This window comes from Populus nigra, chromosome 6 (genome assembly GCF_951802175.1).
Source record: "Populus nigra chromosome 6, ddPopNigr1.1, whole genome shotgun sequence".
Lineage (NCBI taxonomy): Eukaryota > Viridiplantae > Streptophyta > Magnoliopsida > Malpighiales > Salicaceae > Populus > Populus nigra.
In genome coordinates, this window is record NC_084857.1 from 6,657,660 (window position 1) to 6,796,351 (window position 138,692).

The following is a 138,692-nucleotide window of genomic DNA, read 5'->3' on the forward strand; positions in this document are numbered from 1 at the left end:
ATGGCGGGGGGTTGCAGTATGCAGTGACCTACATCAACCAAGGATACAGCCAAGCACTTCCTTTCTCTCGAGCCTGTCTATGAATGTTTGCGTGCATCCATTACTGACAATTTAAAGCATCCATTTTTCAAACAGGAACGAGCTCTATACTTGCCTACAAGGAGAAGTTTGTTAAATTGAAATGACTATTTATTAGCCTTGTTACAGAAATGAACGTGCTGTATTGGATGATAATCCCTCTAGTCCTCGTGCTATGAAAAGGAAAGATATAACGGGTGGCAGAACATGTATTGCATGGTGAAATGATAAAAATATAACGGGTGGTAGAGCATGTATTGCACGGTGAAATGAGAACTACAACAGAAAAAGATTTCATCCATCATGTTCCAAATTCCAATGATCACACACCAGTAGTTGCTCCAAGTTCCCAAATAAGAAACCATCTAATAAAAATAGGAAAGAGGACAAGCATTTGCTACAAATACGACTGCTCTCACCACTTCTCTTTTCTTTTAGAAGGACCTAAAATTTCACTTCCTTGACCATTTGGGGCATCTAAATAAAAACACCAATCCATCACTCTGCTCATCACAGTCCTTAACTGCACATCAAAGACAAAGTATCCCTTGTGCAAAATCCCAGGACTTCCTCTGTCTTTCCCCATGTTCACCGCAAATTCACGATGGTGGAGTTACTGGGACTTGTAATCACAAATCCTCTCGCATATCTGTCCTCCTCCTGGCCTGTAGCGCCAACCGTGCATCTCTCTCCCTCTCAAATTCCCGGTAATCTGTTCGTTCCAAGAAAGAAACCCTCTCCAAATACTGGTTTGAGCTCTTCTTGTATGCATCCAACTCGTCTTCTAACCCCTTATTTTCTTCCTTAAATTCTCCCCAATCCTTTTTCGTCTTGTCAAGCACACTGAGCTTTGGTTTCTTCTTGATTTGTTCAAGAACAGCATCAACAGCAGAAGATGCAGGAGCTTTGGCCTTTTCAGTTGCTTCTTTTGAATCTGCATCAACAAGCTTCCTAACTTCAACTTCCTGACCAGCAAAGTCTCGAACCTCCCTAATCTGAAAAGGAAACAGATTTTGTGAACTATGTAATGTAGAATGAATAAAAGGAAATCTAGGGGGATAAAAGAGAAAAAGGAGTGACGATGAATCAACAATAACACACAAAGAATCCACCTTGATGAACAAGAATAAACATATATCTAAAACCAGACTCCACATCAATTTCTTTGACAAAAAATGTTTTGGAACGCACAGTATAACATGCTTCGCATAGGCACCAAGAAAACCAGATAGCTGAGATGTACTTGATAACCTTGTTCTTGCACCACATTACCATGACAATCAAAGTGACGGTGCATAAACTGGCACACAGAACAAGAACACATGCTTGAAATTCAAATCAATTTCTTGCCTGTGTTGGACAAAGGAGGCATGTTTGATTAAAGTTAACTTAGAAACGGCCATAACTTGACATAGACAAGCAGATGCAACACAGGTTTAAAGAGTTAGGAGATGACTTATTCAGACATTTTTATCACAAATTATTCCCATTTAGCAAAGAAACTAATACTGGTGATCATGCAATGGATCCATCTTCATGTTACTGCAAACAATTGTCAAGCTCAGCCAAACAGTTGTCATGGCTAAAAAGCCATAAGATGGCTAGCTAAGTACAGGGAAAAGGAGAAAAAGAGCTCACCTCAACTTTACCCCGGCCTGCTGCAGCTGCGGCGGCAGCATCCTTAACTGCAGAGAGAGCTGCAGCAGCAAGCTTCCTCGCCTCATCACCGCTTCCATTTTGTATATCATTAGCTCTCTGTGGTTCATCATGCCCAGAGTATTCCTTTCGCTTTGTTGCCATGCCCAGATAGGCCATCCAATTCTATGAAATAAGAGAGTTAACAAACTATATCAATACAACCATCAACTGATTAATCTCGTCATAAAAATAGAGGCAAGAAAAGCCCTCACATCAGACTTAGGCTGCGAAGATTCATCCACTGTTGAACAAGATTTGTTCAAAAACGTTTTATGCAACTTATTAGGTACTCCTTTATTCATGTGCTCCCACAAGGAAGCAACCTTACTGTCTTCAAAGCTGGTACCATTCTGCTGCACCTCCCCATCTTGTCCAGAGGAGTCTGCCTCCTTAGGTGTCAAGCCAAGATAAGCCATCCAGTTCTACCATATAAAGATCAGCAGAAACAAATAAAACATCAACCACCAGTTATACAACTAAAATCCCATTCAAAAGAGCTAGAGAGAGAGAACATCCTCACATTATTCGCCTTCTTTGAACTAGCATTCAAAGTCGAAACATTACGCTTATTTGAAAGTGATTTAGCAGTCTTATTAGAAGCTCCTTTATTCATTTTTTCCCATATAGCTTCCACCCGCGATTCCATCTCTTTAAAGATCAAGAACAAACCCATTAAAAACCACCATGTCAAAAACAATAATTTTTCCATTTGCAGTCAATGAAGTAATAAAATCCAAATCCAAGATTCATACCGCCTCCTTCGGGTTTTCGGTCCGAAACAATTTCTTTAACAGACTCGACTTGAGAACCCATCATTCACATTCACCCTTCCTCCTGAAACCCACAGAGCCAAAATCCTTCAATACCAGAATAATTAAACTCTTCAATTGTAACTAGCTAAGATTTTTCATAAAATTGATGTCTTGTTCACTATAATTATAAAAAATAAAATAAATATAAGAGAAAAGACACAAAAGCATGCAAATCTTTACCCAAAAAAAACCCTAACTAAAGTCACTATTGACAGAAGCGAATTGACAAGTACCTGCATAGAGATCAGAAATCGAAGCGAAAAAGGAATCGAACCTCTTGTTTTTCTTCTACTCTTTTTTTTTTTTTAATTTATTTGGTGATATTCCTCTTCTCTTTTATATGGGTAAAAACGGGGACGGAGGAGGAGGCTAGCTACCATAAAAATTAAAAATCTGGCTCCTCTTCTTTTCTTGCTTCTTTTTGTTTTTTCCTTGTAAGACCCGGATAAATGTGGGGAAAAGCCCATGGGCATGCGTTTAACCCATGAACAGATACGGCCCAAAGCTTATCATAGGAAGAATAACATGGCCCATCTAAGTTGGAGCCGTTAAAGGATTACGGATGAAAAATGGTCGGGTCGGCTTTTTCCTCCCGTACCCATACTGCCTCTGGACCAAATTGGATTCGGGTTTGGTAGTTGTACTGGGGTAATTACTCTCTAAGGTTTATAAAGGCTCCCAGTTACTCTTTCTCCTAAAAGAAATTTTTTTTTTCCAAACTCACTTTTTCTTTTTAAATTCTACCTTTTATAAGTTTTATACTTCCTCTTGCATTTTATATTTTGTTCAAAATTATAATTATTTATCGAGTTTCTAAAAATTATACTTAATATCCTCACAAAAAAAATCAATAAAAAAATATATATTTGATTATCTATAAATTTATTATTATTTTTTATTTAATAACTAAAAACCTATACACCATCTTCCACTGTCATCAGACCAAAAATCTACTTTCGCAACCAAAATTAAAGTACAAAAATATGTTAAAAATGAAAATGACGATTGGTTATTGAGTACAAAACCCAAGATCAGATGAGATCCAATAACCACTTGCTCATATTGGAAGATTTCAACCTCGCACTTAAGGGGCTAGTTGCTGTGGTCAATCGTGTAACTTGTTCCGTCCCCGTCCCGGGTTCGACCCTCTATGTGCACGCCTGTCATCCCCGCGGTGCCTAACCTGCCCCTGGGCTTGCAGGATGTCCAGTGGGCCGTGGGGAATAGTCGTGGTGCGCGCAAGCTGGCCCGAACACCCCACATAAATTAAAAAAAAAAAGATTTCAACCTCGCCTTAATTTGATTACGAGCTTGTTGTTTTTTTGGTAATGATTTTTTTAAAAAATAATTTTTAAATAAAAATATTTTAATTATTATTAGAATTTTAAAACTTAATTCATGATTGATTTGAGACAAAGTTTGGGTAACTAATCGGTCATGACCCGAATTGATATTGATCCAAATCAGTATAAAAATAAAATTAATTATTATTATAATTTTAAAATTTTATTCGGGAGTTAGTCTGGGATAAAATGAAGATCAGGAATAAAATTTATTGTTAATTGTTTAATATAAAAATAAAAATAATTATAATTATAATTTTAAAACTCTATTGAACAATCATAAAGCCGTTATTATAGTTTTATAATTTAATTTGAGAATTTACCAAATCAATGTATATAAAACAATAAAAGAATTCAATTTTTTTTCAGCACGGTGCCACAAGAGTTGGATTTTAAGTAAAAAGAAAGGTAACAGACCTCTTCAATTGCCATATACATCTTATATTCGATCTTCTGTTGGGTTTTTGAGTTTTGCAGAGAGATGTAAATGGAAGCAGCTGCAGCTACTTTTACTGGATCTTCTATTGAGATCTCTAGACCTGCAAAATCTGTTGCTAGATTGGGTTTTTTAGCTACCAATGGACAAGTGTTTGTGTGTTTTCCTGTTAAGGTACTATCGATTAGTCTCATTTTGATAATGGGTTATTGAGTTTATGCATGAATTTTGTGTTTGGTGATGATTTACGTATAATCTATAGCCACCCTTCGTGATTCTTTACAAATATGCTCTCTTTCAATTAGGGCTTCTCTCTCTTAATTCAATTTTCACCGTTTCCAGATATATATAAGTTGGATTTTACAATAGAAATTGCTTCTCTTAATTTGTCTATAAAAGAAAAATAGACCAATTCTTTCACTCAAAATGCATTTATTCTGTTCAGTATGATTTACATGGCCAAAGTTTGTCAAATGTGATTACTCTGTTCAACATGATTTACATCCGTTTTTACAGCATGTATTCATCACCAGGAATGATTTCTCATGTCTAACATGAACGTTAAATCACATGAGAACCTATCAAAGTTTCAATTTAAAGACTAGATGCAGTTTCAATCTAAGCTGTTCATCTTCCTCCAGTGTCACACCACGAGCTATGGTACCTTTAATCGGCCTTGCTTCTAATATACCATTTCTGTCCAAGCCTAGGAATCTCTCAAGAGAAGAACAATAGATGCACAAATCATCATTTGAAAAATTAAGCCACGCAGCATATGGTGCTGGAATTTTCTCTCTGAGGTATCTCAAAGTACGAGGTTTTGTTTTTCCAGCATTGTTTGGCCATGCATGTCATTTTTTGAAGAATTTTTTATGGTCCTGCGTGCTTAAAGTCTACAACCCATAAAATACTTACATTGCAAGATCCATCAACGTGACTAGCATTATCTAGATTAGTTTTTTTACTTCTATCTCTACTTCTATTTGATATAATCTACAGCTTCTATCAAGATCCATCAATGTGATTCGGTACTTGAAACCACATTAATGGTTGTATTTAACTCACATATTTGAATCTATGACCTTTAAATTCCAGATTGCTCCTCTCCATGTTAGTGCATTCAAGTGCATAGAAACAATGAAATAGCATAAGCTAGGTGCCAAAATTATTTTCTAGATGAATCTCTCAAAAAAGCTTTCAATTTGTCATGTGCAGCCAACATTTCTTTATGTTGTTGTTAAGTTCAAGACATGTCACACATAAATATGAGACTCTGGTCTCTCTCCATGTAGGAATCATCCTCCAAGCCATCATTATCTCAAAGCTTTGCTTCCTTGCCTTCACCGAAAAGCAAATTATATGGCTTCTAAATCTCAAGTTCAAGAGAGTGATATATGAGCTTGCCCTAGAGGATGCCAGTGCGTTAAGGCTTTTCCATTTGAGGCATCCATTAAGGTAGTTGAGCTCGCGAGAAAGATGAAGAAACTAGCTAACGATGATCCAAGAAAGATTATTCATTCCAATAAAGTAGGATTAGCTCTCACGATGGTTTCACTATTCTACTATATATTTCAAACCACTTTATGATAGTTTTGGTGTCAATACAATTATTTGGATGGTTCTAACTGTGGTTGTTGTCTTTGATGTTTCTGTGAGTAGACTTGCACATTGTTTAAACTTGATATAGATTATAAAGATGGATTTGTAAATCGTATACTTTCAAGAATATATAAATTTACAAGAACTTTAATATTTTGTGCTCAAATTCTGGAAGCTATACGTTCTCTCCCTTTGTTCCATTTATTTCAGGAGCTACACTTGGAAATACATAAACAGAAAATACAAACAAATACTACTTTGGAGATTCAACTCCAGAGATTATTACATCACATAATCCATCCCATTATTATCACAGAATGCATCATGCATGGCTAGAGGAGGATATATAGCAGAAGACTAGCCTTTAGAAATCCTACTGTTTAAGCTTTGGGGACGTAGTCGAACACAATGACTTTCTCCAAGGTAGGAAACAAAGCTGTGCCAAATTTAACATGAGCAGGATGAGCTACATATGCTGATCGGCCCTCTAATGTGTCAAAAGTAGCCTCAAAGATATGAGTGAAACCTTGATGAAGGTTCTCAATGCTCACGTCCGTCCCCCTGTATATCATGTCATATGAAAATGTTACAGATTGCATGTGAATTTTTTTTTTTTGGAGATGGAAATTAAAACCATTACGGTAAATGTTAAAATTTCAATGAACTTGGACTGCTACATAATCATTCTGCACAATTCGGTATCAGGACAGTTAAACTTACAGTCTCATCTCTGATTAACGAACCTTCTCTCTTATTGTTTTTATTATTATTATTGTATATGATCTCTATAATAATAATAATAAAAACATGCATGGTGAAAATCATTTAATCGAGAAACTTAGCTTGGTGGGTAATGCTATGAAAAATAATTTTATGTTAATTCGTTAATATAGTTCTTCGTATGAATGGTTTTTTCAATTTAAAATTTGTACAAACACATTATTATTTTATATTATTTGAATTCATAAAAACTTGATTAAATAGGTTTAGATAGCATAACAAAGAATCACTCAAGCTAAAAACTTAAATCGTTAGTGAAACTCTAAAGATTAATGAACTCGTAAACAGCGCACCAAGATGGTACAGTTAGAGTTGTAAAACAACGAATCATGTTATTCTGAACCAAGTGTTGAACTACAGAGAAATAGAATATATAGAAGGATCACAGCTGGTTTATGTTAAATACCACTCGAAAGACTTCATGTGTTCGATATGGTTGAGGAGATCGGCATAGTTCTTTATATGTTTCTCAATTTCTTCCTCTGTGGTTCCTTCTTTGAACTTGGCCAGGACTATGTGCTTCACCACCCCTTTTCCTCCCTCCATGCCTCTTCTCTTCACCTCTCTCTCTCTCTAGCTCTGTGCGATCTCTTGCTGTTCAGTTAATGGAATTAGAGAGGTTACCTTCTCTATTTAAAGCAATAGCGAACCCACACACCCATTCGCTGGATAAACATGAATGATAGTGTTTATACACCACACGCCCATTCAACGGTGGCTGCAATTCTCTTAAGGTCAAGATTTTCATTGGAAAAATAAGATTTTCAATACTAGATTTTAAAATAAAATAGTAATCAACAAGTAGGAAAAAATGTGTTTTTCTGCGTGAGAGTTAACGTATATATTTTCTGAAACTTTTGTTTATCTTTATTTTTAATAATTACAATTCTTTAAAAAAATTAATTTTTTAAACTGTTTTAACAACTTTTTAGCTCTTTAATTTATTTTTCACCTAATTGTTACATGTTAATAACCTATATATATCATATATTTTTACAATCAAACAATGCTTAAAACCATAGTATTTTCTTGTGCTTACAAAACCTGGCATTTCTTTTCGTTTTTGATCTAACTGTTTTTATGATTCTTATTATAAAAAAAAATTATTAAATTTTAAAAATAATTTTATATTGAGAAAATATCTTCAAAAACAATATTTATACATACTTCAAGTTTTATTTTGTTTATATTCTTCTTAATATTTTACTACAACAAAATCATCAATCACCTACCATAATGTGGTTGGAATTAAACTTATATTGAAAAAAACACCTATTAATGATATTTGTTTTTGCATTTTTAATTGTAATTAATTGTGTCAAACGGACCCGTGATAAAGAAAAATAAATGTAATATAAAGAATTCATTGGAAAGTCACTAATCCTGATACTACTCCATCTAACTAGATTGAACTGTGGAATTTTTATGAAATAAAATTTTTTTTGAAATATCCATTTTTAAAAAAGACAGATGTAAAAATAAATGAAAAATCATATTTTTATCCAAAAAATAAAAATACATTCTTCTAAGAATAAAAATATTTTTTAAAATTCTCTATTTTATTTCTCTTTCTATTTTGTCTCTATTTCTTTTATATTGAATAAATGTTAGTAAATTTTACTTCAGTATCATAATTTTTTTGTTTATCAAATATGATGCAGTAATGTTGGTATGGTTGCGCAGCCAAATTATAGAATTGAGATCCTCTCATGTTCTCTTGGGCATGATTTATTTTTTAATTTTTTAATTTAAACCTTCCAAAATAAATGAATGGTTACGATTCTAGTAACCAATGTTTTCTTAATTAAATATACAAATTAACGTTTTTTAATTAATATTTACCTTTCTCATGTATATCTTTTCAGCAACGCATCTAACCAAAATATATCAGGTTTGGGTTTGTGTTGGTAATTATTTTTTTAAAAAAAATTATTTATTTAATTATTATTTTTAATTTTATCCATATTTTTTATTGTTTTTTATTTTATATTATCCATAAAACTAAAAAATTATTTTAATTTAAAAATCATTAATTTAATATTTTAGAAAACAAGTATATTTTTTAAACATATACAGCCACTTTTAAAAATGTAATACCAAACAATCATTGGAGAGGAAATTGACGAGAGGTTGGAGAACTGGCAGATAAACGACTTGTCAAAGGGCAAAGAAATATAAAGAGGTCGTGTGGGCTCCGTTAAATAATAATAAAAGATGATAATCAATACCAGGCGTCACATGACACCGCTGATCGAGGAGTACTGTCGGCCACTCATTGTCTCGATCTTAAATGACAAAACTATCAAATCATTACTTCTCCACTGAAAGAATCAGGATCATTCTAGAGATTCAGTAACAGCATATTTTAAATTGAAATGTTGAAAGCAATTATTTTTTAAAATATTTTTATTTAATATATATTAATTTTTTATTTTTTAAAATTTATTTTTATATTAAAATATCAAAATAAATTAAAAATATAAAAAATAAAATAAATATTTATAAATCATTTTACAATAAAAAATATAAAAAAGCCCACGAAAGAGCTTTTTTTAATTTAATCTGTTTTTTATATACTTCATGTTTTTTGGTTTTATTTTATTTTTATTTTTATTTTTTTAATAATGATTCGAGTTATATTTAAACCAGTTAAGTATATTATTTAATTTTATAATAAATCTTGAATAATTTAATTTTAATCTTAGACTAAATAAAAAATCAAATTAAGAGTTTTTTATATAAATTTTATAGTTTTTTTTCTTAATTTATTTTTATATCTTTTTTTACCGGTTAATTAAATTGTTTTTAAATGATCAAGTTAGATAAGTCATGTTAAGATAAATCTCATATAATTTAACTATAAACCCATGCTAGCAAGAGACTGGATACAGAGTGTTTTATATCAATTTTATTAAAAATTTTTAAATTTATTTTTTAAATTTTTTTACTAATTAATTGAATGTCTTTGAATTAATCAAATTGATTGAATCATATCTAAATTATTTTTATATCATTTAATTTCAATCCAAGGTAGAATCAGAAAACAATTTAATCATGCCATTGCCCTAGAAAAAAAACAAGAACATGGTAGAAGCTGCAAGAAAGCAGTAATTCAATGATGATAAATCGAATAGCCTCATCACTACCTTGTGAAATATAAAGAAATTTAGGAATTAGGAAAATCTTAGGAAAATTAGGATCCCCGGTATCCGCCATTAATTAAAAAAAATAGTGAAAAAATGAGATTAATGGATCGAATAATAAAATGAATGAACAATATAAATAGATATTTTCTACAGTAATTTTAGAGAACAATATAAAATATTAAATGAAACAAGTTTGAGCGAAATTCCACCACGTGTCTAGTCGTCTCTTCAGCTGTCCACCACTAGTTTGTGTTATGGAAAACCGGGTCATGCACAGGATCAAATTAACTCACGTGGAAGGTTTTTTTTGTTGCGTGCAGCATTTTCTGGATTTTGAGGGAACGATATTGTCATCTAAAGGCTATGCTATTTTCTTATAATCCATTCGATTTGATTTATGCTTCATTAACCACAAATTCAGAGTTCAAGTAAAATTAATTATTATCAGATTATATTGGAAAACGATACAGAGGGAAAAAAATCGTGTACTTTTCTCCTACATGCGTGCTCGATTTTGTAATACTGAGATAATAGATTTGTTTGGGGGCAATGGTTGATCTAATTTTTTATTAAATTATTATTTTTATTTTGATTGGTTAATATTAAAAATAAATTTTAACAAATAAAAAATATTATTTTAATATATTTATAAAATATATTTTTAAACAATACTCATTACCTAATTTATTATTATTATTATTATAGCAGCTATTCAGACTAGTTTATGCATATATTAACTAATTCTATAAGTTCTAAAATTAACAATTATATAAATTTAAAATAATTTTAAAATTTATAAACTCAAACTAAATTAACCTCCATCTTTCAAATTTATAACCTAACCTCTTAATTATACAAAAGGTGTAGCTCGGGTCACTATAATGACCGGATACTTACGTGGGATGATTCGCAAGGACGAAAACAGAGTACTATTTATGTGAGATGTTATTTTAAAAACACTTAATTATTCAAAACAATAGCCGCAATTATTAATAAAATTAGTTTCCTCGTTATCCCTTTAACTGGAAGAAGAGTCTTCAAATGTGTTAATAATCAATCAAATAATTTCAGGCCATAGCTATCATAATAAAATGACATTTAAATATATATCTGGGATTACTGGTTGTGTATGATTTGTAATGGTGTTTTTTTTTTTAATGAATGTGCACTGTTGCTCATAGCCTCGTACCGTTCTTGTAGTGCCCTGAGGAGTTGAATAGGAAATGATAATATTATTCTATGATGAATAATTATACATAGGCGAGGGGTCATTCGAACATTTAATATAGTTTGGTAGAGATATATGTATGAAAAATAGTAATAATAAATAATATAATATAATTAATTAGGTTTTCGATTATCCTTTTTTCATTAGGTAAGGGTATTACAAGTAATAGTGTGTGTATTGGTAATTAATTAGTAATATAGCGAATAAAAAAAATCAAAACCATGGAGTACTTGCATTTTATTTTGTTAAGCAATCAAAACATACATCAACATAAAAAAACTGGCAGGCCCGTCTTTTTATTGCTCAACCACCACGCAGGCCCAATTACGTATTTCCTACCATGAACACCTTTTCAGGCCCAAAAGCATATGCCTCTCAAGGTTTTGCAGGCCGGCAGGTGATCGCTTAAACTACACGCGCAAAGCCGAAGAAGCTCGTCCCTTCGATTGCATTTTAATTCTGACCAAGTTTTGGTGCAAGTATGATCTTTCCTTTTTCTTGTGAAATATTCGAACGTCGCTCGCGCACAGATCTATAATTCTATATTTCAAAAAGCTTAGATTTCGTTTTTAACTAAGCATCGAAATCACTCGCGGCGGCACATATATATATCAACAAATTAAATTAAAGATTTTTCTAAAGCTATACCCAACAATAATATATTTTACTTTCTTAGTTTTTTGAACGAAGCTAACACCACAAAGACAGCAAAACATGATCATAGAAACAAGTCTTTAAATCACTGATACAAAGTCCCGAATGACGATGCCATTATTAGATTAAGATCCAGAATACACACAAACAAATGGAGGTTCAACATAGGCCTCCGTTTATTGCATACAATTTAAAAGCTAGCAAGCATGCCGGTATATAGAACATGCAGCGCAGCAGGAGCCTGTTAATCGTGCTGCCCAGAACAATTTAGAGTTTAACGAGCGTGGGCACGAAATCGACCACGACGATTTTCTCCAAGATAGTCAAGAAAGCAGTGCCAAAATCAACATGAGCAGGATGAGCTACATACGCTGATCGGCCATCTAATGTCTCAAAAGTAATCTCAAAGATATGAGTGAAACCTTGATGAAGGTTCTCGATGCTCACGTCTGTCCCCCTATCATGTCAAAATTGCAGAAACTATTTAGATTCTTACTTCCTAAGTTAATTGAAACCATATAAATTAAAAACCAAGAATATATACATGGCAGATAAAATGATTAACAAAACAAGAAAACATCCACGCACCAAAAGCAAAGGTATTTCATTCCCAGCTAACCAAGTGCGAAACCATGGAGAAAGAGTAGTTAAAATTAAACGAGGGCTTGTGTTAATTACCAGTGGAAAGACTTCATGTGTTCGATGTGGTTGAGCAGATTGGCGTAGTCTTTTATGTGTTTCTCAATTTCTTCTTCGGTCACTCCTTCTTTGAACTTGGCCAGGACTATGTGCTTTACCACTCCCTTCACTTGCTCCATATCTGTTATCTTAACTCTCTCTCTCTCTCTCTCTCTCTCTCTCTCTCTCTCTCTCTCTCTCGCACTCGTCTCTTTAGCCTTCTTTAAGGGCTGATATTAATTATTATACACAACAACCGCTCGAATATTCACCAACCATAGTTTTGTAGCTTTTTATTTTTTTCCTTCTGCAACTAGCACTGCAAGCCCAGGAACCAATGTGAGTGGGGGCACCCAGCGTACTGGGCCCTTTCTTATGCACACAGTATTCCACTCCAATAATTAGCTGCTTTACACGCGGTTTTTTTTTTTTTTTTCCTGCTTCAAGGGATAGAGGATTTACCCAGGGATTTCTTATCCTCCAACACATGTCAGGAGGGACTTCCGAAACCCGGATGTTATCTCTCTCCAGACCCTCCATCACATTAGAAAATCTTACTCCTCTATTTAGTCATTGAAATATTCCATATTAGCGTCGACTTGAGCCTGAGAGCGCAAATTCCCTGCCTGAATATCGACAACAATACGCTTCTCATCGACGGTGGAAAATGGTTTAGCGCTATTTATTAATTTTTTTGGTAAAAGTCTAGCACTAAATAGGGACTCGCCTTCGGCTTGGGCAAGCTATTTGCCTCGGCCTGTATAGAGGCTGTAATAGCGCCATGGGTTTTCTAGATGACTGGTTATTGGGTTTCGACCTCTGTGAGGTTACCATTACTGGATTTTTTACCAGATGGGCTGGGCTGCCTTCTCATTGAACTTAGCGGCTAGACCAAGGTCGCTTAATTTTGCATGGGAAGCCTAGTTGTAGATGCTGGACTATATTGCCGAGTTAACACAAAGTCTGTCTAGACCGGTTCCATTAAAAAAATTAAAAAAACCCAGATAACCCAGTTAAATATCTAAATTAACTTGTTGACTTGTTTAAAACCCAGCTTAAAATCCATTGATTTTATTTTGAAAAATGACAACTTTGTATTTTTATCTTTTCTTTAAAAAATCGAGGAAAACCCCAAATCTAGTTTCACAGCTATGATTGGAAGATTTCTCGTGAGGAAACATGATGAACTTTCAGGTGTCAACAAGATGGTAGAATTGCCTGCTATATGCACCAGAAAATACATTGCATATGAAAAAACAAATTAGATTTATTGCCGCACACATTTGGTGGTAACACCGCCAATTATTGCTTATACATAGTAGACCAGAATCTTGTCTTCTGATAGCAAGATAATAAGTCTTCATTGCCCAGTAAAGATTTAGTAGAGTTCATAGTCCATCACAAATTGTTGCGACATGGTTGGCAAGAATCCTTCTGCGAATTTATTAACAATCGGAGAATCAAGATACTCCTGCAAGCCCTCCAGATCATCAAAGGTAGTTTCAAAAGCATGAGTATATCCGAAATTGAGGTCGTGAATACCCAGATTAGTGCCCCTGCATCAGAGCATTAATATAACACAGATGTTAGTATGAAATTTTATTGTTATAAATATTTTTTCCTGGAGGGTGATGTTACGATAATTTATTTTAGGAAAAAATACATATAGATCCATTTTTTTGAAATGATAAATAACTAATAAGTTCTGTAACATTTTTACTGGACCAGTAAATTCAGTTCTTAAGTTCTTCCAGATAAGTTTGAGTCTTCTAATAATTCCCTACAAAATCCTCAAAGAATATCTGGAAAAATATTATTTATCTTTTTTTCTTAGAAAATACTTTACACTGAGCTTTATCAATTAAGCTTTAAAATCCATGTGTTTCTGTATATTTTCGTCTGAAAACGTTTTTGAATTTTAAAACGATAAAAAAGGTTTAAGGCTCCTCATTATGCTAATGGTCATTAATAAATTATTATGCTTTATAAACAAATTATGCTTAATATGTAAATTATTTTCCCAAAAACTAAGAGGAAGATAAAGGTTAGCATAACAAAATGGCAACAAAATAAAAAATTAGTATTGAGCACGCAGGAGCAGGGAATCAGTGCTGTGGAGAGAGGAGAGACGATAAAACAGAGTGGTTGGAGTCAAGTACCAGTGTAAGCTCTTCAAGGGTTCAACTTGATTGACCAGATTAGTGAAGTCGTTTATGATTTTCTCAATTTGCTCTCTGGTAACATCATCTTTGAACTTCACGAATAGGGTGTGCTTCACTGCCTTTGGTTTTGTCGTCGACGACATGTTGTTTCTTTCTCTCTATATCTTTAAGCCTTAATTTGTGTGCTGAGCTATAGCCAGATTAATTTGCATGATGAGCTTTGCCATGCCCTCCTCCTTATATAGTAGTAGACGGTACCTTTGCTGGGGCCCCTTCGCTTCCACCTCATCTCTTCTCTTTCGCTACACGATAACGAGGTAAATATCGGGGCTTGCCCGTGAGTTTTCCAGTGCGATGTTGATTTTTTTTTTTATCGGGTTAAAGCGATGAACTTTTAATGATAAAATTGATTAAAGAATACTCTTAATCTTGCTAAAAGAAAAAAAAACATAAATTTACCTACAAAAATCTGCGATTCCTATTACATTTACCTGCAAATAGGGGTGTTGCTAAAGATATTTGAATCGGGTCTTGGATCGTAATTATATATAATCTAATTTTTAATGTTTTACCAAGTATAAACTCCTTCCATTTATTTTTTTTACAGATAGAATATATTAGGTTTGACTAATATTTTTATAAATATTATAAATATTCAATTGCTGGTGTTGAATTATTAATTTTAACGAATATATATTTAAAAATAATTTTATAATATGGATTGTAGGTATTGTGACACCTTAATGTTAAGTTTAATTTTTATATCTTGTAATGTCATTAAATTCTAGTTACTTCCTCCACTTTAACAAAAAAAAAAACAAGTACTTTTTTGTTATATTAAAAAAATCTAAAAGCCCACTAACAATAATTTTAGAATCAAAATATTTTTAAATAAAATAAAAATAAATCATCAATTCATAATTTAATAGTGTTGATAGGCAATATATGTGCAGCAAGGAAAGTTTTGTTTGGGAGGAGATTAATGATATTTAAATTTTTTCACCGTAAAATTTGGAGTGTTTGTAGCGACTTTTGGGAGAATTTTTTTAAAAAACTATAAATATTTAGGTAAATTTATGTTCACTTCAATTAATTTTTCAAGATTCTAAAATTAATTAGATAAATTTTTAATAATTTTAAAATTTATAATAATAATATATAAATAATAAATTTATAATTTATAATTTTTGAGAGAAGTTAATTGTTTAGGAGTTAGTATTTAAAAATTTCAATTTTACCGTCAAATATTTTTCCCTCTCGCTTCCTTTTTATCGTAAAGTCAGTACCCGTGATACCTTAAATACTTTATCTCTATCTTATTAACATCTCATCCTTTAATCTATTAACCCATCTAGCTTCCCTAAAAATCTACTTTATATATTTAAAATAATTCTCATAATAATACCGAGCACCACCTCAAAAAAAAAAAAAAAAAAAAACGCTAATGTTGTACGGTTACAGTACTCATCATGACTGACAACAGTTGTCAAAAATTAGAATTGACAGCAGTTGCCGTGGTTACGATGCTCCACAAAAAGCACGAGAGTTTTAGGCTCCACAAATTAGAATTGACAGCAGTTGTCAAGAATCTTTTTTATATTTTTCAGTGTATTAAATACGATACAATTATTTTGTCATATATATCATTATAATATTTAATTATGTATTTATCTCCTATTCTGTTTTGTTTTTTATATCTTTTTTATATTTAATTTCTTGAAAAATAATTTAATGCTGCCTTAATATTATCAATTATATTTTTAAACAGTAAATGATTTTTTAAAATATATATAAAATTTTTGATTTATTTTTTTATAATTTGTTTAATGTTGATGAAATTATTATATTTTTTTCTAAAATAATAATTCAATAAGCGGTCACCACATGATACACATGTATTTTCCCTACTGGGAACGATGACGGTGAAGTCACTGAAATGGTCACCACATGATACACATGTTATAAATATATCCCCTGGCACGCTGCCCTCCGTCCCAATTATCAAGCCTAATCGCCACCACACACGTTCATGTACAGTGACCACAACTTAGCATTCTTGCCAGCACGCATTTAATGATCGCAACAGCTTCAAAACAAGCCAAGTGGAATCAAGATCAAGCGAAACCATTCTTGGCTCCTAGTAATCACTTAACTATTTTTAATTTTTTTTTACTAATTTCTCAATGATTTCACAGGATCAAAACAAGCTCTTTTCTGATTTTATTTGCCTACTCAAGGAGATTTCTACTGAATTGCCGATTCCTTTTTTTCCCTTCTCCAGCATTGCACAAGAACAAATCCTATACAAACCCTTCGCAAAATCCTCAATAACCCCAACCAAATCATGGAATGGATCCAGAGTTGAAGCCAATACCACTTCCGAAAACTTGCTAGGATTACAGGTTCGAAATCGTATCAATAACGGGACCATCCGCCCCTCCTCCTTCCCCTTCGTCGGAGAACACCATGTTAAGCTCCAACATGTCTCCCCTGACATTTGCTCCCTAGCAGCTGAGGATTTGATGAGTGAGAATCTGTTTTCGTCTATCTAGGAAACAGAGGAGAAAAACAACCATGTTTGAAGATTTGATGTGGTAGTGATCATGCAATTCCTGTTCTTTCTCCCGAAACAATAATTGATAAATCTCCACTCGTGCATCACACTGAAATCATTACGATGTTTTGGGATTATTCATTTCTTCAATTTTCTTCCCTTTTGCCTTCTTTTAAGCGAGGAGAGGACCCCCTTCATCCCTAAAGTCACGACAAATTTTGGAAAAGAAAAAAACCACGCACGAGCACACACAGTGTTAAAAAATAATTGACCCGGAACGTAAATAAATCATGACTTCAGTAGTCGATCGTTCAAGCTCAACGAGGTTATGCCCTTTCTTTTCTCAACCCTAACCCAGCAGATGTGCTTGCTTATGTAATTTGAAACTACTGAATAATTTTGTTTTGTTTTGTTCGTCTAGAAGAGGGTAAAGCAATCGGGTGTTTCCGCGATGCTATGACTATTTTATATTTTCCTTGTTTGTTTCCTGTAATTTACTAATGAATTTTCATTGATTGCTGTAGTGATGACGAGTTTCTAGCATTTTTTGTTCCTTCGTGTCAAGTCTTGTTAAGTTACAAAATTTATGCACACCTGGATCAAGAAACTTGGTTCTGGACATAATCTCTGTGTGGGAGAGAGATGAGAAAAGATTACTTTCTTCAATTCTTCGAAACAGTAGCATCAACAGGAAGGTTTATGTTCATTTCTAGTAATAGGGTTTATATTATTTTCACATGGGTTTCTATTGTTGGCTTTGATCTGTAGCGAGGTTTGACTAAAAGTAGTGAATTTGTGATCGATATCTACGCTTTCTTTCCTTCTTTTAGGCTTGTTGGAGATTGAAAAGAAAAAAAAAACAATGGTTTCAATTATTTCTTGGGAGTTTGATAGAGATTGAAAAGGAAATAACTAGAAATCGGCACTCTGGACAAGTGGGTTGGGCACTCGGAAATCGGCGGCCAACAAGTGCTCTTCTGACTCGTAAAAGAACCATGGACAAGTTGAAAACCAATAACAAGTTTTCGTGGATACAAGATTGTGTACGGGAGTCTCGTGTGTTTACAGCGCGAGTTTTGTTTAAAAATATATTAAAATAATATTATATATATATATGTTTTTTTAATTCAAAATTAAGAAAACATTAATTCAACACTTTAAAAAAAATCAATTTTTTTTTAAATACATTCTAACGGCACTTAAAGGTCGTACAAGAAGTCAAGAACCAACCATTACTGTTGCCGGTGCAGTAAAAGCTGGATGGATTATTGAGTAAATTGACGGGGTGAATCATCTTGGATAAAAATAATAATGAATTATTTCAGTTGTATTCTTGTTTTTTTTTAGGACAAGTAGGATTTTTTTCGGCGAGGCGGCTTTGAACCAGGCTACATTACATGGCAAGATGTCAGCTCGGGGCATGTTTATTTGATTCTACAGATCATATATTACATTATGTATGATTTAAAATGTTATCGGTTGACGGGATTTTTTTAGATGGAATCTGAAAGGAACCCAGTACAAGATATTTTGTAGAGAATATTATTTTTTTACTCTTTCTTGTAATATCTCAAATATTTTTTGCAAAATAAAAGAAAACAAAATATGATGTGTGTTATCTATAAAAACCCAGCCCATGTATATTCCCAAAATCATACGTTAATTTTTTGCAAGACAGTGAAGTGTTTGACACTATCAACATGTCAAATCAAATCAAACGAATGGTTGATATTACCGTGTAAGGAGATAATGTCTGATTTAATTATAAAGGCAGAGGGAGCCGATGAGATATTTTTTTAATGGTGAAGAGACTAAATATATCGAAAACGAAACAAATAATAATCTATTAAAATAAAAGGGGTGTTCACGTACCCATAAAAAAAAAAAAAACTAAAGTATTTATCTATCAAACTGGCTCATGGGAGGTAGGGCATTGTAGTAATTTGAGAGAAGAAAATTTCTGTCACGATTCATCATCTTCACAGTCGAGCCACCTTGAATGTGATAAGTGACATGTTGTCCTTTATTGTTTTTTTTTCTTAGATAACCGTATGATATTAATAATGTGTTTGATATTACTGTAAATTTATAGTAATGGTTTTAAAAAAATAATTTTTTTAAAAAATATAGTTAGTTAAATTTAAATACTTATTTGATAAAAATTGTAATTGAAATTTATCAACAGCAAAAAAACATGGTGTTTAGATAAAATTGTAATTAAATTGATTTAGATAATAATATTACAGTAATTATTTTTAAATTTTTAATTGCATTAATTTGCATTTCACTAACATTAAATTTTACAAACAACTATTTGAATTACAACATTTTTTTATTGCTTTTATGCAGGCTTATGTTGTGATTATAAGAGTTTGGAAAATACCGTGTAGATGGTCGCTCTAGTTTCTCTATTGATCAGATCTGGTTTCTTCATTTGTTTTTTTGCCTAACGGTAGGAAACGAGCAGGGCAGGGATTCTTATGGTAACCCTGGGCAGACATTAGAGCTTGCTCGTTTAGGGTGAGAAATTAACTAAGCAGTGGCTCCAATATTGAGGAGGGGAAGAGTACTGTCACGTGCAAAAAAAAATAAAAAATTACAATGCAAATCATGTTTTTTAAAAAATTAATTTTTTATAAAAAATAATTATTTTTTTATGTTTTGAATAGTTTGGATGTATAAAAATAATTTTTTTATATGTTTTAAATTGTTTTAACGTGTTAATTTTAAAAATAATTTTTAAAAAATATAAAAATATTATTTTAATATTAAAAATTATTTGAAAAGCAACAGTAATCACACTTCCAAATAAAATTTAAGAACGCATCTAAAAAGGTATACATACACTGCGTGCAATTAACTGCGTTTTCAATTTAAATTTATGCGGGATTCGCTTCACCAAACTCAATTTTGCTCGCAAGCAAACAACTATTAACCGTGGTTCACCGCAAACGTGAAATCCACCGCGCAATAGTCATAAACTATAGCCACATTATCTTGAAAGAATAAAACAATATCTTTTGTTTTAATTTGCCAGACATGACTTGACACGTGAAATATCGTAATTTTCGTTTCTGTCTTTGTTATTCGAGTGTAAGGTTACTTTTATGAACGTGGTTGTGTGTGTTTTTAAAAAATTTAATTTTTTTTATTAAAATTTAATATAATTTATATATTTGGAATCGTTTTGATATGCTGATATTAAAAATTATTTTTATAAAATAAAAAAATATTATTATTATATATTTTAACATAAAAAATTATTTAAAAATTACTTGTAACTATATTGCAAAACACGCTGGGGGTAAAAATATTTCAGTCGTGGACTGTATCAGTACTCCCATCCCCACGGGCATTCACTGGATTTGTGCCGAATCGTGAGTACCACATCCATGGGACCTGGGAGCTGGGAGTCATGGAGTGTGGTCCCCGGCAAATGGATGAGGCCATTTTTCTGAATGCCATGTGCTGCAATCAATGATATTACAAACACTCATCCACTGGACCCAAAATAGACAGAAGTGTCGATTAGCTGAGATATTTGAAGATGCTATGTCTCTATTTGTTTTTTATATTAAAATATTATTTTAGCATTATCATATCAAAAAAATCATAGATCGTAAAAAATAATTTCTGTCAAATACGATTTTTAAATTAAAAAAAGCACACTTTTATTTATTAGGTGGAACATTGTAAAGACTAAAGAGTATATAATGCTTGATGATACTGAATCATCGGAGAGAGAATGGAATCACGTGGAAGTCGAAAAACAGTCGATGAGAGAGAAATTGAAACATAGGATAAATAAATAAAGGAAGGAAGGAGAGGGTTTCACATTGTCCTTTCTTATATAATACTATAATATTATTTGACTTAAATAATATTTATTTTAAATATTTATTTTGATCTAGATTATATTTTTGGTGGTTATCCCCCGTTAGCTTTAAGTCAATCAATGCAACCCAGTTGCATCGATTTAATTCCCATGCAATTTATTTATTCTACCGTAAAAAATACTAGCAATACCAAGTATAGACCTAACCACAACGTGATGAATTGCATGTATCATCACAGGCTGTATTAGCATTTTACTGCAACGACATAAATTGATCTACTGAGGGGTCTCGTGTCGGCAGTACTGTTGTTTGTTATTTCTCGTTCAATAACCTGCCGTCCGAACAGCATCTCGAAAGCATGCCAATCTAGTATGGCCATCTCACTTTTTTTTTTCTTCGCATTAAATATTTTTTATGACGTAACCACAACGTGATGCGGGGCAATTATCTAGTCTTTATTCAAGAAAATAACCCGTTCAGTACTGTATTAATCACGGATCAATAATTCAGATTCTTAAATAAAAAGTATAAATCAAGTCATACTTGGACCTACCTTTATCCACCTATACGTGCGTGCACGTGTTTGGCGTTGGATAAATTTTCTGAATTTGTTTCATGATGTCGACTGGGCTTGCATAATCTAGATCATCTCAGTTTTCTCCCTGTCACATATAGATTTTTATTGAAAAAAGAAGAAGAAATGCATGTACATATATCTAGCTTTGAAATCAACTCTACGCTGAGAATGAAAACTATTTTACATGCCATTATAGAGATGTCAAAAAACATGTAATAAAAAATTAATAGAGAAACTAGGATCTAGAACTCAATTTAAAAGAAAAAATAATTTACTAATAAACCTATAGTTAACATATTATTTTTCAGTAACAAGTATAATATGATCTCAGGCATGTATTCTTACAGCAAGCATGATGATTACACTATATCATGACATGATTTGCAATATATAGATATTAAGATTGTTCGGAAGTGTAATAATAGTTGTTTTTAAAAAATATTTTTTAAAATAATATATATTAAAATAATATTTTTTATTTTAAAAAAATATATAATAAAGCAAAAAAAATTGTTATTGGTAATCACCAGTGCCCAATGGCTAGGCATTTTAATTTTATCGTGCAACGTGTGACATTTTAAAATATATATTTAATAGTAAAATAATTTTTAATGCATTAAAGATACATATAAAATTCATATTTTTTTAAGCTTTTACATCAGTGCATGGCATGTTTATTAAAGACTGATCTATTCTGAACAATCGCACCTGAAATTATCATCCAGGTGAATTATTTTGTACCTTAAAATTCATTTATGATATGGTAATTTAAATTAAAAAAAAACTTTCAAATAAAAAAATATATTGAAAAAAATAATATAAAACTATGATTAAACCTGATTGGGCGCCCGCGAATTCCATGGGAGAGGTAAGAGAAAAAAGAATAGTGAGATATTAGAGTCGCATCAAAACTTCAGTGATAACTCTTACCAAAACGAAAGGTTACAAAAAATGATCGGACACGGCTAATGAATATTAGACGTGACGTCTTGTCGTTTATCAGAAAAAGATAGTCGTCATTCAATGAATGTTCGAGGGCAACCATGTAGCCGCGGATGAGACCCCATCTCTACGGACTGCACTGGGTGTCTGTAGCGTTGATGTGAGTAGAGACTAGAGAGGACCGCGTCCATGTGAATTAGGGACTGTGGTCCCCAGGCACCCGTTAGTGATTAGCCTCTCAATGAATGTCCACAGCCCACCCATTTGACGACGACATTTGAGGTTCATCCACTCGACTGGGAAACAAAAAAACATCACTCACGTGAGAGGCGATAAATGCAAGAATGCAGAACGAGGGAATTCATTTCTCACGATATGTTCTACGGGATTTAAAACTTTTTAGCAGAACAAGTAATCCTTCATCACCGTTACCCCCCCAAACTTTTAGCAGACTAAGCTTTTCATTGCCAACATGTCGGCTCATAAGTCCAACATTTTATTTTATTTTCATCTGTAGATACAAATGATTTTGTCCAGTGCAAATAAGATAGGCTTCCCACGTAAACGACAACATAAAATTTAATATCACCAATGAACTAAAAAGGATTGTCTTTTTACCCGCGATCATTTCACAATATACTATCTATTTTTATAATATATTTATTTTAAAATCTATATTTATTTCTCAAATTCTATAATTTAACATTTCATTTATTAAAAATTAAACTTCATACTCTATTATGATTTGTTTTATATGTACTTAACTCGTGTCATAATTTTAGCGGATTAACTTGATTGATTTGATTTTTTTATGTTTTTTTAATTGATATTTTTTTTGATTTTATAATTAAATACTGGGTTGACTAGGAATTAAGTTCTATAAATTATTTTGTTTTGCTTTTTACGAGGTTATCTCGATCTTATGACTTGGATCACATGTTTAGTTGATTAATCCAGTTGACTTCAGTTTTTTTAAAAACATTTGGTTTTTTTTGTTCAATTTCTTCATTCAATATTGACTTAATTAGGAATTAGGCTTCATTATTTATTTTGGCTTGCTATCTACTAAGTGATCTTAATCTTATAACCTAGGTTACATGTTTTGCAGGTTAACTCGGGCAAACTCAATTCATTTCATCGTATCCTCTTTTTATATTTATTTATGTTTTGATTTCAGCATTCAATAGAGAGTTTTTTTGAAAATTAGATTTTATAATTTGTTTTGATTTTTTTTTATGAGGTAATCACGGTCCTATGACCTTGGTATTAAGTTTGGCACGTTGTCTCGGATTAATCCTGGTCATTTTTTTTGTTTTACTTTTTATGAGATTATCTTAATCTTATAACTCGAGTTACTACTTTAACAAGTTAAATTTGATCATTTTTTTTAATTTCTTTCTTCAATATCTATTTTTTGATTGAGAATTAAAGTTTATAATTTGTTTTGAAATGCTTTGTAAAAGATTATCTTTATAATTAATTTTTTTCAATATTTATGTGTTGGTTTTCAAATAAAGTTGTTATCTTGAATTTTTACAAGTCAAATCATGTTTTTATTAGCTATTCAAGTCGAATTTTTATAATTCAAATTATATTTTTACTGATTATTCAAAAAAAATTTAACTTAAGTCAATTTTATCAAATTAAATCAACATCTTCATGATTTACTTCTGGTGGGTGGTTAGTTCTCAGAAAAAAACAAACAAATGGTTGTTGGTTCCTTCAAGAAGAAATAAGAAATAAGAAATAAAAATGGTCACGTGGCAGTAATCATGCAAAACTTTGACGTTGGAGATCGAGAGAGAAAGTGGAAGGAAGATAGAGTGGGTACGGTCCTTTATTGGCGGAGTGTCATAACTTTATTGGAAATCATATCTTTTGGATTGGCCATAAATGAGTGTCATAACTTTATTTTTATAATGTTCTAGTTTTTAGATGCTGAGTCCCGAGAAGATCCTCGCTAAAAAAAAGAGTGGCGAGAGAAACGTTTTGGTATGCGGTGAAAAAAATAATTTTGGTACCAATGGTCCCCCCCGACTTCAATAAAAATGATTTTACTATTTAATTATATCAAATAAAATAGATTGAGATTCAAAAAAAATTATCTAATTAGATTTTAAGTTTTTTAATTTGTTAAAGAGTGTTTTTGGATAATTTGATCTTGTTCCACAATGCGGACTTAGATAAAATGTCAAAGTTTATATACAAAAAAGAGTGGAGAGAGAAAAGTAATTGGATTGGCTTGCAAACCGCTCCCTTAATCTTCTTGATTTTTTTCTGGTTGCAAATTCATGGAGAGAATAGAGGCATGCACATAAAAACTTCAATAACTATATGCAAGTTTGTCGACCAATCAAAAGAGAGCAGACCGATGAGCCTGATCGTGTAATTCACCATCAATTGTCAAGACAAGTAAAAGGAGGAAAGCTTTTTTTGGCCGGTATATATATACTGGAAAAGGTAATTTAATTCTTATTTTTGTATTTTAAAAACTTTGGTGTCAGGAAACATCTCGTAAAACATCCTACAATGTGGTGATAATATTTTTTTTTATTTACGTGGGGTGTTCGGGCCAGCTTGCGCACACCACGACTATTCCCCACGACCCACTGAACATCCTGCAAGCCAGGGGCAGGTTAGGCACCGCGGGGGTGACAGACGTGCACATAGAGGGTCGAATCCGGGACAGGGGCGGAACAAGTCACACGGTTGACCACAACAGTTAGGCCCTCAAGTGCAATGCGGTGATAATATTGGTTCCAGTTAAGCTGGTGCACAATACATGACAACATGGCGAGGGTGTGGTGGTGTTCTGATGGTGTGATAGTTCTTGAAATAATCTATTACAATATATAAATATTTTATTAACTAGTAAGCTAATTTAAATAAAAAATATATTAGAAAACAAGTCATGTTTCCTTTTGTAATACATGCAAGAAAGTGGTCGGCGGTTGTAAAGAAGACGAGAGACATTTTCGAGGGGGAGCGGTCCAGGCTCATTAAAAAAGGCATGGATAAAATAATAAATAGTAAGTGGCCTCCCGCGCGTGCATTTATGGAAGAAAAATCAACAAGAAGTGGTGAAAGGCTCATAAATGTGTGGGGTTTATGAAAGCAGGGGGGAGATTTGATGACAGCTTTTCTTTTTACTATTATTTTTTATGCGTCTCTTCCACGTGTTTTTTTATTTTTTAATGAAAATTCACAGATAAGATAATAAATGGTAACTGTACTCTCATGCATTTTTGAAGAAAAAAACAAAAAAAAAATAGAGGATGGTCATGATCTAAATAAATCAAATCACCTTATTTTAACCAAAAATAATAATAAACATGTCGATGCTGGTTCTTACCTGGTTCAGCCTTAACCCCGGTTTACCGAACAATCTAGATTTCTGATTTCACACATCATGTTTTTTTTATTCTATTTTTTTAACTCCACCCCGTTTAAATCCAGGTTAAAAGTCGTTTAGGAATTTAATTTCAGTTTTTCTTTTTACTGTTATTTTTAAACACGTGTGTGATGCCCTTTTCATTTCTTTGTAAAGGAACAGGTTTGGGTGGGTCGGTTTAATATTTTTTTGAGTATTTTTTAATCATCTCAACATGTATTTAAAAATACTTCAAAAATCAAATTATTTAAAAAAAATGAAAAAACACATCACTCATCACAGATTTGATTTATTATGAGTCGCGTAGTTTTATGATGAATTTACTTAAACAACCTTTCAAAAATAAATCGCACGTCAAATCTCAAGTACCACGCTGAATGCATTTAGCTCATCTTCAATCTGCTGAGATTTCGTTGTCTATTGATTTCTGTTATTCTATTTGTTTCTATATTTTAAAATATTGTTGAAAAAATTTAATTTAATTTAATTTAATTTAATTTAATTTTAACTTAATATATTTTTAGTATTTTTAGATTAAATTATGTTTTTACTAGTTATTCAGATTAAATTTTTATGAATTAAACTATATTTTTACTGGTTATTCAGCTTGTTTTTAAACTCAAGTCAATCTTATCAAATTAAATCAATATCTACATGATTTATTTATTTTTATTAAAAAAATATAGCAATGCTTGGATATATTTATATTTTTTTAAAAATTAACTTTATTTAAGTAGCGCGGGGTAAAGATGAAGTACACCATAAAAAAAAAAAAAGAGAGTTAAAGGTATAGTACCACTAGACTAAGCTTCTACATATAAGTTTATATATTATTTCTACTAGCATGAACCCAAGAAGACGATATGGAAGAGTAAACACGCCCAATAAGATAATAAACAATAATTTTTAATTTAGATGTTCGATTGCTCACCTTTCACGATTTTTTTTCCTGTCCAAACCTACAAAACTAGCCAAAATTGCTGACATTTAAAAATTAAATTTGATATATTTATTCAGGTAATGTTTTTATATTTTTATTAATTTGTATTTCTAGTTTATTTTATTTGTAGGTATTTAGCCATCATTATCATTTAACCTGAACTTATTCAAATTGGCGAGCTTTCACATTTTACCGTTCTGCTCTGTATTGAGGACCGGCCGGTTAATTTCTTTTTAATATAGAAAAATATGTTTTAGTATCTTGTTAATGTTATTTTTTTAAGGTTTTTCTGAGTACTGAAAATCTGTATCACGACATTGTATCAGTATGTGTCCAGCTCTACAGAATGATATCATGCATATAGGCTCATCAAAGATCAGGATACTTCCTTGGTTTCACAGGCTAGGTTTTGGGTCAGGGATAACAGCAGAGATCCATGGAGGTGGAGGATGCACCGTCAACCTAGCTCCGTCTATATGGAGACCTCCCTAACTTATATACTTGTTTGTATTTAGTATATTTAACAATGTGATAGCGGTTGTTTTTCAAATAATTTTTCGTGTTGAAATTCATGTTAATTATATTTTTTTATTTTTTAAAAATTATTTTTTATATCAGCACATAATGAGGATTCAAAACATATAAATCAAAAAATTATATTTTTTAAAAACATGATTTGCAACACATTACTAAATACTCCTATTTAATTGGAATGGTGAAGGTGAAGGTGAATGTGTATTTATACACTGCCTGTAATATGGGATAAAAAGTTTTGTCATGTGATATCTGAGAGAGCTCCTTTTTTCTGGAAAATACTGACCTTTAAATATAAAATGTAAGAAGCTAAGCCCATGGCAATCCGACTTTCATCGATGAAATTGCATTTTCCTTTGATTAAAATAAAAGGAAAAAAATAAAATTCGAGAAGTAGGTTATGACTCCTGGCGAGGTATAAGCGATGCTAATTGCTAAATACTAAAAAAATGGAAATAGAAAGAAAAACCTAAAAAAAAAAAGGAGTATCATAAAATATTTGTTTATTGATAGGGATCGTTAAACCCTGAACCACACAAAGGTTTCCAACATATACAGCACTTCGATTTAACTTGACCAAAGAAACATTCAACACGAGTTGATCTTTATTACTTCAGCATATTTCCATTTACAAATGAAAATTGCAGGGCAGCAGAGGTTCATTATCCTTGGAGAGACTTAGAAGAGATAGTAGTCCATGATCATACGGCTTGCACAGGCAGGCAAAAACTTGGCATGGAATTCAGCTAGAGCAGAAGATTGAAGATACTCATTGAAGGCATCCTGACTGTCAAATGAAAGCTCAAACCCGTAAAGGTAACCATGGTTCAGTTGCTGAACAGGATAGTTTTTACCCCTGCCACAACACAATACAGATTAAAATGGTAAAGATCAGTGTTAGGAAATTAATCACAATCATGACAGAGAGAAATCAGAGCTAGCAGTGCTTAGTTAGTTTGAAAAAAGGAGCTGGAAAATTAAATTAAATCAGTTGAGAGAAGGATATGCTTTTATGCTACCAGCCAAATCCCTTCACGGGTTCGACTACATCGGCGACATGAGCATAGTCCTTTATGAATTTCTCAATTTGTTCGTCGGTGATCCCATCATTGAACCGTACAAAAACTATGTGCTTCAACACCTTTGAACCAGGTAATACGATTGCAGATTTCTTCGAGGCCATTGTCTTAACTCTCTCTCTCTCTCTCTCTTGATTTCTAAACGTACTTCTCTTGAATATCTCACTCCTTTTCTCCCTCTCGGTGCTGCGAGGATGTAAGACCCAATGCCCCTTTTATAGGGAAGCTAGCAAGCTACGAGTACCAGGTTACTTTCTCTCACTTGAAGTTTTGAACGACACCTCTTGACATGGCCCGGCATTTATTAAAATCAGGGATGACAACGGCAATCATTCATGAAAAAATTTACTCTATTTGTATCTTGTTTATTAGTCATTGAATAAAAGATTTTAAATTGTAATTTTTATTTATTGAATATCATATGTTTATTTAATATTAATTATCTAGGTATTATTTATTTTTCAACATAAAATAATATATATATATATATATTATATGTAAGTATATATTTTAAATCATATTTATTCATTATTCATAAATAAAAGTATACAATATACTGCAAGAAAATGGCAAATCACTTCAGAAATTAAAATTTTATAACTATTTTAATTTTTTTATTGTAATGGTGAATAAATTATAATTTTATTATTTTTTAAAAAAAATTCACTGTAGTGGTAGAAAAATTGTATTTTTTAATTTTTTTCTCAAATGGTTATAAACTTGTATTTTGTAATTTTTTTTTTATCTTTTTCTTTGCATCTAGTATATTTATCGCTTTACACTTTACTTATGTAATATCAATTTTTTTTATATTCAACATTTTGTAATATAAATTTTATTTTCCTTAAACTTATTTTTTTAAGAAAAAAATTATTATTTTTTATTCATACACCTGGAATAATTACCATTATACTTGCAGGTAAGGACGCGCTGGTCTTTTTTTTGTCTTTGATAATGTGACAAATGACATATCACCCGCACTTTTTCAAAATATGTCAAGCTCGCAGGCCTAAAATGCTAGGTTCAAGAGTGCGTGACCTTTTTTTTATTTTTTTTTGCATTGATATTTTTTTAATATGTATTTTTTTAATTTATATTTATATTAATAATATTTTTCTCTAATTTTTTAAATTGTTCATTTACATTTTTTAAATAGCACGATTGTTTTTTAAATTATTTTGTATGTATATAATATTTTAGAGAGATTATTCTAATTTTTATATATATATATAAACTTTATTCTTAAAAATAAAAATTATTTATTATTGCTAATTTATTAACAATGGCAGAATCAAGATGCTCTTGCAAGCCCGCCAAGCCATCAAGCGTGGTCTCAAATGCTCTAGTGTGACCTCGAGACAGGCCCTCCGTCTCAACACCAAAGATATTTATCCCTGTCACGTCACTTGTTAACATCAACGATTAACAATTAACAACAACTGTAAAACATGCAGCTAAAACACTGTGTATATATACCCTGTTCTTACTCTTCATTGCTTCGGTGTATTATCAATTATGCCCTCGCAAGAAAACTTGAGATGACTCTGGTTCAAGGGTGTTTTAGTGTTTTTATATAACCCAGAGTCATTAATGGTTAGTGAAGGAGCACCAGTGACCTTTTAGTTTTGTTGGGACGGTAAAATGACTTCTTTTCCCTTTTGATCAATTTTTTCTAACTCTCTAGCGAGGGTAGTTGAGTCTTTTCATTTCACCGGAGAAGAAAAGGGGACTACGAAAAGCCAGAAGAGAAAAGGAAAGGGTACTCATGATGGAGAAGAAACAAGTGCAGAGGCAGGGATTTGCTTGCGCATCACCGATGACAATGATGGTTAGGATGGTCAGATTGCAAGGAAAGAAGGTATTTCGGTTGAAATCCTAAGTCTTTAATGTTATTCCTACATCGGTTTAACCTCCGAGTCGGCTTCTAATCTGTTCATATGTTAATCAGCTATTGAGAAGGGCAAGTAAGCAAGGTAACAGTGTAGATTAATTATTTTTATCTGCTCAACTTTGGAGCTTCTATTCTTCCTCTATTGTTTGCTCTACTGATCGATGGTTTGCTTAATTTTTTTATTATTGTAGTAATCAAGCTCCGAGATCAACAAGAACCAGCTCTTTGCTAGAGTTCCTGGAAGGTGTTGTGTATTATTGATGGCTTTAAACTTACAAAAAGCATATATTAAACTGTTGCTTTTAATTTGATCTTTGTAGACCAATTTCTTTTTTTTAATCTATGTTTTCAGTTCTGAAAGCAAAACCACATGTAGATTTTGGGGTGAGAGGAAGCAGGATTAGGTGTATGGTTGAAAAATTATCAAAACATTTTTTTTTCCCCGTTTAGGATATCATTTTCAGGGTTTTATTGGTGGTTTTTCTGGACAAGTGCTGGTCTCTTGATTGCCCCGTTTCTTTTTTTTTTTTTTATTTACGTGGGGTGTCCAACTAGCTTGCGCGTACCATAACTATTCTCTACGGCCTGCTAGACATCCTGCAAGTCTAGGAACAAATAAGGTACCGCGAGGATGACAAACATGCACATAGAAAATCAAACCCGAAACGAAGCGAAACAAGTCACACACTTCTTTTTTCGCTTCCACATGTTGATGCTGGTCTGGGCCATGGTGGTCTCTTTAAAATGCTGAATTCTCTTGCCAGCCTGTATCTTTTGTGTGCTGCTAAAAAACGTGGAGGGAAATTCTCCTCCCCTGTTTAAGGTTGTCACTTGATTGATGTGTTTGTGCCAGTGCTTTTGCATTCACATTGGTTGTTTTTTTTTGTTTTCTTGCATCATTACGAGAAAAGAAATGGCCCAAAGTTAGGAAGCTGTTTCGGCATTGCTTGATAAAAACTTGAAACAACTCATCAAAAACATAAAAAAACATTGAAATTCAAAACTATTGAAAATCCTGTCTTGCAAAACTCATTTTATATCCATTTTTCTTTTTGCAATATTTTACCAATTAGTTTTGTGCGCAATTACACGGAAGTTGATATAATTCAAGTGGTTTAGAGAAATAAAATATAAATATAGCAATGAAAATAATGTAGACTTTAACTAGCGTGTTGCACCATTTAGCTAACACATGAAATTCACAGCCCTGATAATGACACAACTAGTTATCCTAGTTGGTTAACCCATCTCTTTTATTTTCCTTCCCCTATTCTCTTCTTGATTGTGTCTTAATTGACAAAAAAAAGGAGGATTAAATATGAAGGTAAATTGGGAGAGTTATAAAAAAAAATAAAATAAAAATATATCATGTTATATCAACTTCAGCCAGCTTGAATTAACAGAAAAAATTTACAACCCGAACATGATCTATATTATACATAATTTCTCTATGCTGCATAATAATAAAAATGGATGAGATGAGATTGAATTCCTTTTATTTTAAGTCAAATAAAAAAAATCAATTATAACAAAGAATTATATTATATTTTTTTTAATCAACCAGGGAAATGTATAAAAAAACCCATTAGATAACATATCTTAGCTTATCAAAATCATGACCGCGGATAACCAAACCAAATATTTTTTTCAGAGCCTAACGGTCCAGCACGTTGGACCCTCTTAAAAAAAGGAGCTCGGGCATGCGGGTCTCACATGCCTGGATTTTTATGGTTTGTATCTTTAAGAGAATGATAACCTGTTATTTGCCCAAAAAAAAATCATAAGTTTGCCTGGCGGATCACTCGCATGGCCCGCGCATGGTTCTTATGATGAGAGGATATTTTTTTTACCCGAGGAGGAGATATATTTCTGTATCAACATAACAACTCAAACGAATTTTTTTTATTCAAAATTTTAACATTAATTACCCTGGTGCATTAACTTCGGTTGGAACTCGTCAATAATAGTGTTTGCTTTGTAGTTGACTATGTCTACGTTTTGACACTGGAATATTCTTTCCATCCTTGCTCTTTACACGTCACACATATATATATATATATATGGCTTCCGATATTTGAATTCTAAATTCTTGTCCTGCCCGTTTAATTTGACTGGTAAACTTGTCTGCAAGCTCCGGTCTTGATTTTTCATCATGCACTTCCAAAAAAATTGTTTGGCCTTTTCTTCCTTTCGCTTTACCGTCCACAAAACACCGACTGAAGTTCATGCGAAACATGTGACGTGCCAAATAAATTAATTGAAAGAAGGATCCAATAACAGAAAATAACAATTAAAAATGTCGAAGGGCCAATGCAAATTCACTTGTTTTAAATGGCAGATTCTTTAAGTGATGAATCCTTACATTTTAGCTTTTATTGTGAGGGTTGTTTCCAGTATCGATGCTGGTTCTTTCCTTTTCCTCTTCTTATCTTTTCTTTTCTCCTCTTGGCATTTGGCATCAGAGAAGTACGTACGTACGCACGCAGTCGTGAAAGTGCGTCAATGGTGGAACTCATTCGAGGATAATGGCATAAAATGGGAAGAAAACAGCACCAAGACCGAAATTAATCGGGGGAAAAGATTGAAAAATTACAACTCAACCCCAAGGGTTTTATTTTTAAGGAATAGCAGCACTCCCTTCACATAGCACAGCACAAACAAGAAATCAAAACACGAACATTCAGTGGTTCAAAACCAGCATTTATTGCATATTACATTACTTTATTCCCATGAAATAGCCCGGCCGAAGTCGTTACTCCTGAGCATTTAGTAGAGAAAGTAGTCTATCACAAGACGCTGTGACAAAGTAGGCAAAAATCCTTCTGCAAATGCAGCAAGAGCAGCAGAATCGAGGTACTCTTGCAAACCTGACTTGCTCTCAAATGTAGATTCAAAGGCATGAGTGTATCCTCGGTTTAGCTCCGCAGACTCCATGCCCAAATCCGTGCCCCTGTCACATAATAAAGTGAAAAATTGTTAGTAGTATTAGAAACATGCTATTCAAAGACCCAATTGACTGTATTTTGGACTATGCATTAATTACAGGCAATTTGCATTGCATTAATTACAGGCAATTTGCATTGCAGCGTGAGGCTAGTTGTGCGTGATAAATACATAAATTGAAGCAGGATTGTCATGAACTCTAGAGAGAAGGTAGAAAAGTGGCTTTATTTTAATTACCAATTGAAACTCTTCATGCTTGGAATGAGATCGAGCAGATTGGTATAGTCATTAATGTAGCTGTCGATTTGTTCTCGTGTGATCTCATCCTTGAACCGAGTCAACAATGTGTGCTTCACAAGCTTTGGAGTTCTGGTTGCCATGTCTTCTCTTTCTCTCTATGGATGTATGTTGCTCTCTTTGTAGTCAACTGCTGAACTGCATGATGCTCTGCCCTTTTTATAGATGGGCTGGGAGCCTTCAACCCGCCCGCGTCTCTTGCATCTTATCTATTCTCTTGTGCCGCACACCGGGTATTATTGTTTATACCAGTAAAAAGCAGGAACTTATCTGCTCTCGGACAAGAAGGATGACGATAAAAACGTCGTGGCGGTAGACCCGCCACGTAGCCCAGGAGCCAGGGGATGGCTGGGGCCCCTGCAATTTCCTCCCCTGTCTCTCCTTGAATAATTATAAATTTTAGTATTAAAATTAGTAAATTTTTCTGTTTTTAATTTGACTTTCTACGCCTAATATCCTGGCTGCGTCAGCTCATTTATATCGCTGATTTATTTTTATGTCTTAAAAATATTTTTTAAAAAAATTATTTTAAAAATATAGTTGTTGAAGTTTTTATGTCTTAAAAATATTTTCTCCCCCCTGCAATTTCCCCCCTGTCTCTCCTTGAATAATTATAAATTTTAGTATTAAAATTAGTAAATTTTAAGTTTTAACCCTCTTAAAAGTTCTGTTTTTAATTTGACTTTCTACGCCTAATATCCTGGCTGCGGCAGCTCATTTGTATCACGGTTAAAGGTTTGTTTTTATATTTTAAAAATATTCTTTAAAATATTAAAAATTATTTTATTTTTTATTTAAAATTAATATTTTTATGTTTAAATCATTTTAATGTGTTGATATCAAAATAATTTTTAAAAAATAATAAAAATATTATTTTAATATATTTCTAAATAATTTTTAAAAACAATTACAACTATACTTTCAGAAACATCCAGCAATAAAAGAATAAAAGAGAACTCACGATGTAAAGTAGTCATAGCAAAGAACAAAAGAAACGGTAAAACCCCAAAATATTTTAGTTTCCTGTGATAAAGAAAAATCAAAGAAAGAGATATCTGTCATGGCGTATGCGACCAAAAAATATCTAGGCTTAGTCAGACCGGCACTGGAACTCATCTTGATTCTTCGAAGAAGATTTTTTTTTCAGTAATCGGATTTTTTTTTGAGATTCTCCTCCAAACAGAAAATCAAAAAATGAAAGGAGCTCGATGGTCGAGCTTGAAAGTTATAAGAAATAAAAATTTACATAAGCTCCATAAAGATAAGACATAAATCCGTCGGAGGTCATGGAAGTGTGTGTTACCGTAGAATAATCAGCAAAGTTAGTGAAAAGTTGACCGTACAAAGTAAGTGTTCAAGAGAGGGAAGACGGTACCATAAGGAGAGAAAAAAGGCACAAGCATAATGTATGACTGTGAGCACTAATCATATGATGTGCAATGGACAATTTATATAATAACAACGTCGTTTTGCTTTGTTGGATTGTTTTTGCCTTGCGATCTACTTATTGATAGAGGCTACATTTTGAAAGCACAACCGTGACCAAAAAAAAAAAAGGGAAATAAATAAAGCTTAAGCCCCAGACAAGAATGTCAATAGACAACGAAATCTCAGCAGATTGAAGATGAGCTAAATGCATTCAGCGTGGTACTTGAGATTTGACGTGCGATTTATTTTTGAAAGGTTGTTTAAGTAAATTCATCATAAAACTACGCGACTCATAATAAATCAAATCTGTGATGAGTGATGTGTTTTTTCATTTTTTTTAAATAATTTGATTTTTGAAGTATTTTTAAATACATGTTGAGATGATTAAAAAATACTCAAAAAAATATTAAACCGACCCACCCAAACCTGTTCCTTTACAAAGAAATGAAAAGGGCATCACACACGTGTTTAAAAATAACAGTAAAAAGAAAAACTGAAATTAAATTCCTAAACGACTTTTAACCTGGATTTAAACGGGGTGGAGTTAAAAAAATAGAATAAAAAAAACATGATGTGTGAAATCAGAAATCTAGATTGTTCGGTAAACCGGGGTTAAGGCTGAACCAGGTAAGAACCAGCATCGACATGTTTATTATTATTTTTGGTTAAAATAAGGTGATTTGATTTATTTAGATCATGACCATCCTCTATTTTTTTTTTGTTTTTTTCTTCAAAAATGCATGAGAGTACAGTTACCATTTATTATCTTATCTGTGAATTTTCATTAAAAAATAAAAAAACACGTGGAAGAGACGCATAAAAAATAATAGTAAAAAGAAAAGCTGTCATCAAATCTCCCCCCTGCTTTCATAAACCCCACACATTTATGAGCCTTTCACCACTTCTTGTTGATTTTTCTTCCATAAATGCACGCGCGGGAGGCCACTTACTATTTATTATTTTATCCATGCCTTTTTTAATGAGCCTGGACCGCTCCCCCTCGAAAATGTCTCTCGTCTTCTTTACAACCGCCGACCACTTTCTTGCATGTATTACAAAAGGAAACATGACTTGTTTTCTAATATATTTTTTATTTAAATTAGCTTACTAGTTAATAAAATATTTATATATTGTAATAGATTATTTCAAGAACTATCACACCATCAGAACACCACCACACCCTCGCCATGTTGCCATGTATTGCGCACCACCTTCACTGAAACCAATATTATCACCACCATGTATTGCGCACCACCTTCACTGGAACCAATATTATCACTGCATTGCACTTGAAGGCCTAGCTGCTGTGGTCAACCGTGTGACTTGTTCCGCCTCTGTTCTGGATTCGACCCTCTATGTGCACGTCTGTCACCCCCGCGGTGCCTAACCTGCCCCTGGCTTGCAGGATGTTCAGTGGGTCGTGGGGAATAGTCGTGGTGTGCGCAAGCTGGCCCGAACACCCCACGTAAATAAAAAAAAATATTATCACCACATTGTAGGATGTTTTACGAGATGTTTCCTGACACCAAAGTTTTTAAAATACAAAAATAAGAATTAAATTACCTTTTCCAGTATATATATACCGGCCAAAAAAAGCTTTCCTCCTTTTACTTGTCTTGACAATTGATGGTGAATTACACGATCAGGCTCATCGGTCTGCTCTCTTTTGATTGGTCGACAAACTTGCATATAGTTGTTGAAGTTTTTATGTGCATGCCTCTATTCTCTCCATGAATTTGCAACCAGAAAAAAATCAAGAAGATTAAGGGAGCGGTTTGCAAGCCAATCCAATTACTTTTCTCTCTCCACTCTTTTTTGTATATAAACTTTGACATTTTATCTAAGTTCGTATCTTGGAACAAGATCAAATTATCCAAAAACACTCTTTAACAAATTAAAAAACTTAAAATCCAATTTCAGGAGTCTATTTGTAATTCAAAGACGTCCTAATGGCTGATATTCCAGAAGAAAAATCAGTGGCAAATGCTAGTACACCTCCACAATACATCCCGGTATCGAGTACCAAATTTGAGGTGGAGAAATTTGACGGGAAAGGTAATTTTGTGTGAAGTCATGGATATGCTTGTCCAAATCAATTTGAATTTCACTTTAGAAGATAAACCGGAGGATCTAGATGATAAAAGCTGGGAAAGGATAAAGCGGCTGACTTGCAGTTCCATTCGACTTTGTCTTGTAAAGGATCAGAAGTACACCTTTTCAGAACAAAACTCTGCAAAGGAATTATGACAAACACTGGAGGACAAGTTTATAAAGAAGAGTATAGAGAATCGTCTTTACTTGAAGAAAAAGATCTTTCATTTTCAGCACAAGAAAGGTACTTCTATGAATGAGCATCTAAATGATTTCAATAAAATGATAGTTGATTTGAAGAATTTAGATGTGGAAATTCATGATGAAGATAAAGCTCTGCTATTATTGAATTCACTGCCTGACACATATGAACATCTCGTCATCACTTTACTGTATGGTAAAGAAAAGATTAAATTCATTGATGTGTCCAATGCTTTGGTGAACAATAAGTACCAGAAGAAGGAGCAAATTGTTCACAAGGAGTCAACATCAGAAGCATTGACAGTTAGAAGCAGAACAAACCCAGAAGATTTCGAGGGTGAGGGAGATCTTGCTCAAAATCCAGAGGAGAATCATCAAACAGATGATATCTTGCAAAAGATGAGTGTGCCTTTTGTCACAAAAAGGGCACTGGAAGAAAGATTGTCCAATTAAGGGCAACAAGGAAAAAGACGAACCTACTGTGAACGTTGCACGAGATGAGGATGAACAAAACTCTGCATTCATGGTCTCATCACCAGAAAACCATTCTGGTGAATGAATTCTTGATTCTGCATGTTCCTATCAATGTGCCTAACAAGCACTTATTCTCGAGACTCGAAGAGTTTGATGGAGGAGTTGTGTTGATGGGTAATGATGATGTTAGTGAGATCAAAGGGATTGGGACTATCCATCTGAAGATGCATAATGGGGTAGTCAAGACACTAACAAATGTACGGTATGTACCTGATTTGAAGAAAAATATCTTCTCACTTGGAGTCCTAGAATCCAGTGGTTATAAGATTATCATGCATGGTGGAGTCCTAAGAGCAATCCGTGGTGCATTAGTTGTATTAAGAGGCACGAGGATAGGAAACTTATATTTCCGGGATGGATCTACAGTTACTGGTACAACAGCTGTCTCCAAGAGCATAGAAGATGATGAAGCATATAATTTCAGACTTTGGCACATGCGCTTAGGGCATGCTGGTGAAAAGGCTTTGCAAGGATTAGTCAAGTAAGGTATATTAAAAGGCGCCAAGACTGGGAAGCATGGGTTCTGCGAGCATTATGTTCACACATACGTATGAAGACCTTCAAAGAATGAATCTCTTGGAGGTAATCGTTGGTTTATTACTTTTATTGATGATTTTTCAAGACGAGTATGGGTGTACATGATGAAACACAAGGATGAGATCATTGATATCTTTCTGAAATGGAAGAAAATGGTGGAGACTCAAACTGGAAGGAGAGTTAAGACTCTTCGGTCAGATAATGGTGGTGAGTACACTTCAGATCCTTTCTTTGAAGTTTGTCAAGATGAAGGGATCAAACGACATTTTACTGTTCGCAAAACACCACAACAGAATGGAGTAGCAGAACACATGAACCGCACATTGGTGGAGAAAGTCCAATGTATGCTATCACATTCGGGACTAAGCAAAGTGTTATGGGGCGAGGCATTAAGCTATGCTCGTTATATTGTTAACCGGTTACCTTCAGCAGCATTAGATGGAAGAACCCCCTTAGAGGTATGGTCAGGCTCTCCTGCAAATGATTATGACTCTATGCGTATATTTGGTTGCTCAGCATATTATCATGTTACTGAGTCCAAGCTAGATCCTAGAGCCAAGAAAGCTATATTTTTGGGCTTTATTGGAGGAGTAAAAGGCTACAGACTCTGGTGTTTTGAGTCAAAGAAAGTGATTTTGAGTAGAGATGTCACTTTTGATGAGTCTGGCATGTTACAGCAAGAGAAATCACAGGAGAAGGAAAAACAATCTGGTGATGCACAACAAGTGGAGTTGGAGAATTCAGTCATTCCTGTAAAGACTGTTCAGACAATCCCTACTGAAGGAGATTCATATGAAAGTTCAGATGAAGAGGATGCAATAACTCCAGCAACCACACAACAAGAATCCATTGCAACGAGTAAACCAAAAAGAGTTATCAAGAAACTTGCTCGGTATTGTAACATGGGGGCTTATGCACTTCCGGTGATTGATGATGGAATCCCCTACATTTACAAAGAAGCAGTACAAAGTGTAGAAAGTGCAAAATAGAAAAAGGCAATGGATGAAGAGATGAAATCTCTCCACAAGAATCAGACTTGGGATTTGGTACAACTCTCTAAGGGAAAGAAGACAATTGGTTGCAAGTGGGTATATGCCAAGAAGGAAGGTAATGCTGGAAAAGATAACATTCGTTTCAAAGCAAGATTGGTAGCAAAAAGCTATGCTCAGAAGGAGGGGATAGATTATAATGAGGTATTCTCTCCAGTTGTTAAGTATTCATCAATCCGTATTCTGTTAGCTTTGGTTGCACAGTTTGATTTGGAGTTAGCCCAACTTGATGTGAAAACTGCCTTCCTACATGGAGATTTGGAAGAGTAAATTTACATGTCTCAGCCAGATGATTTCAAAGTCACAGGGAAAGAGAATTGGGCTTGTAAACTGAAGAAGTTATTACACAAATTGAAACAATCTCCTCGCCAGTGGTATAAGCGATTTGATAAGTTCATGACAGAATATGGATACACACGGAGTTAGTTTGATCACTGTGTATATTTTCGCAAACTTCTTGATGGTTATTTCATTTATTTGCTCTTATATGTAGATGATATGTTAATCGCATCGAAGAGCAAGGTGGAGATTGATAGACTGAAAGCTCAACTGAGAACTGAGTTTGAAATGAAGGACCTTGGAGAAGCTAAGAAGATTCTTAGCATGAAGATTCAGAGAGACAGAAGAAAAGGCACAGTCTGTTTGACACAGACCCAATACTTGAAGAAAATTCTACAGAGATTTGGGGTAGATGGTAAGACCAAACCTGTAAGCACACATTTAGCTCCTTATTTTAAGCTAAGTGCTTCAATGTCTTCACACACAGAGGAAGAGCGCAAACAGATGACTCAAATTCTGTATGCAAATGTAGTTGGTGCATTAATGTATATAATGGTTTGTACGAGACCAGATATTGCACATGCTATCAGTATGTTGAGCAGGTATATGCATGATCTGGGAAAGGGTCACTGACAGGCAGTTAAGTGGATTCTACGGTACATTCAAGGCACAATTGATATTGGTTTGAAGTTTCAGAGGGATGATAGACTCAGAAAAAATTTAGTTGGTTATGTGGACTCGGAAAATGCTGGTGACTTAGACAAACATCATTCCACAACAGGCTATGTGTTTACACTTGCTAATGGGCCTGTAAGTTGGAGGTCAACGTTACAATCAACAATAGCTTTGTCAACAACTGAGGCAGAGTACATGGCAGTAACGGAAGCTTTCAAGGAAGCTATTTGGTTACATGGGTTGATTGAAGATTTGGGAATTGTTCAAGAGCACGTAGATGTCCATTGTGATAGTCAAAGTGCTATTTGTCTTGCAAAGAATCAGGTTCATCATTCCCGCACCAAGCACATTGATGTTTGATTTCATTTTGTTCGAGAAATTATGGATGAAGGGGATATTCTGCTACAGAAGATTGGTACCACAGATAATCCAGCTGACATGCTCACAAAATGTGTCTCAGGGATCAAGTTTCAACATTGTTTGGACTTGGTCAACATCTCTCGGTGTTGAGCACCTTCAGGGTTCAGCGTCATACGACGCATTAGAGGCAGCATTGATTGATCACGAGGATTGAATGGAAAAATCTTGTCTAGGTGGAGATTAGTAGCAAATTGTCAACATTTTTCTCAACAACCATCAACCACCCTCTCCTTTTCAACTACTCTCTCCTTTACAACCACTATATTTATGCTTTCCTTTCTCATGTAAACAAGATTCAAGACAAAAGATAGAAGAGAGAAACGAGAGAGGTATAAAGAGCGCAGTGTGAGTACAAGTGTGCAGAAGAAAATAGTGCACTGTGAGAGGGAAAGAGTGCAGATTTGAGAGAAATACCGAGTGTAAGAGTGAAATACTGGGTTTTGTGGGATTGTACTGGGTTGAGTTGAGTGTTTGGATCATTCCTCCAATAATATACAATCTACTACCTCCGTGGACGTACCTGGTTTTGGAGAACCACGTAAATCGGCTTGTTTGTGTTTTATTTGTGTTTGCTTTCGGTCCAGTATGCACAACACATAATACCCCATCTTCATCTGTCTATCAAGTGAGGAAAATAACTGGAATGCTTACGAAAACACCATTACATCGATATAGCGAAAACCGTTGTTCCTCACCCTGGTTCCTCCCTGCTCTACTCGAGACAATGAGCCAATAACTTCTTCAGCAGTTTTACAAGTAGCAATAAACAGAAAATGGATGCATTATATACTTTTCTACTCCGAGAGAATTCGGTGAAATGGAGCTCACATGCTTGACGCAACTTATCTTCTCATATTCAACTATGTCATGCAACTTCTACGAATCTAAATCTGTCGAGGTTTCCTTGGGATAAACAAGTTAAACCCTGAAATAATTAGTCAAATTAAAGGGACAATTGATAGGGTATCTACTGGCTTGCATAATTCTCTAAGTTAGGATTTTGAGTTCATCATCTTATAAAAGCACATTTTTGCTACTATTCTTTTTCAATACGAGATAATTACTCTATATGTGCATCCGAATATGTGAATCCGGCCTATTCGAACAGTACAGAACTACAGATCTTCTTCCAAGAAAAGTATTTAATGATCCATGTGTGATATCTAGAATTCATAAGAACTCGATCATGATCGCTTCTTATCCCAAGCCAAACCTTTGATTTAGTTACTAATTTGTTACGAAGTTGTAACATGCAAAGGTTTCTGGGTTCATGTTCGGCGTGCGAGCACGAGAGCTTGCATAGGGATGCACATCATCTTAACTAAAACACTTTGACGAGAGTATCCTGAATAAGATTATCTTATATATAAACACTCTTTTTTCTTAAAACAAAATAATATATAAATAGAGAACAACTTTAATTTTCATATACATTCAACATATTATGTTAACATCATGACCGGTGATAGGAAATCTGTTCATAAATCTAAATTTCTAATTACATAATCAAATCAAGGTTTTCTTTAGTCATTTTTTTTTGATGAAAACACGATGGCCAATGTAATAATTATACCTTGTGATGAACTGATATTTTATCGGTATATCCTTACCAAAAAATACCAGATCAAGAAAAACTTACGGTTATAAATTTTCCTGAATACAAAGATGCCACAATAAAAGCGCATTGGTTTTGCTACTAGCCACACATAACAACAATTGAACTTGATAATTTGTCAAGCCCTTGACACGTTGGGTTTGATCTTCCAAGTGAAGTAATCAGGGTATTCTAACTTCTAAGCAAATATCTTAGCGCCACCTCTAAGACATATTTTCTCCTAAAAACCTCCTTCATACATATCACTTAGATCATCTCATGATGTAAAATACTGGATAGAAATATAAGTTTCTTGAATATAAATGATTTATTCAAAAAAATATTTTATTTTTTTCAGGTGATGGTTGAAGGCTCCTCAACACTTATCTTAGAATTTGCAATTATCCAAGGAAGGGATATACCAATCTTCCAAAGATGAATTTCAAGGGATGAATGTGATTTTTCTAGTGTTATATACATCAATTGCTAAGGGATGACAGTGCTGAGAAAGCTACAGGTTCCCACCCTCCAAATAACCTATAATCATTTAGAAATTTCGAAGTATAGGTTCACCCTCCTTAACTTCCACACATCCACTAAGAAATTTGTATAGATGATGAACATGGTATGCTCGATCTCTTAGAATACTTTTAAGTACAAATTCTCGGTATTTTATACATGAAATAATTTTTTTAGTTCAAATGCATATATTTTCTAACATATACCCCATTTTTATACGAGCAAAACTCGTTTTTCTACCCTAAATGGAAATTAATTAAAGTCTTTACATATTATTATATTGCAAAGACTGCGGTTAATGATGAACCAAGATTTTATAAGTGTATCTTTATCAAAAAACACCAGATCAAGAAAAACTTATAGTTATAAATTTTCTCGAACACAAACATGGCCCCGGGTCTACTACTAGCCACACTTATCCATAATTGGGCTTGACATTGTGTCAAGCTCCTGACTTATTGGGTTTGTGCTAGTAAGACCCAACCATGATTGGGCTTGGTAATGTACCAAACCCCGAGCTCGTTAGGTATGGCACTAGTTAGATCCAGTCATGATTAGACTTGGCAATGTATCAAGTCCCGAGCACGTTAAGTGTGACCCATGCCATACTTAGTCACCATTGATCTTGATAATATAACTAAGATAAAAATATAATGTGTTTTCTCATAAATCATACTCTATGAATTTTATAATTTTATTGGCAAACAAACAGAACTTATGAAAACTACAAGTAGAATTAAGATCTATCATATTTTTGATTCACCTAAAACTAATTTTAACAAGATGGGGGAGGTAGTAATGAATATGCTTAAGCTTGAGGTGGAGAGTGAAAGGATAGAAAAACAAATGCGTATCAGATTTTGAACGAATTTCCGTCCCATTATATTTTATTTATTTCAAATTAAAAAGGATAAAATTAGTAGAAAAAATATATTTGGTGTAGACATTCTTGTATTTTTTTATGAATTATAAATTTTATTTTTATTTTTTTTGTATTGGATTTTTTTCAAGATGGATCTAAAAAATAATTAACAGTATGATACTAATTACTCCCTAAATACCATATAATTATTTCCTTACACATAAGAATATGTGATTGTAATTCATCATGGAATAAAGCATGAAGGTTGATTGATTTATGTTTTGTTATATATATATAATTAATGTATTTTTGAGCTAGTACACGAGACCAAAAGAGTTTTAGATGCTTTTAATTGAGCATTTAGCGTGTTTGAAAAATAATAATAAATTTTTAAGTGTTATAATTTTAAATTTTAAATTTTAAATAAGCAAATATCTTTAACTATTAAGCTAACCATTGGTTTATATTGTTATGAAATCAATTAGAAAAAAAAAGAAAAAAAATAAGGTTCGTATACATTGAATATGCCCAACCATCTTTTCTGCCCCATCTCTTGATTAGCCTTCTCGAATAAATTCCTAACGAGAGACAGGTAGACCTGGGGTAGGATCATCGATGCTCTGCGCCTGCTGCGGCGACAAGTCGATCATCACATGCAGGACCATTTGGATCTTGCATGGATTCGAGGCAAATATAGAATTAATTTTGTTAAAATGAAATCTTTAGAGAAAATATTTTTCTTGTGAATCTTTGATGGTTTGGTATTCATACAAATACCACGTACGATTGAAAACAATACATTCTAGAAATGTGATATTGCTCCTAGAAGCAAATGATTACATGATTCTTTTTGTTATATTCTCCGTCAAATTCAGTTTGAATCACAATTAATTTGTAAGGAAACTCTATTTTGAAACTCAATCTCGGCATGTAGTTGAATGAAAAAAATAGGATATTTTTAAAAATTATCATAATTTTGAATTTTTTTTGGTAAAATAACACAATTTAAAAAATATTTGATAAAAGAGCACCCTTTCATCTTATCACGTTTCAGAAATGCGACATTTATTAAATATCGTTATTTTAAGGTACGCCAAGATAGTTTTTACACTTCAAAATAACAATATTTAAAAAATTTCAAGATTTTGAAGCGCCACAAAGTAAAACTCCAATAATTTGGTTTAATTGGTCGACCGTTTCATAAAAATCATAGTTTAATGAACTTTTTTTGTAAAATATATTTTACGAGTCAAAATATACATCTTTATCCAACTTCTAACTCAAAAATATACTCTAATTAAAATCTTAAAAAGTTATTGTTCACACAGTAGTTGTCCTCTGTTTTTCAATGTCAGTGATATAATCGAACTTCCGATAACGAGTGACTTTAAGTAGTTAAGTGTTTGTCTACTATAACTAAATGAGAATCTTCCCCAAAACAAATTACGTTGATGGCCTAACAGATGCTTTTATGGATCAACGGTATTGGTCTAGCCTCAAGAGGAGGTCTGGTCTCACCATATTAGAATAACAACTAAAAATGGCAATAAGTTTTTATCCAATCGTTGGATCGCGTTTAAATTTTTACAGGAGTTTTTGAAGATCGTTTTCCCTATAATAGATATGCAGACAGTTAAATCTTTAGATATCAAAAACTTTGCTGAAACCTCCCTGGTTTGGGTGATGTTAGTGATTTTTTTTTATTTTTAGAAGTAGTCGATTAGTTTCATTGATTATTACAAATCAATCGACCAGATGAGTTAGATAATTAAAGTTTTTTACTTGTCATATTTTATATTTTAGAAGCACAACAAAATAAAAACATTCTATTTCATAATTGTTTTTTTTATTGTTATGTTAATTAGTCAATTATTTTGATTTTGTATGTTAATTTCACAATTTGTCAAGAAAAAAAAAATTACCAGTGGCCAAAGCAATAGGTTGCTTTTCAGTTGAGTACAATTCTTCACTAATTTCATTGTCTAAAAGTTAGTGAACGGGATAAGATTTGATGGATTAAGGGGTCCCACGGAGGGAAAAGGCAATGGAAAGCAGGCTATGTCCAAGAACAGACATATCATTTATGGCCAATCCAAAAGATATGATTTCGAATAATGTTGTGACACTCTGTCAATGAAGGACCGTACCCCCTCTATCTTCCACTTTCTCTCTCGATCTCCAATGTCAGAGATTTGCGTGGTTACTTCCACGTGACCATTTTTAATTTTAATTTTTAATTTTTTAATTTTTTTATTTCTTATTGAAGGAACCAACAACCATTTGTTTGTTTTTTTCTGAGAACTAACTACCCACCAAAATCAGGAGCGTAAAGCCTCTTCAAGTATTTGACACGCTATAGTTGGGTCACTCGTGCCAGCTGTTTAATCCGTTAGCTGTTTTTTTTAATTATTATTATTTAGTGTTTCAAACAGTGAGAGTAATTGTTTTTATTTTTTTTCTTATTGAAGGAACCAACGACCATTTGTTTGTCTTTTTCTGAGAACTGGCCACCCACCAAAATCAGGAGTGTAAAGCCTCTTCAAGTATTTGCAGCAACGCTATAGTTGGATCACTCGTGCCAGCTGTTTAATCCGTTAGCTGTTTTTTTTTAATTATTATTATTTAGTGTTTGAAACAGTGATAGTAATTATTTTTATTTTTTTTCTTATTGAAGGAACCAACAACCATTTGTTTGTCTTTTTCTGAGAACTGGAGTGTAAAGCCTCTTCAAGTATTTGCAACGCTATAGTTGGGTCACTCGTGCCAGCTGTTTAATCTGTTAGCTGGTTTTTTTTAATTATTATTATTTAGTATTTGAAACAGTGATAGTAATTATTTTTTATCTGAAAATATATTAAAATAATTTTTTTAATTTTAAAATTTATTTTTTAATATAGCATATTAAAACAATCCAAAATTATTAAAAAAAATAAAAAATCTTCACAAACACTTGTGATCTCAGTTCTCACGATTCAAGTTTTCTTTCCAATTAGGTAAATTCCATGTTAATAAAAACCATCTCACCTACTTTTCTTTTCAATTCATATTTCTATTTAGAATAAATTAATTCTAGATATTGATATCCAAACGCTCAGGTTTCTCATCAATCTTATGGCTAAACAATGCACATATTCGACTTTTGAAATACAGACCACGGCCCATTGAAGCAGGCTGTTACAGTACATTAATGAGGCTTCATCAGAACCTCTGATGGACCAATACGAGCCTGAGAGTTTTTTGATGGGCTCGGGCATGAGTTTCAAGCATGTTGACCCGAGCCGATTATAATTAGTTCTGACTTCCGAGCTAGGCCAGTACTTTCAAGCTCCGGATGGCCCAGCGTACTGTCCTTTTCACTGCTCAGTTTGCTTTCTTAAGCTGGGTTTATATAATCTTCATTAAATTACAAAATTCCAACCTTCACTTTTCAAGTTTTGATTTCTTATTTAATTTTTCCGGCCTTTTTCAGTAGCCATTGACACTTTTTTTCTTCTTTTTTACATTTTTTCTCAAAGAGTTTCCTTTTATTAGGGAGGAGTTGATGCTGCCAATATATTTCAAACAACTATACAAATATATTATTAAGTTTATTTTCTTCGTCGTTTAATTCTCTTTACTGAAAGAAGTTGCTTTATTTTGTTGTTCAATGTGATTAAAAATAACCAAGTAAGATGATAATGCACACGCCACACACACATATTTAAAAAGTCAAGCTTCACATAAAAGTTAGCCTCAACTTCGAGCAGCATGGCCCTGATCAAAAACTTCGGCAAAGCCCGGCCTTGCATCTGTTAACAAAAAAGTGGCATGTTCAACACATTATGATGAGTTAGGGTGTGTTTTAAAATTTTTTTTTATAAAAGTGTTTTTTAATTAAAAAAATATATATAAACAAGTGTAGCATTTCTTAGGGTTCGGGCTTCAATACATGAAAATTCACCAATCCCTAGTTATCCCTGAGGATCTACCATTGGGTCCATCATCCCTTGTTCGGGCTTTAATTAAGATCATTCATTAACTAGGCCTACATATATATATTTTCCTGATAGCTATTTCATTTTTTTGTTCTTTTTACAGAGACAAGACTATAAACAAGAGAATTCTTGGAAGAGGGAGAATGAGAGTCTCTTCAGTAAAAACGAATTTAAGCCCTTTGCTCCCATGGAATTTTAATGAATTTCCCACAGGCTTACAATTAGAAAAACCAAAAGAGAATCTTGGAGCTGGATATTCGCACAAAGGAACAAATTTACTAGTGTGCATAAATTAAGCTGGGCAGTAGGGGGGATCCCATTTATGACGGAGTAAAATATATTACTGAAAAATAGCAGCACTAAAGATCACGGCCGAAGAGCTTCGCCAAAAAGAGGTTAAGAATAAAGAAAGCTAAAATTAAGGGGGAAAAAACCCAAGATAGTTAATAATATATAGCCATAATATATTCTCTTTATTCTTAGTTTTCCAACTTTGTAGATGTCAAAGGTTGCTGTTTCACAACTCATGACATGCTAATAACGTGCTTAAGTAACATACATGCATATATTCTTTACTTGATCAGTGATCACGGTCACGACTGAAAAAGCATCTAGGGCTAGTAACTAAATGCCCTAAAATATAATATTTATATAAGGCTAAAAAATAATGCCCCAAACACACTAGAGGTATACGAGATTATGCTGCCGATGGTAGATTTCTATGGTTAATCACTCCATCGTCAGTCAATGCCGCTATTAGGGGTCCAAGTTTTTCTTGATCAACAGGCACAGTAATATTCTTGTAATCCAATGACTCATCCTCGTATATTTCCCACCACTTCTTCACCAAAACCTGGATGTCCTCTCTATCCATGTTTTCTTCCTTGCCAGTATACCTCCATGGCTTTGCTCCCTAACGATTTGAACAAAAATGAAAATCAATTAAGATACAATGTATAGATTCATGTGTTTAAAAAACAACACTTTCAGTGACAAATTAACTCTCTTACCGCAGCACAATAATGGACAACCTTCACTTTTTCAAGCTCGAAATTCTCAGGATGGCGCCACAGCATCGCCGAGACAAGGTTGTACACAGGAGCGATAGGCTTGTACACATCCCTGAAGAACATGTTCAGAAAATCCTGCAAATCAAAACCAAAAACAAAGTGATCGATTAATGAAAGAACGCAAAGTCTGCCAGTTCTTTTTGGACGGTGCGAAAAATCCTGACAAAACAATCTTATTAGCATAGCCGAAAATTTGTATTTATACGTGCCTAGACAATAACAAAACTCTATATTCTCAACCACTCTAGATTACCTGCTCAGCAAATGAAGTAGGAGGGGTGACTTTGAGGGTCTCCAAGAGATCAAAGTAAGTTAAAAGCTTAGGCTCAAAGACAAACATGCCAGCATTAAAGTATAGAGGAGGAGGTGAGCCCATCTCCTTAGGCCACTGAACTTTTTCAGGGCATTGCTGGCAGTATCCAATCTGATACTGAGGCGTGCTACTCCATGTCTTCTCACAAAAACAGTCCATCGCAGCATAGAAATATCCATTCGGCTCATCAAAAAGATGATCAATGTTGTCAAAGACTTGAATATCACCATCCAGGTATATCATCTTCTCATAGTCCACAAACTACAAACAACAGGGGGAACACATATTAGATAGTAAATTAAAGGCCATTATATCACATCAAATATGTAGATCCATAGCGCAAAAGAGAAAGAAAGAAAGAATCTTTATTTTGGTTAGGGATGCATATATGTCGTGTGTAATTCTCTAGAATACACGTGGAGAGACTTGATTATAGCCCACGCTTACACAATTGCATGGCTAATTAACGCCTGATGACCGACTATAAAAGTAACATATCGAGAAAAGAAAGAGAGATGATTAGGGTTGATAACTAATTACCTCCCAAATACGAAGTTTAGAGTAGTTAATCACATAATAAGCCATGGCAAATTGAGTCTGGTTTTCTGGTGGATACACTGGCTCAATCTCACGGACGATACAGCCCTGAGATTCTAGAATTTTGCGGTGCTCCTCAGGCACATCAGGTAAAATAGCCACCATAAGAGGGTACGAAGATTTCGCTTTCCTTAGACCCTTGGCTAAACCCACAACACCTTTCACATAATCACCGTTCCCAGCCAAGAAAGTGACATAAGCCCTCTTATGGGAGTCAAACGGGGGCTCGATAATGGCATTTGGTGACATTTTATAGATAAGGAGATCAAGAACAAAGAAAACGAAGAAACGTACACTTATCGAAGTTGGGTATGAGCTTTAGTTCAAGGGGTGTTACTCTTTATATATAGGCATCGAATGGTCGAGTGTGGTGAAAATGGCAATGAACTAATTTAGGTTAGGATGATATTTTTTGAATCTATTTTCATAAATGTTAATTTAGATTCCAGAGCGTGGCAAGCATTCGTATTCTGTTGCTTTCGTTTGGAGGTTACACTTGTCAATTTGAGCATTTGACACCTTAAAGCAACGTTTTTCCTTTTTCCTTTTTATTTATAACTAAAAGACTCTGCAAATTCGCTTAAAAGGGAGACCAATTTTTTTTTATCTAATTACAATTGTTTTGATCATTCTCTCCCCTTGATTGAATTTGCATTCTATCATGCATACCCTTGAACGTCAACGAGAATTTCAAGAATACTCCTAGTGAGGTGCGTAGCTCATGTGCGGCTAACTACTCTTGAAAATGGTGAAATTTTCCAGTAAAAATTCAAGAAAATAAGGGCAGAATCTGGTAAATCTCGATTTCTAGTCTCCAAATGCTCATGTTAGTAAAGAATATTTCTAAGAAATTTATTTATTTTTCATCATATGTCAAGTCTTAATTAATATGTTTATTTTATTAATTAGGATTTCGTAAGTGCGTCATAAACTCAATGGGAAAATTAAAAACATATCTGATCCGCTCCCTCCTTGATACACATATATGGAACCTAATCGTACAAATATTATATAACCCTTCTCAAAAATCGGTACAATTGCCATCCCTAAAACAGAAAAAACATGATTACCAAAGACACACGTACCCAAGGGAGATCAATTATGTAGCTAGCTTTAGGAGATTAATGCTATTTATTCGGAATATACAATATAAACAATTCCCTTATATTAAAAAATTAATCTATATATTAAAAAACTTATGAGAGGATCGATCCACTCATGTAAACTTCTTGGCTGTTTATTTTTGGTATTACCTTTCAGTTGTTAATTATAACATAAGACGTTAGATTCATATTATTAACAATTTATTTGCTTTGATTATGTTTCCTTATTTAGTCTTCCTCAATCACCACCAAGAATCTCTTTCTCCTTTAATTAACTCGTATTTCCATATTTTTCAACCTTTCTTTATATATTCTCTATTAAAATTTGCTCTAAATGAAAACATGAAGAAGGAAAACTTTACACTTAATTATAACCATCTTCAAGACATGGCTATTACATTTAATCTTTTTCTTAAACCCGGAAATTAACGGAGATAATCCTGCATGTATAAAAGAGTAGACCTTAATGTTCACTTCTACTTTTCACGCAATATTCACAATCATAGTATTTCTTCTCAGGGAATCTTTTTCGGAGTAATAACAACTTACTTTATTTTGTTTTTCCTTTTTCTGATTTTCAATTTGTTAGAACTACAAGAATACTACGTATCAAACGTGAAGGCTATATATGATTTATCATAAAATTGCATCTAATTAGAAAGGATACTCTTTAGGTAATAATTCAGAGAGTATCAAGAATATAATTAGGGAAGAGTGTGTAAGTATCTATTGGAAAGTAGCTAGTTAATTTCCAATAATTACTACAATCCAAAACAAATCACTACCTATTGAACGTGAAGGCTATAATCCCGAAAAAAAATAATATTCTTGATGGTAATAACTCAAAGATTAATATTATTTGACAAAAAAAATTGTGAGTCATCCAATCAGATGATCAATGGAGGAGCTATTGGTGGATTCTACACCAATGCAATGGCTTCTAGTTATCTTGTCGTCCTTTTTTTTCTTCTTCTTATAACTGAGAAAAAAAACCCGTTGGCATCAAAGAAAGTCGAAGTTCTTTTCATAATCCATTAATTGATATATAATAAGGTAAAATAAGGACTTATATAAAGATGCGTTTTTTGTTTTCTTCCATATGGCTGAAGAAGAGAAGAAAAAGCACAAAAGGATATGATCGGAGAGAGGAAAAAACAGTCCCATACGGTTCAAAACCGTATATATAAAAGATCAAAGCGCAATATTCACTACAGCACCAGTGGAAAATGTACTTTTCAGCGATCACGTACACCGATAGCATTTTCATCAAGACCCGAGACAAATACTATATATAGCTATGTAATTCAAAATCTGATCATCATAGTAAGCACTTTAAGAATTGGAAATTAATCCCACCTTAAAATTTTGTCAATCATAATTATTTAGATAATTTTATCATAGCAATGCTTGTTCCTTTCTTTTCTTTTTTTCCTTTTTTCTCTCAAGTTAATTTGTTATAGTACTGTTCGAAACCTTTACAGCAAAAACATGCGCAAGCACAGGAAACTTATGAGCAATCACTGTGCATTATAATGCTCAAACCACTCGCTATAGTTGCTAAAGAGAGGAAAACATCCGCCAGATATATATTTCTCCTGACAGAAAATGATTTATCGACAGGGATGATCATGGCTGCAGTGGTCGTGATATAATAACAGATAATTATGAACTGAAAATACAACAGAATCATTGCCGTTTAGCGTTTGAAATACGTGTCTACATGAATAGATTCACTCAGGCTGTCCAAAAAAGAACTGGTGCATGGAAGAAAATTGGAAAGTTGAAGTCGCTTGTAGGAATGCCACTCTCATTTTTTATGCTCGAGACGATACCAAAGATGATCGAACACGGATATGCTACTTGTATCGATGAAACAAGTGTGCATATTCTTATCACACAAAAACACTTTGGAATCTGGCGAGTGATTTTGGAGTATCTGTCTTCGGGTTTTGTTTTAGTGGGGGAGATAGAGGTTTGAGTGTGGAACTTACTAAAAAGCTATAAGAAATAAGAAATATTAATTTTTATAGTTGAGTTTTATCTATAATTAAGTTATATTCAACCACAACTTCAACCACGAAGCTAAACCAAACCCATATTTAAAATACGGGGAAGAAAAGGTTACAGAAGCATGGATCACTCTTTATCCTTGTACAAGTGGAGATATGTGCTCGGTTCTTATATTGCTCCAAAAACTTTCAATTTAGTCTCAGGGAAGCAGTACAAACTACAAAGTGCGCGCACCATTCAAAACCGTATGCGAGTGACGGACTCATCGTATTATTTGATCCCTCTACTCTTTTTCTCTTATCCAGTTACTCCCTCTAATCAAGCAAAGTTCTTAATGTCTTAATTATTGACACGTGGATTAATGCATCACAAACACGTGTCCTTCTGTTTCTTACGTGTTATGGTAGATTTTGATGGCAGTTCATCATATTCTGAAATTCTTTTCGAGCAGATGGACCACATATATATATAAGCTTTGAAAAAAGTATAAGCGGGACCTCATTAAAAAAAAAAAAAATCAAGAACCAACCTTTTATTCTTTTGAGAATATTCAAGACGTTTTCCTTATCAACGAAGCATTATAGTTTTTGTAGCAGTGGTTTTAAACAATAATTTTTAAATACTATATTTAATTAAAATTGTTATGAAATGAGTTTTTACATGTAACTTAAATTTTTATTATAAAATCAAGATTTAAAATGTAATTATATAAAAAATTTAATGCAAAAAATCAAGATTATTTAACTAATCAAATAATTTTCTTATATCATGAACAAAAATACCATAAACTAGCAAACAGTTTTGAAAACAAACAAAAAAAGTTTAAAGCTTAAATTCATAATAAGAGTGTTTGAGAGTGTGGTTGTAGTTATTTTTTAAAGTGTTTTTTACTTGGAAATATATTAAAATAATATTTTTTATTTTTTAAAAATTATTTTTAATATTAGCACATTAAAATAATCCAAAAACATTAAAAATATATTAATTTTAGATAAAATAAAAATAAAAATTAAGGGAACAAGGTGAAACCTCGTTCCCAGTGCCACATAACATCTCAGATGGAAGTTCAGACTTTAAGTTTTTGAGTGGGCCTGTTGAAGGCCTAAATGGTTGAAATATGCCCAGATAACCCAAGCTAATTCGGTGTCTGGCCCGCCTCTTGTTCATGGATGACAATGGATTTCTACATGCCCATTTTAAACTGGGTCAGGTCTTGAATAGCTAGGTTTGGATTTAATTTTATGTTTCCAATGGGATTTGAGACCGATCGGGATTTTATCCTTCATAATATTTTAATGAAAATATTGTGCTTAATAAAAGATAATAATAAAAATCAAGTGTTTTTTCCAGATGGGATCTGCAAGCTTGGACCAGATGGGCACGATGGTCTGGTTCATGAAGAAAGTTGAAAGTTCACACTCTAATTCAAAGAAGGCTTGACGACCCAAGGAGCCCAGAATGAACGACAACTCCTTATTTTTGGACCCTTCCATTTTCACTGATCAGAGGTGTTTTATCTAGTGGCATTAAAACAAATGGGTCGCACCTTTAACTCTCAAAAATGCACATGGTCTCTCCTCTCTCTCCCTCCCGACTCTAATGTTACCTTGCCTTATCTAGCTTAAAAACTTGAAGACCTACACTCGAAAGAAAACAGAGAGATGGCATCGTTGGCTCAGCAATTTGCAGGCCTAATATGCCCACCAATATCATCTTCAAGACTAACAGAAATAGCAGCAACATTCTCAAAGCCAAAGAGGGCTGCTAACTCTGTTGTAACAGCAAAAGCAGCGGCAATATCAAATGTACAGACCAAAGAGAGGCACAAACTTAAAGAACTCTTTGAAGAAGCTTATGAACGGTGTCGTACTGCTCCTCTGGAAGGAGTTTCTTTTACACTTGAAGATTTTCATGCTGCGCTTGATACTTATGACTTCAATTCTGAGATCGGCACAAGAGTCAGTAGCACAACCTGACTTCCTTCTATTTATTTTGTGAATTTTTCCTTTTTGTTGGTTCTGACATGGATGACTGAAAATGGGATGTTTTTGCTTGGTGGGTTTATGCATGAATGAGGAAATTTATGTGAATTATGTGGGATTGTGGAATTATGGGCACCAAGAAAAATTGAAGCTTTCTTCTTTCAAATTCAGGGGAAAATGAAAATGGTTACAAGTTAGTTCTTAATTACGTTGGAAACGAGTGAACGATTTTTTGTAATCAATTAAGTGTTTGATGGTTAATCTTTCTTTGTATTTATTGTTGTTTTCTATATGTGTGTTCTTTTTCTTCCTAATAGTATCGGCAATATGCTTTGTCTATACGAATTTTGAAGGTAATTAAAAACAATCATATGGGAACTCCCATAAGACCCAAATGAAAAATGAAGTGAAATCTAGGCAATTATTTGATGTCTGACGGATAGTATTTTGATTTCCATTGTGCATGTGTTTTTTACAATCAGGTTAAGGGGACAGTTTTTATGACTGATAACAATGGGGCATTTGTTGACATTACTGCAAAATCTTCTGCATATTTACCAGTGCAAGAGGCAAGCATTCACAAAATAAAACGCGTGGAAGAAGCTGGTATAGTTCCTGGGATGAGAGAGGAGTTTGTTATCATTGGTGAAAATGAAGCTGATGATAGCTTAATCTTGAGCTTGAGGTCAATCCAGTATGAACTTGCCTGGGAACGGTGTAGGCAGCTTCAAGCTGAGGATGCCATTGTGAAGGGTAAGGTGGGTATTTATGCTCCTGACATTAATTATATCTATACTTGTACAAATACTGCATATCCTCCATTTTCATACGGAATGTTATTATTATGTATCTGGTCCAGTACTTTTAATTGGCTGGTGGTCAGGTGCAAAATTTTAGTTGTCATTTTAGTGCTTGCAGGTTAATCAATTTTTTGTTACTTATTTGCAGTGTGATTGCATGGTTAACTGTGGAATCTTTTCTTATCAATTTTTGTTTCCTAATCACCTGCTTTTAGGCCTTTCTTAATAGCATGTGTGGTGTTTAAATCACAAATAAATTATTTTATTTTCAAAACTTTGAATAATGGAATGTGTATATAGGTTGTTGGTGGAAACAGAGGTGGAGTAGTTGCAGTTGTTGAAGGCCTTCGAGGATTCGTCCCTTTCTCACAGATATCATCAGTTTAGTTCTTGAACCAGGCTTGCCATATTGTCTGACTTTGCTTTCAGTCAATTCCAAATTCTCATCTTTCCTTGTTTTTGTACCAGAAATCATCTGCAGAAGAACTTCTTGATAAAGAGCTTCCCCTGAAATTTGTTGACATTGATGAGGAGCAGTCTAGACTTGTTCTCAGTAATCGCAAGGCCATGGCTGACAGTCAAGCACAGCTAGGTATTGGATCGGTGGTCACTGGAACCGTTCAGAGCCTCAAACCATATGGTGCCTTCATTGATATTGGTGGAATCAATGGCCTTCTTCATGTCAGTCAGATTAGTCATGATCGTGTCTCTGATATTTCAACAGTTCTTCAACCTGGTGATACTCTGAAGGTTGGTTACTTGCTGCCATATTACAAAGAAGGTATTCTCTGTCCCTTTTCATATATCTAAACCATATTATGTTATGCAGGTGATGATTCTAAGCCATGACCGTGAGAGAGGCCGAGTAAGTCTTTCTACCAAAAAATTGGAACCTACTCCTGGTGATATGATTCGCAATCCAAAACTTGTCTTTGAAAAGGTAATTCTTGGATATTGTCATTAACCTTCCTTATTGTCAAATGTTTTGGATCACATAATAGAAAGCTAGATGTTTTATGCTGTAGTATGATCACTTTTTTGTCCTTCAACAGGAGAGGTATAGAAGATGCTAGAAATTATTTCATCCTTTCTCTAACATGCGTTGTATTCATATCTTTGTATTGTATTAATAGGCTGAGGAGATGGCCCGGACATTCAGGCAGAGAATTGCCCAGGCAGAGGCTATGGCTCGTGCTGACATGCTGAGATTCCAGCCTGAGGTACTTCAGTCATTTTCTCTGAAACTAAAGGATTTCATGAAGGCGAACAGAACGTTGTTTTCATTTCTCCCTGTCATGTAAAATTAGATAGGAGCAAACTTAATTTTTTTTTTAACGTGAATGAATTTGAGCAATAGCTTGTGTTTTGAATGGTGATCATTATGAACCTCATTTAAACTAATTAAACTTATAGAATAATTTACATTTTTTCAATAATAGAATAAGGTCAGTTGTGATGATATGCATTAGACAAGACGCTTGTTCCTTTTCACTTACTTGGTCTGCTGGTGTTGGATGGTACTTATCTAAGGAGACGTTTAATGCCTAAAAGAAAAAAACGTTCTGATTTACTAGTTTCTTTTTTCTTATTTGGCATCTAAAGTTACCTGAATGTGTATTTAATTTCCATTATTTGAAAATGTTTATGTGGATATCTAGGCATATCTGAATTAGCTGGATTAACCTAATTGTATCTGTCTGTACAGAGTGGACTAACTCTCAGCTCCGGTGGGATCTTGGGTCCGAATATTTCAGACTTGCCTGCAGAAGGTTTAGACTTTAGTGATGTCCCCCCTGCTGATGAGTCTGATGGCCATGGTACACCAGAGGAAGAATCCGATTGAGTTTTAAGCTTCCTGCTTTTCTAATTTTTTGCCTTTCTTTGTGTAAAATATTTGTTCAAACGGCAACCCTTCTACAAATGAGTTACGAGGCCGCCTTCTGTTCAATTCGGTGTTGTTTTAATGTACAAGTATCATATGTGCTCGACAGTGCGGGCAGCAATAGGATTTTGAGTCTTCAATTTAATAGAGCCCAATTACGTAAAAGTTAAAACCCCTAAAAAACATCTTCAGATAGGTTTAAACAATTGTCATTTTCACTCGAGCCAAATAATGAGAACAAAACTCCTTACTGGTATCGTCTGCCTTGCCATTTCCAGCAGGTGAACGTTCCAATTTTGAAGAAATTAGAAGTCACAATATTTTAAGTTGAAAACCTATTTCCAAGTAAAATTTGGCGCTCGTATGATGCATTAACGAGAAAAAATCACCTTGTACAAAATGGAAATTTCGTTCCTGTAACGGCCATACTGAATTTCCCCCCCACATATCTAAAAAGGATATCGTCGTGGGCATGAGGCTTTTACAAACTCCCAACCGGAGGCTTCCTTTCTAACTTTCACCTTCGTTGTTTTTCTTACCTTTGTTCTGCTTCTGCTTCAATTGTGCAAGTCCTGCAGCAGTGAACTTTGCATTGCCAACAATTGCAGCTACTAGCTCAGGATCTGTACATGCTTTCATCAATTCTTTCTCTGTACCAGTTGCTTCTGGCATGTGGCTAAATAAGTTTTTGGCAGTTTTTGCAGCTAGAAAAACATAGAATCCATAGATTAGTCAAATTTCTACGAATTAAAAGCAGAACACGCATAAAATCCAAATTGCAAGGGGAAAAGAAAACCTAGAAGCAAGGTTCACCCCAAACCCCCCTAACCAGACAAATATAGCAGCTACAATAGCTCCCCATTGACGGGTAAATATGAGAAAAAGAGATACCTTTTCCTTTTTTTACAGTTCCAGGAATAACCTTCACGTGGTATTTGTATGACTGCACGACACAGACAGGCACGGCATATAAGAGAATATCGGTAGGCAGTGGATTCCCAGTCCAAGTCATTTAACTTCTCTTTCTCTTTTTCGCCAATCTCATGAATATCCTCCTCCATGGCCAACTTGTCCGTCTCAGAGGTGGAATCAACCAAGCCCACACCAGGTTTATCTATAGCACCATTTGCACGTCTATTTGAACTGTCATCAGAATGTTCTGGTCAATCTCGAGATAGGTGATCTCGCTTTTTACATTTGTAACATACTTTTGGAGTATCTTCAGGACCAGCCAGATTGAAACAGCACAAAAAATCACAATTTAATATGTTCTCCCTAAAATGGGATTCTTCATAAGCATAATCAAGAGAGCATTTGTGGAAACACAAATGATCGAGTACTTTGATAATGGATGTAGCATTAAAAAAAATCTGGCATTGCCAAATTACCACTGAAAGTTTAGAGAACATACTGATAACAGGTATCTTCCCTTTGTCAGTAGCTTCATTTCCATTTTGAATCTCTCCATTCTTGCTTGTATTTCCAGCAGACTGAAAAATCATATGCATGGACAGTTTCAAAGTGCTAGCTGATAAAGAAATGATACCGCGACCACATGCGATATTGCCATTCCTAAGACGAAAATACTCTCGCTGGACAGTTTGAAATCTCCTGCTTTATGGAGAGATGTAATTCTATTGATAGATCACAATTACATCCTATTACATTTAAAACGACCATGCTAATTTAGTTAAAATGCTGTGTGTATATAGCATAGTTAATTTGAAGAAATTTCACTGTGTTGAATTTCAGTCTCTTCGACAAGTCAATGGTCATGGAGAGGTGGGATCCAAAGTTATTATCTCTTCTACGAAAGAAAAGGATGGTACTAAATGCCATGCTTCAGCCCCAGAAAAGTTCCACTGTTATATTATTTCTTGATCTTTTCAAAGATGTAGCAAAATGTTTATGACAGCAAAATCTGGTGTCTAAACACACACAGTTTTGCGTGCCATGGTTGAAAAATATTTGAACTGGGAGCTAAAAAATATAAGTAGATTAAGTCATAGTGCTCACAGCCAGTAAAGCCATCCAAATGCTCCTCTCTTCCTCATCCTGATTGCCATACTTCTCCTTCATCTGTGAGGCATTCTCCTTGATTTAATTTGAGAGGAGGTACAGGTTGTTCAGGCCTGTGGTTTTTTTTCACAGTACTAGAAGCTCCAGATCTGCATGGACATACCTGTTCCACAGTTTCAATGAATATCACTACAGCATTTACTTAATTGCAGATTTCGTGTCAGAAAGAGATCTTACTATCTGAATGTTGCTAAGGATCAACTCAACTTCCAAGTAAAGCACTAAATAATATTTCTTGAGTTGACAATCTGAAGATTACAGTAAAAGACTTACGAATCTCCTTTTGACATATAACGCTTGATTGTCATCTCATTTTGCTGAGCATCACGCCTGCTAATAACCAAATAGTTCCAAGTGCTGATGAACCAGTTAAATTTCTCAAGCCAGTGAACCTTATGCATGTGTGATATAGTGGCAACAGAGTTTTCCTGCATTCACCACCAGCATAGGCATGTAAACAACAAAATTCAGAAGACAGAATATCCCAGCTTATGATAACAATTAAAATACAAGTAGCACGTTCATAGGTGATCAATGATAAATAAAGCAAACCTCATGCACATACAAGCATGCACGCAGTATTCAGAAATAAATGGTCTTACAGTACGCTTGGCGATCAGTATACACCCTATTAATGCTTGTATAAAACAATGTAAGCCTATCAAGTTTTACCCAGCGACATGATATCCCTCAGAATATTTAAGCTGCACATCACACTTAATGCTAATGCTATTAAATTTTGAAGTTTTTAAATACATAAAATGCAGAGCTTCTTGTAAGCACAAGACCTATATGCTATTTAATAGTTAGCAAAGTAGGCCAGAATCCCGTATATTCACAATTTAAATCTACCTGAGAAAGCTGGAGATGGGTCTTTTTCTCAGCCGCTTTAAAAGCTTTTTTATGTGCGGCAAAAGTTTTTTCCTGCTTGCACTCCTGCTTTTTCTTCAGTTCATACCACCTCTGAGCATTGGCATGTGCTGAAAGTGCTAAAACAACTTCTATCTGAAAGTGGAAATAGACTAAATCAACAGATGACATAGCTCAAATCCAACGTCTAAACTGAATAATCACGTACATGAACTGAGATTAGCAACAAAAGGTCGACACTGTGAAAGACAGTTTCATGATTCACTCTTAGCAGGTGTGCTTAAATTACATTAGTCATAATTTGTACAGAAGTAACACCTTATACACTGGAAGTGTCTTTACATCATCATCCATTTCATCGATGTTTTTGCTATTAGCAATGCCATGCAGTTCTTTTCAAAATGGAGCTTGTCAATTAAGCCAGCAATAGGGTTTCCTGCCTTCTTCTCATCCTTCACCATCCGAGCAAGATCCTCCCAACCTATTCCCTTTGCAAGAGCTACAGGAACAGCTAATATAGCCGAATCAACACCTTGTAAGTTGTGTTCTATAAATTCTGCCATTTTGACACAACGGTTAACTTCTTTCCTCGGTGTTTCTACACGATTTTCCAGCACAGAATTGGAACCCAAAGAATGAGGATATGATAATAATTACAAAATATAGATAAAATTAAATCCAACATTGATAATCCATGACAGTTAACTGATATAACATAAAGCCAATGAGGCAATAAATAATGACGGTCCAAGTTTGTGTTTTGTATGCACATCCAGAAACAATAGAAAGCCAATTCAACTAAACACATAGCTTGCCTCCATAAATAACTGCAGCAAACCATCAATTAAATGGATTGGCGTAACGAACTCGTACGTAAGAAGCCAAGTCTAATCTCACAAGAGTTGAATAAAGAGCGCATATATTAAGTACGTCCTCCTCAGAACCATCTTCATCTTATTGATTTTTTTCTCTCTTAATTTTGTTTAAGTGTCAAAAGGGATACTGATCTTGGCAGGCAATCCAATCTGTCCCCCTTCAAATTTGCGTCTTGACCATCTCCCTCCTGTTATGACTTGTGAGAAAAAGCACTCAGACTTGGCCAGTTCAGTGAAAAGGGAAGGAATGAAAGCCAAAAAAACAATGAGCTCGGAGATTAATTTGTACAGCGAATCTGTAAAGCATCGCATAAGCAGAACTAATTTATTTTAAATCAGACTTCCTCTTTGAGAAATCAAAGTTTCTATCTGAATTATGATATTCTAGCCAAACACAATGACTACGTCCCTGATCATCTACAGATAATTACACAAGTACAATACAATCGATGGAAAGAAGTAGAAGTGTATTCAACTTACATAAGAGTACAATACATAATCGACTACGTCCCTGATCATCTAGACACGAAAGCTTTTGCGGGACCTGGTCGAGAAAGAGTCTTCTCTTTTTACATAATGAGAAGCAATTCTTTCAACTTACAGTCTACAAATCGTATCCGTGGACAGGACCCACCTGTGGAAGCTCCAGCATGAGTGAGTTTAGCCAAACTCGATATATACTGCAGGGGTATCCACATATGTACACATGAACCCCATTAGGGGATTTTCCATTAAATGAATCTAAAGGCTATTCTATTCTTATTTCTTGTCTTCAGTTTTTTCTCCTACAATCACCTGTCTCCAGCAAAGCTGTGCTGGCCCTTGGTACTCCAGTGTATTAATGGATGTTTGCAGGAGCAACATCACGTGTATTATGTTTTCTCCCCTTGGTTTTATCAAAACACAACTCATCAGCTCAAATCGAAACCAGCATCCGCATTTATAGAATATAGCAATTTCGTTGCTAGCTGCTCTTTGCTGTGTCACAAACATGAGAAGGTTGATTAAGCAAGTAAACAATTAGCTGAGTACTTGACAAAACCTTTATATATGCACCAAGAAACAAAAATGAATAGAATAAAGTAAACATCAGATTAGCGGATCCTATTTCAGGGACAAACCTTCTATAAGGTGGAAGCTTTAGAAGATTCATGCAAGTAGCTGATGTCGGCAACCGGTCAAGAGCTTCCTCAGAAGCAGTACCCCCGGCCCTGAAGAAAAAGTTAAATAATTGTAGAAATCAATTTATATTAAAAAAGTGAAAACAAACAAAATAAGTAGTAAAAATCTTGACACGCATCAACAAAGAGGCTCACACAAACTTCAAAATCTGCTTCTCCTAATTACATTTAGTACAGCTCTTACCTCTGTATACAAAACAAGGGTTCCAGATACTTGAATCCAAGCAAGGGTCCTCGAGAGCAACCGGTCACAAACCTATAGAAGTTGTTTTCTATCATTTTGGTCGTATGTTCTCAAGCTGACTGAGAATTGAGAATAGAGGTGGCAAAATACAAAAAAGAAGAAGAAGAAGAAGAAGAAGAAGAAGAAGAAGAAGCTCACTTCAGAAATTTCTTTTGGTTTTCCAATGAAAAACCTTTCATAACTTCCCAGAACATCTCAATAACATAATGCTCCTGTGGAGGGGGAAAAAAACAGATTAATTAAGTAGCTTTTAATTGCAAGAAAATAGACATAAAGGTGGGCTTAATCATTCACTTAGGTATAGTTTAAATGCCTTGGTAGCCATGAAGTCATCAGAGCATGAACATATGTCCCATAACAAATGACCATTTATTCCAAAATCCAGAGAACCACCTCACATAGGGCCACAACAGCAGCTAAATTTGGAACAAGATTCAGAATCTTAATCAATGCAAAGTATTTTTCTAGGAAAACAGCAAAGGTATTATATCTCCATCATATGTGAACTGCACATGAAGGAAAAATACAATTCCAAATAAGAATTGAAATTTACTGAAGCCAATTCTCAACCACTAAATTAACTCTAAAGATAATATGCTGAGACCCTAGGTTGGGCTCTGGATTAAAGTCTCAAAAATACATACATGCATGCACGATTATGAACGGTGAGAGGATGGCGTGTTGGCAGGTGAGTAGGATTAGTTTCACCTTGTTTATAGTGGGACTTTGTTGTCGGGGAGAAATTGTGAGCTTAATTGAGGTTCTTTGAATTAAATCATTTGGTTGCATTTTTTTCATAATTTTTAAGAGAGCAGTTGTTAAGTGTAAGGTTTTCTCTTTTTTTCTCTCTTCTTGCATACTTTAGTTTGTCTGTAATAAATAATACATATAAGAAGCTGCAATAGAAAATTAAGGATACTCATATTTTTCCAACTAGAACTTTACAATTAAGACAAACAAAATTAACTTACGCTATGATAACCACCCGCATAATTGGTATGACTGCGCAGGTCATCAATATCCAAGCTGTCAAGTGAACCTGATATCAGGAGCTGTAAACAAATAGTAGCTACGTCAAATAAAGGAGGGAATAAGGGATTGAGAGATATTTTAAGTTTACACACAAGGCTGATGATTCTTTAGTGTATAATTTTTCTACTGATGTTAAATATGAGATTAGCAATGCAAGGTATCCATCTCATGCAAAGCTAGCATGATTTGTTCATAAGAATCTGGGTGAGAATACCTGAAGTTCATGCTCGTTAAACATATCAATCCATTCTTTCTTTATAAGCTGCTGAAAGCCCCTCATGAAATGAGAACTTTGCAAACGTATCTGAAAGTGATATTACTACGATGATTAGATGACAACATTGCGTGAACTAGATGAACTACTAATGAAATGCTGGAATACCTGATAATTCAGACGATAATTAGATACAAGATGGGTAAAAGGAATAACATTGTCATTAGTAACACGTTGGTTTCGTCCCCCAGGAAGCAGATCTTCTTCTGTTTGCTCGCCATATTCATTATTTACAATGACAAAGTAGAGCTCCAAGTCAGAAATATCACCTTGATAACGCTGCAGTTAAGATAAATGCAAGTAAAGAAAAAGGTGAGAACCTAAAATCAAAAGAACCAATGAGAATCCGAGAGGATGTCATACAGATGGAGATTCTCTCTTTTTTTTTCCCGCATCAGTTGAAAGTTCCATTCCAACACCAAAAGGACGAGAAAGAAGGAAATATATACTTCAGTGCCTACAGAAAATGAAACTAGAATCACATAATCTTAACCCCCCCTACATGGACATGCCTGCCTGCTTCTGAAAAGGATAAGGAAAAATATAATTTACTCCCTACAGAAAATTGAACTAGCACCATATAATCTAAACCCTCTAGATGGGCATGCCTGCTTGTAAATGGCCTCTATGACAAAGTAAAAGCTATTTCATTCCCCAAGACCATGACCCCATTCTGGTCCTATTTCTGACACCAAAAGTATGGAAGTCAGGTGGTCAACTGATAGGAGCAATTACTCTTTTTGGGACAGACAGGAATAAAAGCTATAACAGCTGATCAATAGCAAAAACCATTTGCATAAAGACTTATCCAGCTCATGAAAATGAACTACTATGTTCTGTATTTGGCTAAGCAATTCAAATGAATAAAACACTATTTCAATCCCGTAAGACATATCCCATAGACATATAACATTATGATGGATCCCCCCAAAATAGAGTTAATTCAAACTTTCTACTTTAGTTGCCACAGTTTCTCCATTTTTAACAGCAGCTCATTTCAAGGGGATTTATTTGTACCTCGAGCACAATTATAGATGAATTTTCAGTTTCCTGCTTGCTAAAGAATCAGTGCAAACAGAAGTTTCTTGTTTAGCTGACAAGACAGTAGCATTTACTGAAGCATTCATGGTCAGTGGGAAGACAATAACAATATTACCTTCAGGAAAATAAGGTGGCGATATAATTCTGGATCCAGTGAAGGCAAGTCATTCAAATAGTTGTACCTGATCAACCAACAAAACTCGTAAATAAATACTGAAATTGAGCTAGAGATAGTACATGGTAACGAAAAACCAAATAGGTGAAATTGTCAAAATTAGTTTCTATTTCCTAAACTAAAATAATATGAACTTGCACAGATAGTTCAAAATTAATTATTCCTAAGGTATCTGCTTTGCAAAAAATACATACATATACAGTGGCAGATCCAGAATTTTTGTAGCGGGGTCATTTAATAGCTCTTAATCATATTGCAAAAATAATTTTATGTAACTATTATAATAATATTTTAAAAAAAAATTGTATACTAAATTAATTCAAAACTAAATAAATATATTAAAACAAGTTTAATTTAGAAATAATTTCTTTTAAAAACTTTCAAATATAAGGAAAAGAAAAGGTAGATATAAAAGCAATGAATCAATAAATAATGACATTTTTTATTAGAAAAACACTTCCATACCATACATTTTCCAAACAATTAAAAATTTTAAATGATTAAATTTGATTTAGCTTTTCGAAAGAATATAAAATGAGGTGTGAATATTGGAGAAGAAACAATTAAGAACTATAATACAAATATGAGTCTACTACAAATATCAATCCCTATTTCTCTCAACCATTTCCTATGTGAACTCTTTTATTCCTAACATAACATGCTTTCAAAATAATTTCCTTTTTTTCTTCTTTACCTGTACAAGGTAATTATAATTACAAATTTGGCCCTCCTCTTTAATTGTTTTTTACTTTTGGCATTATTTAATGGGGTCATTTTAGGAAAACAACTATATAATTTTATATCCAACATATATTATTACCATTTTAAAAAAACTGAGTAGGGTCAATTGACCCAGCTAATTAAACTATGGATCCGCCACTTTGTATATAAAGCATGGAATTCGAAGGTAGCAGCCATGAAAAATTAAAAAGGTCCAAAAACAACTACAATTTAGCGGGTATAGCATTGAAAACTTACTTCTGTTTTAATTTGCTTAGGAAGAATGTTGCAAAAGGTATATCAACAAGAATACCTTCGAACATAGCCTGCACAGAGAAGAGTAACAGGGAACCGGATAAGGATACATAATTAGATCCTTCATATTGAGGAGACAAGAGACAAAGGACAAAGACCAATAGGGATTTCAGTATTAAACCCTGGAAAGGCTCTTTGTGTGGGACATAAAGACATTGAACAAGAAATAAAACTAAGATAAGTGGAATGCTTTTTGCAATCGGTGGCATGTTGCAAGCTTCAATGCATGATCAAACTTATATAAGCCAATGAACAGTAGCTCAACTGGCAGTGGAGTTCCCCCTCTCATTAAGAGGTCTCGAGTTCAAGCCTCTACTTTGTAACAAAAAAATACTTATATAAGAGAAGGGAATTCCACAATCTTCTGTACAAATTAAGAGGGTTGCAAAGCTGTCTGCAATAAAACAACAGTAATCGTGCATGAGAGCTCCAACTTAAAATCTAATTTATATGTCCATTCCACGTAAATTAGCAAACATAAAATTACCAGCATAATGACCTAATGGTGGAAAAGAAATTTTAATTTTTTCAGACATTTAAGACTCCAAAGGTCCCATCAGCAACTCAAAAGGCCCTGTTCCAGTTATTTGGTGTGAACTATCTGAAAATAGTTAGGTTAATCATTCCTCTCTAGTACTATGATACCCATTTTAGGTGAATATATCTTTCACCATTTTATCTCGTGTAAGATATGACCATGACATTTGGTTAAAAAAGAATATAAAACAAAATCACAATCACAATATTTTAGCAAATGATAAGATATAATACTACAAAATCAATTCAAAAACACTTTCGTGCACAAAAACATTTATGTATATTACATTAAAAATGTTGGTATTATTCTTATTCAAGATATATCAAATTCAATAACCTGAGGTGGACAATCAAAGATTGAACATGAAAAAGTGCAGGCCCGTGTTGCTATAACATGCAAATCTTCAGATGCCAGAAGTAAGATTTAGTTTATGTTAGGCACATGCTGTTCTATAGGTTTTCATATGCATTAAAAGACAAAGCAATTGACCTTGAAGCTCCAAACCATGCAATCAACACCATTAAATATTATGTGATGAATCGGTTGAATGAGAGAACAAATCAAACCTTTGCAAGAAGAGTTCCAAGGAAATGAAAAAACTGGAGATGTTGTTCATGTATCATTCCTGATCCAGGATTGGGGTAGAGTAGGTGATCAGATGTTTCCTGAATGTACAATGCCAAGCAGACAGTCACAAAACATCAGATAGAAGGTACAACAACATAAATTAAAGCAAGAAAGAAGAAGACAAGGAAAGTGCTTTTGCTGATATGTAACACATGAAACATGCATGCATAAAAACAGCAGCCATCAAAAGATTCAAAATGTTGCAATATATCCCAATATTATTTAAGAGACCTCATATAAAATTTATATATGTTGTAAGTCATAACACAGCTTTATACATGGGTGAATATCTTTGTACTCCTGGGTGTATGCTTTGATTCAACTCATGCAAGTTCACACAGACTTGTTTAGCTTTCAACTTGAAGCATGTAAATGCATGGATGTCACAGAACATAAATTTATCACCTTAAACAACCCGTATTGCACATCGAAGGCAGCTCGAGTAATGTTCTCCATGAAATCTTTAAAAATGCCACCACCATCAATGCCAGCTTCCTCAACTCCAAACTCATTAATAAATGATACACGAATCTGTAGGTGAACAACCAAACATGATTACTCTAGTGTCATATTCTGATTGAAAATATTTGTTTTTGGAAATTAATGTGTAAAACAAATGAATTACCAATCCTCGAAGATCCTCCTCAGACAATGCACTCATCTGATTATAAGCATCTTCCAAAATATGGTCCCGTCGTATTCTGAATCTGTTTCTCGTGAAAACACCATGGGATCCTTGTCTTTGCCTAATGGCCAATAATTGTGACTGGAAGACAAATTTATATAAATAACTACACTGACACTTTATTCCTCACAGCTTCACATTCTTTTGAGTGCAACTTTGTGACGACTTACATTGAATATTTTTACTCTGCTTGTAAAAGGTACCAAAAAAGGAGCCCGTTTCATAATGTCATTTGCCTTGGTTCCATCTATTATAGCCTGAAAAGGGAAAATGGGCAAAATCAACATCATAACAGCTAGGTTCCAGGAACCTGAAGATTACATTTGAGATAAAATACTACCTGAGAAATGAATGAATCATCAACGCCATCAGCATGGAAATCGCTGGGTGGTGCAAATTGTCGTCTGTTATTCCAATCTTGCAACTACAATAATATTCCATTAAAAATTTAAAAAAAAAAACAAAAAAACTAAAGGAACAATATCTCCTGCAAAAAAACAAAAAAACTAAAGGAACAATATCTCCTGCATATTGCTAGCATAGTCTAAGCAAAATACAAGTGAATATTCTATCAAACCAAAAACATTTACAGAATCTACAGTGACTAGATTAGCGATTAAAACAACAAATTGCAATAGGATGACCTGCAAGTAAGACTTTGAGTAATTCAGATTAAAAAAATTCAACAGATTAAGAATTACCTGAGAGAGGAGTTCAGAGGCTACAAGACTAACTCTCTGTTTAATAGATTCAACAGGGTTCCCATTATAAGCAGAAGTGTTTTTAACAAGTTTAACTGAATTACTGTGTGCTGTAGGATTCACCCACAGGAGCTGCCATAGGGCCTGCAGAAAATAGAAAATGAAGAAACAGAAGTTGGAGTTATACGCATTTACATTAGAAAGCAGCAACACATGTAAGAACAAGGTGGCTGGATACAGAAAGCCTCCAGTTCAAGTCTACATTTTACAGCTTGTTGATCTAAAATTCATCAATGATAAGTCACCTGTCTCAAAATAACAATTAGACACCGAACATCCTTCAATGACAATGGCTTCTCCTGCTCATAAAACTCCTCATTGCCAACTAACATAAGCATGTACCTGGCAAACCATGAAGACAATTAAGAGTAGAAATATTTGCTTCTTCAAGAAGCAAGGGGAAGGGCAACAAACAACTAACGTGACCAGATACAGCCACACATTAATCTAGAATATAAAAGGGATATATAAAACCAAAAGGAAAAAAACAGAATAACATGTCACCACAAGAAGGAAATGAAACCACCAAAGGGAGAGAGAGAGGCTGACTTGTATACAGGACAAAAAACAGACAGAGGTAACAGCCAGCCAGGTACATCTCCTGGCAGATATGACAACTGCTCAGGCAAGGATGGCCACTTCTTATTCTCATGACACTGCTTCATAAAATTCCAAAGCACTCGAACAAGTTCAGTTCTAAACGCCAATACAGTCATCATTCGGTCGACTGGCAAGGTGTTGAAAGCAACATGCAAAAAGGCACAAACAGCACCAATAGCTGCAACCTCTTTGTCATCCAGTCCATGGTTTGAACCACTGACCATTGAAACCTCCCGAAATAAAACACTTGTCTGCTTGAAAACAAAGTCAAAAAAGTTGCTAGTTTTTTTAATTCTAAAAGGTCAAGATTGCTTTCACTATTATAGATAGGCCAATTTAATGTCAAGCTGATACAAAAAAAGCATGTTACATACCAATTGCAAGAGAAAGCGGGAATGCATAGCATGGGCTATCTGTTGTTCCAAATCCTTGTTTAAAACTATTTCCATTTCATCAGGCAAAGCCATATCATCCTCATCCATAGTGGAACCTGAAGTTTACCAATTACATGTATACACTCAGATCAAGCAGATCAAAAGACAGTAATTCAGCTTCCACAAGGTTATTGAACGAATGGAAGATTATGCAAAGGATTATGGTATAAGTAAGAATTTCCAGTTAGAGAAAATCCACAACAGGCACTTATCAAGGAAAGAAATAAATTTGATATATCATGAAGAGTGCATACTTTGTCTAATTTCCAGACTTGACGATTTTATAGGAGGAAGTGCCTCTAACAAGAATGTTGTAACAGCAGCAAGGTCCATAGCCTAATTGAAATAAACAAGAAAGAAAATTAGTTTCAGAATCCACAAAAGTTGAATCAAAATTTCCCAGCTGTAACCACATTTGGCAAGTTGGATAAGAAAGATAACAACAATTATTCTCTTTTAATCCTAAGGGAAAATGATGAGAAAGATCTAAACTGTCAGTCAAGAAAAGAAAGTTACAGATTTTCATAATTTGCAATACTTTAACTTCCCCAAAACTAAAATAAGTTAAAGTGGTCATCACCATATATCATTTCCAGAATTTGTAAAGGAAGCAAAAGGAAAAAGTTCACAAATCTCCAATGGTGAAAAGAAAAAAACATAGGTCACAAAGGAAGTGATAGAAATCTGCAAACCAGACATTTAAACATACATGAAACAGCAGAGAAAAGATTTAGAGAGTATTCATGTGTAGTTGTCAAAAAAAGAATTTCAAATCTTACTTAAGGAAAATTTATGGATTGCTTAACAGCTGAATCAAAACCACAACGGGTGAGGTCTCAGGCAGCGTGGTGATCCACATGGATAAAATTAAGCGTTTAAGCACAAAATCAAGCTAATAATGTGTCAGTATGGTCTGGTTTTGTATTTCAAGTCATATCAATGCTGTCAAAACAGCAAGTCATAGGTTCTTAAGGTCAAGTATGAAAGACTCCTCACGCAATGGTAATCCATCAATATCTTTCTTCAGAAGTCTTAGATTCATATAATTTTGGTAGATAACCAGCCTCCTTTTCCCATAATGTTTCAAAATCTTTTGCCTAACAAACACGATCCTTAAACATACAACCTATAGTTTATATTTTGAAGGCAGCTAGTAGTTTTGCATCTTGCAAAGAGGGAAAAGAAGTTATATATCAACAAATAATATATTAATCCATACAGATGTATTGTATTCTTTTTGTGTGTGTGTGTGTGTTTATACAATAACACAATTATCTACTATGATTTATCATGAATTCCTTACCATCTCAAAGGAACAGTCAGCATTGGACAAAGCAGCTCCTGCAGTTTCTACCGTATTTCCTAGGAGACAGGCATAACCAGGACATTCCACAGAAACATCACTGGGCAGGACATAGGCATTCCGCACACATTGTGCCATCTGATGAATGTAATGTTGGCTCAGCCCCCGAGTTGCAAAAACCTGGAAGGAAAAGGTCACTTATGCAACAATCTTAAGAAACAATAAGCAGTCCAAACAACAATTACATGATTTTCAGCTCAGCTCAGAAGAAAACAAGTAGGAAAAAATTGCATATCCCATTCAACAAGATCAATAAAATAAAAGAAACAGTCTGCTGCATTTTTTTTCCATGACAAGTAATGCCACAGTTGTCTATATTGCATAGAATTTTAACAAAAAACGAAGGCAATTAATTCCACCAGAAGAAACATTAAAACAAAATACCTCTTTTAAACTAGGAAAAAGTCTCCATAATAAAGGGATTGTTAGCATCTGAGAAGAGAAACTCCATTGCGGATTAATGTTGGGGCAAATACAAGGATGCTGACCAATGTGAGATATCATAAGGGCAAGAATACGCTCCAATGGAGATGCATTTCTAGTGGAATTGTCACTCTTCGTATTCTCCTGCACATTATTAAGGAAAACCACATGCAGTAATCTGTAACTACTTCAGAATAGGGTGAGCATAATTACCAGACAGATTTTAAGCAGCACAGCAAAATCAGAAATAATAACCACCACAACTAATATGTGCATTTGTCAACTATAGCATCCTGAACTATGATAAATTCTTTTTTTATTACTGCACTATTTTTATTAAAAGGATCAATTCTTATAAAGGCAGATCACAAGCCCAAAAACACATGGTTATCATGTTAAGAAGGAAAAAAATGAAAAGTTGGAAACTTCACAGCATTCTCTATTCGCATTTTTCAGTTGATTTATCTCAGACCCTCTCTAGCTGTGTGTGTGGAGCCAAATTCCTGCACTTTTTTCATTCTTCTGCAGCAGTGATATTAAAAGGAAAATTAATGGAAGATAACATCTGATTTTTTGGGTTCCTAGGCAAAAGAATGGCTGAAAATAAAGTGCCCTTAGAGTGCAGCCATAAGCCATGTTACCAATACAGGAAACAAGACGATGATTCGGGGTATTCAAAGTTTATTTTACCTTACGAACTTATGGTCTTACTTCTTTTGCCTCATAGTAGTATGCTTTTGAAAGATATGTATCCATTATACATGCTATTCAAATCATGTTAATTTGGGAAAGTTTTTAGACTATGGTAGTTACAATATTATGACTCCAAGGTTACAAAATTTCAGATATGGAATTTGGTAGTGCATGTTTGCATGCAGACAATTTTGAGTAAGAAAACAGAAATGTAAGTTTATAATGGAAGTTAGTAGAAAGCTAATGGAAAGAAATGGCACATTATGCAGAATATACCTTCTAGCACAAAATCAAAAACCAAGAAAGCATTTGTAATAATTAGATGCATACCTTTCCTGTTAGGACAATTTCTCTAAATAGAGCGAATGCATTCCTTTGCAAGAGATAACCAACAACCTTGCAAGCCCATGGAAGTTTGGGATCGATCAGCAAAACTACAGCTTCCAGCAAGAGAGTTGCTGTTAGGCTTGAATCCCTGGGCACCATCACAAGATGATCCTTCAATTGTTTTCTGCTCCACAATCAAAATGCCAATAGGCATCATGTATCAGCAAGGTAGTTAAATTTTTTTTGTTAAAATTAAGGATAATGTTAAAAAATATTGTCTCAAAGAACAATTCTAAGAGAATGTACTGGCTATCAGACATCATAAGCACATGTCCATCAAAACCACAAAAGTTACGCAAAATGTAGATAAATCCTAAAAACAGCAAGCATGGACGTCACAAGTAATAATAGACATGCAAGGTCAATTGAAGCAAAAAAGCAATACAAAAACAGAGAGTAAAATCCAACATGTTAAAATAATATTTGCGCCAATAAAAATTCAAATACATAGCCATTGAAACTTGGCACACCCTATGCAAGTATAAATTGGGTCCATGCTGGGAGTTTTACCTCCAGACTAAGGAGATTTAATAGTGACATTCAGAATTCAATCGATGTAAGGTTAAAAACCAACAGATAAAATTTGTAATACAAGAGAAACATACACTTCTTTCCCCGCAGTTCATCAAGGTAACATTAGTATCTGTCTTATCTCCATAAACCAGCACAATGATCGATCCAATCATCATCCTTAAATTTGTAGTGCCATTCAGAATTCAATCGATGTAAAGTTAAAAAACAATAGATAAAAATTTGTACTACAAGAGAAACATACACTTCTATCACCACAGTTCATCAAGGTAATATTAGTATCTGTCTTATCTCCATAAACCAGCACAATGATCGATCCAATCATCATCCTTAAATTTCAGGATACAGCAAAGGAGGAAATCTTTGCTAAATAATGCCATTGTTTGCTTCTTCATAAAAGAAAACTGGGACAATGCCACTACATATTACACTATTCAATCTTGAATCAGCAAAAATTTAAGTCAGGAAAGAACTTTTGTTAGGGTCTGCATAATAGAGTGCCTAGAGCTATAATAGTCAAAATCATGACCAGGATATGACTACACATGGAAACAGAATCAAGAGACGACGCCTCTCATGCACTCAGAGTTTAGCACAAGCACGATAACAGGGAAAATATTGCATCCAACTAGCACCCAAATTCAGTAGAGCTGAAAGTTCAGCAGATTTCAGATATATTCAAACAGGTGTTCACAAAGCAAACCTATTTTGATAGATAGCCCAAATACAGGTAAATGCAAGTTGCTTGACCCTATAGTCCACCAAAGCATGCTTGGTTGAATAGTCCACACCAGCAAATAGGCTCACAATGTCCCCTGTTGAATAATGACAGATTGTTAATACAAACTGGTAAAATGCTGTGCTGCAAATGGAGTACATTGAGAGGGAAACTGAGAAATGCAGTGGAATTTCAATTACGAATTACTTGCACAAGTGAACCTAGTAAAATGAAACAAAGCAATCGAGTCCAAAATTAGGAACAAACAAAGACACCCAGCAATTTGCAACATAGACTGCACTTTATGTTTTTTCCTCCCTTCTTCATTTCTCATCAATGGGCCACTATAATTACTTATGCAAGTGGGATGAACCCTCAAACTCACCCTCAATCCCATCATTATGGAGAGAAGAGATGCCTTATGGCACCATAGCTGATAGCTCATTGTTCATGCTTCTTAACTATTACCACAACAGCACAGAGTTTGTTACAGGGCCACCCTAGAACATGCTTCTGATTAATAAAGTGGGCCCATCTAAGAACATCGATGGCAATCTTCACACCTGACCCAAACAAAAAGTTTCATAACCAATGATCTGCATTTGCTAAACAATGACATTGTTTGATTTTATTATGTTGAAAAATACAAATCTCCTAGAAGGCTTTTATTAAACAGTGACATCCTGATTTCTGAATGGTTTGTCACTGTTCATCAATGAAGGGAAGGATTTCACCCTGCAGATGACAATAAACCTCGTTAACAAAAAAAAAAAGGTTGGCCTTATGGCTTTTGTTATTTCTTTTACTGTTGTACTTAACTTCAGCTGTAAAGGGGGCTCAAACCCGTTGGCAATCTTCAGTAAAGGGGTGGGGTTAGGTTGGGTGGGTAGGGGGCTAGGTGCCTTCCCAAATAAACAAAGGGCTGGCAGAAAAATAGCTCGGTTGTATACTAGTCTCTCTGAGTGTAAAAAATGCTTGAATTAAAGCACTTTCTCACAAGTCTGTGTATCAGAGTTTCTCAGAAAAATGTAAAGGTTGGAACGAGTATGGTACAATCTAAAGCAGCATAATATCCCAAAATTATAATCCTTGTCTCCTTTTTCTGGAATTTAATATTTGCCATCCACTGTCAGGAGCAAATATTAAATTAATAAACTTTCCGCCACGGCCACTTTAGATTGTCATTTAAATGTCAAATTCAAAAGTGCTACAAATGTTGAAGGCTAAAATAAAATAGCAAAATATAATCACCATGTCAAGAATCGAAATGCAACAAATGCCAAATCCAGAGACATTCTTACATAGAGAAAGTACAACTCAAACAAGTTTGAATTTGTACACAAGGATATCTTATGATTGGACAAGCTTCCCTTGTTGATGACATTATGTTTTTTAGAAAATAAATAAATAAACATACATGTAAGGTTTCCATTTTAGAAGTTTTACAGTTATGGAAATACCACTATCTCGAACATTTTGCAGAAGCAATCGGCAAGTCTCCACAAGGATAGTGAAATCATCACTATTTTGTGCATTGAAGAAAAATAACAGCTGCCGGAGGAACTCTGAATCTGGACTGAAACAATGCCTGGATACACAAGACAATTTGGAGGAAGAATTTAGAATCTCAATCAAAAAGGGTATCACGCAGACTTCCACAATAAATTGTCACAGCTGCTATTAATAACATTAGGATGAGGACATTGCCGCGTTACCTGTCTACATTTTGGCAATACTTCCCATAGGTTCCAAAGAACTGCTCTCGAACCGTAGACTGTTCAGCCTCCACTGCCTTTCTCCCTCTAAACCATTTCTGTAGTTACTAATTAGTAAGCACTTTGCAACAAATGCATTACAAGTCCTAACAAATGCTTATATCAACTGAAAAAGCCACCACATGTGCTCTTTATTTAGATTAAAATTGACCTTGCAAAAGCTTTCTCGCTACAACATCTAACAGGACAAAGAAATCAAACAATCCATTTTCAATCAAACACAGATTGTAACTGACTTCGAGCAACTAAAGCAATGAAGTGACGAAAACCCTAATTCTCGTGATCCTTCCATCCCTAGTTTCTAAATCAACAAAATTCCATGCCTAAAACAGCACCGTTACGTGTAGAGCATATAGCATTCGCGTGAACAATCATGGCATTGAATTTAATGAACTAAAAAGAATACAAATTAACACGCGTAAATTACAATCAATTGAGGAAACAAAAATAATAATAATAGGAGCAAAAGCTCACTTGAATTTTGAGAGCAGCAGCATTCTGTTGCTTCACCCACAACCTACGATTCCGTTCCAATCTAGTTTGTTCAAGAAGCTTCTGCCTATCTCTTTCCTTCGAACTCCGACCTCCTAAATCCACTCGCTTCCGTGTCGATGGATCGCCGTTGAAAAACATCGTTTCTCTTCTGAGTCGAACTCTAATATCACCGGTTTTAAAACAATAGGGTTTAAAATAGATATTTAAGGAATTCGTCTTCAGTTTTACAAGGCTAGGAGAAGAAGAAGAGGAAGACTGGGAAACTTCGCATCATGAATAGAGTTTTTAAAGGTCCTTGAAAAGAAGGACATCGTACGTGTAAAGGAGCAGCCGACCAATTGCATGATTTTCCCTTTCCTTTTCTTTACCGCTGTAAATTCATCAATATTAAAATTCAACACTTGTGATTTAACAACATTATATTATTATAATTACACGTATACTAAACAAAAATGGTGTTTCCATGCAGCAATAATATAATTATAAATTTTACCAATTTTTTTATTGTAAAGTAAAAAAATTATAGTTTTTAAAGTTTTTTTTAGAAAACAAGTTTTTCTTAAATTTTTTCTCTTTATATTTGGAATTTTTATCATGGTCTATTTATCATTATTTTTATTTTTATTATTTTTTTAGTTTTTCCTTTTTATTCTTTGTATTATTCTTGGAAAAAAAATATTATTTTTTTATACTTTGAATATTTATCATTTTACACTTGATATATTTATATCTTTATTTTTGTTTCTATTTTTATTTTTTGAAAAAAAAAATTGAACAAAAATTCTTTGCACTTTTTTAAAAGAAAAATTATTATACAAAAACTAAATAAATTATTGTTGCAATTGCAACTTTGTTTTCATTATTCTGCTAGGTTAAAAATAAGCTTGAGGTCATCCGTGTTTTTATTAACACATATGATTTTTATTATGGTTTATTATATGTAAACATTGATTTTTTTATTCACGATTATATTTTTTATTCAATGTCAAAAAATACATTAATAATACCTACATATTAATTCTTTTGCGTTAGAAAAATAAATTAGTCGACTTACAGCGAAATAAGTTGAATTGACACGTTAACACTTTGTTTTTTGCATTTACTAGCATTGATGTTTCTCAGTGTATTTAATTAAATGCATGTATAAACCTTTTGATTTATAACTAGAATTTAAAAAAAAACATTTAAAAATCTTAAATATCTATTTTTTCCTGTTAAAAACAAATATTCAATTCATGGCAAAACACGAAAAATAACTAGTTTCTCAGTTACAAGTATTGCTAGTTTCATCAAAAAATTTCTTCCCTGTATCCCTTCATGGAAATCTTATAAACAGATTCGATGTAATTTTTTAGGTATTTATTTTGAGAAATCTTCAAGTAAATTAGCACTCTTCTTCACCAACATCACTTTTTACGGGTTTAAAATTATTCTGAACTTTTAAATGTTTTACAATATACTATCAATTACAGCAATATATTGGATTCTAATAATAGAAGGTGGATAATAGACAAGTAAATTTTTCTATCAGCTTTTTCTAGTTGTTTAACTTTGGTAAAAGTTATAGTTATAGCGGCAGACAAAGTCTACCTTTCTGAGAAATTAAATTAAATTGAAAATAAAAATAAAAAATATTAAAGGTGAAGGAGGAATTACTATAGCTTTAGATGGAGACAACCTCATTGTAATAGTGATTTAGAAAAATTGCTAGCTGCTTGAAAAAACTTTCAATTAGGTATTGAAGTAGAATTATCTTTTTACTTTAACACAATTGTTCTTAATAATTTGTGCAGCGATAAATTGATAAATTTATTTTTTACACAATAAAAATACTTATTTACTCTCGGTATAAAAAATTATGTTGCCTCTCAATCAGGGGTGTTATGATCTTTTTATTTTTAAAAATAGTTAAATTACTTTAGTGCCCTTAAAAACATTACGAACATTGCTTTTCAACGAGGGTTTCTTTTTTTTCTTTTTTTTATCTTTTTTCTCTTGTAATATCATATTAGTGCAGAGACATTGTTGTATTTTAATAAACGTTAAATATTAAAAAAAACAAAAACTTGCTAAAATGTTTGTGGGAGGCATGTGGAGGGTCACCTAGTCACCAAACTCAGCCTTTTATCAGAGGCATTGAAATTGTCATGGCACCCCCTACATGACGAGACGACACGTGCTTCAAGATTCCTGATAGTCTAGTGCTAGTGATCATTTATTTTTTTTCGGCCTAGATTTTTGTGCTGGCCCGTTAAAAAATATAGATCAACCCTTTAATTTGTTAATTCTTCATGTTTGATCCCTTTGATTTGTTAAATCTAGACCAATGGAGTCCAAGATTTTACCCATTACGAGCTTTGGAGCTCGGACCGTGTCTAAAAGATTTGCTTTCCCCCATGTTTTAAAAGCTAGTGTTTTTTATTTTCAAACCTTTTTTATACATCTTTTCTTTATTATTTTTCAAGACTTGTCTTGTATGAGATTAGTTTTTGGTTCATGACCAGGGCATCAATTTTAAAACTTAATGTGGGTTGTCTTTTTGTTTTTATGGTCCTTTTTAAAAAATTGATTTATTTCAATTTAATCATTTAATATTTAATTTGTTGAAAACTAGTCTTCGCATCTTTTTTCCTCTTTTTTTATATTGGGTTATCCCAATCTTACACTCATGGTCACAAAAATTATAAATTAACCCGAGTTCATTCGTATTTTTTTTCATTACTTTTTAAAACTGTTTTTCTTTCTTTCTTGTCCATTGATATTAGTTATACATTCCATTAGAAATAATTTTATAATATACAAAATATTTTTTATATATTAAAAAAAATTAATTTTTTATATTCGGCTAGGTATCAAACTCAACTACCAATCAAATAAATATTCATCATCGTATACAATGTTATTCAATTAACACATATTCTAGAATGTATATATTTATACATATATAAATGATACAGTGTAAATACGTGTTTAAATTCCTTTAAAGACATTCAAGGTCATTTAAAAATAATAATAAAAAATGCTACCATGAATTGGATTGAATTTTCATGAATATCAAGTGACGAGATTTAGTAAAAAACAATATATAATTAAGTTGAATAAAATATAATTAACGTTCACAAGTGAAGCGGTGAAAGAATTTAATGAAAAAGTCATTCCTAGCCCGGTAAGATCAGCCCAAATGCAATCCCATGATGGCAGGTCCAGTGATACCATTCAGCAACGAGACACCCAAGTTTCGCAGCTTGCTAGCTTGTCTGCACGGATATTCCCCTCCCTGTACACGCGCAGAACCTTCAAATTCTTTTATTTATTTATTATTATTAATACAGATATCTACACCAGTTTATACACACTTCAATTAATTCCACATTCTAAAACCGAAGAGGTACATGTGAACTATCTTGCATGTTACAGTTTTATTTAAAGGAGACAGAGGACTACCTGAGAGTCGGTCTTCGCCATCAGTTTCCTCACACCTTCCTTGCTCCAAAGTCATGTCCAAGCCGATGCTAACAGCCCATATCCCAGCCCATAATGAGCTACAAATACCAACTGTAGCTGCAAAGCCCCCTATGATATGAGCCCATATCCCAGCCCTTACTGAATCCCGGCCCATTGTTCCACTGGGTTTCCCTGTGAGGCCCCATCTGAGTTTAAATTTGAACCACCTATTGGAAAGGACTTCAGATATTGCAAAACGGGGTTTAAATACCGCTAGTAATTAGTGATTACAGTAACGTGGGCTTGCCAAGATAAATTGTGAAAAAACGCAGAGCCTATCTATGCCCAGATTTTGCACGGGTTAGTCCATTTCAAAAGTATCATGGTTGGAGGACGGTGGCTTCTTCTATCTCTTTTGACCTAACATATATTAGTTCGTGCAGCACTACAACTGCAAGGTAAAGCAAATTCAACCAACAAAATCTCTCCTCCTCTTCTTCTTCTTGCTTCAGGAAGGTTCTCCAGGTTTTCGTGGGCCGTGATTGGACCTTGTCTGTAAAGGACGGGCCCTGTAAGAGATATAGTAGTTACTAGATTCTCTAAAGAAAAGGACGGCCACGTCCTACCCATTTCCGGGTCAAATAAGAAATCGCAAATAAAAAAGGCCACGAGGCTAGGCCGCCAATAAGTCGACCTTTACAACTTGGATAATTAGAACCTGTTGAATAAGACTTGCCGTCCCGGAGGCCACTAAGATATAACTCCTGGCACTTAACCATGCATGTTCACATGGTTTTGCTCCGATGACAAGCTGGTTTCCTAGACATACTATCGTGTTGGTTTGAATATAAGGAAAGGAAATTAACGAGAGAGGGGTTTTATTACAAATACTCTAATCTTAATGTTGATAACTTGTTTAAGATTTGATTAAGGAGGTTTCTAATCATAGCAAACAAGAAAAAAAAAAACTAAAAAAAAAGAATACTCGAGTGTTATAACCAAAAATAAAAATAAAATGTAAAACGTATTTAACCTTGTTTAAGCCATTTGAAAAGTTCAACAATCGAAGCGGATAGGAGTCCAACCCTTCAATCAATGTCAAAGAAAATTAGGTGTTCCTGCAAATTAACATTTGCAAATTTTATTATTAAGAGTGCTTCATTCTACTCTATCATTCATTAGAAGATGTTATTCAACTGTGAAAATGCTTGTTGAGCTGACTCCTGCCTTACCCACTTGGGGTTGGTTCAGTTTTGTGCTCCAACTATGCCATTTGACCTTTTGTTTCATCGCTTTGACCTTGTTTTCAACCCAGTTTTTTTATAAACTTTGGTTTTGACTGGCAAATATAATATTGTTTTGTTCTGCTGCTGGGACATCTTTGGCAAAGCTGATTTGGGTGAGTGGTGGATCTATGGCAATTTCGGGTGCCAAAGGAAAAGGAGAACACTACAAGCTAAAATAAACTGGGAAAACAAGACCATCAGCACATGCCGTGGCACATAGATTTGAATAAACTGATTTTTCTTAAAGAAATTATACAATACTGCACTACCTGATCCATTTGTTGACTGGAAAGTAGCTAGAAACCTTTGCTGGTTAATCTCACAAACTTGTACCCCTCCACAAGACATGATTAATTCACAAATTATACTATTAACTTTGAGTTAAGCCATTCTAGATCTTTGTTATGGATGTAATAATTTAATTTGATGAGCATCCTTTGTTGACAAGCAACTAAGCAAAGCACACGAATGGTGTCCTGACGATGGCTTTATAGACTGCCATAGGTGTTGAAACTTTAGGCCAAAGTATTTATAAAACTAGTCTCTAATTGAATTACATTTGTAGTTTGCCAGTAAGATAAGAAAAAGGTGGTCTAAATCATTTAAAATGTCATCTGATGCTTTAAGTCTCTAACATGCAAAGCACAATGACTCGTAACGTTCACATCCTGATCTATGGTCTGGTTAAATAATACCAAGTCTATTAATTATCAGCTTTTGATCAATTGTGTGTAATAAATTATGGAAATGGTAGCACAGTACTGTTATTCTAAGTGAGCTTGTTTCAACTCAATCCATTATTTTTGTTGTGCTTTAACCAACCGGATGTCTCCAAGCTAGGGAAATGTATAAAAAGAAAAGGGATGTTTCAACCACTTTGCTTTCCACTTTTGGGGGCATTGCTGAGTTCAAACTCTTCATTCTGTTTCATACTTTTGTTACTTTCCTCTGTAATTATTGCCCATGATTTATGATGCATGCATATTAGCTGTTTGGATTAAAAAAAGGTGAAAAGGATCACCATTACTGATAGTAAAAGTGAAAAAAAACATCCAATATTTTTAGAGGAAAAAAAAAACAAATTAATCCTCGATTCTAGCTCGACTTACACCAATATTACTGGAATTCTAACCTATCATTTATAACAAAAACAAATTAATAATAGAAAAAAAAATCAAACAAAAGCCGGTCCTAGTGAAGAGTTGCACTTAGAACACAAAGTTAATTCAATTCATTGATACGAGGAAATCCCCCTTCCGGGGAAAAAACTCATTCAATTAATTATAAGATCAAAGTAGCGAGAATTAAAGAATGTGATGCTTAAACTAGGGTAAAATATGCCAGGGAAACTTAAAATGTAAATAATCTTTATTTAAGTTATTTAACGTAGAACACAAATTTTAACATGGAGATTTCATGAAATTTTTATTCAGCTTTTTATTTTTTTTATCATATTTTATGTGAGGCCAATTATATAACTGATAAATTTGCAAAACAAAGTATAAGAATAACATATAACTTTATGACTTAGATCTGATCGTCTAATGTCGAGAGTAGTTAAATTTTAGATATCCTCAAGGGTTTAATTATTTTAAACAATTATGATGATTAATTAGGTATTTATTATCTTTGTATTTTACATTTTTTTTTGTATTCGCATTAATTATACAAAAATCACATTGTTTAGAGTTATTTAATGAAATCCTAACATAATTTAACAATCCACGACCAATTCTTTTCACTAATAATTGACGAGTTCCTGACACATTTTACTCTTAATAATAATATAAGATGATTTGATTTCGTTGAGCTTAAGGTTTGTCCAAATAATGACCCAAAGCAATGCACCATACTGAAATGTAAGGGAAGTATTGCTCCAGCAACTCGATGCGAAGTGAAGTTATTCTGAAATTCTACAACTAACTCAATTAAAATTGCTCTTTGTTCAAAGGTCAGGAAAGTTATCCTATTCAGACCATGAAACGACTGGTCACTGCTGCAACATTTTGTTTCTTCTGCTGACTTTTGTGGCCATGGCTGCCTATGTTTGTCAATCAGCTTGATTAAACCTTCAACACTCAGACCCAGACCAGTATTTTAGTCTTACATAATCAAAATATTATGGACTTTCACTCCCTTGAGCGCGCCAAGTTTCTCATCTTTCTTGAATGGTTAATCTTGGTTAAGGGATTATCTAATTAATTTCTATAATATAAGGATTAAATATAACTTTTATATAATTAAATCAAAATATTACTATTTTATATAACAAAAAAAGGCGCAATAGTATGCATCTAGAAGGGGGGAATAAAAGGTGGTTAATCATAGCATACTACAGTAATACACGACTGATTTGATTGACTTGCGCAACTAGGAAGTAAGTTAATTTTATTAAAAAAACACAAAAGCAGAAATAAAGAAAATCCAAAAGACACGGGTCCTTTTACAGCATGGACTTGACATGAGAGAAGCCATTGAATCTGGACTGAAGTATGTTAATTAATTTCTTTAAGTTTCCGAGTCATACTTCTAATCACCATAAATTCATGCTCGATCTACAACATCAACATCTTAGACTACATTACGTATTTATTTATTGCTTTCATTTTCACAGCGAGGCTGATACTGTAGTTACATCTCCACTACCATCAACTTCGTCCTCATCCTCGTCATCTTTTGCTGCTATTTTCATTGTGATCATCATTGTTATCAGATCATAAATTCACTTTTCCCTGTAAATTGATCATGATGTGTTAATAATCTATTTCTCAGGCAACTACACGTCGATGATTGACCATTCGGAGCAGGGATCAATACAGGATCGTTGGTTTCCCACGCCAAAAATACAAGTCTTGGTTAATTATCGAGTAGCTAGCAATATTTTGGTGATGGATACTGTTCTCATTTGAGAGTACTCACTTGTGGTCAATTTGCTACATGACAACGTAACTATGGACGGTTAACTATACATCCTCGTATCTGACTGCCGTGATTCTCCTCCAAGTCTAAGCCTGAGCAATTAAACCAAAAGAAAGGCACGTATTCTCATAATTTAGACACGTCAAACCCTAATTAGATGTCAATGTAATGTTGGCAAACGCAAGTATAATTCCCCACCATCTAAATGTCAAAATGCAGACGTGAACCAATCACAAATTGACGCACCACCTGCTTGTAGGAGTAACTTCAATTAATAACTACCTGCAATTATGCAAATCTGATCGCGCGCCTAGTTTGCCCGTTGAAGACAAAGGGAATAAGACCCATCGAACCCTTTGAAGGTCACCAACGTAAAGTGATGTTTCATTATCATGATCTCAAATGAAAACTTCTCTTGGTCCCCGCTATGGTGGCCAATGAACATGTGTCCATAAGCAAGTCGTCTAGCACGTTTATGTTCCACGTCATCGATTCGTATCAGATCTCCTTCTCTCCCACTATGGTGGTGTGAACTTTACTAAGAAAGACGGTGAACAATCAAATCGAAAATGATTAAACTAATTAAGAAAACTTATAATGATCTTAAGCCCTGGTGGCGCAACAACACGCTCGACCATAAGAAAATGTTTTTAATCAATCAAAGGGATCGGATAAATATAAATCTGTCAAGTTTGCAGAGTTAGAAACCAACATAGTCACGTATACTTGATACATGGCAAAGGTCAAGGGAACAACCACACATGCTTTAACCTTGAAAATTCCATCTTTAATGAAAGCATGCGTCCAGGAGATGAGACAATGTGGGTCGTCCATTGCTTTGTTCCTTGGCTGCTTTCTTGATCATCTACTTAATTAGCTAAATATGTCTAACTATAAAATGCCACGATTGCTTAATTTAATGACAATGTTGAATCCTTTTATAACTTCATTAACATATACTAAACAGGATTGACTTTTTACTATACTAATTAATAATGAAAATCCAAATATTTTTTTACTTTGGTCCTTAAATTTTTTAGATTTTTTTTTCAATTTCATCCTTTAATATTTGATTTATTAAGTATAAAACTTCATAATTTATTTTGATTTGTAATTTTCTATAGAATTTTTCTAATCTCATAACTAAGGTTGTGAGTTTTGCGGGCTAGCCGTATTGATTATTGATCTGAGTCATTTTTTGTTTATTTTTTTCTAGTTTCATTCTTCAACACTTAATTGATTGGAAATCGTAATCTATAATTTTTTGTAAATCACTTTCTATGAAGTTATCTCAATCTTCTAACCTGGATTCGGCAGGTTAACCCGGATGAATCCGAGTTATTTTTTGTCTTTTATTTTTTTTCAATTTAATACTTCAAAATTAGGTTGATTGAAAATTAAAATTTATAATTTTTTTTATTTGCTTTCTATGTGGTTATCACATTCCTATGATCCGGTCACGGGTTATGCTGATTGACTCAAGTTATTATAAATTTTTTAGAATATTTTTTTTAATCTCATCCTTCAATATTTGATTAATTGAGAATTAAACTTCATAATTTATTTTGTTTTGCTTTTTATGATGTTATGTCATTATAATCTCATACCTGGAATCATGAGTTTGGTTGGTTGACTTAGGTGATTTTTTATATCCTTCTTTTATTAATTTTTTTATTAATTTCATCATTTAACAATGGATTGATTGAGAGTTAAGTTTCATAATTTGTTTTGATTTTTTTTCTATAGGATTATCTCGGTCTTATAATCCATGTTTGACAGGTTACCCTGAGTTGATTTAATTTTTTTTAGTTGAATTTTATTTTAAATTCCATCATTTAAAATTGAATTAATTGAAAATTAGGTTTAATAAAAAAAAGTTATAGTTGTTTTTTCTGGGTAACAGATTTGATAGGTTAATTTAAATTTATCCAAGTTGATCTAATATATTATTGTTTTAATATTTTTTTTAAAAAATATTGTCCTGATTTATTTAAAGTCAAATTATATTTTTATTTATCATTTTGATTTTTTAAAAATTTGTTAAATACGATCAAGTCATAAAAGATCAATCCCTATATAATCTAATTTTACCTTTTACTAAAAAAAAAATACACTAACAATACCCAAATATTTTTTTACATTAAAAAAGCTGACCGAACTCGTATTACTGCAGAAGTAATGATGTAGTTAAATCAATTTTATCACGAAAGAATGTATGGCTAGTGTTCACATAGAACAAATAACTTTTTTTTTTTTTTTGATTCACGTGGGGTGTCCGGGCCAGCTTGCGCGCACCACGACTATTCCCCACGGCCCACTGGACATCCTGCAAGCCCAGGGGCAGGTTAGGCACCGCGGGGGTGACAGGCGTGCACATAGAGGGTCGAACCCGGGACGGGGGCGGAACAAGTCACACGATTGACCACAGCAGCTAGGCCCTCAAGTGCTAGAACAAATAACTTGATTAGTCTTGTTATGGATAATCGGTAGTTAAGGCGTGAAATGAAAGTCTTAATCATATATAAAATAAAACAACCTTTTTTATTTTTCTTTACAAAAAAAAAAACAATCCTGACCAAAAAACAATTCAAGTAATTCTTGAGCCAATTTTTTATGCAACTGTCTTATCCGGACTTAATTAACATATAATCCGCATTTACTATGATGCATTCAGTACTGATAATTTTTTTTTAATGATTTAATGATCTCTTTTTAGATTCCAACCTTAGATGATAAGTTGAAAATTAAATCCATTAATCATAAAAACTTAGCTGTTAAGGGGTGAGCATGGTCCTTTGATCAAGCACAAACTTTCATTAACCAAATTGATTAAATTTTCAATATATTTATATTAGTTTAATTTAGACGAAATATTTAACACCGATTTTGTCACCTGAGATACTTGACAAGGCTCGACTAAACAGAACGCGGAAAGCGGCTATTAATTTATTGAACATGACTAACGATATCTATACGTGCAAGAAAGTCTCCTTGGTTTTTAACAGCACCTTTTTATTATATTAGTTTAATTAACATTTAGTTTGAATTTTCCATGCTTTTGATGTAATGTATAGTGATTAAAAAAAAGAAGAAATTAGAGTTTCTCAATGTCCAAAATAATTGCAGAGAAAACTCTCATTTGATAATTGTAGAGAAAACTCTAAAAAATAACACACAAATTTTTTAACTAAACCAGCTTAATTAATAAAAATTCAAATTAAATAAAATTTCAACCTAACAATAAAAATAATTAAAAAATAACTAGAAAAGTAAAATAAAATACAAAAGAACAACTTTCAAATTTAATTCAAGTAAGGTATTAAACTCAACTGATATTACTGGTTCAATTACTTATATTAAAATAATATAACTATTTTAACTCGTTTCAACTGTAAAATGAAAAAATATACTTATTTTTGTTAGAAAAAACATTAAAATTGTCCATATTAGACTTAAAACTTTGAATAATTAACCAATGATGGTTAAAGTACAATAAATTGTATGATTCTCATGGCATCCTTTTAAGTTTATGCCTTTTCTTTTCTACCAAGACATAAGCTTGTCAAACTTTCATAAGAACCTTTATACCTAACAAATACAACTTGCAATAGAAAATCATACGCATGCCTCTTCAAAGAGGTCAAAAAATTGGCGAGGAGAGAAAAAAAGGTCCTACCAACATATATTTGGGTCAAAGACGCTTCAGCTTCATAAGAAAAAAAGAAGTTCAATTATGCTATAATTTAACTGTAATGAAAACAAGAGAACACAATAGCTATGGGGTTTAATTATAGGGATGAGTGGATTTTATCAGCTCTGCGTTAATATCTAAGAGTTCTAAATTCAGTATTGTGAGAAAGAAATTCTATTTTAGACGTGGATGATCTACCTGATCATAAAAGATCTATTTGAAAGAATTTAATTTTAATCAGTGATAACTTCAAAAAAAAAAAAAAAAAACCCAGATTGAGATCGATGGCTAGTTGCTATCCACAATATATATGGGTGGATACGAACACCGTCCAGTGGAAATGTCAACCCCATTGATCCCTAAAACCCGCTTGCTTTCGACTAAAGACCAGGAAACAATGGATGGTGTCACTCTCATGTATATCTCCTCTTAATTAATGCTCCTGTAATTCTTTCTTCGGCTACTGGGTTTCCATGAAACAGCTGACTTTATCTTGAAACAAGTTTTGTTTAAGTTGAAATCTGTTAACTTTTATTTGTTGCCATATGTATGTAAGGATATATGTACGCGTGTTCTAAGCCCTAAACCACGAGTTTAGTTGATTTCAACTATTAGCTGCTTTTTACTTGGTACAATGTCAACAATGATACATAAATAATTTATAAAAAGGGCAATTAAGCTCGTGCATTATCAGGTAAGAACTCAATGAAATTAACGTCAATCATTGAGCTACACACATGAGAGTGGTTGATTCAGATTTATTTATTTTTTACTTTATAATTAGGTGGTATTGAGCACCTATTTTAGACACCAAACTCGAGTCTATCTTTCTAGTTTATTGAAAAACAAACAATTTATGTCAAAATACGGTAAATAACATATCTTATCTTGTATAAATAAATAATGCATCGAAATAAATGAAATAGTAAATAAATCATTTTTAAAAATATTTAAGTTTTTTTTTAATTCTTAAGGTAACTCGTGTTTTCATAATTGTACTTAAATGTATTAAATTAATTATCAATAATATTTAGTTTATCATAACAAAAGCATTAAAAACATAAAAAAAAATTATTCAAGAAAAGTATAGAGTGTATATAATTTTAAATCTATAAACTAGAAAAAATAAAATTCATGTCAAATATGCTTCCGTGTAACTATAATAAAAGAACACTAGCATGCATATTAAACATCTATTTAAACTTGCAATTGATATAAAGTTAAAGTTCTAGTATGCATGTTAAAAATAAAAATAATCATTCTTAACTTAAAGCAAAAAAAAAAGACACTTGCTTCTTCAAGCACTTTAAAATAATAAAATTTCTTGTTGTTATTAAGGATGAATCATCATTTGTTCTTAAAACTTTATTGCTCTTCACTCATGAAACTATGATATTTACTATATATCTCCTAAGATTTCAACAACACTATTTTAGTTTAGATGTACTTCTAAATAAGATATTTGAATAAAAAATTATGTACCTCAAATATCTTTTAACAAGATAAACTTAAACTCTAGATTTGAAAAAAACACTCAAATATAAAAAGAGAAGAAAACACTAAAATATATGTGGCGAGGAAGAGTTTATAAAAATCTCAAAAACATTGCTAGAAACTCTTCATTCACCTCCTTTTTTATTGTGAATTTTAAAAGTTAAAAGATTGAAAAATTAATTCTAGTAATAATTAATTTTCACATTGTCAATCTTTGAACATATATAGTGATCATAAATCTATATTTTTAAACTAAAAACTGTTCAGATTTGAAACAAAAGTTTCTGGATCTTTTAACATTCTTGGGTCGAATTGGACAATCAATAGGCTGAAAGAAATAGTATTTCATTGGCCAAGTTTAAATTCAAATTTTAGTTGGAAAAAAAAAATTTCTGATCCAAAATATTATTTTATAATAAACCTAAATCTAGGTCTGGCCTGAAACCTGACCACGAGCCGGTTCGACAAATGTGTATGAATTTAAACCCAAAACTCATTTTGTCTAAAACCTTATCCTTTTAAAAGCTTGCTTGACATTTCAATTCAATTTTAATTTTTTAACTATCCACTTTATAAACATTAAAATTTTTTTGTTTCTTTTTAATTTAGGATACAAAGCTTTAGAGGGTTTTGTATTTTACAAAATATATCAACTAAAAATTTTTTAAGATCAATTTCTCATTCACCTGCAATTTATTAATATTTTATGTTAAAGAGTATATATTTAAGATTAATCCAACAAAGTTTTAATACTAAAAGTAGTTGTTTTTTTTTTAATTTTACCTTAAATATACCTACTAACCATGTTTTTTTTGACAAATTCTCAACAACTCGTTCTCAATTATTCAATCCAATATCTCAGGATTTTTTTTCAGTTCTTAAAGTAAAGATTTTACATTTACATAGCCAGCTATGATACTATTTATTTAGTACTTGCTACGTAAAAAAAAGTTATTAAATGATTGAGTTTGTTAAACATAATAGTAACTTGTTAAATTATACAGGATTTATAGTCTTAAAATGTCTGCAAAACAGTGATGAAAATGAAGTCCACTCGCCTGCATACCACTCAGATCTAGCTCGAGAAGTTTTGGTGTCTTGGTGGCCTGAGAATAATAATAACAATACTATTACTAATAAAAATAATAATAATAACACTTTAAAGAAACTGGAGTTCCTTTATCTTTATCCTTTTCGCTTTTTTTTTTTTTTTGTCTCGTCCCCTTTCGGGGAGTATAGAAAATGTCCTCCGTTTACAAGAATCTGTCCAGAACTTCTACTTTTTCCAAAAAAGCCACTTTCACACTGCATCTGTATTGCTAACCCCCACTTATAACTATAGCTTATACTTTTCAATTAGATTATTTGCTTGTGTAAGATTAATTTGTTTTAATATAAAAAAAATATTGAAGTGTTGCTAATATATTTTTTAATAATAAAAATTTAAATAAAACAAAATTTAATTTAATGTGACGCGATTAATTTTATAAGTATAAAAACAATCTAAAAAATTGTTAAAAATACAGTTTAACTAAAAATAAATTTCAAGATATATTTTTTAATATTAAGATAAAAATATATTGAATTAACCTAGGTAAACTTGGATTAACTTGTCAAATCAGGATAATCCTATAGAAAATAAAATAAAACAAATTACGAAACTCAATTATCAGTTAAACCAATATTAAAAGTTGAAATTAAAAAAAATCAATTAAAAAAAACAACTTAAGTCAACCTAGGTTGACTTATCAAACCTGCAACCCGAGTTATGTACTAACTGAGATAACCTCATAAAAAAATCCAAAACAAATTATGAGACTCAATTGTCAATCAACCTAATGTTGAAGGATGAAAAAAAAAAGATAACAATTATAAATATTAACAAAAAAAATTAACCAAGTTAACCCGCCAAACTTGTGGCCAAGATAATAAGATGGGAATAACCTTAAAAAAAACAAATAAATAAACTATATATTATAAGTTCGATCCAAGTTAATATACTGAATTCAAGATCCAAGTAATGCTATGAAGGTAAGAAAATCTAATATAAAATGATAAAATTAAGAAGAAAAACTAAAATTAAAAACTAAAAAAAAAACAAACATTATTTAAGTTAACATTGCATCAAAGTGAATTCCGCTCTAATTTCTCAATTAGTTTTCGTTAAAAAGATACAATCACAGCAACTTGCTTTGAAACAATGTAAGTTTATAACTTCAACAGGAAAGGCCCCATTTATGATGTTTTAATCAGTGAATGATATGTATAAGCCTCTCTTTCCGCAGGAAGTGGCCATTATGTATAGTGATTTCCTCGTTGAAAAAAAAGAATGGTGCTAGACTTCATCTAATTAAACTTCACATAAAATAGCCCTTTTTTCAATTCTTCTATATATAAATTAAGTTATTTATCTCAAAAATACTTTATATGTCTTTTTTTTTTATTTTTATATCTCCAAACAGTAGAATATCGATGTGGTTATCCACTACTATTCCAGCGTTACCTAGGCTGGCCACACTAGAACATGCCAATTATTTTATCGACCATCAAACCCAATTTAAATCCAAGTCTAGTAACACATGAATTTAAGAGTAGTTATGCAAAGGCAATGGGAATGGAACCTTGGCCCTAGCTAGGCATGATTATGTTCCCTGCGTACCACCAAGCCGACGGTGGAGCCAAGAATTCTTGTAAGTGGGACAGCAAAAATACTCGGATAAAAGTATGAAAGACGGATTCCAAAACCGGATGTCGAACGACTAAAATATAACATTTTTAGGGTTTAAAGAGTTACTAGGTAAATATGCTACTTCTATCTCTCTATCGATATGCCAAAAAGCTCCGAAGATTTTTTTTTATTATTTTAAATCTTTGCAGGGGCTTTGGCCCTGCCAGTCACCCTTGCCTCGCCGCATACCAAAGTCTTGTCTTGCATTTTATTATTATTATTATTATGGCGAACATGGAAAATTAAATTTTCACCAATCAAAACCATATCCAATCAACAATGAACGTGTGTGTCTGGATTATAGCTCTGCTCACAGACAATAGATTCATCGAATAAGTAAAGATTCTAAAGATTTTTCTTTGAACAATGAGTATCCTCAAAAGCAACTTGAACACAATGCTTCACATCAATCAAGGAGAGACATGAACCTAGACGGACGATCGATTATACTCGTGAGCATACTCGATCATGATTAAGCTCCATTCACATGTCAAGTGTGTATAAAGGCCTCCACAAATTTTATCCCTTTGCTGATAAGTGCCACTGATATAAAAGTTGACGAATGGATTGAAGTGTGCGAGTATGATAATATGGGTCCCTTGACTAACATCTAGTTCGGCATGTTATGTGCGCGGTTCCCTTTCCCTTTACTCTCTCTTTGCTGCTGCTGCTGCTGCTGCTGCTGCTGCTATATTGCCTCTTCTCTTTGCTTTATGGGGAGCTAATTAACTATTCGAGTGGCATTTCGATCTCGTTGGCCTGCAACATCAGATGCTGTATTATTAAAAGTTTTTTTTTAAAAAAAGACAACATTAATATTACCCTCCGACCAGCAAAAAAAAAACACCGAAAAAAGAAAAATGATTGTGGAACACAGAGATGCCCCCCGCCATAAGAGACAGGAAAGGTATACTGGACACAGAGCAATAACTTAAAAGTAGTAAATGACAAGAAAAGTAATGTTTTCTTTTAAGCCAATAACACGTGATCATCATGTCATGTTATGAAAATATTTCCTCGTTTCTGGTTTATCTAATCATCTTATCTTCAACATCATATAAATTACTTATTTTTTTAAAAAAAATAATACTCCAACTGGGTCCTTGCCCCCATCAAGGTGATTAATTAACATGCTTTTAGTTTGTTGCTTTCATTTTTTAACGCTTTTTTTTGGTAGATTACAACTCCCCACGATTAGTGGTTTGATTGGAGGATAGAAAGTGTTCAAAACACATTTGGAAACCTTTGATTTGATTTGGGCTACGGTTGAACGAACCTGCATTTTATAAAAATTTAATTCCTTTTATTTTAAGATAGTTTTTTCAATTTTATAAAATAATTTTGATCAAATATAAATTTTTAAAACTAAAATAAATTTTATTTTAATATATTTTAAAATAAAAAAAAAACTTTATTATGAACCACCCTATTAGAGTTAATTATAATTAATCTTAAGGTGCCAAAAACTTCATATCCATCGGATCATGGATATGAAAATCAGAGGGTGACATTTATTTAAGATAATCACTTAAAAGTCTAATTTTTTTTTTTATAGAAATTTATAGAAAAGAAGAAAGCATGTCAGGGTTTTATTGATTTCAGTTTTTTCTTAGAAAGAAAATATTATCAGAATTTGAGAGTATAATAAAAAAAGTTAAGAAATCAAAAAACAAAATGAAAATGAAAATGTATCTAATTTATTTATTTATTTACCATATAAAATATTTCTATTTATGTTCGCAGAAACTCTTACTTCATTTTAAAAATTAAAAAAAAAATGCCAACTTAAATAAATAAAAAATCAACAACAAAAGACTTCTAATAATATTTTTGTTTTCTGAGTTTTTAAAATATAGTTAAAGGATCGAGGCACAATGGGAATAAATCTACCTTGAATGCCTTTTGTGATCTGCAAGGATTATATATGATTGGATATTGGTTAATCCGGCAAAACATAATCAACTGGAATTCAATACAAATACTCATACAGGCCATTCCCGACTTCTCCTTGAAGGAAGGAAGGAAGGAAGGAAGACCTTATCCATGTGCGGTTAATTCTCAGGCGAGAGCAGAAGATCCCTGCTAAATATTTTGAAGAGAGTAGGGCCTGGCTCTTTCTCGTTAATTAGAACGCATCCGCTCAACTGAGCGGTCTCCATTTCGACGCCAGGTTCCGCTGCATTACAATGACTAGTTGCGAGAGAAGTATCCGCGACGACGAGGAGTAAGTGGGAGGAATAAATATGCAGTCATTTTCAAAACTTCATTCAAAGAAAGCTCTACTCAAAACTAGGCCCGGCGCATGTTAGATTTTATGCAAAATGAAGTCATTTTCTTTTTTATAATCTTGATTTTTAAGTAAAAGGAGAAACACGTGTTAGATTTCTATTGGTTTAAATTTTTTAAAAAATATTAAGGTATTTTTCTAAGATTTTATTTATTTACCACCGAAATTTTTTATTCAAGTTGGAAAAAAATCTTTTTACTTTATTTTAAAAGGTAAAATACAAGTCATTTTTAAATAAATAAAATTTAACGTAACTTTTTTTTAACTTTCTAAAATAAAGCAAAATAAAATTTCCAATATAAGAACAGTACCAGCATAAATATATTAATAAACAAAAAAATTAATGGTTTTTTACTTCTTAAAATAAAATAAAAAGCTTGTTCTAACGTAAATAAAAAATTCAGAAATATAAAAACAATTCCAGTGGTAAACATATAAATTGCTAACAAATTTATTTTTAATAATTTATAATTGATTTGTATTTTAATTCTTTTTTCTTTTTTAGTTAAATCCAATAAAAATCCAACACATATTTATTGCATCTTTTATATGTTAAAATTAATAGAAAATTGACTTGATCATGAATGCAAGGACATATCTACCACTAATCAGATTAAATCACAAAAACTTCATTGTTCAAATTGAAAATATCGCTGTTTTATTTATTCGAAATCAAAGCAACAAAAACATTTAGTATCATCAAACCTACTAGAGTCACCGCCGGGGGGGAGGGGGTATTAGCACCATTAATATACTTTATTTACTAATTTATTTATTATATTTAATATAAATTTAGATGAATTTTTTTTTATTAAAATCCACCATTACACTGTTTTTTTTTTTTTTGTACACTTACAACAATATATTCCACACATCATTTTTAACCCTTTTTTATGCCTTAATATTATAATTTCTTAACAGTTAACCTTCGATTTTTAAATTCGAATCTAATACAACTTTATATAATTTATTTATTCTAGTCTTTCCGATTTAGCTAACCTTATTAACTTACTTTCGAAAAATATCACTTAACGTTTTGTCCATAAATTAGCTGCTGCTTCTAATTATCGTTACGATTTCGTCAGAAAAAATACGAAAGCATATGGTGGACCAAGGAGTAGCATGTAGGCATCCCTACTAGGGTATTTAATTAAGAGCGAAATGGTATATATTAATACTTCTTACAGGACGGAGCTGCATTCGATCCATGGCCTCCCAACTGACCTTTTAAATCATGAATGATCCCAAGACTTTTCAATATTAATACTCTTTTTTAACTCACACAGAACTTAATTAAGAGAGAACTAAATAAAAGTCAGAAAAAAACAGCAAGAAAGAAGATAAAAGTGATAAATGTTAGATTATTAAATTATAAACCTTAGCTTTAACTTGTAGGTCTAATCGTTCTTCGACACGGTACATGAAATACATATATAAACCTCAAGTTAATTACTCTTAACTACAGTTCAATGAATTAATGAAGCTGGTGAGTATAAAACAGGGGAAAAACAATTAACTAATTGCCCAGCATCTACATATCCTGTATCTATTTTGCTGGTTACAACTTCTTGAGAGGGTTAGTTTTTGTGGGGATTTAATTGAATGCAACAATTTAATAAGGCCGTACCCCGCCTTCTAGGCAAATCGAAGCATTCAATTAATCCGGCTAATTAAAATCACGCCCTCTACACTGCATAATGTCTGGGAAGAGAACTTCTTGAAAAATCCAGTAAAGTATATGAAACTACTTTTGTAATTTTGATGAATGATTAATCATAGATCTTTTCAAAAATATATATAAAGAGTTTCTCCAATCCCAATTTAGATAATTCATCCACAGCAAAACATGGTATATTCGTGGGAAAAAAAAAACTATTTCTCATGTATAACCTCCTCCAACTGAGATAATAAAGGGAAAATAAATAAATAAATAAAGGGAAAAACAAACTCATTTACTATCTGAACCAATTTCTAGAGTTGAGAAACAATACACTGACAAGCAACAGTCCAATTTCGAGGAAAAGGAGAGAGAAGGACATGATTCGTTTTCCCCTGGGAAAACAGAAACATTACTGCTTGAAAGTTAAATCAACAGGCTAGAGTCGATGAGCATGGAGCTCAGCTGACAGTGAGTTCCTTCTCCTCTGAAAAACTTCTTGTTCAAGCCTCTCCTCTATAATAATAATAATAATAAAATAAATAAATTACCAAGCTAGAAAGTTAATAACTATGCTATCTGTGGGGGAAGAGCCAAGTAACAATGAAGTGGCCCCTCTTTTGTAACCTTCTTCAGTAATGGAAATATTGCCTAGCCATCCTAAGTAATTAAGTATAATGATGGCTAAAACCTTTATTTGTTAGAATTTATTTTTTTAAAAAATAAATTTTAGAAAAATAATTTATTTTTTGATGTTTAGTAGTGTAATGAAAAATAAGTTGGAAAACATTTTTCAGTGTTTGGTTATGTCATGGAAAATAAGCTGGAAAATAACTTATTAATATTTTATTTTTTTCAAATTTATTAAAATAATGAGGAATAAATCTTACAAATTAAAAAGTTGAATTAGAATGAAATTGAAAAAAATATAATTTCATAAATTATCTCAAATAAAATAAATAATAATCAAAATAATAGAGATAAAAATAAAAAAAAATTGAAAGATAAAGAAATTAAAATAATAATAATTAATATTTCATAAATTATTTTAAATAAAATAAATATCAATTAAAAGAATGAGAATCAAATTTGATAGATCAAAAATTTCAATTAAAAATGATAAGGGAAAAGCAATAATAATTATAAAAATAAGAACCAAAATTAATACAAAAATTAAATTATAAGGGATGAAATTAAAAAATGCATATTCAAAACAATATATATATATATATATAGTAATAAAAAATTTGAGGATCAAATTTGATATAATCAGTAAATAGTATGATATTTCTAAATTTTTTATAATTTTTAAAAAGTGTTTTCCACTCAAAATAAAAGGAAAATACTTTTTTAAAAATCAAATTAAATTTTTCTTTAACTGAAAAATATTTTTTATTAATCATTTTTCTAACAATAAACAAGCATAAAAAAATTTAAAAAATAATTTACTAAAAATCACTTTCTAGAAAACGAATTGAAGCGTAACTTCAGTGTGTCCATTTTTGCTCATTTATGTAACAGTTACCATCAAGATTGTTGACTTGTGACAAGCAAATGTACTCTGATTGGGCGTATCCACTTAATTCATGAAGGCACTTCAATGTCCATTGTACACTTCTAGTCTCCTCGAATTAATAAAGATGCAAAAAATAAAAATAAAAATCTAAACTCAGAGTGTATGATGCGAGAAGGTACTAGCTAGGCTGCGGTTATCCTAACTGAAAGCAAAACGAGAGTGGAGAAACAAAATAAAACATTAAATGTTCTATAATAATGGTGATGTAGACAATTTCAAGGTACTTCGCTGTGGGTGTGAGTAACGTTCCTGTAAGCGTATTCTTGTAAACATAAGGCGTAATCTCATATTGGACACAGATAACCTGATAGAGACACATACGAGTAAAAACAAAACTAGTAGATGAACAGAGGTAACCGGTTCTAGTTTTGTAAATATTAGGAGTACTAGAGGTTGAGGATGAGGTTTATATAATTATTAATTTTAAAATTTATAAAATTAATAGAGATATATGTAAATTAACTGAATATCTATGTTAATAAAAAAAAACTAATGGATGGAAATATTAAGTAACGTAATACACATGATTACGGGTCCTCAATTTTAAAAAATAACATAATTTATATAATTTAGATCCCTTTAAATTTTTAAAAATCACTTTTGGTATGCAAGTTTTTCTGAATTATTTTTCAGTCTCTAATTAGAGAGATGAGAAAAAGATCAGTCACTTGATTCCAATAATAAAAAAGAAAATTATACTCACATCATTTCCTGCCATTAAAATGGTTTTTCTTAGCGTCTGTTTCATACAATGAGAGGAACTTGATGATAATTTTTTAATATCTCAATGTTGCTTGAAAAAATAAATCTAAGCTAGGGAAACGAAAACTAACCCTGCTTGATTTCAGGTTTATTAACCTCTTTAGGTATTTTGGGCTAAAGTATTTATTTGTTGGTGAGGTCTTTTATTGTTGAAATGACAAAAAAAAAAATAGAGTTTTTAGGCAAAAATAATATTGTCCTAATTTTTCAAGCACCACAGTGGTGATTGAGGTCTAGGCTTGCAAATGACTAGATCTAAACTTGAGAAGAGCTTTTGTTTTATATTGACTTCATTTTTTTTAACATTTGGTATGGATATTTGTGGGTTTATTAAAGTGTTTAGGGTGTTTTCTATATATTTCGGGTAAAAATAGGTTGAAAATTAGATTTCTAAGCAAAAAAAAAACAAGACTTTTGAATTTTCAATCACCATTGCGGCTAGAACCTTGGTAATTTCAGATGACGCATCGTCTGTTTTGTTTAAATAAGATTTTAAAAAAAAATTAAGAGCTTGCACACGTGGGTCCTTTCCTTATGAACCAGATGTCTGACCCTTTTATTTATATTTTAATTAATACCCATTCTCTGTAATTTTTTTTCATTTAATATTTTTTAATCAGTGATTGTTTTTAAATTATATTGTGTATATTTAAGTTTTCAAGAGGTTAATATGATTCATATATACTTTTTATTTTATTTTATATAGATTAGATTTATTTTTAAAGTAAAATATATTTTTGGATAATATTTCTAATATATGTAACCTTGCATAATAATATTGTTTTCCTTTTATTTTACCCAATCAATTTTATATATGTGATGATTTTTATTATCACTTAATTTAATAAAAAAATAATTTTAACAAACAAATTCATTAAAAGAAACTGGTTAAATGATCATTGTTGCGAAACTAAATATCTTGATCGATCTGGATATGTCTCACAATCTTTCCAACTTTATTTTTATTAGTCCTTACTATTTTTTTTATTTATATAAATGATTATTGATTTATTTAATTAGATGCGTGCATATTTTTTTAAAAAAAATATTTTGATATAAAAAAACATTAAAAAATCTATGTATTTAATTTTTTTATTAATAAAAAAAATTCCAAGCCGTGAAAAAGTAAAGTCAAATGGCGAGCCATATGCTAAATTAACAGTAACATAATAAAATTATAAATTATATGTATTTTCTCAAAAGTCTACCATCACCTGTATGTTCACTTTGAAAACCAAGTGAGATTTTCACTGCAAGAGAGCACCTACCCTTTTGTTTGTCGAGAAGATAAAAATAGTCAACTTTGTGAGATAGATGAACAAGCCAGTTTTGATACTTTCCATTGACGAGCCTGATAGCATTTTTGTTTATACGAAGGCAGTAAAACTGTAGAATTTGTAGCCAATTACAACAACCGACCAATTGGGTCACATCCACGTATAGAGGGGTATGGTATTGCCTTATTTTTTAACCAGCAAAAAATAAAAATAAAAAATACAAAGTGTAAAAAAGAAGAAGAAAAGGACAAGTTGATTCTTGCTTTAAGAAGAAACGGCGTTTCCAGAAAGAAGAACAGTACCGTAGATCGTATATATATTTTTATTCAACAGTGAAAATATCTTTAAATTAATTTGTAAATTAACTAAAATTATTGATATTTTTATTTCGGCATATCCAATATTTTGAAAAGATTCTCTACACAATATCAGCCATTCAATTACCGTAGATTTCACAAGACACCAGCCATCTAGTGATATATATTATTTAAACAATTCATTGAAAATGAAGAGTACTCGGAAAAATAAAATTCAGGCGCACAAACAAAAGAGGGCAAGAAAGTCAAAGGGTCAAACTTCACAGCCTCTTGGGCACTTACTGCCATAATTAAACTAGCAAGCTCAAGTGTCAATTAAATATATCATGAGTTAATTAAACCTCCTAACCCAAAAGCTCCTATAGCGGCTTGCCCTCTTCTCTCTCACACATGCTAACTTTTTCTCTAATTTCAAACCTATCTACGCATCTATAAAAACCCCCACCTTCTCCGTCTTCCTGATTAATCCAACTCTCTCTCTCTCTCTCTCTCTCTCTAAAAATCCTTTTTTCTTCCAATCAAGTGGTTCTCCGATTAAGGGAAATACATATTGATGATGGATGTTGAAGGCAACAGCAACAGCTCCTCCTCCACCACACAAAGTGATGAAGAGATGATGGTTGACTTAAGAAGAGGTCCATGGACTGTTGAAGAAGACTTCAAGCTTATCGATTACATTGCTACTCATGGCGAGGGACGCTGGAATTCTCTGGCTCGCTGTGCAGGTAAAACTATAGCCTCTCTCTGGCTCGAACGCTTATTCCAATCAAAATATCTATAAACCTAATACATGGCTAAGAGCCAAAGAACAACTTGGCCAGCATGTCTTAATTTGTTTTTGTCATGTTTCTATCTTCATGATCTTCAATGGTCCTTCCGTGTACATATTCTTTTTAAAAAGAGGTGCAAAGTCTTAAACTTTCCTTTCAGATTGTACTTCTTGTTGATCATGAGAACTTTGCAAGTTCTTATGTGGGATTTTGATGATGTGAATTATTTTTACAAGAATGAGATAATAATACTGCCATAGATGATTTTTCTTTAGCCGTACAGCTTTATATTTATCAGAACACCTCAATAAAAAAGTTTGAGAAAAAGCACAACAACTATAAAAAAAGTAGTAGTAGTAGTAGTATAGAGCGGAAATTCTCCCTTTTCTCTTGCAATTATCTGTTCTCTTATTAACTTTACCAAAACTCAATTCAATGAAACAGGCCTCAAACGAACTGGAAAGAGTTGCAGATTAAGATGGCTCAACTATCTAAGGCCTGATGTTCGACGTGGAAACATTACTCTCGAAGAACAACTCATGATCCTTGAACTTCATTCTCGATGGGGCAATCGGTATGTATTACTTTATTAATCACACTAACTCTAATATTAGGTATTAATTAGCAAATGAGATTACGAAAATATTTCTGTTTTTATTGATGAGTTATAATTTTTAGCGCTAACAAGCACGAATAACATGCTATTTAATTTTGAACAATTTGCAGATGGTCTAAAATTGCACAACACTTGCCAGGGAGAACCGACAATGAAATCAAGAATTATTGGAGAACCCGAGTACAAAAGCACGCAAAACAACTTAAATGTGACGTGAATAGCAAGCAATTCAAGGACACCATGAGATACCTATGGATGCCTAGGTTAATTGAAAGAATTCAAGCTGCGGCAGCAGCCACCAGCAGCAGCACTGCCACATCTGCTTCCCCGGCTGCTTCCACCAATCACCACTTGATCAATAATAATGACGCTGGCACTGGTAACTTGGTCATGCCACATGGAGTCATCGGCAATGACTTATTTGGTGTCTCACATGTTACACCAAGTTACACCCCGGAGAATTCCAGCACTGCTGCCTCGTCGGACTCGTTTGCTACTCAAGTTTCGCCTGTTTCGGACTTGACTCCTGATTATTACTCTATCCCGGTTAATCATAACCCTAATCCGGATTATTTCCAAGCTGGCCAAGGTGGCTACTCAGAGTCCATGATCAGTCCTGCTGGTTATTTTAACCAAGGATTAGATTTCCAAGCCATGGAGCACAACAGCAATCAATGGCTAATGGAAAGTGGGGACACATCGGACAACTTGTGGAATCCTGAGGATATTTGGTTCTTACAGCAGCAGATGAATTACAACATGTGAAAATAGATGTAAGATGGGTGAGAGTGAAGGTTAAAATGTAGAGAAAACACAATATCATGGGGGCTATTATGGCTAGCTATAGAATAATCAAGGATTCTTGTAGAATTTGTGATAGAAAGAGGGTATGATTGTGGATTATTCGCTTTGTATTTCTTTGTTATTATTATTTTTTTTTGGTGCATGGGGAATTTGTAATTTGAGGTTTTCTTAATCTCATTCTTTAACCATTAACTTAACTCTTCTCTTTTTTCACCATTTCTGGGTTCTTAAGATGGTGAAAAAAAAGAGTTCATAATCGAGATCTGCTACTTCACTGTTAATTCTCTCTAAACAGCCATTACAAACGCCATTGATTGCATATAGAAGCATGTTTTTCGACAATTGTATAATATAAAGAGGTGCATAATTGGTTCCACCATCTTTCCTTAGATTTCATTATTTTAACAGTTATCGAATATATTATTGGATTAGTGATGCAACTTTTGAAACCTTGGCCATGGGGCCTGAACCGAGATTAAATTCCTAAGTTTCTAGATTACAAAAAGTGAAGTTGCAATAATTTTTTGAGACGTGGCGTTATTGGATTCATTTGCTTGTGGGTTAAATTAAGTTGGCCATTAGGAAGTAGTACTTCCATAATTATTATTAATAAAATAAATAAAGAGACCTTGCATTTTTTAATGATCAGATGTAAATACAATTCCATAACCCCGTTTCTTGTTTGGTTGTCATTGTACGGACAAAGTGCTTAGAACCCATTTAACCGGACATAATCTAACGGCGATTTGATTCCATGTAGTAATCTATGTATATGAACCCACTCAGCGAACACGTGATTCCTTAATCCTGTTCCGTTTTCCGTTCTTTTGGTAGGTAGGGAGAGCAGAATTAGCTACAACTCTACATGTATACTTTTTTTTTTTTCCACAGCAAGATGGAATTCTCATGTGATTTTTCATGCTAGAGAGCAGTTTTATCTTCTACGCGGTTAAGATAAGTTATTCAAACCATCCGGTATATGATCCAATAATAAAATTTTGAGATTAAAAAGTTTATTTTTTATGTACTTTTAGATTTAAGTAAAGTGATTATTAGTGTAATAGCCATTTGAGATTTATATGATTGTTAATTTCAGAACTCATGAGATTAATCGAAATACATGTAAATTGACCCGGACACTTATATTAATAATAATATATTTATTCATATTAAAATAAGAATTTTAAAAATCTTACTTTCTGCGACCTGATTTGATTTTTTAGCACTATGAACTAAAAAAAAAACCCTATTTACCAGATTAATACCGTTAAAAAATATCCGAACACTTGGGCATTATTAATATTTCTGACCAATATCACCATCAAGATTAATTTATGAAAAAATATCAACCATCAAATTAAATTAGTAAGCTTCGGAAAGACTCTTTAATAGGAACCACTGATCCAGCGGCATTGATTGTTCATTGTATATTGAAGCAAAAGTCTATTTTATTTTTAATTGAAAAGGGCAACATGGCAAAGATGATGGTTTCTTGACATGACAAATTTACCCCCAGAACAGGAATTCAAGTTTGTGATAAATAAGAAGGAGAGTTGGCACGTGCAAGAGGAATAAAAGGGAAGCCTGTAAACGTGATAAAAAACAGTGTAGAGAGAGAGATGTGGCGGCAGGGAATTTTGGTAGGCGCGTGCCTATGTGAGAAGCCATCGAGAGTGGTCCCAGGTGACTGGGGTGTTATGGTTCTGCCACGTGTTTATGTTTAAATACTTGGGCCTGAGGTTAAGCTTCCTGGACTGAAGCACTGAGTGCCACATCCATTGAAAACAGCCCTTAATTTTTCTTCCTTGAAGAATACTTTCTACATTATAGTATACATTAGTTAGATGGTTTTGAATTTTCCCAGACACGTGTATCTTCCTAAGTGAATTTTTCTTCACGTTATTGTTTTTTTAATTGAAATCTAAATAATTAAATATTTTTTCTCAAGAATGTGTTGGTTTGAGTATAAAATATTTGTCTAATATAATATTCAGACAGGAAGAGACAAAAAAAAACACAATAATCATTTAATAAATAAACAAATGCATGTTTTACTTAGTTATTAATGAATATCAACTCTTTTTTTCCTTACTATAATTGATAATTTATAATTGATTTGAAGATTTTGCATTGATAAATTTCTGATAATTATATAATCAATTTTATTGTTCAAGGATGTATGATAATGATTTGCAAGGACGAGAAAAAAGAACATTCATGTTTATTTGAGAGTAGCTGTGAATTATAAATATGAGATTGGAAGTTGAAGTTTTATGTTTCTTTCTTTATTTTTCTTTTTCTCAAGAAACCATCGAATTATAAATTCATTCCTAATTTTACCTTAATTAGAAAAACTGAAGATTATATATATATATATATATATATATATATATATATATATACACACACGAGCTTACTCTAGATAGAATGAGATTTATTGGCTTTTGCTTTCATGTGATTTTTAAATATATTTTTAATTTATAAAATATTGAATTGAGATTTTTTTAGTATTTTTCAATAGTTTTTATGTGTTTTAAAATTAAAAAATATTTTAAAAAATACACTGCACTACAATCTTAAACACCCTTTCAATGTAAAAAACTCTTGTCTCAATCCAAATTTTACCAGTAAATACAGATGATCTGATGTATTTTAAGTTGTTGGTCCTCAGCCTCAATAATTTCCAGTAATAAGAAAATGAACAACAAACAATATAATATAATATAATATAATAATACTCCGCCACATGTTTATACGTATGTTATACGATCACATTGTGTTTGTTGGTTGACTGTACAGGTATAGGAGAATGGACCATGGAGCGGGGAGGGTCGAAGAATGTACAACTGGACTCCACCAATAGACAATAGAAATAGGAAAGACTTATCTTCCCGCCACGTTGATCTTCATATCTTTTCGTTCAAAAGTTCAAAGTATAATCTTGTGCTGGGGCCCTCTTAAGTACAAAGACTTCTCAGTCAAAATGTGGGGCCTTGAGTTGCCCCACGTGGGCATCTGATGCTATGCTATCTTGGTCATGGATGATGGAATGGATCCCCAAGTTCTGACTTCAGTACTTCCCTTGGGCGTTCACGCTGGGTTAGGTTTTCCCTTAATAGCTTGGCATAATACTCTCATTGGATAGCTTTCATTTCCTTTTCATTCGTTGAATATTGTCACCACTGTTGATGATGATGATGCTTGGAGACGGTTTTTTTTTAATTATTATGATAGTGGTTTAAAGTATTTTTTTATTTAAAAATATATTTTTTATTTTTAAAAGTTATTTTTAATATTAAAATATTTAAAAATATAACACAATAATTTTAAAAAAATAATTTTATTTTTTAAAAAAACATGAATATTCTCAAACAACCTCTCAATCTATATACATGGATCTATGTCCGGCCAATGTATGGTGTGCTGGGTGTCTTGGTCCTGGCATCTTTGCTCTTTCTACACGCATGGGCTTTCATTTTTTTTTTAAGATTTCTAATTTGCCAGTTGGCATTTTTGAGTAACCTGTCATATCTGTAGTGTCATTTGAAAGCTCTCGTTTCCATTTCCTTGGCTAAATGCTGTCATCACTGTTGATGATTCTACGAATTGATGGTGCTCTCTATCATTGCTTCTTTAATAATGAATCATGGGCTTTAATTTTTGAAGATGTGTAATTAAATCCGCACCATTGTTTATCAAACATGGGTATGTGACATTTTTGTCAAGTAAAATTAATATTCACACGCGGCCCGAAAGTGAAATTAATGATATTTTGTATAATCATCCAAGGATATCGATTCGCTGAATGATTGAAGTAACAAAAGCATGCATGGGACGAGACCTTGGCAGCCAGGTTTCCCTGAAAAATCACCTCCGAAAGCAAATATAATAGATGAACCCACATGGGTTCTCACAAGATTGCAAAACCATGCATCAAATCCTATGGCTGTATAAAATCAATATGTGTTTCGAATGGCACACACTACATGTATTAACGATATATATCTTATACAACTTTGAAGGGTATATTTTAACTTTGATTTTTAGAAATTACTAATTCAAGTTTCATAAATTTCAGAATTATTGGAGGCTTACATGGTCATTAACTTCAAAACCTGTGGTATTAGTCGACATACGTACAAACTAACCCAGATATACATATTAATAATTAAAAAAAAAGATATATCTTGTGCACTTCAACTTTTCTCATTACTGCCATTTTAAGTATAACTGGCGCCTCCAAACGCCACTTCCTTTTCATGCTCCTTTAGCACTTCCGTGAAGGCTTTTATATGAAAGCTAAGTCACAATATGGTTCAGCTTGTTTAGGGCCATCAAATTTATCAAACCTATATAGCCCCACAACCACGAGTCCTCGATCAGCTGGCTGATAAAAGTTATTGGTTATCTCTTTCAATTTCAAGATCATGATGAACAGAAATGAACAGAAGAGCTTTCCAACCCGTAACAAATAAAGTAAATGTTCCTGTTGGCCTTCCACTATAAGTAAGAACCTATGTTGTTATTAATCGTGCTTATCCATCGGTGGAGAATTTTAAGGAGAGACCTTTTTTTTCTTCTCAAAAATCAATTTGGACATCCACCGATTTTAATAAATGTTTTTTGAATCCTAAGAAACTGAGACAGGTAGAGTTAAGGAAAAAGATGCTGAATAGAAAACAAATGAAGATGGAAAAATAAAAGCTACGTTGGTTTTTAGAAATAGGAAAAGTAGGATATAGGTAAGTATTTAAACTTAAATTTGAGAGGATGTTAATATTAGAATTTAATGATTTTAATTGTTTATGTATACAAAATTGACTTTGAATGTTAGTTATCAAAAAATAGCATGTAAATCCTGAGGGGTTTAGCTTAACTAGTTAAACCATGAATTTACTTTCTAGAGTTCACCAGTTCGATTACCATAAATTTTGGAGCCACTTGAGGTTTACATGGTCGTTAACTTCAGGATCTCGGGAGATTAATCGAGATGCACGTAAGCTGATCCAGACATCCACGGTTAATAAAAAAAAAAAAAAAAAACTGGCTAGTATGTAAAAATATAAAATATACAATGTTTCGCAACAAATGTGTGGCTGATCCATTCCGTTCTTTTGAATAATGTCAAGAACAATATCATATTACGTAGGAAACGAGCAGTTTTCTTGCTTGCTTACATCATTGATACGGTAATTGTACTTGAAATAGCGATATGTCAGCCACAATCTGAAACTTCCTCCATCCTTCACCCATCTATCTGTTCTTGGTTCCTAATATTTAAGAGGTTAGAAAAGGAGAAAAGTTTGGAAAAAATAATGCCAGCTCCTTGGTTACGTTTTAAGTGTACATATATGTAGCAGTGTTTGAAAGTGAGCGTATTATTATAACTCTCTATCTATAGTCTGTATATACTTCATGGGGTTTGGCATGGAAAGGGATTGACACGAGAAATTAAGATGATGCTTGACGAAAGCTATAACTTACAAGCTATATATCAAGAATCTCATCATCTCAGTATCAACATTAAGCTGGCAGAGAATTTCTGTTGGAATTTTAAAAAAATATACAATAAACAATGACAGAAATCTCATTCCAAGAAAAGTTTATTGAGGTCGATCGATCTCGCATATATTTCTCATTTGTCACAAATTGTTCAAAAAAGCTTGTCTCGATTAAAAGCTTGAGTAACTTGCCAAAATATTCGCTGTTGCCTTGACGTAGTCTTAAGATGCCAATATCTTTATTCTCAAATAATAATAATAATAAACAAGGTTAGCATATGCAAACTAATCCCATGATTTTAATAATAGAAGGAGACGATTGATCAAATTCTCTACGCTTCCATTTTTAGTGGTCTGAAAAAGAGATCCAGTTGCAAGAAATTAAGGTCAACACCCGACTATATACCCCACAAAACCAAAATTTGACAATTGAGTCGAATTCCCTAGCTGTTCCACTAAAGAAATTAAGTTGGAGATTTCATATTAGTTAGAATTAACTAACGTGGTTGTTATAACCAGACAATGATAGTTAGTGACATTAGCAGCCTCGCACTTTGACTTTAATTCATGTTTAGCATTATGACTACAAACAAAATCACAGATCAGTCCGCTGAGTTTGAATGATAAAAAAAAAATATAAATTATTCAGCTGGAGTTATGCATTGAATACTGAAGAAAATTGAGTCATTGCCGACATCATCGAAAAAGGTTGAATTCAACATGGAATTTTCTGACTCGATAAGCTTGGAACAATTATCTTCGTGAAATATATAGATTAGTCTATCCCAAACTACAAGTTGCATTTATTAAACCTTTATATCTCAAAAGTAAACTATAGGTTTATTTATAGCTGGGCTTATAATTTTCTCTCCCCGTGATGTGTTTATGGGCTAATTAAAAGCTTAAATAAACTCTATCTCATGAGTCCATAATTTTCTCTATATACGCTACGGGCCAAACTCTTCCTTTCCGACTTCATTTCATGAATCATAGTATTTGGCTGGGCTTAATAATGTTTTGTCGGTCAGGTTTGACGTATCTTGGCTGGCCTTGAAAGTTTGATTTAGTTTCTAGGCCGACATCACCGGTTGGATAGGATTCCAATTTATTTGATACGAGTTTAATTCCACTACAACCTCGAATAAATCCAAACGGTTTTTTTCTTTCACTAGAAGCTCTATCAGATTCGCTAAAGCCACGTATCTCAACCACTGATTCCCAATCATGGGGAGTAAAACCAAGCACTAAAAGTATCCAAAACCTCTGGCTTGAAATCTCTGAGGGCGAGACAGTCCTTGAAAACTCCATACCCTCTTTCTGTGTCGTCCATTGCATGGTTGTCCGCATCCTTTCCTCTTGCGGCACCAAGAAAATACTACTGGAAGCCCAGCAGGAACTCTCTGATGATTCCTTTCGACCACAAGGGAGGAGCCAGGGGAAAAGATGAAGGCAGGGGAAAGCAGTGAGACTGCTGCTTATAGAGCTGTGAATGAAGAGAGCTTGGATGAATGCTGCCTGATAATGTGAATGTTGAGGATGTTATGAGGATTGTTCCAGGGTCTTTACGAGAGAAAGTAAGAGATAATAGTGGTTCGACTTCTTATCCAGGATTGCCTAGTAGGTACACTCTGCATTGGGTGAATGCTTATGTTGATGGATTGCCTGATGAGGATTTTTGTACCGATGAGGACGAGTACAAGGTTTGTGGTGCTGGTGGGTATTCTTCCAGGGCGGTGACCGTAAAGAAGCATTTTTGGACTGGGGGTCCTATTCAAACGCGAGGTGTTGGGCTACCTTAGAAGTATTTAATTTGCAGTCCATATATATATATATATAATGTTTGCGATCAATCAAGAAGTTTTGGTATTTTTCTACATTTTAATATTTGGAATCTGTACTTAATTAAGAGTCTTGGTTATTTTATCCTCTGTGAATCTTATTTTTCCATCTGCTGTGAATTTTGTTATTTCCGAGCTGAAGGAATCCCTTAGCCACTTCTGTTATGTTGTGGTAAAACTGAATTACATCAAAAGCTGCCATCATGCTTTCTCCATTTTTTGTTCCTCTCAAGTTCTTTGAACTTTCCTCACGTCAAGTATTTGTTGTTCTGCAAGTGGTATATACCGCATGTATCTGTCATGGCATAGATTGATACACTTGATCAGAGAGAGAGAGCTGCAAGTGTACTGTGAGCATTATTTCAACCATATAAGGCTGAGGAGAAGAAACTTTTATACGGAAATCAAATATTGCTTCTGATATGTCCGCAGAAAGGAAATAACCTTATAGCCAGGAGAAATCACATGATCCGAAATCTTCAATTAAGTGCTAAATGCTTAACTGTCTAAAAGAGGCATGTAGACATTCATGAACTCCGAAGTCGGAGGTTCAGGACTGCCAAAAATTTAGCTTGCAACAAGTTGAACATGAGTCGAATTGGGTAGTTCAGCATAAGCAGGCACGCATGCAAAGTATTAAAACTAACAAGACCAGGTGCGAAATAGATACTTACAACATCTCATGTAACTCGGCTTTAAGCAGTTCAATTCAAGAAAGGCCAGTTCCATTTGTACAGAATAGCTTTCATAACTATACAGCTGCTATTAGGTATCCTGCAAGCCAATGATATTCTATTAGATATACAGGACTGTCAACATATATATATATATACATATCGATTTGCAATATAAATTAGGGCTTCGTTTGTTTACAGGAAAGTTGTTTCCTTTTAGAAAGTGAATTCCAAAAAAAGTAAATTCCGAGAAAACACTTTCCAGTGTTTGGTTATATTATGAAAAATGAACTGGAAAATAATTTATTAATAAATTAATTTTTTCTCAAGTTTATCTAATATATATAAAATATTTAATATAAATATTTAATCACTTACAATAAAAGAATAAAATCTAAAAAGTATAATGATGAATTTTTTTATTATAATAAATATAGCAAAATAAAACAATAATTATGGCCAAAAAATCATACTTTTTAGTGTTATCAATATTTTTATATTTGATTATGTTAATTCCCCTTATTAAACAATTTTTAGTGTTATCATAATTGTGCTGATTTTCCTCTTCGGTTTCAGTTTTTTCTCTCTTCCCCTGTCATCCCCTTCCCCTTCCCCTTCTTCGATTTCGGTTTATCCCCTTCCCCTTCCCCTTCTTCGATTTCGGTTTTTTCTCTCTTCCCCTGTCATCCCCTTCTTCGGTTTCGGTTTATCCCCTTCCCCTTCCCCTTCTTCGATTTCAGTTTTGGTTTCTCTCTTCCCCTGTCATCCCCGTTTTGGTTTTGGTTTCTCTCTTCCCCTATCATCCCCTTCCCCTTCCCCTGTTCGGTTTCGGTTTCCCTCATCCCCTTCCCCTTCCCCTTCCATTTCCCCTTCCCCTGTTGGGTTTCGGTTTTGGTTTTGGTTTCTCTCTTCCCCTGTCATCCCCTTCCCCTTCCCCTGTTTGGTTTCGGTTTCTCCTTGTTCAGTTTCTCTCATCCCCTTCCCCTTCACCTATTCGGTTTCGGTTTCTCCTTGTTCGGTTTCTCCCATCCCCTTCCCCTTCCACTGTTCGGTTTCTCCAGGTTTCTGCCATCCCCTTCCCCTTCCCGCTCCTCCTTTCCAGTTCTCCTCCCTCTCTCCCCGACTACTTCTACTGGGACTTGAAAAAAAAATAGCAAGGGTTGATTCATTCCTTGATATGGTTGATTAATTCCTTGATAAGTTTGGGCAGTTTGCTTTGATTGATTCACAGTAATCTTAAGGGTAGGGATTTTGCTTTGATTTGATGAAATGATTTGTTTGGTTCTGCCGGTTCTGCAGGATGTGAGTGAGGAAGAATGGAAAACATGTGCTTTTATGGCTTGGTTAATAAATTTGGGTTCCAGAAAAATACTTGTTGCTGCTTCTAATAAAAAGAAAGAGAACGTGAGAATAGAAAAATGTGTGTAATGACAGATAAGAAAAGTGTTTTCCGGTTTTTTTCAAAAGGAAAACACTTTTCTTTGTTAAAGTTATGTTTGCTGTGTTGACCGGAATTTAATTTTCTTTGACTATTTTTTTATATTACTGTCAAACATGAAAAAACAAGGAAAGTGAATTCTAGGAATTCACTTTCCTGCAATCAAACACGGCCTAGGATAGGTATCCTTTTGCTTTCCCATTATTTTTTCATTACGATACGGTGCTGTGAGTTTCAGTTCTATCCGCTACAGTTTACTACTAGGCACACACAGAGAGCTTCTTCAGCTGTGTTCGGTCTAAATGATACAAAGTTGTAGAGGAGTCGTGTTGAGAATGATGAGTGTGAGCTAATACTGGAAAAGATAATTTTAACTACCTTTGGATTATTGAATACAGATAATTGCTGAGTACTGAAAACCTCTTTTATTTTTTCAGAAAGGAAATTGAACCAATCTGTTGCTAGTTTTATTAAATGATTTCCCAACTGCTCCTTAAACGCCATGACTTTGTATTCTTCACTTGTGTATTTCAAGAACAATGCTTGTGTGCCAGCATTATCATTATTAAAGTGAACAGTTTTTGTAGATCCATCATGAAAAAAGTAAGCCAGCCAGTTATCAGAGCTAAGCACCCACAAAACAAAACTAACTATATTTTGACCATGAGTCAAAGTCTCCAATGGCGTAGTTGTTAAGATCCGCCTGCGACTTACTTCAGGTCATTGAATTGTGGATCAACTAGAGACTCTAGGTTAGTGGGTTGAATTAGTTGATTAATTATAATAATATATAATATTGAAATTATATATATATATATATATATATATAAATTAAAACTGAGTTATGTCGCGTGTATTAGTTTTGGTGGGCTAACAAAATAATTTTAGCCTAAAAAAGATGACCAAGATTTAAATCATGAAGGATCAACTAGGTTTAATTAAATCAATGAACGACCAATCTAATTACAAATTTAATCTAGATTAACACGGGTGGCTAAGCTGGATTTAACAATTGTACCCCATGCCACTATGACCCCCTGCCTGGTTTATGGTGGAGCATTTTTAAATTAGAGCGGCGCTATTCTAGCTCCTTCATTTATTAATCCCGCCTCTTAATAATATTATGAGGCGGCTAAATTAACTTTCATTTAGAATATATTATGAAGTATAATTAAAATACAATCAAGTAATTTTCAAAAAATATATTAAAATAATAAATTTATGGTATTTTTTTTAATTTACAAGATAGATAATGAAATAGATGATAAGATTCTTTTTTAATTGCATTTATTTTTTATTTATTGTTTTTTATAAATATATTTAACTAACAATATTTTTTCTTTCAGTTACAGTTATTTAAATGTAAACCAATCCCGATGAATTTTTTTATGAAACACACGAATGATCAATGAACACTAAATAAAGGTCAGCTCGTTGATAGCCATGCTGTGGCAGGTAATACTCGTTAAAGACTTAAAATTGATGTTATCGAGTTGTGTAAATGCGTTCCATAATGCAATGTTGCTTGTTATTCCAGTTCGCATTGGCTTGTATCAAAATGGGGAAACCAGAGTTAGCACAAAAGGCGGTTTTTATTGGCAGAGAAGAGCTTATCAGTAGATCAGTTGCCAGATACTATGACACGCACAGTGGAAGGTTTATAGGCGAACAACCTAGGCTTTGTCAGACATAGACAGTCTCTGGTTTCCTAACATTCAAAGATGATTTTAGAGAGCCCATAGAAGGCATCCTTGTTGTCATGGGACGAGGATTATGAGATCCTGGAGCTATGTGTTTGTGCACTAAGCAGAACTGGTCAGTAGAAGTGTTCTTGCCTTGCTGCAAGATCTCAAATTCGTGCCTGATTAGGTATTTCCTGACTCGGGAGCTATATACCTGGTAAAACAATAACAGAAAAGAACATTTGCAGCCCTAAATCAACATTTTCGAGGCTGACTTTAGGTAAAATGATAACAGACAAAGGATTCTGAAGTTCTGATTGCTCATTGGAGCGCATGACTGATTTGAATTAGATGGTTCTGTCTTGTTAGAGCCTCTAACGGTCTAACCTACTTGTAATGATGTAGATGGTTTTGTTCTTAAATTTCTTTGAACTCTGACATTATGTATAAGCTTCTGTTCCTCATATATGATTAATCTTTCCTTTTAGTAAATAAATTGATAGTTCCAGCCTAGCATTGTCGTTGACCTTTTACTGATACACTTCTTGAAGTAATTTGGTATCAGTAACTCGTGCGCGCTAGACAAATACAATGCACAAAGACTCAACATTTCTACTAACTCCTTGATTCTAGTTACTGCTTACAAAAGATCGATTTTCCAGATTCAAATTTATATTGTCTTGATTGGCTTCATTTAACATCTTATCCTATCAAGGCTTTCTCTATTCTTGTTTTTCTTAACACTTCAAAAGAATCCATGATAGAGCTAACCACCACCCCACCGGGCACTAAATATTATTCAAAAGGGAAAAATTTTACACTAACGGCTAAACTACAGTGGTACATACCATTTACTCTCCCCCCTAGCCCCCCAAGCTACTAGCCTCTCGCTGGATAAACAGTAGCATTGGCAAGGATATCCAACGGCAAAATTCCCCTTCAGGGGTACAGAAAGACGCTAGACTTGGATGTTTAAACATTTATATTCCATAATACTAAACCATCAAAAACTCGTCAAGCAACTTGCTCATCTACTTCCATCATGAACAGACCAAGGCGGCTATCTCCAAGTCGCAGAGCAAAAGCAGCTTTCTTGAATTCAGCCCAGGAGAAAGGCCTGTATAAAGCAGGCTTGATGGGTGTAACCATTTCTGGTGGAACAGCGATCCTTGCATTAAGTGGGGGTGCAGCAAAATAGGCCATTGACATTCTAGACTTGTATGAATTGGTTAGGGCTTTGTGCCTCACACTTACAAATCTCCCATTTGTCATTGCCTACAAAATTTTGAGAGAGAAATTAGAATTAGATTTCCATGCTTGAATAAAAGGCAAATTGGACTGAGCAAAGGGTCATGTCGAAGTAAACGAGAACTAGCATTTAGTTCTTGAAAATGAAAATTTCAAGAAAAAACCTTCCACAAGAAAACCGGTATTGTAAAGGCCTTAGAAACATATCTGTCATTGTCAATTAAAAAATATATCAATTTCATTTTCACAACAAAGAGACCCAAGAAAAACGATACTCCACAGAAAATGTCTTCGAAATGGTGAAGTCAGCTTCTAAAAACATCATAAAAGGACCAACCAACGGCCAGGTACTTTTCAGTTCCAATATTTCTGAATCTAGCTGGTGTTTATTGGTTGAAATTATATAAAAAAAATATTAGATTATTTTTTAAAAAAAATCTTTTATTATTTTAATACATTCATATGAATAAAAAAATATTTTAATATATTTTCAACAAAAACTATTCTTTTAGAAATACTAAAAAGCAAGGGATACCGTACTCTAAACGGGCACTGAGTGATTCAATTACTCATTCCCAACTGATGTTGATTTGGGCCCCATTGGCATCAAGAAACCAAATCCGAAGCCTCCTGGTTACTGGCTAGCTAGCTAGCTAGCTCAGCTATAGTAGCAGTAGCTTCCATCAAATCCAGATCAACTACAAGATAAGAGAGAGAAGGAGAAAGGAGAAAAACAGTAGACCAACCTGTAACAAGTCACCCACATTAACACAGAAGGCAGTGGGGTCAGGTGTTACTGGAACCCAGGCACCATCATTCAGGGAAATCTGAAGGCCACCCACGTCGTTGGATCTTAAGACGGTCAAGATCTGAGGGTCAGAATGTTCTCCAAATCCTACCTTGTTGTGGTTACAAGGTGATGAGGAGTCCTTATCCTTGCAGAGTATAGGCATGGGAGGGTAGTGATTTAACCTGATGATTGAGTCACTGTCATCATCTCTGATTAGTCGACTGAACACTGATCTATCTAGGACCCACAATCCCTCTGCCATCAGATCTAATAACTCACATGCCAGCTCCCTAACTGCTTCTATGTAGCCGCTCATTGCAGAGCTGTGTCACAGAAATAGAAGAGAGAGAGAGAACAAAAATCACGCCTTATCAACGTCGGTGAGTATAACAACAGGCTAGGAGGGATTAAAAATAAAAAAGAAAAAAGACGAAGCCACCAGTCACACGTCTAGAAAAGTACACTAGACCTGCTTCTCCTTCGCTTTTCCCAGTCTCTAATATTCACAAATTCCAGTATTGCATTATTTGGCGAAAAGAAGTCACCGATGCCCTTCCCCAGATTTCACAATCTCCCTGACTTGTGCATTTTGATTCTCCATTTTTTTCATGCAAATAAGTACCTTATCTTCATTTTCTTTTCAAATGTTTTGGATTGTGATCTATAAAAAGAAACACTTAATCATGTGTGTTGCCACTTGGTAAATTTTACATGTGCATGCTGACGACATTGAAGATAGATGAACATAGAGGTTGGACCGTTGGAGGCAATATTTGTTTGTTCTTTTTAGTAAAAAGAAACTTTTGATTGGTTTATAAAAAAAAAAAAAAAAACTAAATGATCTTGAAACCAACCACCATCACTTTCTTCTTTACCTCTTTTTTTTTTCTAGATTACCGGCCATTCAACTTAAGAAGACATTAACAAGTGAATCCACCTTAGTATCTGAAAACATAAAACTTCTCTTGTTTGGAAGGGAAAAAAAAAGAAGCTTTCCAAGTGAAATTCAAGCGGTAATGGAGAATGTTTCAACTCTCAAGTGAAAGAAGTTCAGACATGTTATCCCACCCTCCAGGAGGACATATAATTCCATATTTCCGTGTGATTTGGTGTTTTAAATTGAATTTCATAAAAATCACGTGTTGGTCCCTTTTTAAAAAAAATTCAAGAAAGATGGAATTGAAATCGATCGCTCTTCTTACATGCATGATCTTGTTAATGATAAATTACAATAACTCCTTAGAATATTATTTTGGAATTGCAGGTAAAGTTCAAAACTTCGAAGATTTTACGAAACCTGCCTCTTACATTTTTGTAAGAAAAATAGTAAACACTAAAGATTTTATATCTAAAATTTCGTTATTATTTTTAAGATAAATGGAGTGTTTTGTAATATTCTTAATTTTTTGTATGATTTATACAATGATCTTGATTATACTTAGTGTTGCTGTAACTTACTAATTTCATAAATTTGCTTAATTACTGAAAATTAGACGTGAATTATTAATGAGCGATGATTGCTAATAGTCACGCTAGCATGTACATAATTTCATAGCTAGCGTTCTACTTATGGAAACCTAGTTCTCTTCATTTTCATGTTCCTTTCATACCACACATTACCCAGGATGATTAAAGAAATTCCTATGATAACGTGTACGAGTATTCTGCTCACATAAAATATTAAAAAAAGCAACTTGTTTCACCCTGAAATTCATTAAGGAAGATTCTCCCAGCAAATCAGAGAATATTTTTGCATTTTTAGGAATGTCAGGTGCACTTGAATAAAAGAGGTTTAAAAGATACAGTTCAGTTTCAAGAACGTTCCCAGCCAGCACTATGTTTGCATATATATAGAAGTGCTCGGGACATTGAATTAGCAACTTGCATGGTAGCATCATTTTCAAATTTCGAAAATAAATCTAATTTGGATTTAAAAAATGCCAGTACTTTGCTGTTAGTAGTAGTGGGCTTCTCAGTTTATAGGCTTTGCATCATTTTGCTGTTAACTTTGTTCACCAATCTTTTACCAATAGCTTCGCTAAAACATGTTTTACCTCGGGTTCTCAAGGCAGCACTCAAAAATAAAATAAAAACCTCTCTTGCACTTTCATCAAGAGGTTGGTGACTCTCGAGCAAATACATGCATGAAAGTAACTAACATTGCAAACGTAATTTAAAGAAAGAAAAAAGGAGAAAATAAACTATAGATAAATAAATGGGGATAGTGTTAAATTTTCATATACAATAAATGAAAAGCTCAAAGCAATATAAAGGGTGTAAGCACTTGCCTGAATTCTGTAGGGTCATTGGAGATGGTTTTGGATCTTTCAGCAATGGAGAGAGGATTGGTATTAAAAAGTAGATATTCAACCTCTCCTGTGTCACCATTAAAGCCAATGTTTTTGCAGCCATAACCAAAGGAATTAGCAAGCCCAGCCTTTTGCTTTTCATCGAATGTTTTGGCAAAGAAGTTGAAACTTTCGTTTTCCATTTTGGCAATGATGTCATGAGGAACGCCATGGTTTTTTACCTTGAAAAAACCATATTCTTCACAGGCTTTGACAATGAGACTGGACACCATTGATCTCTCGCCTGAGAGATCTATTACAGGAAGCTCAATGGCCAGGAGTTTTTCCCCGTGAATTTGAGTTGGGGATGCCACTACCATGTCTATAATTATATATCTTCGGAGACACAAGATAAAGGAAATTAAAATAAGGAAGAGGAGCACTTGGAAGATATAGAAGAGAGGAGGTGACAGAGGAATATTTTGAGAGATGGAGAGACTGGAAAGAAGGAGGTGAGAAACGGTGAGGTACCTGCTCGTGCTTGCTGGAGATAAATAGGAGAGAGAAAATCATAGAAGGAGGATGGGGAATTAATAAAATCATTTATTTTTTTTGTTATTTTATTAGTAATTTGTTTCTTTAATTTTCTCGGGATTCAAGAATCTAAGACTTTTTGGGTGGGTGAAGTACAACTAGCAAAATCCTGTTCAATGTAAGAAAGGTTGACTTCCTTCATTGATTTCCTGACTCTTTTTTTTTATGTTTCTTGGATGAACTTTTCAAAACTCTTTTTATTGACTGGATTTATCTTTAATTTTGTATCACCTTTTTATTTATTATTATTGGACATCAGATACTCTTTTGTTTTTAAATACACCCGGCCACCTCCCCTTCTCCCTCATTTGTCATTCCAATGCTTTAATGAAATTATTTTTTTACTCTTGAAGAGTAAACTTCCTTAGCTTAGTGTCAAGGGGTAGAGAGATATTTTTCATCAAATTAGTCACTAAAGAAAATAAAGGGTTTAGAGGGGTTTTTCACCTTTCTGATAGTGTAATTATTAACTTACTTAAATACCCCTAAAAAAACAATATTTTTTTAGCTTAGGATGTAACGGTACTATTTTCATGTAGGTTAATTGAGTATTCTAATATACATAAAAATATTATTTAAATTAATAAGTGATTATCACGTGACTAGTACATGTCTGAGCCGTGATGAGACAAATATGAATGATAGCAGCATTTGATAGATATCATTGCCTACGTCACAGGGTAAGACCCATGGAGTTAGAAGCTCATCGGTTAAACTCATGTGACATGTTTTTTCCTCCTATTTCCTTTATCTCTCTCATCCTCAAAAAAACATGTCGGCCTTTGCACTAGAAAAAATAAATATGATCATTTGTTCATTGTGTTAAATTAGATTCTTATTCTTTTAATTATAAAATATTTAAACTTTAATTATTTATCAAGTTAATTTTATTTTTCAATTTGATTTATTAATATTTGATTTTTTATATCAAGTTTGTTTTTTATTCTTTTAATTACAATATATGTTGTCTCTAACCAATTGATGACTTAGTTTTTCTTTTTTAATGCAATCCATTAACTTTTAATTTTTATATCAAATCCAGTATGAAGTCTTTTGATTGTTACTTCTAGTTTTTTATTTTATTTTATTTTTTATATTAAACTTGGTTTTTGTTCTTTTTAAATATACATATTTTTCAAGTCCATCCTAATTATTTTGATTGGTTAGAAATTTTACATTGTTATTTTTTTAGATTTGCTTTTTATATTATGATCTAGCCTTGTGATCCATTTCACAAGTTCTAAATATTATATCAGGTTGGTTTTAGTTATATTTTATTTTATTTATTTCATTCATCATCATTAAATTAATTGAAAATTAATATTATTTATTTATTTTATTTCTTTTATAAAAATAATTTGATAAATTCATCAAATTTACTAAGTTTAACTCATTTTTTTAATGATTTTTTTATTTTGAATCAATGATTAGAATCTTAATTTTTTAAAAAAATATTTGCATTTTCTTGATATATTTTTACTTAAAAAAACAATTGACCCGTGAAGTCGTTTCAGCCACCTGTTCAGTATATTCTAGCCAGGCTCACGTTACAACAGTGTTGACATCAGGTTTTGCAGCAGATTGGGTACTCCTGCTCAAGTTTCTAGGCAAGAATTATATTCCATGTACGCTTGTTATTATTTTTCAAGATATTTTTATTTTAAAATATGCTAGAATAATATCTTTATTTATTTTTTAAAATCCATTCCAGACATATCTTATTAAAATAATTTAAAAATTAATTTTTTTAAAAATCAAACTCTTATAAAAATAATTTATAACCACAGAAATAAACGGGAATAACATAGCTTTGCTGGACCACTCTCTCATAGCTTTGCTGGACCACTCTCTCATTTTAGTTAAATTTAGTTTAGGTACGTTGTTACCAGATTGACGGTGAATACATTTTGTTTAATATCAAGGGAAACGTTTTAACCTTCTTGACTTGGGAGATGTTTGGATTTTCGTGCAAGGTATTTTTAAAATAAAATTTTTAATTAAAATATATTAAAATATTTTTAATTTTTTAATTTTTATATCAGTATATCAAAATTATAAAAAAAATTTCATTTATTATTTTTTAAAATAAAAAACACATAACCTTTGTTTTGGAGTACGGTTCAAACAAAAATTGACTAAATTTAAAAAAATATATTTAAAATTATTTTTTTAATATTTTATATTTTTTTAATGTGTTAATATTAAAAAAAATATTTTAAAAAAATATTACTTTAACATATTTTTAAACTAACGTTATCGAATAAACCTTTAAAAACAGAAATAAAAATCGTGTCAACCAACATCTTAGCTAGGTTACATCTGAATTTTACCATTAATAGCATCCCGAACTCTTAGATGCAACGATTTTCAATTTTATTTTACTTAAAGTATTATAATCATTTATATATCCAGCACCGAGGGACGAAGCCATGATATTTTTCGAGGGAAACCAAGATTAGAAATGCCTTGAAATTTTAGATTATCTAAAGGAAAGGCAGGCAAAAAAAAAAAACTGTAGCCCGGTTTCTTCCAGCCTCCCCAAAGTCCACCCCTGACAGCACCTCGAAACGTTTGGAGAACAATTCTTAATTGAACGTAATTACCAAAAAATGGTGATAAAGAGATAAATAATGTAGAAATCTCCTTGTAAAATGACATGAATTAGAGTCGTTTAATTGTTGAAATTCAAAACAAAGATTCATTTTTATATTTATAAACTTGTTTTCATGAACGAAGAACGTGCCATTATCACAAGGTCCAAATCAATCATGCTACAAGGACATGCAACCAGTAATTAATCTCTCAGAAAATACTACGTCAGTCCATTAAACTGTTCTGGTTTACACGAATAAGAGTGTAATTTTTTTATAACTCCAACATGGTTGCTGGATACGGAACAACACTCTCCACTGTTTCTCTACTCTTCCAGCTTCCAAAAACATTGCTAGAACAACAATAATTGGAGGTTTTGAAACCCTTTTCCACGAGCAACTGGGATGGCCATTTCTTAGTGGTAAAACGATACCCTACACAAGCCTCCCAAGCATCACCGTCGTCATTTCATTCTTACTGTTTTAAAGGATAAAAATTGAATGCACAGCTGATTGATATAATTTTTTAATCAGTGGGAGAAAGTCATCTTAGCAATCTATTTATATTTTAATATATCTAACATTGATATTTGTATTGATCTGAGCCCCTTCTTAAAGCTGCAGTGTAGAAAAGAAAAGCTAGAAAGAATTAATTTTATTTAATTTTTAGCTCTTCTTTTATCTTGACAGTTGGAGATGCCCTAACCTGACTGGTTTGCTGTGAAACAACAGGGTAAGGGCCGAAAAGACATGACACAATTATTGATGACTAACACGCTATCCTAAAGTGGCTATCAAATAATGGAGTTAGTCGAATTAAAGAATGACTAGTAGCGTCTAATTATCCCCTCCTACAAATAGATATGCTTTCAGAGATTAAAAATGATTTGTTGTCCCTTCCAAGAAATAGCTTCCGCTTAGTCACACGCGGTCTCACAGCACTTCCTTCATGTCGAAGGAAAAGTTCTGTTTTTTTTCCCTGCTCGGTCAGTGGTACAGTTTATGTTCCAGCGTGTTTTTTTTTTAAAAAAATTATTTTATTTTTTAATTTTTTAAATAAATTTTTAAACAACAATTAGACACATGCATGGAAATCAAAATGTACGGCAAATAAAAAAAAATACTCTTGAGTTTCCTGATTTGCAACTCTTAAATTTTTGGACAGAGGACATATTTACCTTTCAATTGCCACTGGGTTCTCAAATGGGATCCATTATTTATTGAATGTTACCCAATTAATACTTTCCCTGAAGAGTTTTACTTTATAAATATAAACAATGAAGACCTCGTTGTCCTTAACAATGTCGTTTCATCAGAGATTTTAATGATGAGTTTAATTACGTAATGTTTGATATAACATATATAGATGATGAATCCAATTGAAAATTGTTTTTGTTTGGGAACCCGGTTTGTAATACTTGATAACTGGGGGCCAGAGATATCCTTTGCCCAGAATTTTAATTTTATGCGCGTTTAGACTCTCTCTGTCTTTGATATGGTAATCAACATAGAATCCAAAGTCCAGCCTACCAAACATACAGGTGGGACAAAGAGGCGGGCAAATTAATTTACTGTGGCAGACGAGAGAATAATTGGAGGATGGTAGCTGCATTTATAGACTGATTATGCACCATACATTAATGACAAACCTTAATTGATTGAGTATTAATAAATTATCCGTGGCTTCTAATTAGAAGGGAAATAGGGAAACTTAATCCCCCGTGATTGAGCAACTAGCCTTTCTTTCGAAGTTAAAGACAATGCCCCTGTTCATCTGAATCAATAAAGTTAGATTATGTTTCAATTTCCTCGCAAGGGACGCTATAAAATGAAAAATAATGGTAGGAACTAGGAAGTCAAACAGCCTACACTAACATGGTATATCTAACAACCCACCATCTCAAAATAAATATTGTAACATTGATATCTTGACATGAATGATAGCGTCTGACACAAGATCACGGCTACTTGAGAACTGGCTCTCTGGGTCCATTGGCCATGCCCTCGAGCGCAAATGTCATTTTCCTCGAGGAAAAAAAATTCATAGGTAGTTGATGGATTTCATTTATTTCTTTATCTCCTCGTTTATTGTATTGCATGCTTGTGATGATGTAAACAAGGGTTTATTATGTCAATTTATTTAGTAGTATATCTCGAAATATCTATTAATTTCTCATCCAATGACTCAGAAAATCTACTTTTCTTTCAACATGCACACTAGTTATTTTCATTGAAGTGAACAATAACGCTAGATATAGGAGTTCTATTAAATATTTTATTGTTTATATTATAACTTTTCGCTTGTTATTACATCCTATTTATTTATCTATTCGATGATATGAATGATTTGTAAAATTGTTAGCACCACCAATAATTTCTCCAGTGAAATTTAGACACGCTTTCAGAACAAAACACAAGATCTATTAGTCTCCAAATCTACCATTCTAGTCTCTTCACATACCATGAAAAAAATCAAAAACTAAACCTGTTCTCACAAAGACATGCATTGAATCGTTTGTGTAGAAGCTAGAGTGTACATACTAGGAGAGCTAGCTGCTGATGGGCAGACCAGAAAGGATGGGCCACTGGACCAGAGCTGGACACTTTGTTCAAGCATCGCAGGCACTAACTATCACCGACCTCGCTGTAGTTGCAAGCTTTTTTAAGAAATAAAATATACTAGCAGAATTTCTCACGTGGCTGTGCTTTTAAACAAAATTAAATGTTTTTTTGTTTAATATATATATATATATATATATATATATATTCATTAGTCGGAAGATTCTAGTTAAAGAGCCCCTTCTGTTACTCCTAGATGAGAGCAGTGATTTTAGCTCAGGACCATGCATTAGCCAACCAATTTGTTTACATGCAAGAAAAAAAGGGGACTCCCAATGTCTGGCCAAAAAAGGTAATCTACACTCACGCCATCACCAAACGGCAGCCTACTCTCTTCAATTAACGGATCTTTGAAAAGTCAAGAATGATGGCATCCGTTAAAAAAGAAGAGAAAATACGCTCTTAATTAACGCATCTTCTATTTCTATTTTACGTGTACGTCAAGCGCTACTGGCCAGAGAAAATAATATTCGACGTGCGTGTTTGATCACACACACGCATATACATCGAGAAAATAGAAAAAAGTAAATCGAGAATTTATCATGATACATGGAATATACTATGATCATGTTAAATGTAAATCGAGAAAAAAGTGACAAAAATGTATCAAATATTAGTTCAACCAATTTCGAGGCTCTCGAATCATTGAATTTATTATGATACATGGATTGGATTAGATTTCTGTTTGCATCCTCATAGTATTCCAATTAAGTCCTTGTCAATATATAAGAGTATGGAGATAAATGGTTACAAGTTGGACATGTTCTTGATGTCTACTATACTGTTTTAGTCAAAATTAATCCAACGATAACTAAATTTTTTGGTAATTAAAAAGGTGGTGGTGGTGATAACAAGAGTGGAAAGGACAATGGCTAATAATTAATCATGGTATATAATATTAAGATTTATTTGGTTTATTTTTTTATCTCTAGATATTGCTTCCATGTTATTTAAAACATAGCAACGTCTATTATTGTACACATCCTTGCATGGGACGAGAGATTCTTGTGTGAATGACAAAAAGTCAAAGTCCTGTATAATTGGGTGTTAGCTAGCAAGCATGGGTTTTCAAGTCGTCTTCAAATTTAATATATGGAGAGCGATAGGAATGGACGGAATACATATATTTGGTGTCTCTGTGTGGCGATTGATGTCACGAGAAGAATTCCCTTTCTTTCTTTTTTTTTTGATCATATGCCCGAGCAGATAGTAATACAATAAAATAATGGGCCAGCAAGCCAAGTTGCCGAATCCTGGACGTCAATCATCATCCACACTGTCATCTGCCGAGATATTTTGTGCATAATTCAGGTAATTAAGTAGTCTATCGCAGGAACAATGACAGTTATCTGAAATGTTTTAGTTAACAAACTAAACTACGACCATACAACTGATGCAATCGAGCTGGTGTCCTTTTCCTTGGGGATTATGTTCAATTAAGAAGACAAATCTATGCACAAAGCTTGTTTGTTTTTTTGTACAAGGCAATACAGGATATGTGCCAGTGTTAATATGTAAATTAAACTCTGTATCCATTCAAGAAATAGACCAGAAGATTAATATAATTTATATTAAAATAAATAAATAGATTATCATCGTTTTTCCATTGTAATCTATTTATACATCCCATTAAACTTTAAATATTACGAAATGACCAGCTTCTTAAACCACCCTTGATTAACCTGTATAGTATTTTATTGACACTTTATTCTTACTATTGAGAAAACTAAAACATGTAGAAGTTAATAATTAAGATTTTAAAAATATCAAATCACAGTTTATCAAATTATTAAATTATATCCTTCAGTCATTAGTCAGAATAAAATCCTTGTTCGAATATATATATTTAATATTTATCATGATTATATTAAACAGTACAACTCTGAAATAAAATAATTTATAAAAACCATAATAATAATACAATCATGGTAAAATTTAGTGAAAGTATTGAATAAATTTTTACCTGCACTTGTAACTTATGTATTTGAATTATTCATAGATAGTTTTATTAAAATTATATTCTTATATAGTTCTTTTTTCATTTGTTTAAAATTAATTTAAATATTCTAATAAATTTCTTATCGATACACATGCATAAAACAAGGAGCAAGCTTAAACAGAATTGCTACGATATTGCCTGGTGCAGTTACATTATTTGTTCTGGGCTGATAGACCAGCAAAACCTAATCTCTTTTTACACTCATCGGGCCCAATGCTTAGTAGGTTTCCACATGAAATCTCATATTTCGGGGTCCATCTTCCATCATTTGTTCAAATCTCGTCATGGGCTTTTGATGATTCTGAAACTTTAAAAGGTTTGTGTAGGCCTTAATTTGGGCCTGGCTCTGGGGAGGGCGTTTAAATTATTGTTTGGGCCCTAAAGATGTAGGCCTATTTTAGAAGAGGGGGAATTCTTTCACATTATAATCTTGTATTCGAATCCAAAACGAGATTGCAAGGACAAAATTTCTTGCAAATACACAAATTTATATATTGTAGGCTTGCCTAAAAATTAACTAAAAAAAAGACTCGGTCATAATGCGTGAAAACTAGTTCCAGGATTGTATTGGCTGCTAAAACAATAGCAGCAGGCATGGCAAAAAATGGTTGTTTGGTGATTTGGTGCAAGGTGGATTGATTTTGTAGACGTGGGAGTTGTTTGTGACGAGCGGCCCTTGGACCCCCTCCCCCCTTTTTCATGAACTTTTTTTCTGTTTTTAGGAAGCATAAGACTTTTATTAGTGTCTATATTTTTATTATTTGTATCATTTATAATAAAAATAAATTATTTAACATGAAAAATCATAAAAATTACAATGCTGATATATTATATTAAAAGTTAATGAAGCTCTAAACAAAATTTATACTCACATCATACATCTTATACATGTGTATTTATGTTATAGATAAAAAAATCTATAATTAAAACTTTGAAGACTTGGGACCGAGGGCAAATTTGTTATTGACAATTACTTTTTTTTTTGGTTGATTATCAGTTGGGTTAGGAACACTTTGATTGTTTAACTTGTATAAAATATTTTAAAAAAAAATGATTGATGCGTGTTTTGCATGTGTTACCTGCTTTGATATCTTTGGATGACACATGTAGCTGATTACAGTGATGAAAAATAAGATTCCAGAGTGGTGTTTTATTCTTCTAAACCTCCCACCTATTCTACAGGAAATAGTTAGAATAAAGTCCTTGTTCGTGTATGTATATTTTATTTATCATGATCATATTAAAAAGTACAACTTTGAAATAAAATAATCTATAAAAATTGTTTCATCTAATATTACGGCTACCTTAAAAAATTCAATAAAAAAATAAATTTATAGCATCTTGGTCTTTCATGAGAATGATCCTTTTTAAGAAGTCATCAGCTAGTATTATGGTCACTGGAAAACCTAACTGATCAATAGAGATTCTATGATACGAGACTAGTTACCTAAAAAAAAAGATATTATCACCCTTAAACATATTTTATGTGGCAGGCTACATCATTGATTTTGTCTTAAACTATTAAAGTTTGTTGGTTTATGTTATGATAGTTTGCTTATAATATTCATAACCATAGTGTTAAAGAATATTCAACTACAAATACTTTTAACTCTGGTGTTGGTAAGTATTATGTAGTTAAAAAACAAAATGTATGATATTCATAACTCTAGCGTCAGTGAATAAAATAAATTTAAATCAATGCATGCATATTTTTTATTTTTCTCAAAAAAAGAGTATTATACACTATATTTGTATTTCACAGTAAAAATCCATAGATTAATTTTATAGTGAAATACCTAAAAGAAATGTGACAACCTACAAATAAATTCAAAATGATTCACAAATATTTTTTGAACTTTCTAATATTAAAAGGGGGGCTTGTTTTGTCAAATCTATAAAAAAAAACATAACTAAAATAAAGGGGATTGGGTCTGAGGCCCAAGCCCAACCCACTTTTGTTATTTTTCTTTGGGGCTGGATCGGACCAGTTGCCCAACCCGGTCAATGGCCCAAGCCAATGACCGGGCTGCCTTTTTTGCTTTTTATCCGCAGTCGTGCGTGAACTGCTCACGCACGCCTGCTACAGAAACATAGTAATTAAAATCAAAGGGGAGGGAAACGCAGCGTACCTGTTGCTGCACTTGAAGATGTGATGACGGTAATGGAGGGCTGGCCGGTTAATGCTACTTTCTCCTCCTGTGCTTGTTTTGTTCCTTTTTCTGGTCTTCTTTCTCTCTGCCTTTTTTTTTTTTTTGATTTCTGGTTTCCTTCTTCTTCTACCTCTTTCCTTCTGTCCCTCTCTATATCTACTTCTCTCTCTGTCCTCTGCTTCTTCTTCTTCGTCTTCCGTCCTCTGTCTCTGGTTCTACCTCGTTCTCGGTGTCGTCCCCTTTCTTGTGTGATTACTGGTTTCGTGGCCTATCCCCCTCCCTCTTTCTTTATTCGTTCGCTGTCCCTCGGTTTGTTCTGTTCTTTTCCAACTGGTTCTTAGCTCTGTTTTTCCCAGCTTCTCCGTTTTCTTTTTTCGTTTTTCCTTCCGTTCAGCCTCTCTGGTTTTTTACTTTTTTCGGGGTTTCCTCTTTTGTTCTCTGTTTTCATCCCCCCACCCCCTTTTCGTGGTCTTCTCTGGCTTTCATAAAGCGAGAGATTGACTTCTGTTCGTGGGTTCGTGCCTCACGATCGTGAGGCACGTTCATCTCTGTTTCTTTGAGAAGAAACAGAGGAGCAACAGTCCTGCAATCAACTTCGTGGCCCCTGGAAATAGCAACGTGTGGATAGTGGGCAGGAGCTTGGTCCAAAACAATTTGGTCCATTTCCTCTTGAATCGGTCTCTGGTCTGGAGACAAAGTGGCGAAGACGATGAATAGTATTCCTGAAACGGCGCCGTTTTCTTGAATAAAATGGTTATTTTTAATTTTGCCTATGGATCAATTGCAATTGAACCCTTGTATTTTAACGCCATTTACAAAATGATCCTCAGACTTTAATTTCTTGCAAGTATAACCTGAATCAACCTCAAATTTTGATATTTCATCAATTAAGCCCTGATTTCATTAATTAAAATAATTTCAAGTTCTATTAAGTCTTCAAACTTCTAATTTATGCTATTTTGGCTTATATTTCAATTTAATCCTCATTCATTTCATTCCATTTTCTTTTCATTATTATTTTTTTGTTTTGTTTTTTTATAAAATAAAATAAGATAAAATAAATAGAGTCAAAAATTAGATTATGACAAGAATCATAATGATACTATAACCATGTTAAATTTTAATGAAGTAATGAATAAATTTTTACCTACACTTGTAACTTATATATTTGAGTTATATATAGATAGTTTTATTAGAATTATATTACTATATAGTTCTTTCTTCATTTTTTTAAAAATAATTTAAATATCTTTATAATTTTTTTATTGATGCACTTGCATAAAGCAACGAGCGAAAGATTTCAAACTTAAAAAAGATTGCTATAAGATTGCCTGGCCCAGTTACAATATTTATTTTGGGCTAATAGACCAGCAAAATCTAATATTTTTTAATACTCTTCTGCCTCAAAACCTAGTGAGTTTCCATATAAAATCTCATATTTCAGGGTTCATCTCCCATCACTCGTTTAAATCTCATCATGGGCTCTTAATGATTTTGAGATTTTAAAAGGTTTATGTCGGTTTCGAGTTGGGTTTGGACTTTGAGGAGGGCTCTTGATGACAATAAATAGCTATTTGATAGGTTGATTTTGGAGGCATGAGAGTTGTTTGTGATGAACGACTCTTGGGCCTTAAGGAACTTAATTGGGTTGAAGTTGGGAAATGAGGTGTGTAAGTCTGATTTTATTAATTAAATTAATTTTAAGTTTAATTAAGTTTTCAAACTTTTAATTTATATTATTTATGCCCAAATTTGTAATGTAATAAAGTAGGATGAGTTAATTTTTTTGGAGTGTTTTTAGATCATTTTAATACGCTAATGTCAGAAATAAATTTTAAAAAAATAAAAAAATATATTGTTTTAATATATTAAAAAAAACAATCTTTATTTTATTAAAGTGCAGTTAGTGCGAAACTACCCTCTTTCTTTTCTTTATGTCAAAATCAGGCTGTAAATTTCTCATCTAGGCATTATTGAGAGGTAATCGACAGACGTCATATCCCCTCCTTTTCTATGCTCTTTTTTCCTGGCCAGACATGCCTTTTCATTGGTCATAAAAGGAATGATTAGAGCAAAAGTTTAAAAAACCTAATAAGTGACCCATGTTACCATGTTACCCAAAGATAGTAAAAGGCTTGAAAAAAAGGGGGCCCGATGTTGGCGATACCTAGCACAGAAAGAGCTCGAATGAAATAGAAAAACTGCAAGTGAAATCATGAGGTTCATCCCTTCCCCCCTCCTTCCCTTCTAGCATAACAGGCTATCCGCTAGATATTCCAGATCATTTTTTATGCGCTGAAATTCGAAATGAAGATTTTCAACGTTCAGTTTTAAGTAATTGAAAATCTGTATTTAAAATGATGTATCTACGAGAAATTTTATATTCTTGAACTCAGGTTTTAGATCTCAAGAAAATCGTCTTCAGATTCAAATCTCGACGCGTATAATTTACAAGTCACTTAGCATCGGAAGATGTCATGCGTTCAGTATCCAGAACAAGTGAGGGTCGTTCTATTCAAGCTTGCTTAACTTTTACCCTGTCACATTCCCTGCATCACTGCAACAAGTAAGGTAAACGGCTAAAAGTGATGGCATCATGGGAGGTCTAGGGCTTTTAGCTTTTCAATCCCCACTCGTGGAACACCATCATTTTGTGTTAGAAGCCGACTCTTCTCTGACCTCCTTTTGCTCGAAATTCCTAACTCGGTCTAAAGAGATAATAATTAGTTAGCAAATCGATATCATAAATATTCTTGACTTGATCAATCGAAGTAATTATTAACATCAAATTCGCATAAGATACTCTCTCAGTCAATCACCAATCCAAATAGTTTGTGCGTCTTTCGAGAAAATTTGCACTAACGAATTGGTTCCATATGTTCATGAACAAGCTCTTGGACCTCCTTGTTCTCCAGGGCACGCTGCTCCAGGAAAGAAAATCTGAGCTGGAAATGGGAGAGTTCTTCTATTCCTGTTACACAGTCCTAATTCCAGTACAAAATCTCGCGCAAGATCATACTTTCACCAGCGATCACAGATCGAAATAATTTGGGGGTCTTTCGAAAAAATAGAAATGAAACATTAATTAACAATTCTAGTCCACTTTACCAAACAAAAACAAAAGGAAAATTTAGTTTCATGTTCATGGAATAATTAAGTTGTCAGATCCTGTTTGTTATTCACTGCAGAAACGACTATTCCGAATTAGTTTTTCCAATGACATTAATTATTTTATGAGATTTATGGTGTCACGAGAGTTTCCTTGGTGGATCGGTAGAAGGGTCTCTTGGGCATAGTTGTGGTTATAAAAAATATTCCTGCATTTAATAAGATCCTTTTTTAAAAAAAAAGATTTCATTTAGCTTTTGTCTTGTTTTAAAATAATTTTTTAAGCAGTGTTTGGTTATAAATGATGTCTCCCCAGTCAAACTTGTTAATGTTCCTTGCGTCTCCAGTCAACACTCCTTTCATAACTCTTATAACTAATATTTTTTTCACTATTTTTTTGGGGAAAAAAACCCTCGAGCTTTTTATAAACAGAACCCAGACAAGCTCGACATCCTAAGATTTGCGAGCTCAAGACCTTAACAAGGGTATGCAGACAAATAGAGTTTCTCCTTTCTAGAAAACCATGGCTTTCTCTCTTCCTTGATGTACATAATGGGTTTGGTCTTTAATTTTAGCATATATATATATATGTTAAATGTTACTAGGTAGAAAATATTAGACATAATGGATTGACTTCATGTCGTCCTGAGGCCTGATGTCTCCGTCTTCCATTAGACCGTTATATAATTGGACATTTTCATTTCAAATTGCTTTCATGAAATTAGATTAACATGGCTGTCAAAGCACATCCCGTACCTAAAATTCTTGCAGATAAGGCTACCAGTTCTTCATGGAGAATAATTGTACAGATAGAATCAACAAGCGTGAGTGAGAGTGCTTGGTCCACGTAGCCTTATGGCTCTGTGATGTTGACAAAATGTTCCGATTGTAGCGTAGGAATCTTAATTAAGCCCTACGTGGATGTGAAGTTAAATTGGGCATGGTAATGAGACAATATACCTTTGGTAGATGATACATCATTTTAACTTGCAAGGCAGGTCAGGTCACTGCATGGGACCTTGTCCCATTGAAAGCATATATAGCTTGGTGGTAAAATATATGCCAGGAGGAATGGGATTAGCTTGTGATTTGTTGTGAAAAAAGAAATAAAAATAACTGCTTGTTTGTTACCATCCTCTGTGTCTTGAAAGTTGAAAATGTTATGGGACAAAGCATTCTTAATTTTCATAATTGCATTTATTTGGTAGAAAACTTGCTTTCTCAAGCGGCAACGGTACTCATCATTTGACACGCTTGTTGAAATTCTTTTTTATAAGATAATTCACCTTCCTGCCAATCGATGGACCTAATCTAAGTAATTTTGAGATATTAGCTTATTAACTTAGATACTGTTAATTTTTGCAGTTGAAATGTATTTTGTAATTTTTTTTGTTTGAAATTAACTTTTTTAGTGTTTTTATATTGTTTTGATGTGTTGGTATAAAAAATAATTTATTAAAAATAAATATATTATTTTCATGCATTTATTTATGAGTAAAAAATATTTTGAAAAATAATCATTACCACATTTCCAAATATTACCTTAAATGCCAGCGAATCCAATGAATTTGCTTCCAAAATACCATTTAACATAAGGAGAATATTGTAAAAGAAATGTTACAAATTTTAGATTTAAACACAAAAATGTTACAAGAAATAAATTTCTTGTGAATATACCGATTCAGGTGCGAGATGACCTGTGAAGAATTTAAGCTTAATATATACTAATTGGGAAAGCATCCTAATTGGTATAAAAGAAATAATTTTTCTTCTTAAGAATGACTCAATGAGCAACCAATTAAAAGAGGAGGGTTGTATTTCAAAAAGTTGACTTCTGTGATATTATTTCCATCTCAAATCCAAGTTCTTGGTCTTTGAGCTCACAATTTGGTATTTGAGGTCAAGACATGCATATTTTGTCCCTAAATACCCAAGGTAAATAAGAGTATAAAACACTGAATGCTTCTATGCGCAAATATGTTCTACTGATGAGGGCATATCAACTCCCAAATCGAGTTCAAATTCCATTTTTGGGTTGCTTTTCCATCTCTAATAAGCTCATCAGTCAGACGTATTAGGTGTGTAAAAAAAAATCTCACAAGCACTGAGTGTGATCAGCTTTTTTATAGACTGACATCGTGGTGCAAAAGGGACTTTAAGACACAGAAAGAGACACATCCAAATTTCAGTGGATACATGAATATTTTGTATTGTACATAAGAGCAGTCACGAGGAGAACTCTTACACACTCAGATCTGAGAGAATATTTACTTACTCACTTCTGAGACAACAACATATAAAACAATGAAACTGATGTCTGCAACAGCATATTTCTGCACACGCATACACTAACAACAATCTGAATTGATGGCCTTAACGTGCAGAGAATAAGAAAGATGAGTCTTTCTTTATTTTTTACAGAGAAAGAAAGACAAGACTTTTACAAGCGATTCAAGTACTCTTTAAAGCTCTTACCTAGCTCCTCAATGAACACTTAGCTCAAACTTGTTGATTTCTTCCTCCAGTAGTTCACATGTAAGAAAACGTAAACCCCACATGGCAAGTAAGGCTCCATCGCTTGCATGAACTTCGAGAGGTTTTTGATTTGTACTTGATTGGGTGATTTTGAAGGGAAATGTTATTTAGTCTAATTCAAACAGCTCATAGCTCAGGAGGGATAGACAAGGAAGGAGAAGATGAGTTGGACGGAAACGGGGAAAAAATTAGTCAAAACTCTACATCAAGACATTTTGATGTAAAGTTGATGATGATACAAAAAATAGAAACAAAGAACAAAAAATGGGGTCTTACAAGGTCAAGAAAAGGTCTTACAAGGTCAAGAAAAAAAAAACAAAAAAAAAAGGAAGAGATAATAGAAAAAGCTCAGGTAGGATAGCACCAGCCACTTAACATGAAGAAACCGCCTTTTGAAAGCCAGCAAAGAATCCATCTACTAGGCTTCCTTCCTGGCTTGTGGTGTAACACATGATGGCTTTGTTCATACCCTTATACAGGTTACCTGTATGATAATCATAGCATATACAAGAAATTATATCAATTATTACACATGAAATCAAGATAGTAAACAAATAATCAGAAGACCTAGTCGATCCTCCTCTAACCACCATGCCTGAGATTATAAATCTAAGAGCATAAAGAATCTCATCTTTCTTTCAAATATAATTATATGAATATATATCGAGACAAGAACTAATACACAAACCATATAGATAGTGTTGACTTGGACAAAAGCCATGAGCTTTTGACATTATTCATATCACTAACTACTCCATACCTTGCAGAAACTTGTGCCTTTCTTTCACCTTTGAAAGCCCCTTCTCTCTTTCCCTCATGTTTTGAGAGAGGGAGTGGGGGCAAAAGAGGCTGTCAAGTGTGGTAGTAAATGCAATATTACAATGAAAAAGGGAGGAGTGCGATGGGCATATATGAAGGAGATCATGCCAGTTGGGCTGCCTCTTGGACCTGACAGTGACAGGTCCAAGGCCCAGAAAGAATAAACAGACTCCAGGTTACGTCAGTTTTTCGAAAAGCTGCCCGCCGGGACTGACCGAATTGCCCGGCCGACCGTCTAGTATGGTCACTATGGTGTAATAATATAACACATACAAAATTACAAATGAATGGTAAAAGGGTCAGTACTAGACAGTCAATAAGTGAAAAATAATTAATATTTGTATTAGCCTTCCTATATATATAAATATAATAGTCACATCATGATGTATTTGCTGAGACCACAAAACATATACGGTGAGGGCTGGAGTAAAATCTGACTATGGAATTTTATAAGTTACGTATAACTTAATTGATTACACACTAAATTTACTCTCTAAAATTCACTCAATATGGATTGAATCTTTTAGGTGAAAAAACCTTAATTTATAGGATTGAATAGCATCCTTGCAATTTCTACGTACATGTACCTTGAATTCTACGTTTATATTGAAGTGTTAAAAAAAAAAAAAAGGCACACGGAGTAATAAATCTTTTTCTCAGTAATTAAGTTTTACTAATTGCGAGTCAAACATACCAGGATCAACTCGTGAAAAGACAACAAAATCAATGAGTTTCGATCGTAAGCTCTCATGATCTCATCCAAATTGAACCTTGACCGTAACTTACATTATACTAAAAAATTAAAAAAGCCCAATAAATTATACTTGTGCCTCGAGGGCATTGGAAGGCTTAAATATTAAATTTAACTGGAGTTTGGACAAGGAATCGGGCAATGGGAATTAATCTAAGTACTTGTAATACGGTGTAAAAACCTTAAATTAAAGTACATATAAATTATCAAAAAATAATAATAATCTAGTGTGTGTTTCTTTAATTGTCCAAAGCTTAAGCAAAACATAAACAATTTGCTGGGAGTTCGTGGGGAGTAGAAACCTCAAGGGAGTAGGGCAAGGGGAGGCATAGTCCCTCACGGTCTTCTAAGATAACGGTCAAACAAATACAAAAGTAACTCACCTTCTCCAAATCCCTGGCCCGCGTTTCTTTATGGTTTGCATAATTATGTGTAAAATTTTATGTAATCACTTCTCCGTTTCTTTGAATTTATTTTGGTTTGATTTTCATACCATACCAAATCAAGTCTTTCTCTGAAGTCTTAACAAGCATATACGTATACCTAAATTAATTTATTCTAAGGGCAAGCAAATTATTCAAAATATCCATAAAAAAAAATTAATCAAGATGAATGGTTATTGAAATTTATTGAATAATTTTGATTAAAAAATCTAAAAAAATAAGTTTGGTTTGGTCTTGGTTTGAAAAATCAAACCCAACCAAACCAAGTTGAAATAAATAAAAATTCTATTACTAACTAAAGAACTATTAAATTAAGAACTTTTAAAAACATTCCAATTAAAAAATCCATAGATTAAATTGAACTTCGAGTTTTAAGAATATAAAACCAAATCGAACCGAGTTGCAAGATTTTATTTTAAATCTAATCAATCAATCTAGTTTTATTATTTTGTTTAGTTTAGCTTGGAAATTTAATAAAAAAAACCTGTTTGCTTGGATATTTTTTTATTCAAACCGAGTTGCTTAGATTTAAATCCTGAAATGTGAAGATAACACCACCACCGGACCTAGTTTAGAGGGTTTTTGTTTTTTTTTAACACAATTACATGTATAAAAAATAATAATTAAGCACATTAAAGTTACAAATGGTTTGACCCTTGCCGCGTGGTCCTTTCGAGAGCCAGCTAAAAGATCATGTTATGTCAGTAGAATATTGATGATATGAACTGACAAAACTTGCTTAGATCTGAATTCCGAAGCATGCACACAGTACCATTATCGTGAACATGATATTGTAAGCTGACAAATCCTCTTCAGGTATTAATTAGCTAGACACCAACTGCGAATCCTTTGAGCCCCAAATATTTAATTTGCAACCGGCATGTGTTCGCAAAAACTTGTTATAATTTACCATTGTTAATTTGGTGGAATTAATTAATTAGTACATTAATTTACTAGGGCGTATTTAAAGATTAGGGTAACATGTTCTATTATATTAGTAAATTCATTCCATTGATTTTGAAAACAAAATCATTTTTTAGACCCTGTTTATTTGCTGAAAAATAATTTTCTTTTGAAAAGTGAATTCTAGAAAATGAATTATTTTCCGATGTTTGGTAGTGTAATGAAAAATAAGTTGGAAAACACTCTCCAGTATTTGGTTATGTCATAAAAGATAAGCTGGAAAATAACTTATTAATGTTTTTTTTTTCAAGTTTATTAAAATAACGAGGAACAAATCTTACAAATTAAAAAGTTGAATGAGAATGAAATTGAAATAAAATATAATTTCATAAATTATCTCAAATAAAATAAATAGTAATCAAAATAATAGAGATCAAATATAAAAAATAAAAAGATAAAAAGATGAAGAAATTAAAATAATAATAATTAACATTTTATAAATTATTTTAAATAAAATAAGTAACAATCAAAAGAATAAGGACCAGATTTGATAGATAAAAAATTTCAATTAAAAAATAATAAGGGAAAAGCAAATAACAATTTTAAAAATGAGGACCAAAATTAATATAAAAATTAAATTCTAAAGGATAAAATTGAAAAACAAATATTTAAAACAAAATATATATAGCAATCAAAAGTTTGATGATCAAATTTGATATAATCAACAAATAATATGATATTTCTAAATTTTTCACAACTTTCGGAAAGTGTTTTCCGTCTAAAATAAAAGGAAAACACTTTCCTGAAAACCAAGCCAAATTTTTCTTTAACTGGAAAGTGTTTTTGGTTGATCAAATTTTCTAATAACAAATAAACACATAAAAATTTAGAAAATAATTTTTCAAAAACTACTTTTCAAGAAACAAATATACCCTTATATAGAAACATTTATGCGTCTATGCAGAGTCCAAACCGTAGTTTTTGTGTTTCTTCTTATCTGAGGTTTCAATCCAGTATACAATAATTAAATCTGTTATAGATATGTCAGTACTGTGTGAATTATATATCAAAGATGGAGATCATGTAGTTTGATTCATGAAAACTAGCGCAGCAAAGATAGACATTAAAAAGACGGTGAAAGATTTTTTAAAAGTTTTTTTTATTTAAAAATATTTTTTTAATCAGTATATTAAGAAAATAAAAAATATCAATTTATTTTTTTTAAAAAAACAACAAAACATTATAAAAATACGATACAACTGTAATTCAAAAAATACTGAAGGACTATGTAGAGGAAGGCAGGGATGGGTATTTTATACCCTGGAAAATCAAAACCAACCTGCTCAGGTCGTGTTAGGATAATAGAGGCTTCGTCCACCTACAGGGTACTCGGCCCAACAGTGCTCCTCAGTTCATTATTACAAAGAGAATCCCTTCAAATTTCTTATAGACCGCACAAAAATTATCCTAAAATATTTGAGAAAAAAACTTAGATGTAGATTAAAAATAAAATATTATGACTAGTGTTCACAACAATTCATTTTTATTTTAGAAAATAAATTAATAAATTGGAAGCGCGTTTATCTAAATAAATAAAAAAATGATGTGAAAATATCTGATTAAGAGTAAAAAATAATTTAAGAACAATTAATTTGTGGTCTACATTGGTTAATTTTGGATAATTGTGTTGTCTTCAACTTAAAATAGTGAATTATGACAAAATTGATATTAAGACTTTTCTTTGAAGAGATAGAGTTTGAACCTCGTGATGAAAAAAAAAAGAATAAAAAAGTATTTTATGTTTATTGTGTATTGATCAATATGTTAACGATAAACATAAAATACACAATAAGTAGATCAATATTTTATATTCTAGCCAGCATGGGACAGGGAATCATAAAAAGAAGCATGTTCTCTTCGCGCTTAATTAACAGAATCCAATTTGCCAACACGTAAACTGGAGCAATTTCAACATGTGACTGGGAACGTCCCTAAATATAAAACATCAAGATCGCTAACGGAACATATTTTATCACGTAATAGTTATATTACTGTTATTTTATTTTTTATAAAAAAATTATATTTGCAATTTTTTTAATACATTTTTATAGTTTAAAAAATACAAGTTAAAATCAAAAAAGTATATCCATACATGTAATTAAATAAAGTGTGAATAAATAAATAAATAAATCAAAATCAACCCGAGCTCAAATTAATTTGTTTTTTCATGAACTTTAAAGGTAAAAACATCTACTGTGAATTCTCTTCATCAAATGAAACCATATGAAACAAATTAATATCATCTGTTTTGGTAGTCTAAATTGGTGTCAACGACACTTTTCTCTCTTGACCACTAGAACATTGCGACCTCTCTCTCCACTCTTAAATCAGTGATTAAAAAATAACAAAAATAAACTTTTGTATCAAAATTAAATTAGAAAAATATTGAGGTACTAAAATTGTATGATTTGAGTGATTTTTAAAATTCAAGTACCAAAATGAATTTTTTGTGAAACTAATAGCATGTCACTATATTTGACGTCTTTTTCATTTTGATCTCGCCTCTTTTAATCTCACTTTTCATAAAAAATAAAAATCAATTGGTCTTCAATTAAAAACTAAATCTCTAAAAAAGTAAAATCAAGGATAAATTAAAAAATATAAAATTTTATACATCTCATCATCAACAATGTGTGATTGGGTAAACAATAAAGTTTTTCACAATAAAAAAACCCACGC

The 138,692-nt window shown here is 33.0% G+C and overlaps 11 protein-coding genes, 2 long non-coding RNA genes and 1 pseudogene across 16 annotated transcripts; 4 read left to right on the plus strand and 10 right to left on the minus strand.

The window, feature by feature from the left end:
* Nucleotides 1-303: 303 nt before the first annotated feature.
* LOC133697694 (uncharacterized) lies at nucleotides 304-2,984 on the minus strand. 2 transcript variants are annotated; one of them, XM_062120427.1, is made up of 6 exons: nucleotides 2,822-2,984; nucleotides 2,532-2,610; nucleotides 2,297-2,424; nucleotides 1,989-2,198; nucleotides 1,717-1,899; nucleotides 304-1,073 (listed from the first exon to the last, which is right to left on the minus strand). In XM_062120427.1, exons 2-6 carry the CDS (start codon nucleotides 2,590-2,592, stop codon nucleotides 708-710), a joined length of 948 nt encoding a protein of 315 aa, XP_061976411.1. In that variant the 5' UTR covers nucleotides 2,593-2,610; nucleotides 2,822-2,984; the 3' UTR covers nucleotides 304-707. The 2 variants fall into 2 exon arrangements, with proteins under 2 accessions (XP_061976411.1, XP_061976410.1); XM_062120426.1 differs by having other exon boundaries at nucleotides 2,529-2,610.
* A 1,301-nt stretch (nucleotides 2,985-4,285) lies between these two features.
* On the plus strand, nucleotides 4,286-5,992 carry LOC133696365 (uncharacterized). Its single transcript, XR_009842664.1, has 2 exons — nucleotides 4,286-5,167; nucleotides 5,660-5,992. It is a non-coding gene; the product is annotated as an uncharacterized LOC133696365 (long non-coding RNA).
* A 127-nt stretch (nucleotides 5,993-6,119) lies between these two features.
* LOC133696364 (stress-response A/B barrel domain-containing protein HS1-like) lies at nucleotides 6,120-7,398 on the minus strand. The gene is made up of 2 exons (XM_062118537.1): nucleotides 7,153-7,398; nucleotides 6,120-6,527 (listed from the first exon to the last, which is right to left on the minus strand). The coding sequence occupies exons 1-2, from the start codon at nucleotides 7,290-7,292 to the stop codon at nucleotides 6,347-6,349; spliced, it is 321 nt and encodes a 106-aa protein (XP_061974521.1). The 5' UTR covers nucleotides 7,293-7,398; the 3' UTR covers nucleotides 6,120-6,346.
* Nucleotides 7,399-11,863: 4,465 nt separating this feature from the next.
* LOC133697522 (stress-response A/B barrel domain-containing protein HS1-like) lies at nucleotides 11,864-12,694 on the minus strand. The gene is made up of 2 exons (XM_062120138.1): nucleotides 12,453-12,694; nucleotides 11,864-12,231 (listed from the first exon to the last, which is right to left on the minus strand). The coding sequence occupies exons 1-2, from the start codon at nucleotides 12,590-12,592 to the stop codon at nucleotides 12,042-12,044; spliced, it is 330 nt and encodes a 109-aa protein (XP_061976122.1). The 5' UTR covers nucleotides 12,593-12,694; the 3' UTR covers nucleotides 11,864-12,041.
* Nucleotides 12,695-13,701: 1,007 nt separating this feature from the next.
* LOC133697523 (stress-response A/B barrel domain-containing protein HS1-like) lies at nucleotides 13,702-14,839 on the minus strand. Its single transcript, XM_062120139.1, has 2 exons — nucleotides 14,612-14,839; nucleotides 13,702-14,008 (listed from the first exon to the last, which is right to left on the minus strand). Exons 1-2 carry the CDS (start codon nucleotides 14,755-14,757, stop codon nucleotides 13,831-13,833), a joined length of 324 nt encoding a protein of 107 aa, XP_061976123.1. The 5' UTR covers nucleotides 14,758-14,839; the 3' UTR covers nucleotides 13,702-13,830.
* Nucleotides 14,840-27,874: 13,035 nt separating this feature from the next.
* LOC133695710 (stress-response A/B barrel domain-containing protein HS1-like) lies at nucleotides 27,875-28,734 on the minus strand. The gene is made up of 2 exons (XM_062117639.1): nucleotides 28,408-28,734; nucleotides 27,875-28,244 (listed from the first exon to the last, which is right to left on the minus strand). The coding sequence occupies exons 1-2, from the start codon at nucleotides 28,569-28,571 to the stop codon at nucleotides 28,067-28,069; spliced, it is 342 nt and encodes a 113-aa protein (XP_061973623.1). The 5' UTR covers nucleotides 28,572-28,734; the 3' UTR covers nucleotides 27,875-28,066.
* Nucleotides 28,735-29,088: 354 nt separating this feature from the next.
* LOC133695711 (uncharacterized) lies at nucleotides 29,089-30,815 on the plus strand. Its single transcript, XR_009842518.1, has 3 exons — nucleotides 29,089-29,496; nucleotides 29,757-30,440; nucleotides 30,550-30,815. It is a non-coding gene; the product is annotated as an uncharacterized LOC133695711 (long non-coding RNA).
* Nucleotides 30,816-32,939: 2,124 nt separating this feature from the next.
* On the minus strand, nucleotides 32,940-33,819 carry LOC133696112 (stable protein 1). The gene is made up of 2 exons (XM_062118161.1): nucleotides 33,539-33,819; nucleotides 32,940-33,308 (listed from the first exon to the last, which is right to left on the minus strand). Exons 1-2 carry the CDS (start codon nucleotides 33,679-33,681, stop codon nucleotides 33,125-33,127), a joined length of 327 nt encoding a protein of 108 aa, XP_061974145.1. The 5' UTR covers nucleotides 33,682-33,819; the 3' UTR covers nucleotides 32,940-33,124.
* Nucleotides 33,820-48,201: 14,382 nt separating this feature from the next.
* On the minus strand, nucleotides 48,202-50,070 carry LOC133697954 (galactinol synthase 2-like). The gene is made up of 4 exons (XM_062120798.1): nucleotides 49,685-50,070; nucleotides 49,085-49,405; nucleotides 48,772-48,906; nucleotides 48,202-48,674 (listed from the first exon to the last, which is right to left on the minus strand). The coding sequence occupies exons 1-4, from the start codon at nucleotides 49,988-49,990 to the stop codon at nucleotides 48,459-48,461; spliced, it is 978 nt and encodes a 325-aa protein (XP_061976782.1). The 5' UTR covers nucleotides 49,991-50,070; the 3' UTR covers nucleotides 48,202-48,458.
* A 4,312-nt stretch (nucleotides 50,071-54,382) lies between these two features.
* Nucleotides 54,383-57,584, plus strand: LOC133698043 (small ribosomal subunit protein bS1c-like). Its single transcript, XM_062120919.1, has 7 exons — nucleotides 54,383-54,812; nucleotides 55,319-55,594; nucleotides 55,937-56,017; nucleotides 56,105-56,386; nucleotides 56,466-56,576; nucleotides 56,770-56,856; nucleotides 57,342-57,584. The coding sequence occupies exons 1-7, from the start codon at nucleotides 54,516-54,518 to the stop codon at nucleotides 57,477-57,479; spliced, it is 1,272 nt and encodes a 423-aa protein (XP_061976903.1). The 5' UTR covers nucleotides 54,383-54,515; the 3' UTR covers nucleotides 57,480-57,584.
* Nucleotides 57,585-58,028: 444 nt separating this feature from the next.
* On the minus strand, nucleotides 58,029-61,099 carry LOC133696652 (uncharacterized; annotated as a pseudogene).
* Nucleotides 61,100-61,689: 590 nt separating this feature from the next.
* Nucleotides 61,690-76,639, minus strand: LOC133697410 (E3 ubiquitin-protein ligase UPL6). Of its 3 annotated transcripts, none has more exons than XM_062119925.1 (26): nucleotides 76,334-76,636; nucleotides 75,800-75,897; nucleotides 75,545-75,672; nucleotides 74,070-74,181; nucleotides 72,779-72,959; nucleotides 71,717-71,899; nucleotides 71,273-71,452; nucleotides 70,224-70,305; nucleotides 69,910-70,025; nucleotides 69,485-69,786; nucleotides 69,181-69,277; nucleotides 68,876-69,019; nucleotides 68,515-68,598; nucleotides 68,345-68,431; nucleotides 68,115-68,255; nucleotides 67,895-68,020; nucleotides 67,429-67,527; nucleotides 66,268-66,335; nucleotides 65,230-65,296; nucleotides 64,182-64,352; nucleotides 64,014-64,103; nucleotides 63,739-63,819; nucleotides 62,906-62,979; nucleotides 62,708-62,779; nucleotides 62,464-62,553; nucleotides 61,690-62,320 (listed from the first exon to the last, which is right to left on the minus strand). In XM_062119925.1, exons 1-26 carry the CDS (start codon nucleotides 76,490-76,492, stop codon nucleotides 62,254-62,256), a joined length of 3,099 nt encoding a protein of 1,032 aa, XP_061975909.1. In that variant the 5' UTR covers nucleotides 76,493-76,636; the 3' UTR covers nucleotides 61,690-62,253. The 3 variants fall into 3 exon arrangements, with proteins under 3 accessions (XP_061975909.1, XP_061975910.1, XP_061975911.1); XM_062119926.1 differs by having other exon boundaries at nucleotides 75,800-75,886; nucleotides 76,334-76,499; XM_062119927.1 differs by lacking the exons at nucleotides 61,690-62,320; nucleotides 62,464-62,553; nucleotides 62,708-62,779; ... (1 more) ...; nucleotides 63,739-63,819; nucleotides 64,014-64,103 and adding an exon at nucleotides 64,437-64,530 and having other exon boundaries at nucleotides 64,212-64,352; nucleotides 76,334-76,639.
* Nucleotides 76,640-100,014: 23,375 nt separating this feature from the next.
* Nucleotides 100,015-102,238, plus strand: LOC133696977 (transcription factor MYB108-like). Its single transcript, XM_062119285.1, has 3 exons — nucleotides 100,015-100,517; nucleotides 101,007-101,136; nucleotides 101,289-102,238. Exons 1-3 carry the CDS (start codon nucleotides 100,346-100,348, stop codon nucleotides 101,941-101,943), a joined length of 957 nt encoding a protein of 318 aa, XP_061975269.1. The 5' UTR covers nucleotides 100,015-100,345; the 3' UTR covers nucleotides 101,944-102,238.
* An 11,779-nt stretch (nucleotides 102,239-114,017) lies between these two features.
* On the minus strand, nucleotides 114,018-117,948 carry LOC133695649 (gibberellin 2-beta-dioxygenase 2-like). The gene is made up of 3 exons (XM_062117561.1): nucleotides 117,442-117,948; nucleotides 115,110-115,476; nucleotides 114,018-114,390 (listed from the first exon to the last, which is right to left on the minus strand). Exons 1-3 carry the CDS (start codon nucleotides 117,819-117,821, stop codon nucleotides 114,130-114,132), a joined length of 1,008 nt encoding a protein of 335 aa, XP_061973545.1. The 5' UTR covers nucleotides 117,822-117,948; the 3' UTR covers nucleotides 114,018-114,129.
* Between the last annotated feature and the right edge of the window lie 20,744 nt (nucleotides 117,949-138,692).

Excerpts from the sequence above, each read along its gene's own strand:
- LOC133697954 (XM_062120798.1), bottom strand. The coding sequence starts at position 49,990 with ATGTCACCAAATGCCATTATCGAGCCCCCGTTTGACTCCCATAAGAGG. Across the intron at positions 48,907-49,084 it reads CTACTTCATTTGCTGAGCAG|GATTTTCTGAACATGTTCTT; the intron begins GTAATCTAGAGT and ends TTTGATTTGCAG. Across the intron at positions 48,675-48,771 it reads TTGTCCATTATTGTGCTGCG|GGAGCAAAGCCATGGAGGTA; the intron begins GTAAGAGAGTTA and ends TCAAATCGTTAG.
- LOC133697410 (XM_062119925.1), bottom strand. The coding sequence starts at position 76,492 with ATGTTTTTCAACGGCGATCCATCGACACGGAAGCGAGTGGATTTAGGA. Across the intron at positions 72,960-74,069 it reads TGGGCTATCTATCAAAATAG|AAAACAATTGAAGGATCATC; the intron begins GTTTGCTTTGTG and ends ATTGTGGAGCAG. Across the intron at positions 65,297-66,267 it reads CTAAGCAAATTAAAACAGAA|GTACAACTATTTGAATGACT; the intron begins GTAAGTTTTCAA and ends TTGGTTGATCAG.
- LOC133698043 (XM_062120919.1), top strand. The coding sequence starts at position 54,516 with ATGGCATCGTTGGCTCAGCAATTTGCAGGCCTAATATGCCCACCAATA. Across the intron at positions 54,813-55,318 it reads ATTCTGAGATCGGCACAAGA|GTTAAGGGGACAGTTTTTAT; the intron begins GTCAGTAGCACA and ends TTTTACAATCAG. Across the intron at positions 56,018-56,104 it reads CTTTCTCACAGATATCATCA|AAATCATCTGCAGAAGAACT; the intron begins GTTTAGTTCTTG and ends TTTTTGTACCAG.
- LOC133695710 (XM_062117639.1), bottom strand. The coding sequence starts at position 28,571 with ATGGCCTCGAAGAAATCTGCAATCGTATTACCTGGTTCAAAGGTGTTG. Across the intron at positions 28,245-28,407 it reads CCCGTGAAGGGATTTGGCTG|GGGTAAAAACTATCCTGTTC; the intron begins GTAGCATAAAAG and ends GTGTTGTGGCAG.
- LOC133696977 (XM_062119285.1), top strand. The coding sequence starts at position 100,346 with ATGATGGATGTTGAAGGCAACAGCAACAGCTCCTCCTCCACCACACAA. Across the intron at positions 100,518-101,006 it reads TTCTCTGGCTCGCTGTGCAG|GCCTCAAACGAACTGGAAAG; the intron begins GTAAAACTATAG and ends TCAATGAAACAG. Across the intron at positions 101,137-101,288 it reads CATTCTCGATGGGGCAATCG|ATGGTCTAAAATTGCACAAC; the intron begins GTATGTATTACT and ends AACAATTTGCAG.
- LOC133696112 (XM_062118161.1), bottom strand. The coding sequence starts at position 33,681 with ATGGCAACCAGAACTCCAAAGCTTGTGAAGCACACATTGTTGACTCGG. Across the intron at positions 33,309-33,538 it reads AGCATGAAGAGTTTCAATTG|GGGCACGGATTTGGGCATGG; the intron begins GTAATTAAAATA and ends ATTATGTGACAG.
- LOC133695649 (XM_062117561.1), bottom strand. The coding sequence starts at position 117,821 with ATGGTAGTGGCATCCCCAACTCAAATTCACGGGGAAAAACTCCTGGCC. Across the intron at positions 115,477-117,441 it reads AATGACCCTACAGAATTCAG|CTCTGCAATGAGCGGCTACA; the intron begins GCAAGTGCTTAC and ends TCTGTGACACAG. Across the intron at positions 114,391-115,109 it reads ATGTGGGTGACTTGTTACAG|GCAATGACAAATGGGAGATT; the intron begins GTTGGTCTACTG and ends AAAATTTTGTAG.
- LOC133697522 (XM_062120138.1), bottom strand. The coding sequence starts at position 12,592 with ATGGAGCAAGTGAAGGGAGTGGTAAAGCACATAGTCCTGGCCAAGTTC. Across the intron at positions 12,232-12,452 it reads CACATGAAGTCTTTCCACTG|GGGGACAGACGTGAGCATCG; the intron begins GTAATTAACACA and ends TTGACATGATAG.
- LOC133697523 (XM_062120139.1), bottom strand. The coding sequence starts at position 14,757 with ATGTCGTCGACGACAAAACCAAAGGCAGTGAAGCACACCCTATTCGTG. Across the intron at positions 14,009-14,611 it reads CCCTTGAAGAGCTTACACTG|GGGCACTAATCTGGGTATTC; the intron begins GTACTTGACTCC and ends GCTCTGATGCAG.
- LOC133697694 (XM_062120426.1), bottom strand. The coding sequence starts at position 2,592 with ATGATGGGTTCTCAAGTCGAGTCTGTTAAAGAAATTGTTTCGGACCGA. Across the intron at positions 2,425-2,528 it reads CCGAAAACCCGAAGGAGGCG|AGATGGAATCGCGGGTGGAA; the intron begins GTATGAATCTTG and ends TGATCTTTAAAG. Across the intron at positions 1,074-1,716 it reads CAGGCCGGGGTAAAGTTGAG|ATTAGGGAGGTTCGAGACTT; the intron begins GTGAGCTCTTTT and ends TTTCCTTTTCAG.
- LOC133696364 (XM_062118537.1), bottom strand. The coding sequence starts at position 7,292 with ATGGAGGGAGGAAAAGGGGTGGTGAAGCACATAGTCCTGGCCAAGTTC. Across the intron at positions 6,528-7,152 it reads CACATGAAGTCTTTCGAGTG|GGGGACGGACGTGAGCATTG; the intron begins GTATTTAACATA and ends CATGATATACAG.